This window comes from Polistes dominula, unplaced genomic scaffold, assembly GCF_049000335.1.
Source record: "Polistes dominula isolate Pdom_NZ unplaced genomic scaffold, Pdom_raw_medaka contig_16, whole genome shotgun sequence".
Lineage (NCBI taxonomy): Eukaryota > Metazoa > Arthropoda > Insecta > Hymenoptera > Vespidae > Polistes > Polistes dominula.
The window spans coordinates 2380287-2524465 of NW_028301040.1; the positions used below are offsets into that span (position 1 = coordinate 2380287).

The 144179-nt window shown below is 34.7% G+C and overlaps 8 protein-coding genes and 1 non-coding gene across 16 annotated transcripts in view; 4 read left to right on the forward strand and 5 right to left on the reverse strand.

Moving 5' to 3' along the window:
- Nucleotides 1–13315: 13315 nt before the first annotated feature.
- vg (transcription factor vestigial) lies at nt 13316–73221 on the reverse strand. Of its 2 annotated transcripts, none has more exons than XM_089174876.1 (6): nt 71666–73221; nt 30039–30249; nt 29798–29950; nt 25126–25249; nt 24215–24447; nt 13316–14646 (listed from the first exon to the last, which is right to left on the reverse strand). In XM_089174876.1, exons 1-6 carry the CDS (start codon nt 71852–71854, stop codon nt 14600–14602), a joined length of 957 nt encoding a protein of 318 aa, XP_089031002.1. In that variant the 5' UTR covers nt 71855–73221; the 3' UTR covers nt 13316–14599. The 2 variants fall into 2 exon arrangements, with proteins under 2 accessions (XP_089031002.1, XP_015173606.1); XM_015318120.2 differs by having other exon boundaries at nt 29798–29953; nt 71666–73215.
- On the forward strand, nt 42572–42653 carry TRNAS-UGA (transfer RNA serine (anticodon UGA)). Its single transcript has one exon. It is a non-coding gene; the product is annotated as a tRNA-Ser (tRNA).
- A 2741-nt stretch (nt 73222–75962) lies between the features above and the next one.
- Nucleotides 75963–124002, reverse strand: barc (RRM1_TatSF1_like and RRM2_TatSF1_like domain-containing protein barc). Of its 2 annotated transcripts, XM_015318063.2 has the most exons (7): nt 123851–124002; nt 123329–123679; nt 122873–123247; nt 85636–85802; nt 80611–80797; nt 77750–77886; nt 75963–77323 (listed from the first exon to the last, which is right to left on the reverse strand). In XM_015318063.2, exons 2-7 carry the CDS (start codon nt 123656–123658, stop codon nt 77200–77202), a joined length of 1320 nt encoding a protein of 439 aa, XP_015173549.1. In that variant the 5' UTR covers nt 123659–123679; nt 123851–124002; the 3' UTR covers nt 75963–77199. The 2 variants fall into 2 exon arrangements, with proteins under 2 accessions (XP_015173549.1, XP_089031001.1); XM_089174875.1 differs by lacking the exons at nt 75963–77323; nt 77750–77886 and adding an exon at nt 78543–80394.
- On the forward strand, nt 112535–122877 carry LOC107064890 (uncharacterized). 2 transcript variants are annotated; one of them, XM_015318065.2, is made up of 6 exons: nt 112535–113166; nt 120485–120760; nt 120917–121150; nt 121258–121468; nt 121620–121904; nt 122040–122877. In XM_015318065.2, exons 1-5 carry the CDS (start codon nt 113130–113132, stop codon nt 121858–121860), a joined length of 999 nt encoding a protein of 332 aa, XP_015173551.1. In that variant the 5' UTR covers nt 112535–113129; the 3' UTR covers nt 121861–121904; nt 122040–122877. The 2 variants fall into 2 exon arrangements, with proteins under 2 accessions (XP_015173551.1, XP_015173550.1); XM_015318064.2 differs by having other exon boundaries at nt 112536–113166; nt 121620–122877.
- A 1501-nt stretch (nt 124003–125503) lies between the features above and the next one.
- LOC107064832 (trypsin-7-like) lies at nt 125504–126570 on the reverse strand. Its single transcript, XM_015317911.2, has 2 exons — nt 126404–126570; nt 125504–126326 (listed from the first exon to the last, which is right to left on the reverse strand). The coding sequence occupies exons 1-2, from the start codon at nt 126447–126449 to the stop codon at nt 125614–125616; spliced, it is 759 nt and encodes a 252-aa protein (XP_015173397.2). The 5' UTR covers nt 126450–126570; the 3' UTR covers nt 125504–125613.
- A 790-nt stretch (nt 126571–127360) lies between these two features.
- On the forward strand, nt 127361–136410 carry LOC107064835 (uncharacterized). The gene is made up of 12 exons (XM_015317915.2): nt 127361–127434; nt 131044–131169; nt 132587–132679; nt 132779–132841; nt 133151–133474; nt 133890–134042; nt 134185–134349; nt 134421–134542; nt 134628–134714; nt 134787–135714; nt 135800–135888; nt 135973–136410. The coding sequence occupies exons 1-12, from the start codon at nt 127404–127406 to the stop codon at nt 135994–135996; spliced, it is 2205 nt and encodes a 734-aa protein (XP_015173401.2). The 5' UTR covers nt 127361–127403; the 3' UTR covers nt 135997–136410.
- Nucleotides 136411–136629: 219 nt separating this feature from the next.
- On the forward strand, nt 136630–139940 carry Pus7 (pseudouridine synthase 7). The gene is made up of 5 exons (XM_015318088.2): nt 136630–136949; nt 137081–137590; nt 137680–138943; nt 139028–139179; nt 139246–139940. Exons 1-5 carry the CDS (start codon nt 136766–136768, stop codon nt 139611–139613), a joined length of 2478 nt encoding a protein of 825 aa, XP_015173574.2. The 5' UTR covers nt 136630–136765; the 3' UTR covers nt 139614–139940.
- Nucleotides 139941–140092: 152 nt separating this feature from the next.
- LOC107064901 (uncharacterized) lies at nt 140093–142953 on the reverse strand. 4 transcript variants are annotated; one of them, XM_089174612.1, is made up of 6 exons: nt 142429–142953; nt 141996–142125; nt 141491–141685; nt 141221–141390; nt 140514–140679; nt 140093–140429 (listed from the first exon to the last, which is right to left on the reverse strand). In XM_089174612.1, the coding sequence occupies exons 2-6, from the start codon at nt 142003–142005 to the stop codon at nt 140104–140106; spliced, it is 867 nt and encodes a 288-aa protein (XP_089030738.1). In that variant the 5' UTR covers nt 142006–142125; nt 142429–142953; the 3' UTR covers nt 140093–140103. The 4 variants fall into 4 exon arrangements, with proteins under 4 accessions (XP_089030738.1, XP_089030740.1, XP_015173573.2 ...); XM_089174614.1 differs by lacking the exon at nt 141996–142125; XM_015318087.2 differs by having other exon boundaries at nt 141996–142953.
- A 1211-nt stretch (nt 142954–144164) lies between these two features.
- The window catches only part of LOC107064915 (beta-galactosidase-1-like protein), a 3286-nt gene continuing 3271 nt past the window's right edge, over nt 144165–144179 (reverse strand). For both annotated transcript variants that reach the window (XM_015318111.2, XM_015318110.2), the window contains exon 11: nt 144165–144179. This exon is cut by the window's right edge and continues 603 nt beyond it. The gene's annotated coding sequence lies outside the window, so the exon portion shown is untranslated.

Below are 144179 nucleotides of genomic sequence, written 5' to 3' on the forward strand. Positions count from 1 at the left end.
GTTTCGATGTGATTTAAGACAAAAGAAATGGATTCGCGACAGGAGTAGCGAAAAGGACCTGGAAGGAACCCGAAGACGTTCGTATTTCGTTGTTGAGGGTCTCCCTTAGCAGGAAGGGAGCAGAGAACGTTAGCGAAAGAGACGCTTGCCGTCGCGACGTGAGTTACGCCGACGTGAAAACGGTCCCTCGCATTCGAAATAACCGGCACAACGTTCCGTATATTCGCGCGGAACGTTAAACGTTTACCTCGAGCGTTTAAACGCACATTGACCACATGGTTCGCCTTAACGTTTGTCAACGCCACCCTTTGCTGGCTCTCCTTCGCTCTTTTAAACATCGCCGCTTCGTTAAAGCTTTTCGTATCCTTTTTCCTTATCCACCTTTTAGCCTCTCTCTCTCTCTCTCTCTCTCTCTATTTATCTCATATACTCCTCTCTTCTTATTCAGCAGCCAGCAGAGAAGCAGAGAAGCGGTAACGAGCATTCCACTATCCGTAATCGCGAAAGCTCAAGCGGTTAAGAAGTATTTCGGTACGTGCGACACGCTGCAAGAACGTACGCGATGTCTTCGGATAATCGAAGTCGCTTCCGACCTCGACGTTCCACGCTCGATAAAGTAAGTCCATGTAGGGGAGGTTGTCACGAAGAGTGACACGCTGGGACCCCGATGACTGCCTACTGTCTTCCTCCCAACATTTCATACTCTCCTGCATGATCGATTCTAAATTATTATTATTCAAAATTCTTATTAATTAGAGATCTTCCTTGACAGTCTTTATAAGCCAAATAAATGAATACAAACGCATTAACATATTAGGAACACGAATTTTAATACGATGACATTGTTATGATCAATAATCTCATTTTTTTTTAACGTACAACTCTTGTATCCAATTACAGCGAGTAATAATGTTATTCTTTACGACCCATGAAATAAGTGTATAAAGTGTTGGATGTCACAAAAAGGATCGGTGAAAAAAGATATTGGTTTCGCATTCGATTACATTATCACGGGTGTCCGTCTTTTCTGTAAGATAGCCGCGTACACAGGACGCCTTTTTACGAAAGACAGGATACATTGATACGACTCCAATCATGATCGAAATACCATAAATAACCTTGTATTGAACCGGCCGCAGTCCAAACATCGGTTGTTGAGGAGAGTCTGGTTCGATGGCAGTCAGCTGCACGATCAGAATGGTCGTTGCGATGCGTGTCGGCGAGATACGCCGAGAAACGACGTTTCCCTGACAGTAATCTATGCAAGAACACAATTGCTGTTACGCGAAACACCTGTGTCTTTGGGAATCGCTTCGAGAATACCGATATCGGATCGTAGACGAGATTCGTAGACTCTCATGCTTATTGGCATAATTAACTTCCTTCGTAATCCGATTAATTATTTCCTAGATAGGGCACAATTCTTGTTATCACAAAAATGTCCCAGAATCCGAATGACCTATCTGTTGTCTATAGAATAATATTTTTCACGTTAAATTAATGTTATGATCTTAAGAAGAAGAAGAAGAAGAGGAAGAAGAAAAAAGTTGCATTTTTCAGTTCAACTGGATTCCTTTCTCTGTCGGGGTTCAGTAAAAGACGTCCAAGGTCAGAATCGGCCTCTTTAACCTCGTCAATAGTCCTCCTGATTCAGCGAGGACAGACACTAAATCTTTCCTTGGTATAGGAAGGAATCAGTATATCCAACGATCGAGCAGGAGTGAGAAATACTTTAGATTGCTCGTTCGATCTGTTCGATGGCAGGCGTTCTCGGCATCCGGCAAACGGGTAAAAGCAAGAATTATCGCTTACTCGGTTGATCCCTCCTAAGAGAAAAGCGGCGCGTGAGCGCTTTTCTACGAGTGCACTCTTTTGCTTCTTCAAGAACGGTAGGGGGAGTAAAGAGATGGACAGTACCAATGGACTTTGATTGGTTGCGAAATCAATATGGCGGCTACCATCAATCGGGGTAATTGACAAGGTAATTGGCGCAGTTTCATACCTTGGCGTAGTCAGCAGGACCCAGCCGCGACTACTTCCAACGCAATAAGCAGAAAAACCCGGCGCAAGGAAAATAACGCATATAGGGAAAGTTGTCTCGCGCGACTCTCCGCGGACGCTTGAGTATTTTTACGATATCCCTCCCTCTTTCTTTTTCCATTTCTTTCCATCCTACGCGATAGCTTTGAGGAATCCCATGACGAGCTGGCGCGCGCGCGCGCGCGTGAGGAGCAAGCAAGCTGGCAGCCTTATTCTCTGGACAGCTTCAAAGAGGTCTTCGTATCATCGATGAAAGCTGAAATAAATGTACTTGACTGATCTCAACCTTTTTTTTGATCATTAATTCTCAAAAACTCTAATATTATAGCTAAAGACTCCTTTTACGTAACTAACCCTTTACATTACTTTAATTCCATGTAAATTGGGAACTTGCGAGTATTAAGCTTTTTTTCTCTTTAATTTTTTTTTCTCGCTAAATCCTCCATACTATATTTGTCTTGGAAGGTGTGGACTTTTCTAGAGCCGACAACGACGTATCCCCGTCTCCACCCCCGAGTCCACCCTCCCGGAAAACACGCTTTAATATCCGCTTATGACGGCTATGTTTCACGGGCTGGGATACCCACTCGTCCCCATTCCGCCCCATCAACCCCTATAGTGCGTTTAATTTACGTGTTTTCGCGAGTTATTCGTCCCCACCCAGTCGTCGGAGAGCCTGGTCGAAGAGGGTCGGTCGCCATGGTGACGGCAACCCCTCCCGACGCCCAATCGTCGTCCGCCTACGACGAGAACCCGTACGATGTTCACCATCAGCCCTACGATGCCGCACGAAGACGATAATAATTGATGGTGGAACGTGAAAGACAGGCCTGCAAATGCGAACTAAGAAGGACGATTTTCCCTTGCTTTTTTCCTATCATTTCTTCTCCAGACCTAGAATAAATCCAATCGTCACCCTCCAATGTTTCTTTTTATTAAGATCATTTCTCTAAATGTCTAGAAGTTATTTCCAAGTATATGTGATCTTATAAATGTTCCAAATAACTTCTAATAAATCTAATATCATATCGTAAACGAAGGACTATCAGTAGAATTTCAACCATTTTTATTTTCATCAATATATTAAATGCATAGCCATGATAAATGAATCATTACTTGAAACCTATTCCATGAAGGATTCTCAACAACACTCATAAAGTAATACGAAAAGGGATTTCTAGTAAAACATCGGAACTCGTTTCCTAGGTTCACCAATGCGTAAATGAAAAGACATAGTTATCTATCTCGTGTACAAATCCTCTCCGCGTTGCATACCGCACTAGGAGACGAAGTAGTGCAAACAGAAGCTGAAGTTCAGCTCGCCCGGCACGCTACTCGCGCTACGAATGCAGTCGAGGGAAGTGGAGCATCTTGAGAAGAGGGTCGCCCGGATGTTGAGAGGGATGCGAAGGATACGAGGAGGGGAAGGAGGGTAGGACTTGGTAGGAATGGGTTGATAGTAAAGAGGAGGAGGTGGAGGTTATGTTGGAGGAGGATAGGCAAGAGCTAGCGAGTGCTTTAGACGCACGTATATACTGAAGCGAATCCGATCGCGACGAGACGCGTATCAAGCGTCGACGACTAGGAGAACGACGAGACGATGGATTCTGGTACTTCGAGGGAGAAAGAGAAGCCGGATCCGTGGACCGCGAGGTACCCGGGCTATGCAACGCTCAGATTCCGTCGACTCGTGGTGTCACTCGCTGAATTCCGCTCGGCCTACGACGATTTCCTGCTTGGAGTCTGCTCGTGCCTTCGTTGTCCTTCCTCTTCGGCCTCCCTTTACCACCATCCCTTTTCCTTTGCTGGAACATATCTAACCGAGACGCCTCAATTTGCCAGATTCGATTCCTAACAGGAAATGTTAACATCATTTCGATCAATCCGCAAATGATTAAAACAGATCACAAGTTAAAAAACCGGATTATCTGGATCTGTATAATGAAAACATAATATATAATATATTTCTTTATTAGAAAATGTTTATTTAAATAATCAAAAACAGATATGTATATATATATATATATATATATATATATTAACAGGTATTATTGAAACAAGTTATCCTCACGATTGTCTAAATATTTTTCTAACGTATTTTTAAAGAGCAATTAACGCGCTGAAATGGTGTGACGTAAATTCAAGCTGAGATAAGAATGAACGTGTCCTATACCTCTGCACATGCTTAACTACCGTCGATAAACTCGTCTGGATTCGATTAAAAAAAAAAAAGGGCTGAATTGAAAATTCTCAAGCGGGGACCGTCCCTCAACTCCAATAAAACAAAAGTCTCGACCATCGCGATTCAGTGGGAAGAAGGAGCTTCCGAGATTTTATCGTGCTTAATCGGCAACTGATCGCATGCAAATCCACGGCAATAACACGCGCGAAAGACGCCACGGTTGTGGCACGACGAAGAAGAAGAAGAAGAAGATCCCCCTCTTAGCCTTTCTCCTCTTCATCCTCCTTTCACTCCTCCTCCTCTTCCTCCTCCTCATTTCACCACTACCACACAACACACTCTTCTATTCTTTCTCTGTCTCTCAATGTTTCTTCTTCTCTTTTCTTATTCTCTTGGCTCTCGACCAGAACGAGACTCTAGATCGAGCGTGCAAGATAAAATCTTTCCTCTACTTCACCCCTCACTCCTTTCCCTCCTTCACCATACTCACCCCATCTTTTTATTTTCTCTCTTCGTTTCTTTCATTTGCTACTTCTAAATGCACGATCTCAATACGCGACTTTACGGTTGCACTTTTGGCCTATACTTTTAACCATCTCTTACAACATAAGGAATTCGAAATTCGCTCTCATCTTTTTCGTTTCAAGATCACGATCGATTAGTTTGCAAATTTGTTGAATCGCGATCGATAACGTGAATTCGTTATCGATAAGAAGGCTATTAACTACGAGATGTGTGTAGATATTCTCGAAATTACGATTATGGGTCGGGTCGGGATCCAAAAAGACACATCAAAATATTCTGGTTGACCTTATTTCGTTTTACTGCATTATTTCTACTAATTAAATGAATACTTTAAAATATTTCTTTTATCATGGTATGTATGATTTGGAGATTATTAATTGTTATCATAATAATATTCTAGAAAATTTTGAAATAACTTTATTCAAATATAGCAAACAAGGTATATTTGTGTTTGATACTCTTTTTAAGATCAATTTGATTTGTTTTAACAATTGGTCGAGCAAAACAAGCAGAAAGATAAAGCGATTTCTTTTGTACGCTTATTATTATATTGACATATTGAGTTTTGAATTTTTTTTTTTTTGCGCAATAACAGAAGTACACGGTGTACGTGATAAGCTTTAAAAACGTTTTGAACTTTGGACAGAAATTAATAGTGAATGAGAAAGGTTCGTTTTACGTCAATGGCCTTTTCGTTTGCACAGATGCGCTTAAACGTTCCCATAATCGGGTAGTATAAATTCGCCTCTTTGATAATTGAGACGTGACATTAAGTTTTACGAGCTCTCACGACAAAGTGCTACGTTAAAGGTTTTACGATACAGATAGCCGTGCTGATAAATCATGAATTACGTAAGGGAATTGTGGTTATTAATGATTCCGCTGCTACTTCATCGTGATATAGCAAATCATTTAATCGGATAAATGTTAATTAGTACGTCGTACGATGAATGCAATATTCGTTTGAAATTCATTTTTACGCGGAAGACCTAAATGTTTGCCGTTTTGTGTAAATTCAAACAAAGTGAGTCAATTAATTAATATTTAAAAAAAAAAAGATTTGAAATGTTAAATCTTTCCTCAGTGACTCAACTTGTATTGAGATGAAAAAATTCGATCGAATATTTTTATCGAATTTATTAAATTTTGATGATATTCCTTAATTCTCACGGTAATGAAAAGTGTTTCGAAAACAACAGGTTCGTGATATAAAGACGTAAAAAAGAATGCGACGTAGCTGGGTTGTCATGGATCGTGAAATGATAAACTTTGGAATCGTTGGCCTTCGTGCTGAAACGTGCGAAGCATAATACGTACGACGTACTAATTAACACGTGACGCTTTTATAACGCTCGTGCAAACATCTTGTTTAATCCATGTTTTCCATCCAATCAATCCATGTTTTCGAATAGCCTTGTTACTCCTGCATGTTTTCATTATTAATTAACCTTATCAAGCTGAAGAAACATTATTTCAAAAATCAAGTGTCCTACTTTTTGTTTTTTTTTTATCCTTCTATCAAATGCAATCTAATTAAAAGTTAATTATTAAAATTACAGATTTCTTGGATAACATTAATCGTCCTATCAGCGATAGCATACATTATGTTTTTTCGCGATAGAGATGATAGGTACGACCCGATGAGATTCTAATCGATTTCTAATGGACATGAAAGTGCTTGCTTTTGGACCATCGAATAGTTCAGTCTCCTAAATCAATAAAGACGTGGAATAAAAGAGATCAGAAGATGTATAGAATCTTGTTTAACCTGATTCTCGTCTCACCATGCTTCCATCAGCTTCGACTGTCTATAATGTCAAATTCCTCGCAATGAAACTGTTGTATTGGAGAAGAGAAATGAATGGTAGAAAAGAAAAACAAATATTGAATTTAAACCATACCCACGAGGTACGGTGTTATTCCTACCGATTGAAGTGATATCGTTTCAAAGACCATAAATCTACGTCGTAGTCGTCGTCGTCGTTGTCGTAGTTGTGTCGTCGTCGCGAACCTGAAGAATAAGAAAAAACGAAGCGACAAAGTCTTTGGATGGACATACGGCGCACGTATCATTGTATGCATAGCAGACAGCTGGGCAATGAGCGAAACAGGGAAACGTCCTTCATCAGTGGTCATTTCGCGTTACACTTGCCCGGTTTAGACGACTTATGACGTAGATTTACGAGGCACCTGGAGAGTGTAACCGATCGCACGTAGAACTCCCTTGACATTCCTACGAGTTCCCCCGCTATCAGGCAAATCGAGCAACACGTGCCTTCTAGTTAACAGTATCTGGTTTAAAACGTGTCTAACTATTAGTTAGAAATTAGCTGGTTTGTCATCAAGAAAGATTAATTAATCCAGTTGTTGTTCAAGTACAATTAATCAAAATATTAACTATAAAATTATAAAGTAATAAAAATAAAGTTGTATATCGAATATCGATCAAGATAAGTCTTGATGAATATTCAAAAATGATTATAACTTATAATTAAATCCTTATCTTTCCTATCTCCAGTTATTTGCCAATGCGAATCCAACGGATTCGATTTTCTTTCGGATGAGAACGTATCGGTCTTTTCTTCTTCATGACGTCCACTAGCAGGACGAGGATCGCGACGCGGAGGAATGTTCGAATCATGCTCCCTAATTCTTCGATCGAACTGATCGAGAGTAAGAGAAGCCAATGGCGTGCACATGTACGAGAAAGACAAAGTCCTTGCCAAGCGACACAGAAGGCATCCCGCGGAGCAGGTAGCTTCGGGGAGACTTTCTGTCAGCATCCAACATTATCTAAGCCTTTATCTACTTCTTCGTCTATCTAACTACCTCCCCCTTCTTAACTTTGCCTGCCATCTTCTCCACTGTCTCTCTGTGGTTTCTAGAATGTCTGTATACACCACGTGTATATAGTCGACCGTTTATGTAATAGCAGGTAGAGCTGCCCTAAACGTAAAGATTCCACCTGTGGCAAAGGATCTTCCTCGTAAATTTACATCGTGGGAGAGTACCTTCACTTGGCACTGTGGCGCTCAACCATTATCTCGATAAATTTTAATTACTTCAGCCGTGAAAATTTTGAAAAGAATTCGAATGAAATATTATTCAAACTTTATACTTGTAAAAGAATTACATCAACCTCTGTGAGGTCTGCTCGAAAGACAAAGGTTCATTTCATCGTAAGATGAATCAGCAAAACTTTCTCGTTATATCTTAGCTTACACTTAGAAAAATTAAGATTTATAAATAAACATCAGATAAGATTAAAGTATCATCATTCGATCTTTTGGTTAGAATCGCTTGGAATATTTGATGTTGATATTCTTATCTATTTTACTACACGATATCTGTGTCAACGAGACAGTGGAATGTAGTCTCGATGATCGATGTCGTTGACGATATACGGTCCTCCGTTTTAGAGATGACTTGAGTTTATCGTAGTTACGTGTCTGAGGAATTTTAAAATCAATTGATAAGTCGATCTGTTCTGCTATTGGGATTTCGATAAATTCAAATAATCGAGTGAATACTGAATGTTCTTCTTTATCTTTCTCTCTTCGTTACAAATTTGATTAAGTTCCATACGTATTCAGGAATCTGAATCGATTCAACATCCAATTATCGTCTCGTTGGAATTAAGTGATAAAAATTCTTTGACTACTTTAAAATACCAATTTAGCATTCGATATTAATTACAATCCACCTACTTGATTTCATATATATATATATATATATATCTCTTAAGTATCGATTACAATCAATTGATAAGATCGATTGAAAGTTTCGCAATATCGTGAAAAGGGAATAATCGTTAAAGGATCGTTAAACTAGAACGCGAATCTTCATTGATGACGGCTCGGCTTCAACAGGGAAGCTCACCTCGTTGTGTTTTTGCTCTGCATAAATGATGAGCCCGGGTATTTTAATGAAGACATTCCATAGCTGCTTGCCGACTCCTTGGTGTACGATGAACGGAGATAGAGACAAAGAGAAAGAGAGAGAGAGAGAGAGAAAGAGAGAAGCTCTACGAAGCTCGGGTCGAATAGACACGTTCTTGATCGTCAGGTTCTGGCTCCTGTTATCAGCGTATTGTCATCTTCAATCGAATGGAATATACAAAGCTTGACGTCAAAGAAAAAAAATATTTTCACTGATCTTTCTTTTTTTCTCTCTCTCTCTCTCTCTTTTTCTCCATCTCATACAACTTTTTCTCCAATTAACATAGTACGAATACGAATAAATATAATACGAGTGAGAATTACATAGAAATACGAATCCAGACAGGCAAGACTTACCAGTGGTTAACCATCTTAGTATACTCGATGAAGTCTTGACACCTTAAAGGCTCAATCGGCGCTTTATCTTGATTCCCTTTTCAAGAATAAGTATACCCGCTCGGCTAGCTGTCGTAAATTCAATTCGAGTTATTCGCATAAGAACGAAATCGTGAATACGATCGTCGTTTTCGTGGTAGGTACCCATGAGATAAACAAACAACACTCGTCTGCTTAGATCGTCTTGAATCGGTTGAAAGAATAAAACCTAGCTTGGCGAATGAAATTGCGTGAACGCGATGAAGAAAAAGGGAAGAATGAGTGAACACAAGGGAGATAGATCGGGGGGGGGGGGGAGAATGTTTGAACATCCACCGATTTACGAATGCACGAGGCGTGTTTCGTTCGGTGACAATGCTTAAGTGACTGCAACGAGCGCACGTGTTTCAAAGCGACGAGCACCGCAACAAACGAGAACCTCCCTAACTCGTATCCAAGTCACGTCTCATTTGCCGTATTCAACGACCTATCGATGGGGTATTCTGCGATACAGAAGAAGAAGAAAAAAAAAGAAATAAAGAAATAGAGTGAGAGGAGATTAAAACACAAAGTGGGGAGAAAAATAGCAGGTGCAACGTGATTCGTTCGAATCTAAACCGCGATACTGATTTTACTTATGAATTATTTTATTTCATTTGATATTGCGAAATATATTTATTTTTTTTTCTACGTAATATATAAGGTAGCTATATATTTTAAATAATTAAATTAACTTTTATATAAACGTTTTATAATAATTTATTTGAATAAATTAAAAATTATATCATACATATACACGTATATCTATGATAATTTTTTATCTTACTCAATAAAATATTGATAAATAATTATATTTATATTACATGATAACATATGAAAACGTTTGATGTAATACAAAATAAAAGTCAATCATTATAAAAATCTATTATAAATTTTATTGAAAAGAGAAAATGTGTTTCTAACGAAACAAAACTACAAATTCTGATCTTTCTCCTTAACATTCCAAGCAACGAAAAATTCATCGTGGTAGAAGAACCACCACCAAGAGGTCCCATCCGGAAGTACCGAAAACCGTGATCGGTCGTTCAAAGGGAACGCGCCGGCTACTGGTTTTCTGGTAGCCTTTTGCAAAAAGTCGAAAGTAAGAAAGAAGAGAGGGTGGAAGAGAAGAAGGTGAGGTGAAGTGAATTGGGGGAGAGCGGGGAGGGAGAGAACAACGTCATGTAGCTCTCTTCCAGGACATCGTACGTCAGTGGTTAGAGCCCGTGGGAACGAGAGGGTTGAGACACCTCTCAGGCTCGCGAGAGGGACGCGGCGCCGACCCCAAGTCGACCTGCAGGTAGACGAAGAAGAAATAGAGGAAGAAAAGGAACGAAGAAATAGGTGGAGGAAGAAGGAACGAAGAAAAGGCTTCGTGCGAAGACGAAAGGATACTTCTTTAGGGTTAAAAAGAAGGTAGAGAAGATAGAACTAAGAGGAGAAACAAGGAGGATGAGGGATTTTTAGATTTGCCGTACCGAAAGGAGTTCGAGAGAGATTTAGGATAGCGTGGGGTGCGAGAAGGAGAAAGATTCGAGTTCTATTAGGAAAGAAAACAAAGTTGGAGAAAGAGAGATGGATAAAACGAGGACTATTCTCTTAGGTGACACCGCCGAAATATGTCCGTCGGCATTCCTAGACGTTTTTTCGGCCTTTGTCGAGCGCGCCGTCACTATGTCATCGAGGCCGCTTCTTGGATACTATTGGCCCAATGATCATCTTACGATATTTCTTCGATAGCCACCGATCTACGCTTCTTCTTCTTCCTTTACGACTACATTAATTTTCAATCGATTATTTACTTGATTTTAACAATTCTACAACAATTGTACAATTGTGATAGAAATAAAATGGTTCAAGGATTGTTTCGGTATTGTTAACAAATTATAAAAATTCATATTATTTTGAAATGAACTAACGGTGACCACGTATAAGAAGGAACACAAGGATAAAGCTGATGACAAATGGCAGAAGCGAAGGTTGGCCAAGTAAAATTAATATTCATATTCACGGTTGGGCCATTTATTCCCTCGTTGCAATATCAATAATCTGACCCTAGTAGCTCGTACGAAGGGTAGGTAGGAAAGTTAGGGTAGGGGCATTCGTGGATCCCACGTGCTCGGTATTTAATTACCAGAAATCGAGGGGTGTGCACAAGTGCACGGCTCGCTTTTACCTCTTAAATAGTTTTATTCGTTCATCCCCGAATGGTATCGACGATTTCACGATTAACGATTTACGTTGGATCTATTGTAAACGTGTTTTTAAAAGCTCGTGGAAGAATTTTTTGATTATGAAAAATATTTGTTTTACCAGCTGTGAAATTGTCGAGTTTAAATCTAATATAGAATATTTTTCATTCGATCATCCTATATCTAAACACATTTTGACATTACGAATCTTAATGAATTATCACCGTTGTGTAATACGAGTCGATGGTCACGGTGATCGTTCTTCTTTCCCGGATGACTGCATATCACGTGGCCCTCACGTGGGCTTCCTGCTTGTACTTTTTCCGCGTCTAGCCAGCATATGCACGATTGCGTAACAAAACACACAAATCATACGCACAGCATAAGAAACTCAACAGACTGATTTATGCTCGCGGGGCAATGTTCTGTATCCATCTTGTAAGACACGAGCTAACCCATCGAACCACACAGAACAGGATGGATCTTCCTTTTTCTTTTTTCATTCATTCTTTCAAATATATTCTCATTTCCGGTCTTAGTACTTAAACGAATTAAAAAATGAATTATGAGACGAAAGAAAATGTTACTTATTTTTCTAAGAAACACTCATCGTCACAATATAAGTAAAACTTATTTACCCCGTTAAGCGTATACTACTAGTAAAATAGAAAAATCAATCTGCGATATTGTTTAAAATAATTATATATATTATTTGTTTTATAAACAAATTAATTTCAATGACTTTAATGGGGTCATAAAGATTGTAGTTTATCAAGAATAGAATCCGGAATACGTTTTCTAAGTTAGTATTGCCATAGGAGCAAGGTATCGTTGAACAAAACTGAGCTTGGTAATTACAGGAGGTTGGAAAACGTTAGGTCGAGCGGTAAATCTTGAAGAATCTATCTCTTTCTCTCTCTCTCTTTCTCTGATTCCCTTTTACCTTTCTTCCTCTTGTTCCTCGTACATCTCTTGTTCTTTCCTTATCCGAACATCGAAGCCAGCTAACCCCTCCCAGACGGTTGAAGGATTTATTTTATTATTTGATAGATTTAATGCCGACTACTGTTTATCGGAATCCACGTAAATCAGAGGATCAAAAGGATGTTCTAACAAACTATATAGATATATATATATATATATTCTTTTTATTATAACTTAAATTAATACTTTGTCACGATCATTTTCCCTGTTCCAAATAAAGTCATGACAAATGACGCGTATCATTATTTTTTACTAATAAGACACGAAAACAACATAAATCTAACGTAAATGAATAAGCTCGGTGAAATGGGTTTAGCATGGAAAAAAAAAAGTCGGTAAATCATAAAAGGTCCTAATTCCTGATTTTCTTAAGAGTTCAATCAACAAACATATGTTTCACACGTGATTACACGCAAGTCGATCGGTCAACCACAGTACCGGATCGGTTCTGCTTCTCTCTCTCTCTCTCTTTCTCTTTCTCTGTCTAAGGTGACGATGTTAATTGCTCACTTTCTCATCTCGTTAATGTTACTTCCGTAACAGAAACCGCTTGTGATAATTTAAGAAACATAAGGGAACGGGAAGAACTTATGTAAACGATGCATTCGACGGAAATCGTTCGACGATCGGCGCAGATGGCTGACTTATAAGCATCGAAGATGTTTTTTTTTTGTTCCTTTCTTTCTTTCTTTCTTTTTTTACTCTCATTTTCACTCATGCTATTTTTGACATTAATTAAAAGCTTATCCGGGTTCATGATCTTTAATTTATTTTCTTACACAATTAGTTTGTAAATAATTAAAAAAAAAAATAAATAAAAATAGAAATGTGTTTACGTACCTGCTGCAACAAAAGTTTCTGCCAAAGTATCGATTGTCCACATCTTAATGATTAAAATATTAATATTATTTAATAAGTGAAATTAGAATTAGTACGATGATTAAACTTTTCAAAACTTTCGTATTATGGTGAAAATGAATACAGGAACGTTTAAAAGTAATATGTGATGAGTTTAGGAATTCGTTTTACGAAGACAATTATTATTATTGTGGTACTGACGAATTGTTTATTTGATCATCTGCCAAAGAAGACAGTTTGTCGTTTAAAAGCAATGGCCATGCTGCGCGAAGCGATCGAGGATGTAGGTATAAAAAAGAAACAAAATGGCGACAAATTCGGGTATAATAACTATATCTCTCGTGTTATTTTTTTGTTCTTTGTCTTCTTGGTGTTCATTTTCTTTTTTTTCATTGTGTTTTTCCTTCTTATTATTATTATTATTATTATTATTTTTCTCGTTTAAATTCTCTCGCCGACTAAAAGATGTTCTCGGAATCTTCTCGTAGCGCCCAGCTTTTTATGATACAATAGTAATAGCAATATATAATATTATGGCAAGGTCATTGGTCAATAAATACTTTACTTAAATCGCTCGCATCTAAATTCGCCAAATAACACGCAGAATCGTACCAATTTATCATCCGATGATTTCTCTGACTCTCTCTCTCTCTCTCTCTTTCTCTCGTTCTCTCTCTCTCTCTCTCTCTTTTCCATTTTATCTATTATCACAATGACGATCTAAAATAAAATAAAAACATACGTGTAGATCGTTTTTTCTCTTTATTATTCGATAAAAGTAATCCTTCGTCCGCGATTATTTGGAAACTTTAGATTCGCAAAAATCAGGACAAACTCCCTCAAAAATGTGCGCTTAGAACAGATAAGCTTTCATTTTGTTCTTTTTTTTTTTTGTTCTTTTCTTTTCGTTTTTTTTTTTTTACTTTTCTTTGTTTTCCAACTATTTTGGTCCAACGGATAAAAAGGATTGAAAAAAGAGATATTTCACACTTGCAATTCCAAGTTGACGGAATTTGTCCTCTCGACGATCTAATTAACCTACACGCTATGTGAACTAGAGATTCCTTTTCAGCATCGAACAGCAGTCACTATGAAGGTAATAGTGCGCGCAATCGTTTTATCTCTAATACTATTTTGAGTTTACACTAATCGTAGATCCTTAAAAGATTTAGGTAACACTATGTACACTCCAATTTCCCCTTTTTTCCTTTTAATCTTTCTTGTGTTTTTTTTTTCTTTTCTTTTCTTTTCTTTTTTTTTTATCATTCTGTTTCTCTCGACGTTCCTAACAAAAGTTCATCTCCTTATAATTTATTTAATCCTCCGTTTCGATCGATTAACAATAAAAAGCTCGTAGAGGAAATTCTTGTTTAAAGAACGAACGACGAGCTCAAATGGACTCCTCGTGTTGGAAAATCACGCAGTTCATCATCAGTTCGGTTCGCGAGACCTTCGTATGCTCGTTTCTAGAACCAGTAGAGATCTTTGGAATCCTGTACTTGCGACTCGAGACCTGAAACAAACAATAATGATTAATTAACTTTTTAATTCAGTATTATATAAAAAAGGTTTTCTTTTAATATAACCACTTGACATACAAATAAAATGCTTGTCGACGCGCTTATAGGTTACCATTTAATTTGGATTAATTGTGAACACTCATATACAAATCCAGAAACAGGGTTTTTTATTTTTAAATTTACATTGTTTTATGCGATTTTTTGAAAAAGAGGAATGCATCTTTAACATTCTAAATAACACAGCATTGATGCATGATTGAAACTGCTAATTTAATGGTATATTGAACGTTGTTCGCCAAAGACAGTTCTTGACGTCTCCGAGACGTCAAAGTCTACAATGGCACATGAAATGAATGACGTCTTTCAGACGTCATTGTATGTGAAGTGGATAATAAAATAACGTAAATATAAAAGATAATTATATTTATAAAAGAACGCAAATATGATTTTAATTAATCGTGTATCGAAATATCAAAGGTGCATTCAGAAAACAGACTGACATGGTTGTACCAGTCCGTTCGAATTATTTATCAGCCTGGCGCGTAATAAAAGAAGAGACAACGTTTTGACGGATGCGAGGGTGCAGAACTGGTGATGGCACCCGCTGAGCAACACGGACGGACAAACCGACGGACGAGAGAACGAACATAACCGAACGAACGGACACAGACGGACGAGTTTCGAGCGATGTCACGAGATCGACCAGTTAAGATCTCACGTGTTCCCTTAAGACGGACGCAAGCGGGACGCGCGCGCGACCGCATGCGTCCGAATTTATCTTCCGTACGATCTGGATATCCGAAAGGGTGACCCCGCAGATCTTCGTCCACTCTATGTCAACCTTTTTAAACGATCCTCTTCGATTCCAAATCGATAATGCTGCGTAATCGAGCGAATGTATCTCAACGAAGTATCATTTATGTGAACACGTCGATCGGGACTATTGATCTTTATCTCTGATCGTTGATTATCTTTTCTTATTTTATTGTTCGCTGAATTTTTTCGAAACAATTTTATTGATTTAAATCAATAGCCAGAAAGAAATTTTGAAAAATTCTTTTTATTTTTCAATACATTAGGTTCGTAACTGTTTATTTGGCTCAGCTATTTTCTATTATTTAATTATCGCACGTGTCTAATAATTGTAACTTGTAATTGCAACGCAATAACACTTAAGAAAATGAAGATTATGGATCTTCGATATTGGTGCTTTCATTAAATTGTCTAATGATAAAGTAACGTAACGTCGATATTCAAAAAAAAAGAAAAAAAAAAACAAAGTACTGTGTTACATGGACCGATAACTCACAAGAGATTAAATTCACGTAAGGGTGGCACGTGTCAGCGCGTGGATATCTACCTGCTTCAAAGTCAGCAACGTGTGTGCTCGTCGCGAGAGTAGATTCGTACAAGTGGAAGCACAAAAGATTTGATCGTAGTAGATAGTCATATAGGTATCGTTTTGCTCTTGAACGGTGAAGCTAGAACGGCAAGTATTATTTGATGGAAAGTCACTGAGTTGGAAAATGATCGTAGAAGGTAGCGTGAGAAGGGAAACAGGTTTTCATGCTCACCCGCTTTTACGCGAAAACCTGACGCATGTAACACCGATCTCTCTCTCTCTCTCTCTTTCTCCTGTTTTTTTTTTTATTGACCATTCTATGTAACAATTAATCTCATCCATGACATGTTAGGAAAACTATTGGCTTTATAGTAACTTTCAAATTAGTTTTCTTCATTAAGTAAGTTTTTAGTTTTCTAAAATATAATAAAATTAAGAATACAATGATTCTTGATATTGAAGTAAATTACGTTTCCATTGCTAATGATGACTTGAAATCAAAATTGACCATCAATGATTTACTATGATCATTCCAGAATATATCAGAAATAAAAGGAACATTTTTCTAATATCCAGAATTATTGGCCATAACGATGAATATGATCATCGAAACTGTAATGGGAAATTGGGAGATCACGATCTATTGCTAATAACAGATAATCTTCTTCCCTTTCTTTTCTCTCCCTTTCACGAATATCGAAGGGTCGGCTGGCTTCTGCGGGTGACTCGACAAATACCGGCAATATCATCGACGTTATCCGACGCACCATTTACCAGCTAGTAGTACCTCGTCCATTTTGCCGAGGGTTTGTGAACGATCACGCGAATATGGTCGAAGCGTTTACCAACGTATGTGTGTATTTATACGTGTGTTTGTATTATATGCTTACATGTTCATGCGAAAAGAGTATAAATCGTTTCGCATGTATGACACTTATGGTAAACGTTATTTGGTGGCAACGCTATCGAATTAGAATTCTCTTTCTCTCTATCTCCCACGAAGATTAAACCTGAACGAGTTGGTGTTGTTCAGAATTTCTAATTAGGCGTCCTAATATTCGCCTATAATTTATAGTTTGACATTATGAATATTATGAGAAGTATGTGTGGGAAATATTTTCTATGATCAAAATTAGTTGAACGTATTTCAAAAGTATCCGCATACTTGGATTTATAATATTTATGAAACAATATATATCTACAAATTTATTGTCATCTAGTTGGGTGAAAAGATTTTTTAAATATGCAATAGTGATCAATAAATAGGGTGGATAAATGTTTGAAATAAAGATATAAAGGATATCCAAGATAACATACTTGTCTTTGAAAGCTTCAACTGTTGACTATAAAGTAACGGACGAACGCACCTGTTATGAACGTTTCAGTATTCAATATCACAATATCAAAGAGCAACTGTGAAATGTTGTAGAAGGGAGAAGAGTTCAGAGAGTAAGAGGAAAAGTGGGGAGGAGAGACCTTTCGTAGGAAGTCTAAGGAAACTGGGAGACAAATGTTACTCTTCGAGCATCAAGAATTTCACCGGAGTTTGCCTCAACGGTATAATTATGTTGACGTTGTTGTTTTACTTTGATCGTTACAATATATTTTCGTCTCTAAATAATATAATTATTAAAAATAGATATTTTATCTTAGAATATATAAATATATATTTAAATAATAAGAAGAATAAAGATATAATTGTTTAAAAATATTATCAATAATTTATGCAAAAATTTAATCTCTCGACTGTAAGGGTGAACGACGTATTCATATTCAGTTATGTATACGAGTTGCAAACATTTTTTGAAGGGTTCTCTGATCTGATTATTAAATGTCATTAGAAATTTGTTTTCAATTTATATTGTTACTTATTCTTTTCAATTATCACTCTCTCCTTTTCTTAATTTTGAAAAAAAAACGAATCTTCATATCGGCCGAGTTTAAAGGAGGGTGTAACTTCACAAGTTTCAGGTTGAAGAACACGAATCGAGCGTAGTGATTAAATTAAAACGAACACCCTCGAGTTTGAAAACCGAAGATTCACCCCCTGCCGATCGAACCAACCCTCTTTTAAGGGATGCATACGAAAAGCATTGTGATGACCCGTATCAATGGGGGTCAGAACCCTTCGGAGTTTGGAATCCAATATACTCGTGGTAAAGGAGACTCTCCCCACTTCAACACATCTACAACTTTAGACCCTTTCCAAAACTCATATGCACCAACGTACGATTAATAATTAGGTATTAATCAACAATATTGAAATGATCATCGTAAGCACCACAAAACAGAAATTATCTTGTTTTTCTTTCTATTTTTCTATCTTCTTGATGATGTTCCCTGGCACGCGTGATGTTTTGAACAAAAAAGAAGAAAGCCATTTTATTCATTGTTCTCTATTAAAATTAGTTTAGGGAATCACGAAGTCATTGAGAATGAAAAGGAAACAGCATGTGTGCGTATTCGCGAATGCAATAGGAACCCGTAGGAGAACCGAAACATTCCGATGCTCTCGTGGAATGTTAGATGAACCCTTTCCATAACGGGATGCTGAGTGGGATCGTCTAAATATGGCTAACTCGCTGTAACATGCTCGTAATACACATCTAATAAATAAGTTCTCTCACAAAGAACTAGTAAGTGTCTCTCTATAAAATTATCTAACTATGAAAAACAAATATTTTTATATCGTATCATTAAAAATGTCACGTGATAAATCAAATGATTATTGAATGAAACTATTTGAAATGCGATGCAGTCGTTGTCAAGCACGCTGATGATGATGACGATGATGATAATGATGATCATCATTGGAAATGGCACATATCAAAAGTTTTGCAAATTTGACATTAGATCTGTTGTTTTTCATGTAAATTCTTAAAAAAAAAAAAAAATGATATTTTAAAATTAATTTTAAAAAAAGAGAAGAAAAAAACCTCAAAAAGGAAGAGGGGGGAGGAGAAAAATAAGAAACGAAAGGCGTTCGCCGATCTGGCAAAACTCTCGGTTCGCCGGTCTGTCTCACATCGAAGGAGAGGAAAGCAGAGTTCGAGAGATCGATATAGCCGGTGAGTCGACCACTCCCTCCATTCGACAAACTGACCAATCGAGGCTCACTGGCCATCCCCGTGCTGACTCCCGGCAGCCGAGTGCTGCGACGGTGTCTCTCTTTTACGTTCTCTCTTCTCTACCTCTTTTACTGGCTACCAACACGGTTATATGCGAACTGTGGATTACGTGACGTCAGTGTGCGACGCCATTTTCGAGGCGCGTGCCAGAAAGCCTCCGGAGTAACGTTGCACCCGCCAACTGAATACTTCCCATAAAATCTCCCGCGTCTTCAACGTCTAGTTGAGTATCATCTACTACGATCGAGAGCCGATCATCGATCGTTCTAATTTAACCGATGGATTCCATTGAAGTTGAGTACATATTTTAGAAAAATCAATTATTTCGTTATAACTTTTGAAGATTTTCATGGGTTTCAACAAAAAACCCATATCATATATTTCTATAACAAATTAAGAACAAATCTAAAATGAAGAATACTTTGAATGAAAATTTATAATTTCAGTAATTTATTTTTTTATCCCACGTGCAATTTATGGATAACTAAATATAATTCCTGTAGAAGGCATTCACACACAACTACCTTTTGAAATAAAATGTAAATGAGACTATTTTAAAAGCTACACGCGTGACGTTCCAATCGTTCGACAAGTAGAATAGAGATTCGAAAGAGGTTTTGGTTGGTAAGGAAAAAAAAACGTCGAAGGGTGGCTCGTTCGTCGACACCTTTACGTTCGTCGGATAAAAGAGAATCGGCACTTTTTCCTATCCTCCTGGAAGGACATCGAGTGGCGAGCTCGTCGCACGAAACTGTCGCAACGAAAAGCAATGCGATCACGAGAAAGAAGTCTTGCCCGCTTTTTCACCCGAACGAGCATTTCGTATATCGTAAGCGAGTAGTCCTATCTTGGAATCTCGAAGGGGGCGGCGTCTCGGAGGACGCAGAGAATGAGAAGAAGGAGAAGAAGGATAAGAAGGGTGGGAGGGTAAGGAGGAAGATAAAATTCGGGCTTTGATTTAGAGACTCGTACCGACGCAAGGAGGCGGCGGCGGCGGCGCCGGGCCGCTTACCGTGGCCGCATCGTACCGCTTTCGTGCTTGGAAGCAATACCTTTCTAAAACCCGGTTCCGGTCTTTCCTACTACTTGTTTGTCTGATATCGTGAAAATTATCGTGAATCTAAATGATCTATAATGTCGACTAAAGAAGACAAATTATACTGCAATACTATTGTTACCTGAACGAATATAAATTATCATGTAAATGAAAATTGTATGGATAATTTCGCGATTAAATAAAAATAACGTTAACTACTACGATTTTGGTTTATTTGTAACTAATCGTGTGGAGGGGGTTGATGGGGGTAAATACAATTTTGTTTCAATAACTTTCTATCAGCGTGCCGATAGAAACACGCGAAATGATAAATTATTCATTTACGTCAGTTCGAATTTGTCCTCCGATGAGGAGGACGAAATCGACGATCGTTGAGAAGTAGGGAGAAACTCGGGAGGGGTGGTGGTGGTTGTGGTGGTGGTGAGGGTGGATTAAGTGGGGATAGTGCCGACGACCAAGATGAGAAGAGAGTCAGTCGGCGTTCTCTCTGACTCTTCACAAACGTCAGCCGGTAATTGCGATTTATTTCTCTTAATAGCGCTTAAACGCCGACCAATTTATTCCGTTCGAGTTAATTTTACGCAATTATATAATTATCACGAAAGAAGAGAAAGAGAGAGAAAGAGAGGGAGACTAAGATCGAAAGAAAAAGATACGAGTACCAGATCGTGTATATACGTAACCTAATCGAGAAGACACAATCGCAAGATGTCGTAATGGTCGACACTTAAATTTAAAGACAACGCAACTTCTGGTTAACCCTCCGACGGTCTCCTGTCATTTCGCCGATGTATACTCGTTAACGAGGGAAACTATCACTTCGATTGAGCATCGATTAAAATCTTTTGACCGATTCTCTTCGAATTCAAATCTGTTAATCATTTAGGTATTTAAAATAAGTCACAATAATATTAACTTTTACGAAATTAAATAATATTTTTATCGACCAGTAATTTTCGTAGGATCAATGTTAACGATTGTAATACATTGGATAATTAATTATCCTGATATAAGATAACAAAATAAAGATAATTAATTAAAGACAATTCTTAAGATCAAAGAAATGATCACTTATGCGTAGTATGAGAAAAAAAAAATTGTCGAATAAAGGAGAACACACACACACACATTTGGAAGAAACTTCTGTTTCAATTATCTGGAATCACATAAGACTGTAATTAATTCGAACATTACTGGGAAACTCGAGACCAATCGAGATCGCGCAAGATCGCGGATTCGTTTAGCAATTTCGTTACTTTCCCGCAACGATACGTTTTGCCACAACAAGTCCGTATTTATTTATTCATTAATTTCGAGAAGAGAAGTCGAGTTTGGGATTACTTGGAAGGAGGGAGCACAGAGAATGAGTTAGAGAGAGGTCTCTTACAGTAGCACACGCCAACTCGAAATGTTCGAATAGTGAACGTTGTCGGCATTCCGCTAAGCAAATTCTTGAAAACTCGTTTGGTCGGTCCGGCCGCTTGAACCAACTCTCAATCTACACCGTAAAAGCCAGGCACGTGTGTAAGAGCTAACCGTCTCCTAAATTGGCCCTAAGTCCCAACTTGTTCTCTCTCTCTCTCTTTCTTTCTCTTTCTCAAACGTAGAATACATACTTCAAACAAAACAATAGAATTTTGATCAATTTGTCATCGATGTTCAAACAAGATTCATTTATTTCATCACTTTACAACAAATTGCTGTTTATGTTGTACACCGGTATCATTAACAATAATGTTTAAATGTATGAACTCAAAAGAATGAAGTAAAATTTCTTCAGAGAGGGTTGAAGGCATGGCTGCCACGCGTTGAATCAGTGACATCTGGAGGGATGATAGCAGGGAACGGAGGTCTTTTATCGATTTTGAAGACTCCACCTCGCTAAACCTTACGATATCAAAATATTTGTATTTCATTTTCTCTTTCTATGTCTATAAATATGAACTTAATCATTTTTATTATTGACAAATGTAATTTTTAAAGTATCCGTCACAAATTCTCTCTATAATAAACAAATATTTAGATGATACTTTTCACGACTGAAAAAAAACAAAAAAATAAGAAGAAGAAAAAACAATTTAAAGTTAAAAGGGTAATGATTGACATTAAAAGATGTAACAAAAAAAAATCTATCCAAAAATAGGAATAAGTTTGTTAGAGGGAGACGAAAAGGACGAAACAGAAGGCGTGTATCCCGAATACCGGCGTGCAGACAGATGGGAGTGGTCTCCGCAATCACGATGGGCGTGGTGTTTTCACGGCATGTTGCAGCTGCACCCCGCAATGCAACCACGAATCGTGCAGTACATTTACATACAAACGTGCAAGCAAATTGTGCGAGAGCCTTCATCCAAGCTACGGCTTATTTAACGTGTTGGAGTGAGACCACCGTTCTTTCCATTCTTGTTTTTCTTACTTGACCCCACCTATTAAGTCTAACTTTAATTTACTACTCACTCCTTTGGATATCAATAAACCCGCACATCTAAATGCATTTTTGGTGTAACAACACTTTTCTACAACTTTCGTTCACACGCCTTGATGGATTGAAAAAAAAAAAGGAAAAAAGATTAAAAAAAGAAAGAATCAAGTTCTGCGAAACTGGTTACCTGAACATTTTTATGTCATTTATGAAATGAAGAGATACACTGCCGAGAGAAGCGGTTTTTCTTGATTTCGCGAGCTTCGTAAAACGATTGAAATTCTTTAACTTATTTTATGTACTTTCTCTCTCTCTCTCTCTCTCTCTCTCTCTCTCTCTTTATCTTCAAGAGCAATCGTTTAAAGTAAGTGACCACAAGACGTTTCAAGACAGTTCAGACTTGTCTTGGTACACTTACAAACGGTGATATTAATAATTAGTAATGGAATTCTAACTACTTGAAGAACTTCAAAATATTTTAAATAAATTCATATATGTATTACCTGAAAATTTAATGAAAAGTATAAGATATGTCAAAATTATTTCAAATTAAAGAAAAATAAAATCAACGACAATATTTGGAATGTCCAAAAGAAACTTACTTTTTGTTCCGAAGAACAAATCGGTTTGTTTGCTAAACCGATTAAAAACAAAAAAAAAACGAAAATAAAAATAAATAAAAAGGGAAAGATAAAGAGAAAGAAGAGGATATAGTCGTCGAGAGAAAGTTTAAATCGCGTATACTGCAAGACAGCATCCCGTTGAAGAGAAGCAGAAGGGATCGGAAGATGTAATCGCAAAGACGACCAAGAAGAGTGCCGCGTGTATCCTCTCTCGGAGAGCGTCGAAGCGGTCGTAAGAGCTCGAGTTTCCTCGTCTTATATAATCCGTAGCAGAACGGATCGCCTTTTTGCTTGAACGTGTCCCGAGCACCTCGCTTCGAGCGAAGCGAAATGTTTTACGGTCCGGTCGGATCTTTTTGCTATCCTCCTGCTTGCGTGGATTTCGGCGTGGGAGAAAGACAGAGAGACAAAGATGGAAGAAAACCAAGTGAAAGAGAGAAAGATAAACACTCACGCATACACACTGAAAGAGAATGAGAGAGAGAGAGAGAGAGAGAGAGAGAGAGAACACGCACTATATCGACCGACTTGGTCCCCCATTAAGCTCTTATTAATTGCGAGCATCTGAGGGACCGCTCAGCCTTTCTTGCTCTACCTGGACGCCATTCTGCTCGAAGAAAGCCGACCAACAATCTCGGCTTCCTTTTGCAAACTTTGATCGACCGCTTCAACGAGGATTTTCATATAAATAAGAAGTTGGGGCTACTCTACGACCTGGAATCCCTTATTTCTTACTTGCAAAAAAGTCGAATCGTTTGGTGTAGAAAGGGGGATGATGCAGAAGTGATACACTTTTGTTTTTTTCTCCTCGTCCATCCCACGAACACTTATCATTCTAATTTCGGTCAGATTATTGGAATACCACGGAAGGATTGTAATTTTAATGAAACGTTTTGTATCGGTGCGTAAGTATACCCATTTACCTTGGTATTATATTGAATTTACTTAATGTGTGGGTTTATAAAAAAGAGGGGGTTGATAATACTTACCGGAGAGGGAGGCATAAGGACCATGAGGGTAAGGCGGCGCCGAGGAAACGTCAACGAGCGACTGAGAGGGCGTTGCCGACGTCCAGTCCTTGTAGGATGCCGCGGCGTGCACGTGGTGTGCCGCGTGGTGAGCCGCGTGGTGAGACGTGTGATGTCCTCTCGCACTACCCAAAAGCAACCCGCTGTAACTCGCCGCAGCGGCCATGTTATGCTGATGATACTCGTGCACCGCTCTGGAACCGGGAAGAGATTTCGATTAAGGCCAAGGTAAAGAAGATGGATAGAGGAAGAGAAGATCTGTGTAGCGAGAGTTAAGGTCGTCAGACGGGGGTAGAAGATGGTTTGGGTGGGAAGGGACAGGAGAAGAAGGATGAAAACACAAGAGGAAGGTTCAAAAAAAAAAAAAAAAAGAAAAAAGACAAAATGAGAGAGAGCGAAAAAGAAGAAGAAAAAGAAAGAGGGAAGAATTCTCGATATCGTAGCCTCTTCTCAAGCACGGTGACAGACTAGTAATTTATACGACGGTCCCGCTCAGCATCAGTGCTAAAGATCTTCCCCCTTGGTACCTGCTGCTCCCGACGGTTTTCTGTATTTTTCACGTCCACTTCGTCCTTTGACTCTTTTTTTATTTTTTTTTTGTTTTGTTTTCTGTTATTTTTTTCTTCTTTTCCTTTCCTTTATTTTCTTGTATTTTCTTTTTCTTTTTCTACTCATTTAACTCGGCTCGGATATACACCCGAGGTTCTTGCTTTTATGATTCTTTATTTCTTTATCAAGATTAACTTTTGTCGCCACGAGATTTCTGCATTTGGTCCTTGAACCCGTGAACGCATAGTTTTGCAGTAGGTTAAATGAGGATGATCGGAAAGTACATCAAAATGATCAGTTATTTAATGAATTATAGAGCTGACCTATGTTGGTATGGGCCATAATGTGCGTGCCATGGATCCGCTGGATACTCATAGACGTCGCCAGGATGTTGACTATTCCAAAAGGATGGTGGGAAGTTTCTCATCGACATAGGAGAGATATTTTCTGTAACAGAAATCAACAAAAATATTCCTGTCAATATTGTCAACAAATTTGTCGACTTGATAATCACCATAATATCCTGTATTCCCGATCTTGACAATATCCCTAACTGAAAGATCGCACTGTATTCTGCAGACCTAAATTGTACAGGTTAAAGAGCAAGAGAAAGCGTTTATTAAAATATTTCAGCGTTTTCCCACGAACATTTACGCGATCCTTTGGAAGGTTTTAGGGTTTATAAACGAGTGGTAGTTGGACTCCCACGGGATCGAACCGCGCGACAGAAGGGTACCGCTCGGTTGTTTTACAAGCACCCACTTCGAAGCCAGAAGCTTGTCCCGTGTATTCTCCCGCGGTTCCACCATGGTTTGCTCACGAGATTCCTCTTTTTTATTCTTTTCTTTTTGCCTTCTCTACTCTTTCTTTCTTTCTTTCTTTTTCCTTTCTTTCTTTCTTCCTTCCAATCTCCGGGACTGACCAATCCGAAAGTGTGGTCGAAGGTTGGATCAACAAGATCGATCGCAAGAGACAATTTATTTTTCTGATTCCAAACTCGTGCCATTCCAATTTAACTCACTAGGATCTACCGACATAAGTCATCATCTCTATTTACCATTTATAATCTGATAAAGTTATCGATAAATACGTCGGCATCGTCAATCATCATCAGTGACATGAGCAAGTCAGCGGGATACTGTGTGACTGGCGCTAGTACTTCTGAGAACTAAAAAAGAAGATCTCGTAGTCTTCTAACTTGTTAAAAAGCGTCGAATCATCGTCGTTTAACAATGTGGACATCATGAATTTGATGACCAATCGAAAAGAAATCTTTTGGGTTTGTTAGCGTATCGGTTTCGCCCTGGTAACTCTACTAACACTTTCGCCACATAAAGAAGCCATGGATCGCATTGTTTCCCACGCATGGAATGTCGTCGAAGCATGATCAGAAGGAAAGAGAGAGAGAGAGAGAAAGAAAAGGATAAAATATGCTTTTCCAAGTTGTGTCCAACGCAACTGGTCACGGATTGCTTGAGCTAAGGATTTATTATAAAACAAGATAAAAGTTTCTACCGAAGTTGACACGAGTTAAATAGTTTTCTGAGAGTTCCACGAAGCTTCCAATATCGAGTAAATCGAAGATAGATTGCTTTTACATATCCCCACCATGCACTACGAGATCCACCATGGCCATCCCCTTTCCTTCTCCTTCCTTAGATTCACGGCGATCGTCGGTACCCACTGGAGAATGTCCTTTATTTATTAACGCAATTAAAGAAACAGAGTGTCGAGCGTCCGCGCTTGCCTTTCTTCTCTGCCGATGCCGCGGAGGGGACGAGGGATTCCCTCTTTCCCTCTCTATTTCTTTCTCTCTCTCATTCTCAGGACCGATATGCGGATGGAACACGGGCTGCTCTTCGGCCCCTGTCAGAGTCAGATGTGCCAATAAGCGTGGTAAAGCGCGTACAAAGGATAAAAGGATTTCGAATCGGCGTTCCTTTATCGGCAAGGATTCTGCGTGTGAATCTGATTCTTTTTTTATTGTTTCCTTTAGTTCGGGGCACCTTGCATAAGCTAGTAATTGAGAGAATTCCTTCAATGTTCCTACAAAATCATAATGTTCGTTGCTTACAATCCATCTTTACATATATTTATCTGTGAATTGTATTATCTTGATATACAGTAGTATGGAAGATGTTTCTTTCTTTGCATATTTGTAATTTTAACTGATGAGGACCTAACTCTGATCTCCTCGTTAATATTTGCAAATTGGCTTGATCACCCTACTCAACTTGAATCTAATCAGAATGACAACTGCGAAGAAGCCACTTAGGAAAGAGATGGAAAGGGGGAGGAGAGGATTTTTATAAGTTCATGTAGGAGAATTAACGAGGAGTGATCTGGTTAGAGATGAGATCTGGCGTAGATCCATGAGATAGCTTTTATAAAGACGTTCGGCGAGACGCGATTCGTCAAAACGTAACGGAGAGCAGATTGATGTGCCGCTGCGACTGGACAGCTTGTTATTTCGATTCAGAGTCGGCATGTATATACCGAGAAGAGAAAGAGAGTAAGTAATAGGAGTTGGAGTTGGAATTGGAGGTGGAGAAGAAGACGAAGACGAGGACGACGACGACAACGATGATTTGACTCGGATGTATCCGCCTTAAGCTTTCTCGTCCGTCGCTTTGAAGGCACTTCGTGTCAAGTAATTGCGTTTCTGTTACGCCTCGCGATGGGATACGGGGCGTTAATTTGACGCCAACGACTGGAACGATGCGCTCAATTTCTCGAACTCAGAGCAATATTGCCCTTTCGAATACGCCCATCTCACTCGACCTTTTCCCTTCAAGCACGTAATTCCTCTAACGTCTGTCCATTGCTTTACACTATCTTTTACAATATAAGTATCATTAGTTGAGTTAGTATTCAGATATGTTATACATCTACGTAGTATACCACAGGGATACCAAATTAATTATACTTCTTGATTGTTCGATCAATTGGAAAAAATGCAATTCTACGAAACTGACTTTCTTCAAGATTATCTTCTATTAAAATAAAATATACGATTTCACAGAAAGACTCTGGTAACATGCGATAAGACAATTAACTTTATACGATTTCGATTCCATATCAATAAAATTCTAGATTACTCGTTTATAGTATGTTGAATTTCATGAGAGCATTAGATCGCACATCGCTTAGATATCGAAGAGATTCCTTAGATTTAAGACGAGTCTTGATGTTCGTCGGTAAGTGTACGGGCAAAAGGTTTTATCGTCTTGCCGTATCACTCAGCCGTTCCTGTACTGTAACCCGTATCATTACCTTGCACAGTTAACTTACGTCGTTACCGCTACCGTGGTCGTTCGCTTGTAGGTACCCTTACCGAATAAAAGCTGTACCGAATGCGCATCGAGAGAGAAGAACGCCCCAAATTGAAAAAGAATATAAAAAGATTGTGAAAAAAGAAACGAAGGAGGCACGATTAAAAGCGCTTACACCGCGACAAGTTTGTAACGAGCAAATTCTTTACTCCGAAAAAAGATTTACGGCATTCTGTACGATTCACATTAATTAATGAAAATTTATGGAAGATATGAAGGAAAAGCCAGACTTTTGATATGCTTTAAAATTCAAACTTTGTTATCTTTTACACCAAATAAAAGATCATTCCAAAAATTCTTTGTTAAGATTTGCAAAAACAAAAATGCATATTGATACAATACGTTGTATCAAACATTTGAAAAAAAATCTGAATAAGACCGAAATATCTCACTTGTTAGAAATCGAAACGTTTAACCAGTTTCTCTTTTAACAGAAAAAAAAGGACGATCGATAAATCGTCGTAGATTCGAGGGGGTCAACGAGAAAAGGATGTGGCCGATCTGTATACGAAATCCCTTCGTCTCTTCTGTTTCCTCGATAAACATGAGAGAAGCTCTCTCCACTGTTCAGGCAGCGTTCAGGCCTTTTACGTACGTTAGCCGGCATACCGCGGCTAAAACTGTCTCCTGCTTTCTCTCCCGTTTGTTCTCTCTCTCTCTTTCTCTTTCTATCTCTATCTATCCGCCTATATCCCTCTCTCTTTCTCTTCTTCTTCTTACCCTCGTGGAGAGCACGAGGTTTGCGTCGTGCATCTTAAGGCCCGCCAGTGGAAGCTCTTAATTTACCTTTGCTACAATCTCGTGGTCGTGGAGAGATGCTGAAAGAGAAAGAGAGATAGAGAAAGAAAGAGTGATAAAGACAGGGAGAGGAGTAGAAAGACAGCAAAGAGAAAGAGAAAGAGAAAAATAGAGAGAGATAGAAAGAAAGAGAGAGAGAGAGAGAGAGAGAATAAGTTGAGGTACAGAAGCAGAGGTGCGCAAGGCACATAACAATTAGGTCGTGTTGTCTTGAATTCTAAGCAGGCTAGTGAACTGATCCTGAGCACCGAGTGCGGGATAAATGCGGCCTTAAACGACACCGATATAGACGGACCGCTAACGTCGACTGCGCTTGCCAAATCCTCTCTACCCCACCTCCAAACTTCTTCTTATTCTTCTCTTCCTCTTTTTCTTCTTTTTTTCCTCCTCTTCCGCCTCGACGACAGTCCCGTGATCCCCGTCGCGATGTTCCACGCTCTTCTCCGACTCCGCACCCTCCCCACCCCATCCCATACCCCTACGTCACCAGAAAGCCAGGTTTTAAGTCTTCGAGTACCGACGACAAGGACGGTACGATTGTTACGGGCCTTGTTAGCGTTGTCGCAAGCTAATGGCGTACTTTATTACCAGGGCTTCGCATTTCCTTCCAAAAGACGACGTTGTCTTGGATGCAAGACGAGATTGAACGTTAGCAACCTCTTTTTCATGTATTCCAAAACGCTTTTCTTCGATGCTTCGAGCAAGTACTCGTATTTTTTTTCCTTTTTTATTACTAGTACTGTATCAAATTTTTTGTATAAACATTATATATTATTTTGATGAAGTCTTAATGTAGTATAAAATAATTGATATGTATTTTAAAATGTTAATGTGTTAATAAATTAAAGAAGATTTGTGAACACACCTTTGGGCTTGTCATGAGCCAGTGCCCTTTGGAAATGTTCTTCAACCTCTGATGCGGCATCCCCTCTGTAATTATTGAAGATGACGCAATTTGCACTGACATACTGCGCCCTACTTTCGCCATCGTCCGAATCCTCCGCTGCTGTAGCAGCCCCTACTATAAATCAATTTAATCATAATGTATTTTTAAATAGTGAAATTATTTTTTATTTAAATGACCACTATTATTATGTACAACATACCGTCCGTCGATCTGTCATCGTCGAGGGTTCGCGAAGGTTGCGATGTGGTAGTCGCTAGGGGTGGTCGGGGTTGGGGGGTTGGTCGAGGTGATGCTGGACTCGGTGCTGATCCCACCGAACCCGCGCTACTTGGTTGACCTTGTGGTACACTACCTCCACCACCACAAAGTTCCAAACCCGCTGCTTCCAAAGACCTTTGGTGTACGTTCAACTGTAAAAATAAAGGTGAGTGTGATATTATTGGCGCAGCATTGCAAAATAACATTGCACATCGGTTAGGCAATGGATGATATTGTGACTCGTCTTCTTATTCTGTACCTATTATTGAATCAAACAAAGTACTAAACTTGACTACTTGAGACGAGTCCAATAACTATGTCGAAATATTTGTTATTGGCTCGTTATAGAAACCCCGAAAACATTGTAATATATATTAATGCAACGCGTCATACTTTAAGATCCAACATTGTCAATGAGGAGAAAATGAATCATACGTTAATTCCGAGTTCTTGAGATAGTTTTAATCGATTCGTTTAAGAGTCCTCCGATGCCAGAGGACGAATCAAAGAGAGAGAGTGAAGTGAGATCCATTGAGCACATAGCGACGCCGGCCGTCGGTGTTCATCGTTTCTCCCGCCCTTCTTGCATGGACTGCAAATAACGCGAGAGCTATGCTATGCGTACCAGCATCGTCACGGCCGTTGGCAATGAGACCAAATAGGACGTAATGCTCACTATTCATTAGATCCTAGCGATGCAAATGCCACGGCTGGTCATAGCATTCTGTTCGAAATTTTTTTCACGACAATCCTACGCGTAAGCAATTAAGAGTGCGCCAGAGAAAAAGACTCGGTCCAACTATTCGACCGACAACGAATCGTCGAAAGGTCCTTTGGCCATTTCACTCATCGTCGATTAACATAGCGAGTGACGCGATTTTAGAGTGAGTCTCGGTAAGTTAGAAATATAAAAACAAGACTCTGGCGAGGACTAATGGCTAAGTCGAACCGAGGATTCACATGATATTCGTTATATCCTTAGCAAGGGTATCTCGTTCAAGGTGTTTCTCCATTACATCGATCCTGCAGATCGTTTCGAACACGATCGTAATGACCCCAGGAACCGTACTGCTAGTACGTGCCACTTGCATACCTGCACGACGCGCACAACACGATGATAAAAGACGCGCATTTACAGGCGCGTTTCCAACGCACGCATCCCGGGCCCGTATACATTCCCAGTAGCCATTGTTGTTTCCAAGAGCTACCGCCTATAAATCTAAGAAGTCTGTGCGACCGGACGATGGGCTTCTATGATTTATCGATCTTGTCTGATCAACTTAAAACGATATACCAATAAGTAAAATGTACTTATAAGATACCTCGCTCGTATTCTTATCAAATTACACATATCGTATATTGAATATTGTCAATTTGTATTATAATTGTTTCCGTTTAAAATCGTCTCACGTCATATTTCTAAATAAAAGTTTCTTAATGAGACCAGAAGAATGTGTGATCTTCTTTATTTCTCAACCCCATTTATCCGAGCCTTTGTATAAAACAAGCAGCAAGCTTCATCGTTCCTTAAAACGTTATCTTCTTCATCTATGCTAACACAGCTGGATTCTAATAAAACACTCGATCCAAGGAAGACCGTCCATTATCACGTTAAGATCTTAGCCTTCTCGAAAAAAAGTCCCATTCGTTTGATCAACAAATCGCCTATCGGGCCTAGCTATTTACGAATCGGAATAATCCAACTTATGGGAATAGACGTTTCTAAATGGCGATAGAGTTTTTGGAAAAGAAGAAGAAGAAGAAGAAGAAGAAGTAGAAGTAGAAGGTTCCTCTTAAGTAGTAGTCGTCGCGACACTTTGGTTCCCTTCGTTCGTCGCTAGTTGACAGGGAGCCTTTCGGCATATATATCGAGCCAACCACGTACCCCGCCTAACCAATTACATCCATACATCAGTGGCGGGTAGAAGCGCACGGAAATAAGCTGACGGTGATGTATGCTCGTGCAGCACACACGAGGGTTAGCGGGGGTGCAGGAGTGTGCTTCTATTCGAAAGTTCAACGGAAAGGAAGACTAAGACTAAGTAAGACTGAGACTAAGACTAAGACGACTAAGACGACGACGAAGATGGCGAGATGTTATCATTATCTACTCTAATAAAGCTGGACTCTGCATTCCATGTGGTAGTACATCACCGCCACGATTTTCAAAGTGCAAAGAGAGAGAGAGAGAGAAAGGAAAAAAAAAGATATAGAGAAAGTTTCGTAAAGAGAACGCCGAGTGACGAGCGCTTTCCTGGCGATTTCACGGAAAGTACACTCGATCACTCGCGTCCTCCAACTCAATGACATCCTCCTCGTCGCTTCCTCATTTTCTCTTTATCCATCGTATTCGTGGAATCCTTCGTAGAAACTGGTCTGATCGAAGGAGTAACAGAGAAAAAGAACGAGTCCAAGTTGAGAAGTTACTGTTAGAAAATATTGCAAATGGATGAAAAGATAAAAAAAACTAACGCTACGAATCGTCTTAAACGATAATGTTACGATAGCAAATTATTATATGTCTAAGAGATGACGAAGTGTCCCACGTGGAGATTCAATATCGTTCGAGCATCCCGATTCAATTACATTGGATTGCATTGGAGCTAAAGAAGAGTCATCATTTACGAGGATAAAAGTATAAAAGAGATAAAATCGAGGATCAGCGAGCCCTCCATAGATTACCACCGGTGGAACATCTAGTGTTGCTTGGACGACAATGTGGTAATTAATCGAAGCAAGCCTGCTTCCAACAACCTCCCGTTTCCCCGTCTCTCTTTTTCTCTCATCCTATCTCTCTTACTCTCTTGTTTCTTCAAGGTGCACTGGCTTCCTTCGAAACGGTCCACGTTCTCCATGGCTAAGGAGAAGGAGGTGCTGGCTCTAGCTGGGAGCAAGAGAGAATCAGAAAGAGGGATAGAGAGAAAGAGAAAGAGAGAAAGAGAGAAGGAGAAAGCTGCTCGCGGCCTTTCAAAGCATTCCAAAGCACGAGCGCCTCTTCCACTCGACCTCAACCCACCCCACTTCCAACCCCACTCGATCCCAGTACCACCACCGTCACCACCACCACCACCACCACCACCTCCGCCGCCGTCTCCGCGCCTACATCGAGTCACTTCGCGAAAGCCAAAGCCCGCGTCTTTATTTCTTTCCCTTTTGTCTTATAGATCTTTGTATCTCTGTATCGGGGTTCAACTCTTCCCGTTCCAGCCCATTAAAATACTTGATGCCTCGGACGAGGATTTGAATTTACGATTGTCCCAAAGTGCAGATTCGATTGCGAAAATCGAATTTGCACTTTCATCAATTACCGTTCAACGAGAGATAACAATAAAAAATAAAAAGAAACAATGATAATGTAAAAAAAAAAAACAAAGAAAAGAAATATCTTTGGATTGTAAATTTACGATTTGAGTAAAGCGTAAAAAAAGTAATGTCATCGAATAGAATGAAATTCGGACGATTACATTCGTCACAGAGGATCGGTGTAGATGGTGTAAAAGCGGACAGCTCACATCGATTCGAAAGGAGATCGGCGGCCTCGCGAGATCTTTCCTTCGATTCCCACATCAATTTAAGTCAAACCTGGAAGAGGGAGATCTTCGTCAATCCACTCTTAGTCTCGTTGTCTCTTTCTTTCGTGTCCTCCTTCGTGGAACGGTAGCTCGAAACGGGAGAAAAGGTTTCGAACGACCTAAGGAAGAAAGGACGAACAGAGAAAAGAATAAGAAGAAACAGAAGAAGAAACAGAAGAAGAAGAAGAAGAAGGAAAAGAGGATGATGGTGAAGAGGGTAAGAGAAACGTAGGGAGACGGTAACAAGCTACCATACAGCTACGGGGTATCTCGCAATTTGTTTGCTGGACACGACCATTCGTCGACACGATTCTCCTATCTTCCACGAAGATGAGAGAAGTCCGAAGTCCTCTCGCTCTCGCACTCTCAAAGCCTTGGATTACGACTATCGATAAGGTACCGCTGAACGAGTTCCCTTTAGTTAAGTTTAGTTCATTAGCAAACTCGCCAGGTGGACGATGGAACGATTCCCCCATCCGTTCGACAAATTACAACGAGATCGTCTCCACCCCTTTCGATTCCCGCTACTCCTCTCTACACCAAAGTGCAACTCCTTCTCTTACAACTTTACGATTCTTCAAAGATCTTTTAATATAATCTGTTACCGACTGTATTATTATTTATTTAATTTTATATTTTTTATAATTTTTTTTTTTTTATAGATCTCACATTAATTATTTGCTATTTCCACGAACGCAATTAAACGTTTATTAAATGCTTCGAGAGAAGAAAAATTAAAACACCCATTCAAAGATCGGTATTGACACGTTGGGATAAAATGAAAAAAAAAAGAAAAAACAAAAAAAAAAGAAAAGAAGAAAAAAAAAGATGCATGTGTTCTCTTATCGTTGTACTAGACGATAAAAATCATATGAGACATCAAAAATAATTCAGTGAGGAATTTTAGGCTCGCGTAGATTATAGCAGCCGGTTAGATCCTATCGATAGACTCCCAGGTATTTTCTCCTAAAAGTGGAAGCGATTAATGAACCTTCTCGCACCGGTATTAACTACTCCTCTACAAGCGTATAGATATGGGTTTTATTTTATAGGAGCGTTTAAGCGCTAGCGCACGTCAACGGATGACTAAACGGTGCACCGCCCGCCGATAACGATACGCATCGGTAAAAAGAGTAGGAAAAGAGTGAAAAAAGATCAAACAGGTTGGCATTCGTTTCGTGTAAAACTCAGGCGGCGAGTAGAGAAACAGAAAAAGAGGGAGAGAAAAGGGGGAGGAGAGAAGTTTTGAGTAATGTCGCCGACTTGCTAAATAAATGTATAAACGTATCCGAGGGCACCTTTGGTCAAGATTATCTTCTTGTAACAAAACGTTAGAATACACTTAAAATGATCAACAAGTTAATGAATTATTTAGTCTTTCTTATTGCCACAAAAGTTCACTTTTATCCCTCAGCAATTTATAAACTTTTTACATGTATTCTCCTTTCATCTTAAACCGCTTTTACGTTCATCTCCGTTTGTCACGCACCTATGGTTAAGTCATTCCATTAATATAAAATGTAACTTATTAAAGTTTACAATAAATAGTTTACAAACTATACGAAATTAGCTACTGATTGTGTTAACAACCTAACTTCATACGAATGGATTAACCAACAACGTTTTTTTACCTCGATCTCAATATTGTCTCTACGAAATCGGTCATCCTTGGAAAGAGATACTAATAAGTTGATTCTTCGAAACTTCTCAAGAGAGGACACCAAGATAAAGAAAAAGAGGAAAGAAGGGTTAGACTAAAGGCTGACTAAAAAGCCGGCACGGGACAGTCGAGATAGCGGGTTGAAAGAGCGTCTTTAGTGTCCGTTATCAGGTCTGATCCGATACAGTCACCAATAACTTGGGCTACCTACCGCAGAGTCCGTATTAAAGGTTATCCTTGTCGGAGCTACCGGTCGGGACCATTACGAACTTATTACTATGTACCTTCCCTCCGACGCTTATTGAAAGTTCGCGCTCGGCAATAGTTGTCCAATAAAAACTCCCGCTTTACGTTCGTCGTTGTAATGCCGGTGCACGAGACCGAGCACAGACCGACATGCATAACTTAATGCACTTTATCGGAAGCCTGTTTCTTTCCCTCTTTCTTTCTCTCTCTTTTTCTCTGTCTCTTTCTTTTCCTCTTCTGGACCACCTGTCGTTTCGATGACTTTCTAACAGATTTCTTCTAATATGGTTGTTCAATAATATAATATCAATGAGTATCAGTTAATAACTTTTTTCACGTATCTTATAAATTGCGTCTATTACATTTCGAATGATATTAAAAAAAAAAAAAAAAAAAAAACATTTATTTTATTATCAGACAAATCTGTAAAATTTTTGGAGCAAACGATTTTATTAGAAATTTATTATCCAATTAATTGATATTTAGAAGAAAGAAAGAAAAAAACAGTAGATATAGGTTTTATAAGACTATTTTTATTTATCTTGAAAAAACTTAGGTAGAGGATCTTCAAAGGTAGAATAATCATTTGATATTTATACTTGGAAATGCCGGTCTCATACCTTGGTTAATCAGGTATCTGCGAACTGCTAATTAGAATCTTTCGAAAATCTCTACTTCGAACGTAATGTCGCGTCGTCGTGTTAACATTGCCACGAATATCCTTCGTTATTTTGGTTATTCTACGTTGGATAACTGGCGAAAGTAGGCAATATTGTAATTAAAACATAGAGCAATCACGCGAAACGCTTCGTTTCCTTATGAGCGGTGCGCGATATATGCATTCCTACTTGACATTTCATTGCATCAAATAGCACTCGAACCACTCTAGGAATTCCACGAATGTCTACACCATCGGTCTCTGAACAGGTCGACACGCGTGATTTTCTACGAAGATCGCGGCGGCCTATCGTTATCGCCATTTTTTATCCTCGACCAACCTCTTGGCTCCTATCGACGGCTTTATCGTCTTTGTCTAATGATAGTTTTGATCTTCAACCGATCAGTAAATTCATCGCGGAACCTTCCCTTCAACGTTTTATCGCTTAGTGTACTTTTTATTGGCATTTATCTGGAAAACTTTTTTTTAATGGTAGATCGAACCTTTCCATTTGCGGATTGCGGGATTTAAAATATATATATATATTTTTTTTATAAGATTTGCTATACTGAAAGATTCAGGTCGATCATTGAAATAAAATAAATTGAAATAAAAATGAAACTCGCGCGACACCGTAGCACGGAAATTTTTTTTTCCTCGTCTAAATGAACAAGTTATGATTCATTACGAAGAGAGACCGAGGTTAGATCTAAAACCGCAATCCTCTCTTTCTACTCTTCTGTCTCTTTCTCTCACTTAGACGGAGGTCGCGATTCGATAAATATTGATCAGTTGGTAGATCGCGAGGCTACTGCAAAGCGACATCGACTTGACTTTTCTCGCATAACTCGAAGACCTTTCCACAACGTTAGTCGAGCGTGCTAGACTCGATAAGTTATTTTTTCTATTTTTTTTTCGTAGCTAACAGTATCGCGTTGCCCTCGTTGCAAGAACTATCGAGGACATGTCCGTTCCTTTTGAATGCAGCGAGGTCTCCTTATTACGGGAAGTTCTGAAAAGATCGTTTTACAGATGGATGATAGAAGAACGAGAGGTCACAAGTAGAAGTTCATACAATGCAAGAACAAATGGCCGAGATTATGAAACGTTCATGCGCATGTCTGGAATAACGATAATCGTTGAACGATTCTTTGTATAATATATTAAAACGTTATAGTTCAACCGGTGTGTTAAATTAAATTTATTGAACAAAAAAAAAATGATTCAATGAAACGGTTAATTATATCGATATACTAATTAATCGTCAACAACATGGGATTGATATAAATGTTTTGGAAATGTATTCGAAGAAATAGAGGGATAACATTTATAAAATGGCGTCGGTTGATCGAATGGAATGCGATCGAGAGAAAACAAAGCCCGCACGAAGAGTACCAACAACGACCAACGACGACGAAGACAACAGCAGCAGCAGCAGTAGCCCTTTTAGCGCGTGTCGCAAAGAATGGCGCTCCTAGACTAAAAACGGAACAGCGCCAAGGAATGCAACGTTGCAGCACACCTTGCTTGCTCTCGCGGAACACAAGAGAACTGTTTGCTGCAAGCTTGTGCGCGCGCGAGCACGCGGATCGAGAGAAGACGACATAGTCCGGCGGCCGTACGTGAGATATGGCATCGTCGTACCGATAATTGTCGCACATCCCAACAATGCCGAGACAATCTCACTCTTGTCGCGCGACTTTGCGTCCTCAAGGAATGACGTGTCACTTTTCTTCGTCGTTTGAAATACTGTCCTGATAATAATACTGTTCGATGACGGATCTTACAAAGCCTAAAATATCATTTTAAAGTTCATGTAGAAAATCATTGAAATTAGAACTCGATGTTAGCAACATATATATGTAATGAGTTTCTAATTGGTTTTGGATCTTTGATATAGGCTAGCTTTAGAAATAAAGATAAAGCTGCGTTTCTCTATAACAAAACAAGAAACAACATTTAAAGTCTTTATCTCAGCTTTTATTACTTTCTTTCAGATAAATCTATGTTTCTTTATGGAAGGTTTTCCTCACACTAACTCTTGTCCTACTCTTTTATATCCCTACCGATGTCACTAGCTGTGACATCTAATGTCATATATAATATAAATTCTAAACCAAAGAAAAACACTCTAAAACTGATACGGTTTTCTTTATATATTATATATAAAAGTTGAACAAATTTGGATAAAGTGAGACGGTTTAAAGAAAATTGATCATTCTTCTTGAAAGTTTTATAAGCATTACGAGGAATGCGAATGAAGATTGTATACTGTCTCTTCTTTGTCGCGATTATTTACTCATTGTCAAGTCGATGCCGATCGTTGTTTTCATTCGAAGTATGGTCCACGAGGAATACGAAATAGCAGAGAAGATCGGTTTGCGCGGAAGACGCTTGGCTACTTCTGCGATTAATGGCGTCTGCTTGGCGATCGTAAATAACAATAAACCAGTTCAGTGGAAGCCGCGCGCGTCTTCTATCTCAACTTCGTCGCGTGGCTTCCGCGATTCTGAGAAACATTCGAGGCTGTTTCACCTCGTCAACGCGTGTGACGAGCGGCGATTAATTTTCACGGACACAAATCACGAGAGTCGATACGATCTCGAGCTGAAGGATCGGCTGAGAACCGAGAACTCTTGAAGAAAAGTAGAAGAAGGGATGTTCGAGGCTAGACTGCGACCATTGGCGTCGCATGCCTTCCCAAAATCTACATCTTTATTTTACTTCAAAGTACAAAGTAACATTGTTAAGTAAATTATCCACAATAAAATGTATTTTTGTTACTCATTTTAGGATACATTTTTAAATCGTATAAAATCATGAAGAAACATCGTGACGAACTAATGAGGTTATCTTCAATTTTAATCCCAACAAGGAGAAGTAACGATTATTCGATATTCGAAGTGCTGCGCTCATGGGGACGGAAATAGGACTGGAAAAAGAAAAGGAGGATAAAAAAAGAAAAATAGAGAGAGAAAGAGAAGGAAAGATAGGCGCCTGGCTTTGACGAACGTAGAGTGGCGTAGCGTTCGTTCTTCGAGAAGTTACGCGTCCCGATGGAAACTGGCTCTTTCTCTTGAAGGAAAACCTTATTCAATTCAATTCTAATGTGTCGGTAGTACCGGAGGCGAATAGCATTGCATTCGAGATTGCGGCTACCTTTCCATCCGTCCGTCGATCCACCAGGAGGAGAGCCGGTACGGCGGTAAACCATTCGCCGTTGGTTTCACAATCGTCCAAATGATGAGAGTATTCTCACCACGTTTCCGCGACAACGGGTATTACGGATCTTCAAAGGAACGGTCCGACATCGGTGTACCGAGTCTGCCATCGTTAATATAAATTACACCCACCATGCCTGTTGTCTCTGGTACTCGTACATACACAAACACATACTAGCACACTCACATAGTACCTATATCTATGCTTTTGTAAGCGCATGTATAGGTTGGAGCTAAACGTTTTGCTCGTCAAAGGATGAAGGAAGACAGGAGGATAGCGAAACATCGAAGACTCTGACACGCCTCAACGTATTAGCAAGGAGATATACTAAGGAATGTCTATAATTTTACGAGCGTCTTTAATATGCGCTTAGCTTCTGCCGCCATCGCGTTTCCAAGAGCTTCGTCGTTGTCGGTAGCTTCGAGATGGAAGCTTCCACTCGTTGGAAAGAACGTATTCACCTTGGTATGCCTCTTTCTACGACATTTTCTACTTAACCTTTGAACCTGCTCATTCGACCGAGTCAGGTGCATTCCACCTGCCGACTTGATCGCCTACAAAAAGCTCCGATCATTTAATTGTCCAATTCATCTTCTCTTTTTTCCTTCATATTACAAACCAATCTAAGATGAGTAAATGAAAGAACTGGTGCATGTTCCTTCCTTTCGTCTAATTCAATGCAATTGTTAATGTAATGCAAGGTGTAACGTTATATCATATTTTATGACAGGCTAATCTAAACATGAAAGAATAGCATGGCACAAGCAAAAAGTACAACGCATACGCGAGTTCACATATTATAAGCAGTTATAATATACGGTTCTAAATTATTCATATGTTTTCTTACTCCCATATAAATATATATATATGTATTACTATAGTATCTTAATTATTTTTTCGCATCTTTATCATTAATTACAACGGATCGAAAGTTGGTACAATAATCAAGATTCGTAATTACCAGAGAAAGGGAATTAATGCGATTACGACTGGGTCGGCCATACTTCGTCGATTACACACTTAAATGGGAACTCGGGAAGTCGCATAGGCTAGTAAAAAGCGCGGCCCTTCACCTGTCACTTAAAACGAGTCGAGTCGCTTTCGCGTTCCATACTTGTTCTGCACCTTGTGAGTAATAATAAATATTCCTTCCTTCCGAGTGAGGACAGTGGATCGTGAAATCAGAAAATTCACCTGGACGACCCGGCGATGGGACTGATCCTTGGCACCTGCGGACCCCGACTTCTTCCAAAATCGTTTGTATATTTCTTCAATAATATCTTTTCACAATTTCTTTATTTAAACAAACATAACTCTATTATCAAAAATTTATTTCAATTAATAAACGTTAAATATTAAATATCAATTATAAGTGTGCATGTTATACGAGATAACGTTTTGCGTAAATTAATCATCAAAGTAAATAAACAGGATTGTTTAAAAATAAAAAAGTATTCGTTGTAGAGAAGAAAGTCTTAGGTTGCTGGCATGGTTCAGTTGATCGAGAGACGAGAGTAACGGAGACAACACTGGCAGCAGCCAATGACTCAAAGCTCCACTCGGAGACTGTCGATTCGTCACTGTCAGCTGGTGCAATGTCACGAGCGCCCGAGATGGAGGCGGACGATTATGAGAGTGAAAAATGATCCGCGAAAAGCTCTGGCATTCCTTTCATTTATTCCTTCCAGAGAGGTAACGTTCTCGCGGTGGGTTCTTGTCTTCTCGAATCTACGATGCTTCGGGAAACAAAGGATTGAGGAGGTAGTAGCAACCTTTTTTATACGAAGCCTATCCTCGAGACGAACATTTACTTTTGTGAGATATGCAAATCAACGTATCAAGATAAAATCAAAGATCTTCTATCATTTTCTTGTTTTTCTATTTATAATAAATTGAATTCATCTTCGTTAGCTACCGTGTTTCACGCGCCTAAGATGTTACATTGTTACGTGGTATTAGTTGTAATTGCAATTACGATATCGAATTAAAAGAATAATGAGGAGAAAACAAGCATATAAGTTTTATCTCGACGTAAAGTGGCAATTAACGAACTTCTTCTGAAAGATATCATTTTTGTAGCGATCATTGTGAGTCGATAAATTGATGGAATTTACGGAACCGACGGCGCGTAACTCAAAACACGAAAACATTTAATTATCCGGTGTCATAGCTACCAATCATTCTTTTTTATTTACTTACCGATCGCAAATAGTAAGCGGGTTATTAATCAAGCTTCAAACGACGAGTAGCGCGCATAAACCGGTCACTTTCGTTTTATTAATGCGACATTCATGTCAAACTCTTCTGATGACGCTCTTATATTACTGGCCGTTCTTCATTGTTAATTAACACCTTAATTAACACAAAGAATCGTGACGTGCTGATCGATCCGACCTAACCTTTATTTCTCTTTCTCTTTCTTTCTTTCTTTCTTTCCTTCTTTCCTTCTTGCATCTGAGGTCATTCGATTTATAGACGCCAAAGAGGAGTATCATTTCCAAAAGGTAAACTTTGTGTATGAAAGCTGACATCATTCTTCTTTAACGATCGTAATTAAAAAAACGAACGATGGCTCAATTATCGTTAATGCGGTCGCTTGTATATTTATATATCTATATATATATATATATACACCCAACTCGATCATGACACATAAAAACCTTACGATAGCAAAATAGGAAAAAGAAGTAACCGAAAAAAAGGAAAAGAAAAGAAAAGAAAAGAAAAAGATTTCTAATTAATTCGCAGTTCATTCGTTAAGATCCGGAAGTGCGACCCTATTTGTGAACTCTCTGTATAATTGTCTTAGTTCGAACCGTTTCCTTAGCTAATTGAAATTCTTATCCAAGTAGTCCTTACCTTCGCGCCATCGAGAGAAAGAGACCCGAGACTAGGAGTTCGCTAATTAATCGATAATTAACCCGTCGAAGACCGCACACGTATGTATTTAACTTGTTTCATACCTGAATGGTTGTTAATTGCGAATTTGGAAATATTCGAGAAAAGCGTATAAAATTCTATTCAATCTTCTTTTTATGTTAATGAAAAAAAAGGATTATAATATGTCAAATAAAATCACAACTATATTACGATAACTAAGTCAGGATGTGACAACAGCTGCGGTGTCCGAGCGGTTAAGGAGATGGACTTGAAATCCATTGGGTTCTACCCGCACAGGTTCGAATCCTGTCCGCAGCGAAATTTTTTTTTCTTAAAAATCACATGTTTTAATAAAACTATTTACCTCGTATATAGTTTGTAATTAAATGAAATTTTTTTAAGCGAATTGTTATTAATTATTAAGCTACTAGCAACACCGAGGCATAATTTTCTACCTGTTACTCACAAGTCATGCCATATCTTATCTCTCCGATAAGAGTCGGCGAGTATCAAAGAGACTCCGGAAAAGTACAGGAATGGTAAACCGTGTTATAACTAAAATAAGATCATTTTTTGAACGAGAACGATTGAAATAAAATAAAACATAGATAATAATATGTTCACTGTGGAAACGTAATATTTGATGGTCATGGGAATAAATATATTTATTTTTATTCGTTGTTTTTAATTAATTCTCAAACAACAATGGTTAGAACTATGAGTAGGCGATAGTACAAAGACAATGCACTTGATAAAAGACAACGGTGGCGTCGTCGGCACTGTCAGAGATCATTTCATAAAAATTCTTTTAGCCAACGTCGTTTCTGCCCTCTCGCATTTCTTTCCTGCCGTTTCTCGCTCTCTTTCTTTCTCTCTGTAGTTTTTTTCTCTTGCTCCACCCACAAGTCTCTCTTTTCCGCATCCATTTCTGGCGTCTAGACGCGTAATTGATGAAACAAAGGGGGCAACAATTACGAGTCACAATTACGGCAGCCAGCTAGCTTCAGTCGCCCTCCCCCGCTCAACTCCACTCTGCTCCTGACCCGTATACGAAAGCGAACATGGCGGCTGCTGTATGCTATACTCCACGCTCAACTCGAGTCGGACTTTTTGATGAAATTATTTCCACGAGGAGAAGCATAAAGCAGCCAGAAAGAAGAAGTTTGCGAGATTGGTAGCAACACTATGCCGGAAGTGTTGCAAGATTTGTTCTTACTGGTAATGATACTCTATAACCTTTCTTCTTTAGATTATTTTTCTCCTCTGACACGTTTCTAAGAAAAAGGAATACTAGTAATATAATCTTCCAGTGAGAGAACAACCTAATATACCTTCATCATGTACGTCTTCTAAGTAATTATTTGAACATCGAGAAGCAACTGTGCCGGTATGTTATTCACGCCTCCGTGACCACATAAATCTTGAATACACTTGATACGGTATAGTACTTGTATCCTTTTAAACGCTCGCAAATCCGTGTTTGTTGAGTAAAAAAAAATTTCCGCAAACATATGGGGATACAGTGAAAAACTTTACTTCAACTACGATGAGTAAGTCCAGCGAGTCGAGAAAATCTGCTCGTAACGCGAACCAACTTATGCGCTTTTGCATAAGTTATCAACGCGTATACACAGACTTTTGCATAAACGCTGAGAGATCAAAATTACGATCGGCCATACGTCTCCATCTTTTTCTGCTTTCAAACGCGCTCGTAAAGATGCCAAGAAGGGGCGGAAGGCCACGCCAGGTGCAGCTGCCCATTGTATCGCCGTCGACGAATGTGCAATGACGATGATCAGGCAAGAGTAGAAAGACGATGAACAAGAAGAAAAGGATAAAAAAAAAGATAAAGAAGCAACGATGCAAATCGACGTGCAAATAAGCTGAAGCCCTTTAGTTTAATCGTTCTCGCGGTAACAGCATGAAAAGGATTAAGAAAGGTTTACTACCATCATTATAATTTCATGCGTAGTACTCAAGCTAAGAGAAACCTTGTTTTTTTCTGTATGAAGAAGTAATGAAATAATTAAATCATGATAGCGTTAGTAGTGTTGTCAACTTTTTTTAGAGTGTCCACCATCCTTCATTTATTTTTTGTCACGTCATCAAATCTTTATCGCAGTAAATTTATTCAGTCAACGATAAAAGTAAAAAATTACGAGTCCTATCATGCACCCCAAGAAGTTACACCTTTTTTATACGCACAAGAAATAAAAAGTATTCCATTGTCGTTTTATATTGATCCGACATTAAGAATAAGTTCCTCTCACTTCTTAAATTGAAGTAGAGAGGCAAATTGAATCTTTGTTGAAGAGATGGAAGGAGGAGGATCGTTACTCTAAGGAAGATTCTAAACGTTTTTACCGCAATCTTTGCGTTGGCAAGTTAGCCCCCCCGTCAACAGAGAGGCTTTTCATCGCCTGAATATCGAAGAATTTGTCGCTCGGCTTGCTTTCAGCCGAGCGAGAATACATCAAAGGATTCCATCCATCCCATACCATCTTCTTCTCTTTCTCCTTTCTTCGCTTCGTCTTCGACGCCACCCTCCAACGTAATAATCATTTATTATCCCGGACGAGTAATAACGAGTACGCCTTGATATTATGAAGTTGCGGAAATTAGGGCTTTGTTTAAAAATTAGCTCAACACAGCCCTCCTCTACTACTCTTTCCTTTCTCATCATAAACTTTGCCTTATCGACTATTCAAACTTTCAAGAAGTTTACGTAAAAAACTTCAGCCCGCTAATAATGTACCCTAATCATATTCTAGAAAACACCAGTAACATTTTATTTTCATACAATATCAATATATTTTTAAGATTATATGATTAATAAATCTATTCATCCTAATCCCAAATTGATAAATAAATGGAATCACTATCTACCAGGTTAATTTTCCTGAAAAAAAAAAATAAAAAAAGAAACAACAGAAGGTTTAAGTGATGGTGGTCAGGCATAAATCGGAGAAAGTAAAATTCGTGAAGGAATCGTTCGGCACATTCCTCACGGACATTGGGGAAGACGAGAGAAAGAGAGAGAAAGAAGAAGGTTTAATCGTCGGTGGGGCAAAGTCTCGTGCCAAGTCGTCCCTTTTCGATGCAAAGAGAACTCGCGTTTGCAAAACTCGTCAATGAAATAACTGTGAGCTCTGACTGCGAGACGCGCGAAATTGATGGAACTATGCACGATCCGCGAATTCTTCGAGAGTTTGGACGGCACGGACCGGTCGCCTTCGAAGTAAAGAGAGTAAGAGGAGAAGAAGAAGGAAAACGAGATATGAAGACAGAAAGAGAGAGAGAGAGAGAGAGAGAGAGAGGAGAGCAGTATCCGTCGTACGATTCACGCTGCTTGAAAGCGAGAACGAGAACGAGCGACGAGTCACGACGAGGGAATCGGTCTTATTAATGAGGAGACATTCTCAACGGGTTTCGGATCTTTGCTTGCCACGAGATATGCGATCCACGCTGCGTGTACGCGAAAACCACGAAGAATTCGCCGATATGCGAGAAAGAGAGAGAGAGGAGAGCGTATCAACGCCGAGAGTGCCGCTCGTGCGACTCAATGAAAAACAGATGGCGAGCCAGCAGCAATAAGAGGGAAAAAGAGAGAGGGAGAGAGAGATGGAGATGGAAAGGAGAGACTCAGAGTGCACTTTTTCACGGCTCCCTTTGATCATCGCAAACGTGTCTCGTGGACTTTCCTGTCGATCATCGGAGTTTCTCCTTTTTTTTTGTAAGGTTCTTTTTTATCAGTTTTCTCGTCAATGATCTGAAATTATAACTTTAATCCGAGTCAGGACCCATATCTTTATGACCGGATTATAGAACAATGTTTATTAGTTCTTATTTATCTGATGAATGTACATCATAATAATTTCTCAAGTATTATTATTCTAATATCATAGATGTACGGTGTACAAACTGGTTATGGATTTATGGATTAGACTAAAGTGTACTCTATATTAGTTCACTTTGTGCTGAGATTAGATCGAATTAAGTCTAGGTGCTAGGTTGCTTAGATTAGTTGTAGGGTTGATCCCAAGACGTCGAATATTCTTGATTTCATAGTTTCCCTTTGACTCCTACCTAATTTCTCACGGCACTTATGCATGAACACGATACGTGGTATTCATTAAGCTACTACCTTCGGTTCAAATCTGAAGATCGTGAGAGTTAATCATCCCTTGGGATATCGAAGTTTGCGAGAGTTTTATCTCAGGTTAACGACGTTGTAGAAATTCCATAGACAGCTGCGGGTAGTAGAAACATTTACGATTTGTGCAATTGATCGATAGTGATCGGCACGATCGCAATGTCCTTTGGGAAAAATTGATCGCTAGCTATGTTAGACTTGTTACGCTTCGATGAATCGTTGATTTTTTTTTTTCAACGAGCAAGAGACACTTGCTTGATCTGCCGAACAAGATGGAAAAACTTTGGGGAGAGCACGTAACGTTACAAGTTAACATACCATATTCGAAAGTCTCACGAATAAGCAAGAAGAAAAGACAAAGGGTTGTTGTTGTTCGTCCTGCTTTCGAAAAGAGACCTGCTGTGCGAAGATTGTAGGATAAGGGGATATAAATGGATCCCGCTAAAGTCTCAGGGCAAATATAGACCAGCGTGTTAGCAAAAGGTACTGGGACCTTAAATGGGACCGAATGGCACCGGTATGGAAATGCGATCGGCTTTTAAACGTCGAACCGTGGTCAGCTATGTTAATTCCATACGTGTTACTCGAGGTGTAACTTCTGTTTATCTCCAAATCTACCCAATGTACCTTAACGAACATTTAGGACCACCTACGTTTTACCGATCTTCCAACTAACTAAATTACTTTTTTTTTCTTCTTTACTTGTCACGCTTTTCAATAAGAGGTATCTATGCTCGCGTGTACTTTACTGATTAAAATCTTTAATATTTGATTATTACGACGAGTTCACTCTCTGTTTTCTGATGTTTCTTCCTTGGCTCGTGATCCTGGTATACGAAAAGAGATATCATTTTGCAGTCAATGAATCATTCCGACAGTACGTGGACCACGATTTCTGGTATTCAAAGGAGGCGTTAAGTGATTAAACGCGTGCTTGTCATCGGTGACATTAACATATTATGAGGCCAGTAGCCGAGGGTTAATGACTCGTATCTTGACTGTTCTCGCCGCAAAAAAAAAATGTTATGCCTATGTACGTAGATTCATGTGACTGTTTCTTTAACTCGTCGTTTTTCCTAACGCATAGTTAATTATAAGAAAAATATTTTATAAATAAAACATGATTTTTAGCGTTTATTTCTACTTTAATTGTTGGTACAAATAGGAAGGTTATTGTTATTTAATTAAATTATTTAATCAAATATGTTTAGTTCATAAAATTATAAAATAAATAAAATAAAAATAATCATTAGTTTAACGATAACAAATTATTCTCTTCGGTATTAGGAATTCTATATGCCGTGTGCTAGTTTTTGTCAAGCGTCTAACTTTCGAACCGGACGTGTGACTTTCCGTAAGCTACGAACTAAGTCAGAAGTCATTACTTAAACGCGTTGTTACATTGCTCTCCAAGTACGATCGAATCGTCGGAAGATAGTATGTTTCACTGAAGAAAACCGAGTAGAGACTCATCGTTTTCACGATTCAAGCTCGTAAATTCTTGCCGAGTGACTTGAGAGCAAGTAGTTACCAGCACCGTTCGTTATTCGCCGATATTTCGGCTTGAAAGTTAATTAACGAAGTCTCTCTCTCTCTCTCTCTCTCTCTTTCTGTCTTTCCTTCTACTTAGGTAAGTTATTTCATCTTTTTAATCAAAAGTTAGTAACTTCTTAGCCGAGAGTAAGGTGACTTCGTTATTTCCGTTTGGTATGAATTACGATAACGATATCGTAAGAGACACACTTCGAATAACATTAAGTATTTATTTAAAGGTACGAACCAATTGATAGTAAAATAAGGAATCAAACGTTAATACCGACTTGTAACTACTCCCTCTCTCTCTTTAGCAAGGTACTTAAATGTATTTGCTATGAACGACTGGAGAAACGTGACATTTGCCATGCTAAAGCGAGAAATCTAATATAAAAAGAAGTTGGTAGTAGTGTCCGGCAACAGTAGCTTAGCCGATCGCAAAAGCAAACCACTCTCGTTATGGCTTGGTATCATAGTAAAGAGAGTCGAAGACCTCTTCGTCGTCATAAAATACTGCTTTACTATCGTAAAGCACTCGGCACGTAGTTACACCAGCTTACAAATGACTCTCTTAATGTTCCCCGCACGGTGTATATATTTTACACAAGGACTCTTCACTATACGCCATAACTTATACTTTCTGCCTGGTGCTTCCGTAGGCGTGCAAGAAAAAGAAGAATCGTGGTGGATCCGTTTTCCATCTTAACTCGATGTCTGTTACGTTACCGCGATGATCTTTCTTCGTGAATCGGTACAAACCTCGACGATTAAGTGTCGCATCCATTCGAACGACATTACAAATCCATTTAGTTATTTGTAACAATATTACGAATAATTATTTAAACACGTTACCATTTAAATTCCATGCATGTTATTTCTATATGAAATAGTTTAAAAAAAAAAAAATCATTGATTATGTAACAGACATTTCTTTATATAAATAGTGAAAATAAATATTTATTAATTATAAATATTAATTGATTTTAATGAACGGGTATCTTTGTTCATAATTATGAATAATTATAATATCCGTTTTATAATTAAAATCAAATACCAATCTCCTTTTTCTATTTAAACAGCAAACCGCAATAATAATTATTCGACTTTGATCGACTATAGTATACATTTCTTCATATCGTACTTGAAACAAGCAAAAAACGATTTCCAGAAGTCCGATTCTTGGTAAGACTGGCTTGTACGTCTTTTCAGATTCTTGTTGATTCACGGATGAAGATAATTCGATTCTACGTTGAAATCCGGGAACGAGCGGGGAGAATCAGTCAACCGGGCCACTGACTTTCTCGCATATAAATATAGAGACGTCTTCTTCGTCGTCTTCTTCGTCGCCGTCGTCAAGAAGCTACTTCTCTCAGTCGACTAAAGAATCCGCGATGCATTGTGCTTTTAAAACGGAAACTAAAACCACGTGATACCAAAGTACTTTTTGTTTCTCCCCTTCCTCCACTGTCATTAGCGGTATCTTTCTATTCTTCTTACCACCTACAAAGCTTTTCAACCCTACACCCTTTTCTTTGTTACGATAAGAGAAATATTTTGGTTTGTGGGACTTAAAAATGGTGAGCTGGTTAATGATTAAGCTAATGTGGATGACGACCGAAGAATGGATACAATGAAAATGGTGGTTTTAGTAGACTACTTAAAACAGCAGATTAGCGTCAACAAAGCTTATTGCCAGAACAAAAAAACAAAAGAAAAAGAAAACCAAAACGAAAAAAACAAGACGACAGTAGGGTTATAATATACCTATGTCTCTTTGTTGGCTTTAGTTCTTCATGACATTCTCTAGACAAAAAGCGTACACATTGTATCGCCAAGGAGTAATGCTAGTTCACAACAGAATAATATCCGTCCCTTTAAATACCACCGCAACATTCCTACTGATGTTGGTCGATGCCGTTAATTACCGTCGCCGATACCCGTGCACTTTAATTTCAATCAATTAGTTCCGAATAAATCAATTAGAGAAGGTCGGATAATTGCAAACTGCGCGGATGGCAAAAGGCAACCGCAAACCAGGATTTCCTTGTTTTTCTCGTTCTAATGTAAGAGTTATTACAATCGATTCTAGTCTCTTGATGATGGATTTTTCATTTTTCTTCGAACAATCACATTACATAGAAGAATCCTTAATCATTCTTATTAATGAGTTTTACGAATCTTTCGAATTAATTTCTAATTTACATTGACCTATCCCCTTTTTTTTGAGAAAAGTTACGTGTAGTTTTAATCGGAGTCTATCGATTAAGTTTATCTAAGAATTTTAGAAATATCAAAAGAACCTATTAATCGGATCACGATAGCTCATATAAGTCTAATTCTTCTTCTGTTACCCTCGTAAAGGCCAAAACGCTATTGGCTAAGAGCCAGACCGGTAGCCCTGAAGGTTTATTATAGTTTTGTTATGACAGAAAAGCGTTTCGGTAAATTAATGTCGAAACAAATGTATCTGGTTTTAAGGGGGCCGGCGGTTGTACCTCTAATTGAATTGGTAAACATCATAAGTTAACCGGTAAGTAGTCACGTCAACGTAAATCACTTTTGGAAGATGAGCTGTCAACGTTAGCGACGACGAGAAAGAAGATAAGAGGGACACTCTTGCGGGTCTTTGCACTCCGGGATACAATATCATTGATACAAAAAACAAACAAAACAAATTTTAATAGAACTGTTTAAAACCAAGGAAGAATCTAATTTTGTCGGAAGTCACCAACGATGTCAATATCAGCCAATGTATATTACTTTAAACAATCGTAAATATCAATAAAGTATATTCGAGTATTAAAAATATCTTAAATACTTGTTAATTGATCATAAAAACCCATATTTTAATCTAAAAGTACGGAATATAAGTTCTACTTACCATCATCCTCGAAATGTACCGTTAGACTGAAATGTAGTCCTCTATACAAGTTCTTTTATTCAATATTATTTATATTACTTTCTGAAGGTTGTATGTATATATGTACGATAAAAATAATATTCGAAAATTTATATATGAAAAACAATATACAAACTTTTATAGAAGACAATAAAAAAGTCTAACGGTAGATTTTCAGATTGATGATACATCGAACTTATTATCAATGATTTTCGACTACAAAATACGTTTCTTTCGATTAATTAACAATTATTTTAAATATATCGAATATTATCAAAGTATTTTACATTATCTCGTAATAACTATTGATCGACGTATTTCATAATACACACACATATATAAACTAACTTTTCATAATCTCAATCAACTGTTGATCGATTATGAGTTTTATCACATTCAGTATCTCTCTCTTTCTGTCTCAATCTTTTCATTTAATTTCAAAAAATTTTATCGTTAAAAATTTATCGAAAGTTTGAGCTTACAGTCGTTAGTAAAAAGAAAAAAATGTATAACAAAAAAAGCAAAAGAGAGAGTGTCATTGTTTCCAATAAATTAAATCGAAATTCTGTGTAATGTGTTTCGAGACCACGGCTAACACACAGTGCGTTGACATTTTTATTAGACGAAAGAGTTAAGACGTGGTTAAGATGCATGTTGATAATAGATTATCCCAGCGCTTTTAGATTCTTAGGGAAGAATAATATCTTGGAAACGTTAACGTCTTTTCTCATTCTTACCACCGGCGAAGAAAATCTTATTTTCTAACGAATCGAACGAAAGGGAAGTATACATAAATTCTAAAAACAAAAAAAAAAAGAATATAATCGCATCCCGTATATAAATCTTGTAGGAAATGAACGAAACAAATGTTAATGTTTTATAGGAAATTATTAGAAGTAGGATAGGAAATAGTATATGGTTTCAAAGATATTACGAATTCTCAAGTAGACCAAGACTATAACCACGCGACTATAATTTTCACGAGAGCGACTAGGTACACGTACGGATTACTCTTTGAATAAAATTTCTCCTTCTTTTTCTTCTTCTTCTTCTTCTTCTTCTTCCTTAACATGTAACGAGAAGAGAACGGTCGATGCACGTGCGCGCAGGGTGCATCATGACTACTAACGAAAAAGAAAGAAGAAGAAAATAAAAGAATGAACGAGAGATCGAGAGAGAAAAGGAAAGAGACTCCGATAGAAATATATTTTTGCCAAGCCAAATGGGTTTCTTCGGAAAGTCCGGGAGAACACGAGGGCGGCAGCTGGTTGGCGATGCGACAAATCATACCTGCTGGACAGCGTACACGTTGCATCGCCAGCAACTACGTAGCAGTGAGCACTCGTATGCAACGAGACGATGAGCACATGTGAAGAGATACTATGTAGATAGATAAAGAGAAAGAGAAAAAGAAAAAGAGCAAGAAACTATACGTTGGAAGCAAAATTTCACTAGGGTTACCAACAACTACGAGGGATGTTCCAACGATTAGAGAAGTAATTGGAAAATTATATTTAGTTGGAATAGATAACAATAATCGATTCTCCTCTTACGTTATCCACCCTAAACGCTAACATAAGCTTACGATAAGACTAAGATTGCGATGAGATTAAAGCAGAAAGAAAGAGAGAGAAAGTAAAAAGGTTTAAACAGTTGGTATTTCAGTAATGGTACCTTATCTTTGACTACCGCGCAAGTCTCTAACCACGAATCGGGATTTGCTGATACTTCGGCGTTTATTAATTCGCTATTTAACATTTACTCCGACCACCGATGATACATACCTCCTTCCCTATTCCAACTTTATATTCCTATCGATAGAAGGGATGAGGAATTAGTGGCGTTCAATTCTTGTTTCTACTCGCGCTAATCGAGCCTGGAAAACGTCGCGCGTGATCAAGGAAAGCAACGCGATCGTAAATAACTGCTGGCTGCGGAGAGTGCATCAAGCTGCGATTAACTGGTTTTTCTTCCTCCCTTTTCCTCTCTCTTCCTTCACTGATCTCTGTACAACCAACCACTCTCTTACAGCGACCACTCTCTTTCTTTCTGGAAGAAGCCGCGCACCGGGTCTTGTTGATCTATGGAGTGCACCCTTCGATGCCGACTTTTATCGTTTCGAGATGCACTTCGCTAGCTTATTAAGCGTCCACGAGTTGTACCTCGTGCCCGAGGTAAAAGAAATCCATGTTACTTCAGAAAGAAAAAACCAGTATCCTCACATACAATACAATCGTTTTTAAATTAAATATATTTAAAACCTATCCTATCCATTTCTTGACACGGACTAAATTGTTTCTCATCTTTTTAGACGTTTCTTATCGTATTGGACAATATTTTAGCAATATATATATATACATATATTGAGGAAAAGGGAAAAGAAAGAGAAAGAGAAAATAAATTAATGCACCCTCGTTGCACGTTCAAATTGATAAATTTTAATGTTCCTCTTTACGAGCTCCTTACGAGCTTCTTACGACTCCGACCCATTCCGAATCCTTGATTTCTGTTTTTTCTTTTTTTCCTTATTCTCGTAATTTGCAATACTGAGACCAACGACGGTTGACACGTGTTGAACGTAGTACTATTTGGACTGGTCAGAAGGAACTCGCTAAGGCAGAAACTGGTCCGGTCAGACAGCTGACGTATCAAAGAGATACCGACACGCTAGTGTCGTTCCTCTGTACGACCACAGAGATCACCATATGAGATACCTGACGAATAATTTCTAATTAATTGTCCCCCCAACTTTCCCCCACCTCTATCAAAGACACGATACCTGAGCAAGTCCATGAACGGGTTCGATGCAATGCACGTTTTTCCGTTTTACTAAAGGATGGTTTTCTTTTGTCAACATCTATCAACATCTATCCATCAACATTGGTTTCGATCACCACCATCATCGTCATTATCATCATCATCATCAGTCTTTGTAATTTCGTAAAAAAGAATTTTCATTATCTATATATAGAAAATGACAATAAATCTTATACTAATATCTAAATTACTTTTAAGACGTGATTTTCTTTTTCACGATCATCATTATACAAAGAGACAGTTAAACATATTCGATAGGAAAAATCAAAACCATGGCAAGGTGTCATATAAGACTCGAGATAACCCGTTGATATAATACGCTTAATAAATCTTGGTGTGTGTGTGTACGCGCTTGCGTGTGGATTGATACGAGTGCCATAGAAAAGTGGATCGCGTGTGAATTTATGGAGAATGTAAGAGAGGATGTTGTAGTCGTTCTCTTCAAGCAACTCAGCTCGTTTATCGGCTGTGAGAAGAGGAATTCCAAAGGAATTCCTAAGAAGAATCGACCGTTTTGTGTTGTGCTATTTGTAATCGAATAAAGTGATACGGAGATAGGTAGGTGGGTAGATAGGTAGATGTTCTCGAGAAAAATGATCGTTTTTAAAAAATACCAAGAAGCTAGACAAGTTCTATTCTTTATATATTAAGTCGTTCAGAAAATTATTTCATTTTCCTTTATGAAAATAAAAGACAATTTTCTTATATGTTCACCTTTGAGATTAAACTTAGACTTTTCGAATGATCATGAAATTTTGAATTCAATAAATTTCATCTCTCAGCGATCTCACGAGTTGTTATTCACCGGTTTGCATTAATTAATGTCTTTATTGTGTCATTATCAACTTTAACTGACTTTCCAGGACGTGATATATCTTCAACATCAAAATTGCCGGATCGAAATTTTGCAAAACCAGTTTTGATACTGGCGTTCTGTCATCATATATCTTCTTCATGCATATCGGATAATTTTGTTCTTGCTTAAACAACATTTTTTCTTTTTCGGTAAAATATATATAAAAAAAAAAGTAAAATATGCCGAAAAAGTTGCTTTTCACTTTCCATATTTAAAAGAGTACCAATCAAAACATACTGCGTAGAATCAATCGAACTTTTTTACAAACAAGCCTTGCTATATCAGCTGTTAAGATATACTATAATGATAATGTAGCATAAGTGTAAAGATGGCTGTGAAAAAATACAATTAAATCCATTATTGAGAAAAAACAAAGTAACTTTCCGAATCACCTAATAAAATATGTCATATATCGCATATGAAAGGTGAATCTTTTTTTTAATTGCAACTTGATCAAATATTTTCAACGCGAGAGTCTTACGAAATAGAATGAACGTACGTAGTCGTTCGAGAAATAATTATCGCGAAGGCCGATCGATCGATCTAACGAACGAACGTACGAATGAACGATCGATTGATCAACGTGTGATTCATGATAGGAATGATCCTCTTAAAGTAAATGAATCTATCTCTTACTCGGTGAAGTAAGATTTCCTCGAGGTAGAGAGATCGATTCAAAAACAATGACGAGAAATGGCCTCGCACGAGAATTCTACGAGCATCGTTCCGGAAATGAAGTTAGATCGAATCTATATTAAAGGAAGACAAAGGAGGATACTATATGAGTTTCGCAAAAAAATTATTCCATAAGGTAGTGCGTGTCCCCTAAGAGCGTGAGAGTCCTTCAACGTTTTCCAGCTAACCCCGTAAACTTTTATAAACCAATACTATGAAATTAATCTTGATAATAATATACATATATTCATAATGCAAAATTAAAATATAGAATAATTTATTGTTTGCAGGAAAGTAGTAGACCAATAAAAAGTATATTTTCTAGAAAAGAAACACGTTCAACAAGACCTTGTTCTCGAGGTAATACAATTCATCATTGAAGTTAAAGTGCGCGATGTGTGAGGTAACTGAGAAGAAAAACGATTAAAGAAAAAGGAAAGAAAATAACAAAAATAATAAAGAAGAAAAATAAAACTAAATAAAACGGAAAAAGAAAACTGCTAACGATAATCGAAGAAAGAGAATGAGGGATAGGGATGGTGAACGGACCACTGGAGAACGCTTGGAATTGCAAATCGCGAGAGTCCAGATGGACTGGTGCGGTTGTCCAAGGGTGAAATTCCTACGGACAGTGAGCGAGTCAACGAGCGGGCCAACTAACCAGCCAATGGAATAATATTTGGGTTACGCGAGCTGCCGTGAAACAGAGAAAGAGAGAAAGAGACAAACGGACGAAGGAATGACGAAGAAAAGGAAGGAAGAAGAGAAGAAGCAAGAAGAAAAGAAGGAAGTGTAAAGAGAAAGGAATAGTGGGGGCTTGTGCAGTAGCCTCTTTATGCCTTTTAACTGTCCACCCTGACAAGCCGCGAATGCGTTCTCTTTCTCTTCAGCTATCATTGAATTGCAGATTCGAACGAACAGATGGACACGTCCGCCGACGAACTTGCTGTACTTACGATCGACAAAAACTCTCGGGATCTTGGAAATCTGCCGGGTACTCGAATCGTCCCCTCAGAACTGTTAAACCAATCGACTTCTTTTCCTTTTACTGTTTTCAGACGTCTTCTTTCCTTTTTTAGAGACTATGTTGGTAGAATGTTCTGGATAAAAAAGAAACAGTACAAGCATTTCGTCAACGAATTTTAAACTGTAATCGTCATTTCTAATTGCAGTATTTAACATTCTATTGGATGATATTCATCATTTTGTTAAATTAATTCTGAATAATTTCTTAATTATCCTATTATTAGTAAGATTAAGATCGTAGATGATAATGGTATTTAAAAGAGAGTAATTAATTTTTGTTCTTATTGAGGAAAGAAAATACTTAAAAATTCGTAATTAGATTGACAGGACCCATGTTCTGAAATACAATTCTAATTCATCTTGCTGCAAACGATATTTATTTTCTTTTTATAATAAATTATTCAGTACAACAATAATTATTTATTTCACTGTTAACACGAGAAATCTTATAAAATACTTTTCGTTTGTATTATCTTTCTTATATCTTAATATATCATTTTCTATGAATTACAGAAGACTATCATGAAAATTCATTCAGAACATTGTTAATATTTAACGTCTCGTAGAAGCAACGTGTCTGTCGCGTGGGATCTTGAAAGGTTGAACTTAGAATGGAATTTTTACTCGCAATCTGGCCTACATTCCAAGCGTCTGGTCTTCCTGGCTCGCGTGGCCGCTAATCTGCTTTTCTCAGACGCGTTTCGTGCGAATTAGAAGACAGCTCGAGCAAAGAGTATATGTTGAAATATGCCTGACGTTGGAATCAGGAAGAAACGAATCTCGGTCTGTGATCTATGTGATAACTTTGACGACTAATCGTTTACACAAAGGAAAACAATACCATAATGTTTGGAAACATTTACAAAGAGAAATATCTAAGAAATTCAGTTAAATTCATTCTCATGAAATTCTCTCATCGAGAACGATATTGTTATTAATTTTTACCCTCCCCCTCCCCCTCAACAAAAAAAAAATAAAAATAAAAGAAAGATATTAATGATATGATGTTGCGACGAATCGATTTCCCGTTCTCGAGAATAGTCCGTCTCTGGTATAATTTGACGATGGGCGTGGTCCCTGTGACAAAGTGCAACCCGTCAGACGTGATCTATCGCGCAACACGTGTTCCACATCTTTCGAAATTCTTCGGGAACACTTTTACGCGACACTCGCGACGTGCGCGCGCCATCCGAAAAAAGGCTTGTTCTTCTTCTCTTCATCGCTAGAGGGATATATTTCCGCATGCATACGTTGTTGTCACAGGGAATTCCCCCGTTCGTACATCATTATTAAAATCTCTAACTTAAGAAGGGACGATAACGAGTCTCAATAAATCAAAGTACATTTTTAAATTAAATTACGATCTTTGTTCTAATCTCGTTATGAAACAAAATTGTTTATAATTGAACATTCGATTAGATATTTCTGTATATTCAATAACCGCGTAACGTTTGTTAAAAAAATAACTGAGACTTTTGTATGAGATTGATCAAAAAAAAAAAAAAAAAAAAAAAAATAAAAGCTGGCGATCGCAGGTCGAAGAGAAAGAGAGGAGCCAACAGCACGCTAAGGGGAAGTAGTTTATCGTTTTACCTCGGCGTGTCTCGTTAGTGACTCAGCTCAGATGGAAAAAGCGAGCAATAAGAGAGAATCAACGAAACGTCGCGAAATCACAACGGGTGAAGCGGGCAACCAGCCTTACCGGTTTCCCCGAAAAAATTAATACGCGACCCGGGCCGATCGACGCTCTTTCTCTCTCTTTCGAATTTCTCCTTTCGCCGCTAGAATCGAAGAAGAGAAGAGAAGAGAAGAGAAGAGAAGAGAACTCTCTCAGCTTGCCGAGAGTTGAGTGGTACCAGCAGTCGATGGACACACAATCCGTTTGTTTCCTTTCCGATGGCCACCGTAAAAAGTGATCCGACTCGTCGACGGAATAAAACCTGATTCGACTTCGAGGACCGAAGCAGTGTTCCCCGTTCGGTTCGAAACCTTCTCTAAGAATTTCGTGAAGTAAAACGGTATAACGCGTGACTCTAATCAACGCTAAGATAAAAGAAACCTTTTGTCTAAAAATTTGCTGATCTTTCTTTACTTTGTTTATTTAATTGTTATTTTTATATTTTATATTTATACTTGCGAAGAAAAAAAAATAATAATAGAAATTATATCAAGCTGAAAGAAAAAAGCGTTCAATTTTTACAGAAAATGATTCCACAATTAGCGGTAGGGCCGAGTCGACGACAATGGAGTCAACCGGTTCGGTTTTACGACAATTCTATGACCGCTCGAACTTCGATCGTAATTAATTTGTTTTTCCCTCTTTTAGCGGTGCTTGGGCGCGCGCGAGAGATATGAAAATGCCATGGAGAGACGTTCGCGTGACTGAGCGTAATGTGCAAGGAGCTGAGGGAAGCCGAGAGACCGGAGTTGCACGAGGTTATCGGTGTGCTTTGAGTCCCGTGAAACGTCCGCGCGCTCGCCCATATACACAGACATACACATACACATACACACACACGTATATATACCTGAGAAAGAGAAAGAAAGAGAGATGTTTTATACGTGAGCGAAATACACGCGGTTCTGAAAACGGGAAAAGGAGAAACGGAGATACAAAAAGTGTTTAACCAAGACAAGGAAGCAGGAGGAGGATGGTGAAACAGACAATTATAAAATGTATGGCGCTAAGAGAAGTAAAAAAGAAAAAAGGGTTAGAAACGAGGAAGGCTGTGAGGGACGAGAGGATTCATCACGGTTCGCTACTTCAGGAAAATGTTCATCGTCTGGTCAAAGGGTTAAGTTCAAGGCGCGGGTTTCTTTACCTCTTCTCCTTTTTCTTCTTCTTCTTTATCTTTCTTTTTTCTATTTTATCCTGCTCCTCCCCCTGCTCCTCCTTCTCCACCTCTTCTCTTTCTCTCATCACGTAAATTTGTGATATGTAACCTATCGTCGAGGTCTGCTGAGTTCTACCATACTCGACTGAAGATCGTTTGCGTTTTTCATACCGATTTTTTTTCTTTTATTATATTAAATATATGATCTATAACGTACCTATGTGAACTAACTCGTTTGAATTGTGACCTTTTGAACTGGTTGCTAATTAGGGTTTAATTAAATCAGAAAGAACACTTGCTAAGTTGATAGTTCGATACTTGTTCAATAACTTTCTTACAAAATGTAATACATATAACAATTGTATTGTACCATAAATTATATAATACGAAACATCTTAAATTATAGTATTACTAAAAAGGATAAAACACTAAACAAAAAGTCAACTATCACGTTAAAAAGGAAAACATTCTATAATAAATCTAACGTTGTTGACAAAAAAAAAAAAAAAAAAAGAAAAAAAGAAATAAAAAGCAAACGGTAAATCACGACGAATGAAGATTTCCGATCATTGACAGTGGATCATTGATGGAAATGAAATAAGAAACCGATGCTCGGTACTACCGGATTTCAATCATTTTTGTTGTTGTTGCTGTTGTTGTTCCGGTTGTATAATCTCCCCACCTTCCCCTCCCACACACACACACAAATCCCTCTTTTCGCTATTTCTCTCTTGAAGCATATAGGTATCTCGCGGGAAGAATGTCTCGCGGTGGTCCGAGAAACTAGTCCGTGTGGAAATTTATTCCGTTGAAGCGAGAACAACAAATTACACTCGGTAGTCGATCTCTCCTAATACGACCGGCTGGTATGTTCGTGCTACTCAAGAGAGATCGGCATCGAGTTCTACGCCATAAGACATCGTCGGTAAGGATAGATCGGCAGGAAGAGAAAAGTAAATCGTAGCCGATCGGGTGCGTCCCACTTTTCATGGGAAAAATCGTTACGTGTCAATTCGATCCTTTATATATATCTATCTATATATATATATATATATATATATTTTCGATAGGAAAGGAGATATCTTTTATTTCTTTTCTTTCTCTTTATCTCTCTTTTTTTATCTTTTGTATTTGTATATCGGGTGAAGCATTTAAAACAAACCATACGTGTAACTTGATTGCTATCGGTGATAGAACAAAAAAGTATCAAACGAAATTCAATTTCGAAAAGATTCATTCTTTAAATGAAATAATAATATTAAATTAAGTCGTCCCAAAAGTTCCTTCTTCTTATATATATTTTTATGTTGAACAATATACAGTAAAGAAAGAAGTAATATAGAGTAGAATTGATGTTATTTAGTAAAATAATATAAAAAAATATTACGCATACAATATTTTGCAACTTATCACAAAAAAAAAAATATTCAGTACGACCTAATATTTTGTTATAAAAACGTACAATTTGGTATTTTAGGGTTTCCTACTTTTATCTATTTCTAATAAAATATTTTTAAAAAATATCTCGAAACTATGTAAGTTATCTCCGATACATTATTCTTTCTCATCGAGTTATTAAGAAGGTGATTTGTTTTAGATGTCTCACCCGGTATATTAGAGTTGTTGGAGCCACGTTGAAATGCGTTTTATGACTTTACAGGAGCCATCATTATCACTAATTTATGCTTATTTTATACGAAACTGTCCTTTTCGATCACGTTCGAATGATCACAAAACACACTTAAGTAATAAGATAAAACGTCTATGATTTATATTAACAATTATAAAGCCAATTGAATTTTCTTTCGTAGAAATCTATTGCCTAATAACTTTCTTAATCTTTAATGTTAGATTTGATATTTTAGAAACAAATTATATATATATATATATACATCTTTTTTAATCGCAATCAAGAGAAGGAAAAAGAAAATATATATATATATAGTATAATAACGATAAGATATCTTAAGAAGACCACCATGGTAGCAGAAGACTTGGAATGTTTTTCAACTATGCTTTAACGTTCCACGGATTATCTTCATCGCGAAAAAGCTGTCAATGAATTCTACGTCATCTTTTCTATGAGTCTCTGTTCAGAAGAATGCGTGAAAAAAGTCGTCGAATAAGTTCTCAGATATTAAAATTCGTTTATTTTAAAAAGAAAACGTAACACAGAGAGAGAAAGAGAAAGAGAGAGAGAGAGAGAGAGAGAGAAAGAACACGTGAGATAGTTCTCAATTTCCTTATTCAGAATAATTCTAACATTTAAATGCCTTTTGTATACGACTTACGTAAATATTTGCACCGAAAGAAAGAGAGAGAGAGAGAGAAAGAGGGAGAAAAGGTTTTCCAATGAAATACATTCGACGTTTAATCTAACTCGATTGGAACAGGTAATCATTAAAAATACCGTAACAACTTATCAGGCAACGCCTCCAATCGAATTTTTAATCAATCAAGATTACTTCGTGTGTGTACAAATTTATAAAAGAAAATGTTAACAATTTCAAGAAAAAAAAAAAGAAAAAATTAATTTATGACGGTAAACACAAGTCGTTTTGATTTGTTAAAAATACGATTAAAATATCGTATTTGTGTATAAAAATAATGACAAGTGAATTGGATATGAGAATTTAGTTAATTTGTTCGTCGTAGTTGATTACTGTCGTTAGTTTTGTACAACGATGATGACGATGAATGTAACTTGATGATTAAATATTAACGATATTTTGCTTCTTTTTTTTTTTTTTTTTTTATCTTTTTAATTTATCGATTCAATTTCTCATAGATAAATGTAATATAATAAATTCAAGCGTAAGTAAATTCAATATTTGACGTTGAAAAAAGAAAAAAATAATAACGAATTGATAATAGCCCTTTTGAGACTGAGTTTAGTCTCGATATGGATGTACGAACACAACGGTTTTCTCTTATATAAAAGGATGCCGCGAGAAAAAGTGCAAAGAGCCTAATAAATAAGTTTACTCGGTAGTGCAGTTAAAGGGTATAATTACACCTTATTTCTCAACCATGGCAAAAGGTATACCTACTACAAGTTCTTAACAAGTGTAGTAATATCGATGAACGAATACGCGCATGCGTCGTCATATTTTTACGTATTTTTCTTTGTCTTTGTTTCTTTATTTCTTTCTATCTTTCTTTCTTTCTCTTTTTATCTGTCTCTTTCTCTCTTTGTTCATTCCTATCGGATAAAAGAGAGAAAGCCATTTGAGCCCTGCAGTGAAAGAGCAGAAGGACGAATAGGAGGAAGAGGAGGAAGAGGAGGAGGATGAAGGGGTGGAGTGTCCCTCCTCCTTTAATTTATGTAGGAACCTAGGAAACACAGAACGTAAAAAAAAGGCCTCAACATGTGACGGCGCAAAAAGCAACCGGAGCCGTTATAATTTATACGCTAAACGCCTTCTATCTGCACTCAGTGAACCGTTTTTACGCTCTCGTCCTGCGTTCTCCGCTATCGTGTCGGGCCACGTGTCGCCACAAGAGTCTCTCTCTCTCTCTCTCTCTCTCTTTCTCTTTTTCGTCTTTTTATACTGGAATCAAAGTAGACTGTAATTCTTGATTAGAAAGGATCACAAGAAAGTAGTTACCAGAAATTGCATTCAAGATAAACGATCGAAAAAGATATTATTATAATCTTTGACAATTTTTTCTTTTCTTTTATTATTATTATTATTTTTCTTCTAATATTTGTTAACTAATTATATTCTTATTAAAAATTAGTTTATTTATCAGCTAAAATATATATATATATATATATATATATATATATATATATATATGTATCCACATATTTATGAAAGTGGTCTAAGTCACATATCTCTTGTTTCTAGATATTTAAAAGGATTATATTTGAACACTAAATGAATTTTATATAATATTGAAATAATAAATCCTATCTAACGATACATTAATTAATCATTAATTTAAGTTTTAAATAATGTGATATGAAATAACTGATAAGTTCATTTTTTGTTTAAATTTTAACTTTAGATCACTTTTATAATTATGGGTACACATATTGTATTATTACAAAAAAAAAAAAAAAAAAAAGGAAAATCAGAATTTTGTCTATAAAACGAAACAAAAGATTATACAATATATTATAATTTATTTGTAAAACAAAACCACAAAATAAAAAGGAAGCCTGTTAAAAAAAATAATTCGTAATATTGCGATACCATCATCCCATGATATAATTTTAATGATCTAATAATAATATATATCTCAAATAATATGATAAATAATGTAATATAATCTTATAAATAATTGATAAGAATTTAAAATGAACGTCAACCGTTCCCTCGATTACAAAGGACAGAAATGAGGACGTTAACATTCGAAAGGTACTTTTATTTCAAATCCCCCCCCCCTCCCCTGCCGCTTTTGTATTTTTCTCTTTCTCCGAATTACTCGATTTCTTCTTCCTCTTCTTCTTTTTCTTCTTCTTATAGGAAAGAAACGAACGAGTTATCTCCGATCGGTTAAAGAAAGCACGAATGAGAGTCGAATCAAATCGGCGAACGAGATCGTTGCGAGGGCTCGTGTCGGGAAACAGTGTGGAACTTACATACGATCGGTCCTTTACTTTCTTATAAAGTGTGAGTAGGCAAGAAGAAGCAAGAAGAAGCAAGAAGAAGAAGAAGAAGAAGAAGAAAAACAAGAATAAGAAGAAGAAGGTAGGAAGGATGAAGAAGAGGATGAGTATCAGCAGCAACAGCAGGAAGAGGAGAAGGAAGAGGAGAAGGAGGAGGAAGAAGAAGAGGTGGTGGATGCAGAAAGAGAAATAATAAGAGGTACCGCGACGAGAGAGAGCCGGTGCTTTAAGGTTGTCCAGATCCCGCCAGGACGATAACGGGAGGACACATCGCCACCTCGGCGCGACGATCGTAAAACTTGGTCAGGTAAAGGCGCGGTTCGTTTGAGGCCTGCTGCGTCGAAGGACGGACAGGAGCTGCTTATAGGTTAGGTATTATAGTCAGGAAGAAGTTAACTCTGTCTGTCTGTATGTCTGTCTGTCTATCTGTAAAAGAAGAAGCTTCTTTGGTTCATCTATCGGTTCTCATCGGATTCTACTATTTCTACTACTGTAGAGAAAGATAGAAAGTCTATCGTACCTTTCGGGGTGGTCCAAGCAACGACATCGGTTCATTAATCGTTCAAATACTCCGGAAAAATGTGTGCTGTTACGAGCCCGAGCAGGACTCCACTTGGGTTTCTTCGTCTTGCTGCTCAATACGTTAACTTCTTATCGTTTTAGAATAATCAAGGCTACCTTAGAATTAGGTTGTTCCGATAATTTTCTTGATTAAGCGTTAAAACGTGTTACCGATGATTCGAAGTATTTCATCTATCTTTATTGTCATTAGAATTTTTGTCATCTATTTTTTTGTTGTTGTTGAGAGAAGAAGGTATTTAAAAGGATTAAAAGTTATTCGACACCCACCATCAAATATTAGGGTAATAAACATGGGAATTTTTCTTTTTTGGTTATTAATGATTCTTATAACATTGTTGTTGTTGTTGTTTTTTTCTTCTTCTTTTTTCTTGTCTTTCTTTTTCTACAGAATTCGTAGGAATCAACGTTGAAACGAGTTCCGAGCTATATGAGCAAAATAATCTATCTCTATCTCGTTCTCTCTTCCCTACTCTTCCTAGTTGACTCTCCCGCGAAGCCAAGAGAAACCGGTAGGTTGGAAGGGAAAAGTCCATGTAGTTCGTGGTAACACGATCTCTTTTTATCGCCATTATGACTTTTTATTGGGCACGGAAAGGCGCGGTGACATAATACGATACTGACTTTCAAAACGTTCAGAAAGGGGAAAAGAAAGAAAAGGTAAAGAAAGAGAAAAGAAACTTGGAAGAAGGGAGTGGCCGTAAGAGAGCAACGGATTCTGTTTGAGTATGAGTGAGGAAACCTCTGAAGAAGAAGAATAAGAAGAAAAGGAAGAAGTGGAGTTCCCGTAACGAGAGACAAGAGTGCTAATGAAGGATAGCTACCTTCTTACGGACTTCGACCTGCACCTGTCCTCCCCCTTCCCTTATTCCAGTTCTCGACCTTCCCCGTTGTTTTCTCTCTCTCTCTTTCTTCCTCCTTCGTATTTCTAAATTTCTTCACCTTGTATATTATCCAAGAATTTATAACGCCCTGTCTTTCCAGGTCCAGGTCAATTTTCGACACTTTCCAAAAATATGTTTATCATTTTATTACCACATATCAGACAAGTGGCAAAATTCCACTTAGTTTTCTTCAAGTATTTTACGTATTACAGCAGCAAGATTTATACAATTATAATGAAAATGACATAATATGCGTATCCCTTAAAAGACTACGATCTTGATGAATTCTTTGAACTTTTACTGAAATTCTTGAAATATCAACAAAAATGTGAAAACAAAATAATCTGACGTCTGTATGAGGCAGTTTACGAATAAACACGGTAAATTTTTCGAAGTAGACACTAAAAATTCCTTAGCGACTTTTCGATACATCCGGTCTGTTGCGGTTGGTCCACCTTTCCGACATTAAAATGTCGTTTATGACTTTATTGCCTATTCTTCGGAACGTTTTTATTCCGAACATCGTCGTCGTCCTCCTCCTCCTCCTCCTCCTCATCATCATTCGATTTTCTTTCGTAACGTGTGCAATCGAATGTCATCCTTTTTTTTCTCCTCATTCTTATTTTCTTTGACAGAAAGAAGGAAATATTCGGGTCCATTAACGGAGGTGGGGGTGGGGAGGGGAGACACTCTCGAAAAAGGGAAATAAATTCTGAAGATCCATGATATACCCACTTGGCTCATTAATGACAGCGCACGCCTAAGGTATGGGCGCGTGTGGAAGAAAACAAAAAAAAAAACAAAACAAAAAAAAATCAAATATAAATCATCCTTCTCAAAAAGTCCATGTCGCATTTGAATCATTAGCTGGAAATACGATAGCAATGTAACCATCCTGTTAAATACTATAAATTACCGTTGTTTAACACGTGGATTTACATGCTTTAAATCCCGAAGAGAAAGGCATCGGGGCGTCCTGCTGGTTATATCTACCTAAAGGTTTCTCTCGTTAGCGATTAAACGAACGACAGATCGAAAGAGATTATAAGATGACAAAGATGACAAAGATTGTATCGAACCAACAAGAAAAAATGATACAATGATTAAATTATATATCCTTATTCTAATTTTGTAAAATAAACAAATCAATTTCAAACATTGACCGATCACATAAAAGAGATATAGATAAGTATAATGTGTATATACCTGCACACGTACACACAAACACTATTCACTGTAAGTAAGATTCGCAAAGTCAGCATAGTATTCTCGAAGTTCTCGCATCTCTTCCGATGGTGAGATAACGGTGAGCAAAAGCTTAAAGCCCCTTGCGCGATCGTACGCAAGGTCGATCTTCTACGGGCGGACAGGTTTCTCGCAGGACAAGAGGGCATAACGGGTGGCTTACGAATACACAAGAAAGGTATAAGGAAAATAAAGAAGAGAGAAACGGAAAGAAAAAATAAAGAGAAAGAGAGAAGAAAACAAAAATAAGAAGAAAGTGGATAGAGTATGAGGATGAGGACCAACAGAAGAAAAAGAAAACAAAGTATAAAAAGAAGAAGAAGAAGAAGAAGAAGCAAGGTTTTCTACCCCGAAACCCAGCAAGCAAGCAAGCAAGCAATTCTCTTTCTTCATGAGAGAGAAAGAGAAATCTGCTCTAACGCACACGCCTTGCGAGCGACGGCCGACACGAGTTTACTTTTATTTAAACGTTCCTTCCTTTTATTTAGGGCCTGACCCCCGAGAGACACTCATTTTGCTCCTTTCCTGCCCCGGCGCTGACCGGTGTCCACCCGTTCCCGGTCCCTTGAATTAATAGCCCCGCGTTTTTCCTCGTGTTGGCTAATATACGCGCGTGCGCGCGAGCGCACTCTTCTAAAGAGAGAGAATGAGAGAGAGAGAGAGAGAGAGAGAGAGAGAAAGAGAGAACGAACGAGCCCAGGACCCTGTGCGCGTTAAAAAATGCTTCGCTTCTGCCCGCCGTTTTCTCACGGCAAACACCGAAACGCACCGACAGCGTGCTTTATTGCCATCCCACAACCCCATCTTCTCTTTTCTCTTTCTCTCTCTCTCTCTCTCTCTTTATCTCACACTATGTACGTTTTTACACCATCATAAGAGAAAATTTTAATGTTGGTAACTATTAATATTTAACATTTTACTTTTAAGTCTTGCAATTTTATTTGATTGTTTATTTTGAAAATTTTCTATAAGTTCGTTTCAAATAAGAAAACACATACATGCATAATTTTAATAAAATTATTTAAATATCAAAATTATGACAATAAGTTGTTCGTTTTTCTATATACATAGATAAAAATAAATTTATCTGTAAAGAAAACTTTTCTATATAGAAATGTATGTTCATATAAATAAAATATAAATCGTAGAAATATTTGTATTTAACAATTTTTCACGAGATTTCTTGATTAACGATTTAAATAATTAAATTTGTAGATAAAATAATTATTCTGGTTGAAATGTGCCTATTACGTCTTAACATGTAATCAAATGATTTCAAATGTTAACTCGGACTACAATCTTACCTGCGATTTACATAATATCAACGATTAAATAGAAAATATTTTTAATTAATTTTAATCGTATACATCCCTATGTAATTATGTTAAGAATATAGTGTATAATACTTTGTTTTATATGTCTATACGTTAATGATCTTTTACAAAAACGAATGATTATCAAGTCAAATAATTAATTAAGATAACTACAAAATAATAATACTGATCTCTGTTTAATTCAATGATTTCTAAGCCATTTACTAAACATTTATTTTCCTTGTATCGTATACATGTATTTAATTAACTAATGATTTTCATAATTAACAAAATTCTCGAAGAAAAACAAAAACTGTTAATATTAATTTGAAATTTTGTTGAAGAATTTAAAAAATAATTAAGATTAATTAAAAAACAATAATAATAAGTCCAATAAGCCAATTGATTATCTATAAAGATTACTAATTAAAAATATACGTTATTTCTAGCATAACGCATACTTTTGACTTATGCAATAAGTAAATCAAATTATTCTATAAACGTAATGTTTCATCTATTTCTTATTTCATTTCTTTCTTTGGTCCACGTTAACAGATATTTTGCTACTCTCTTTTTCTTTCTCTTCATGAATCTTCTCTTCGACGTTCATTAACATATTCGTTGATTTATATACCGTAGCGGTAAGTAGATTAAGATAAGGTGATAAATAGTTTAAGTGGCCCGTCGGCGCGATACTTCACAACACGGATTTATAAACGCATATATGGGGAAGGTGGTAAGACTCGAGTTAAATCCACTTGAAATGTTACGTTGAGTTACCTCAACACAACAAACAAGGAGGAGCCAGTTTGTGCATGGATCTTGTTAGATCGTGAAAAAGATTGATATCTACAAAAAGAAAAAAGAAATGAAAATATTATAATAATAATAATAGATTGGAATAATAAATTTTGTTCTAATAAATATAAAAGGGATTACAAATGATATTCATATTTAACTGATCGATCGTGTCATTTAATAAATTCACGATAAAATGAGTGATAATGTGAGTAACGATTGCGATAATTATTATCGTCACGGAAACAACTAATTAAAACTGGTTTTCCGTTGAATGATAGTTTAACATTTGATTATGTAAAATTATTTTTCTACTACAACACCGATAGACACGTTTCTCGTCCTTAACGATCAAACCGAGATCCACCGTTGATTTGCCGATTTCAAGAATCGATTATACCAAACATTTACCGGCGATTACAAGTGAACGTATTAATGCGTCACGCCACGCTAACTCATGGAGTAATATACAAGATAAGAATTTATCGTACCACTTAGAACTTATCAATTGTAAGTGAAATTTAATGTTAAATCGATAAAACGAGGCCCGACGCGCCTTTAAAGATGCCGTGCATTTCCGAATAACGAAGTATCACTATCCTTCCCTTCCTTTCTTCTTCCTCTTCTTCTTCTTCTACTTCTTCTTCTTCTTCTTCTTCTTCTTCCTCTTTTTTATTTTTTTTTATTTTCTTTTACCAAAGGTAAGAGAGTCGACCCTTTCGTAAGAGTCATAAAACGAGAAAAAATATTGATAACGAAATTGGACCGATCACATATTTTCTCATATTTTGTACTAAATTTCAATTCGTACGATTTGGTATAACATTAATAATAAAAAGACATTTCATAAAATCGTATCATTCTCGATAAGATCGAAATCGAATTATAAAACTGTGTAAGCGATAAATAATACAAAAAAAAAAAAAATAAAATAAAAAAATAAAAAAACGAGAGAAAATAAAAATCCATGTAAGTGCATTGCCACCAAGGTCGTGAAGAAAGTTTTCGAAATAGATGTTGCGAGGGGACTTAATATATATATATATATATGAAAAGAAGAAGAAGAAGAAGAGGAAACGAAAAAAAAAAGGAAAAATCTTGAGATACAAGGAGATAAGGAGAGAACGAGATGAGAGGAAAGAAAAGGACAAGTAAAAAAGACGCGAGGACAGGAGTAAAAGGCGAAACGGTACTCGACACCCTGTGGTGTACGGATGGGTGCATCAGAGGCTAGAAACACGCCTGACCTCCCAGCAGACAGATTAAAATGATGCAGAGGCTATCTACCCCTCCTAAAACTCTTCTTCCTCCTCTTCCACCTCCTCCTCCTCCTCCTCCTCCTCCTCCTTCTTCTTCTTCTTCTTCCTCGCTCTGCCTAAACTATTTCAAGACTCTCTGAGTGAAACATCTTCTCGCCTCGCTTTTCTACCGTGTTTGTAAACACACGATACTTGCCATTACGAGGCTAACATTTACTTCAGAAATTTGCCCGTGCATGATAACGAATGTATCATCATCGTCGTCGTCGTAGTAGTCGAGTTCGAAATATATAAGAAAGAAAGAAAGAAAGAATGAAAGAAAAGATAAACAAAAAATAAAATAAAATAAACAAAAAGTAATATACAACGAAGTTTTAGCTTCCCAAAGTTGGTTGATATTTTTGGACGCACCTGTCTGTGATCTTTGGGATCATCAATGTCTCCTGCTGTGAAATCGATAAAGTACATTATGTGAGTTAATATTAAGTCATTGGATAGGTGCAATGTGTCATAAGCAAGGTGAGTACTCGTCTAACGAGATTCCACGATCTTTGTGCACCTCTGAATACTGATAGGGATGATGATGTTGATGATGATGATCAAGTTACGAGTATTGGGAATATTGTATCTTGAATTTAAAAGATATCTATATTCTCGTTCGTATATTGAAAATATAAAATTTTGACAATAAAGGAATATTATATGTAATTGTAAGTTTTTTTTTCTATCTATCTTAAATGTTCTCATTGAATTAAGTAGTCTTAAAAGTTTCTTTATTTTACTGCTATTATGAAATATAGAAAAAATTAAGCAACCGATAATTGGTTATTTATTATTTAAATAAAATATATTACTCATGTCAGACTTATTTTGAAAAAAAAAAAACCAAAAATCTTTCAAGACTACCAAACATATGAATTACAATTAAGAAGATATTTGACATTAAATTATAATCAAATAAGAGTTATATTGTATTTTATCGTGTGTTTACAAAATACTTAAATGATTTAGCCCGAAGAATTTTAAAATCTTATGAGACACTTTAACGTTGACGCCTTTAGGCGTTATAACGCTGTTCCTAATCTTTATAACGACGCTTTGTTTAAAGCATTCAAGCTTGTACTCTTAACGCGATACACGTTCCCCACGCGATACACTTTTGAATAATGATACCTGCCCATAACGATCACTTGACATCTAAATTCCCAGCACGATTCGATTCCTTTCACTCGTTAGCGTTAATCTGACATGCTGGAAATACCGTTCTAGTTTGTAAAATATACTCTAATATATCTACAGATATATGATCTTTCGAACATATCAAATGATTTTTTTCATCGAATAGCTTTAATGCTATATGTACGATTATTACTCAAAATTGCGAAAGATTGATAGAACTCTTAGATCGTTTAACGTTTCTTATAATTTACTCGATAATTTTATTTTCTAATTTTCTCAAGCGACAAAAAAAAATATCATACACACATTTAACTCAACTCCTAAGCAAAACGTAAATCGTTTCAAACATATCAGCAATAAATAATAATTTAAAGAACTGCTGAGAATAAGAAAAATCTTGTATACGTGTGTGTGTAATTTAAATGATCTAACTCCAATATATTTAACAACTCTTATAATAATTTTCAAATGATTCCTTAAAAAAATAATCTAAACATTCGACTATACAATCTATAACTTCATCAAACTATATATATATAATAATCGTATTCCTATTTTTCTTATAACAAATCTAACGTAAACCTAATTCTTAGATCTAACATAACAGATATTTTAACTGGAAAGAAAAAATATAATCATTATTATAAAAATGTTATAATACTTACCCTGTCGTATTGATGCGTCGCCGTGGCGGAGGAAAATGGTTGAAAAGGTGCCGGCCTGGCCGGACTGTGATGGGCCGCATGAGGATTTGCATGCGGGGCCGCATGGGGGTGGGTCGGGTGCGGCGGCGGTGGTGCCCTCGAATAGAGGTAAGGATGATAATATTGATACATCACCTCGGAGCAGCTCATCACCCCGCCCGGGCTTGGCACCCCAGACCCGGCCTGCCGACTTGCGTACCCGAACGTCGCACCACCCGTTCTAATACCACCACCACTTGGCTCCTCCACTCTTTTTCTCTCTCTCTCTCTCTCTCTCTTTCTCTCTTGATCACCTTCCTCTTCTTTTCTTCTTGTTTCTTTTCTTTTTGTTTTTTGTTTCTACTTCTTCTACCTTGCTTTATTTTCCTTTTTGTTTTACATCAAGTAAAAGTTTTAATCCAACAACCAGTAACAACCACGTGCATCAGGTAACTTTAATTAGTTACCTAACCAAACGTTCGTATTATAATTTATTAGCAATTAACAACGTGAACAATTAGTTTGGACAATGTAGAGTTATGCACTTCTCAACGTGATGACAATTATCGTCCGTCGGCGAACAAACGTTTTGACAGTCTCGAACTTTCACTCAAGACACTGCTATCGGAAACGCAACAGTTGGTATATATGGTACATCGTTGTAATTGCTTATTTCGTTTAATGACAACATTGAAAGGATCTTCGGACAAATGTAAAAGCTGTCATGTCGACTACTAATCAAATAGCCAAGCAACAAATGAAACAAATTTTTGCTGACTTATCAAGGTTCTCGTTAAAGCGCGGGAAGATGGATCCTCCAATCTGACGTTTTTGACAGATAAGAGGAAGGAAAGTAAAAGAATATGATAGATCCACACACGTTTTAGACTTTTTTCATCCTTGTGTCAGAGGATCCTATTACGAATGATCGATCAACATCGATCTCTTCTTTCTATTCTTCTTTTTAAAAACTGAGAAAGAAACACGAAACTGTGTCTTGCCGTGTCTGACACTTCTGACAAGCTGGCACCTTCAAATCGTTTTAAAAGACCTCGAAAACGATCACGTATACTCCGAGCATTATCACTCTCACTTCTCACGTTCGTGCGTATCGCACGTTTGATCGTTTCCCGTTATCGAGTAAGAAAAGAGATAGATTAAGATTATACCAAATAACACGAACGAACGAACGTACGAATTAACGAACGAACGAACGAATGAAGCACGAAACACAGGATCGCGAGATTTGCACGAGTTCAACGAATAGAGATAGAGAAAGAGATAGAGAGAACGGAACGGTTGTCTCCAGATTGCACCGCTGGTGTGTCTCTGATGGGCGAACACAGACTGAACCCCCCGAACCGATCGTTGGGCACCCTCTCCCTCGTCCCCTAGACTCGTCCGCCGTCTTTTTCCAACTCCATGGTCAGGTTCCTCTCTCTCTTTCTCTTTCTCTTCCTCACATCTCCCTTCTCCCTGTTCAAACTCTTTCTCTCTCTCTCTCTTTTTCGTGGCCGTGCGTGGCACGTACTCTCCACTCCTTCTGCTTGCTGGAGGGTCGGAAAGGTCTCTTTTCCCTTTCCCTTCCCTTTTTCGATCAGCCCCTTTTTAGAGAAAGAAGGGGTTACGGGCAAAAGGAAACGCCTACTGGCAGTACCAAGCTCGGCCAATCAACGAGCGAGAATCAGTCGTCCAATGAGGCGTCAGTTGCCACTCCTACGTACCCGTCGTCTCTGTATTGATCCCACAATGAACCCGGACTATACCCAGCACGGTATTAAGAAGTTCCTACTCGGGTTGAATCCTCCTCCTCATACCCTTCGATACCCACACTTTAACCCCGTCTCTCTCTCTCTCTCTCTCTTTCTATTTGCTTCTGATTCGCTTTCTTCTTCTATCTTTTCATACCCAACAACTTTGCCTACCACCCTTCTCGTTTCGTTCAGCTTTAACCATGCTTCGAGTTGCCTTTTCCCAACAACCCCGAACCTTATCCACCTTCTCTTTCCCTACCACCCCTTCAACTCCTTTATCTCTCTCTCTCTCTTTCTCTCTCTATTTCTCTTTACTCTCCAACGCTAGCAGCGAACTCGGCAAGCCGCGCGCATAATGAGTCTTAATTAACAGTTTCGCGGTGTTTCGGGAAGCTTAATTTGCTTCGCCAAGAGAGAGCGAGAGAGAGAGAGAGAGAGAGAAAGTAGTGAAGGTTGCCTTGGTAGGGAGGAAACATGGTAAAAGAGATAGAGGATGAGAGCAAAAGAGGGTAGGAAACTCCGACGAAGTCAAGCTGGTTAGGAATTTTCTTAAACTCCTTAGAAAATCAGGTTTTTCCTGTTGAGAAAATTGGTACGTGACTATGAATCTTCTGCCAAGCGAAAAGTATCCCGACACCTTCGACTGACAATTCATTTAAGAAGAAATGGGTCAAGCCACAAGTTGCACCTTACACCCTATTGTATTTCGATACGCGTGATGTAATTTTTTTTTTTTTTTGAAGTTTGAAGTTTGATCACAATTGGGAAATTAAATGATATAATTACATCGGTCAACTTTATTTTAGTGAATTTTTATTAAATAATTATTTCATTTTAAACGAGATAAAATTAAGTATAATTATATACATTACACGAAACTACTATTCCGTAATAATTATTCCCCCTTACTTCGTAAGTGTATACTCATTATTTAATTACATTATTACATATTTTCATATTCTTACTTTCTCCATAAATATAAATCGTCGTGCAGCATTAACATAAATTAATTCAAAGTGTTATAATTATTGAAACAAACAATGTTTTCTATTCATAAACGAATCAAAAGATATTCTATTACTATTGTCAACCTACGTAATTTATAATCTAGTCCAGTTTGCTTGAAACGAATAATCCTAAATGTTGCGTTGTACGTACCATCATCGTCGTCGTATCGGTGACACAACACTTGACCGTGGCAAATTGTAGAAGACCGTGGCTAATCCAACGTGTAATCTAGCTGGTCTTTATCATCAGGGAGTGTCGGACAAATCCAATAAACCGTCGAGGAGCGTGAAACGGGGTAAAAGAGTTTTTATGCAAGTCGACCTTTGCTCTACTCAATACGTTCATGCTAACGTCGGATCACCGATCAAACGTTTCAGAGCGGGGTGGCGCAGTCATCCTGCACGTGGCCACTTCAACAATGGAGGAAGCGCAACTCACCCCTAAAACTCCTGCTGCTAATAGTCGAGCATTAAATTTGTCAGTGATATTGCCAAGTAGGGTGTGGACCTTAGCGTTCTCTTTTTCTCCCTTATTCGCATCCCCCATCCCCATCATCATCTAGTAGGGATACTAGACGCACGAAATATGCTTTCATTCTCGCATTTCATGCTACGATACATATGAGTGTAGGCGAATAAACGATTGGAATATCAAAAGAGAAAGACTCGCAACTTGATTTATCGATGATGCTTCGTGGCTTTCATTGTATAATCGATTTGTATGTTATTTTATATATATATATATATATATATATATATATATATTTATACTGCATGATATAAAAATAATCATCTTATACAATATAATATATATAATAAATATGTCGTAGTTTTTTTACATACCTCAGAAATGTTTCATAATTATAGCAATTTTAAATATCGCAAATTACACGATTAGCTCATTAAAATTAACGAACACGCAATTAGACGCCTCAGGAGGTCTAATTACTTGTTATAAGAAATGATTATATAACGAGTATTCTCTTCTTCATTTTCCTTTGTAATTAAATTCTATGAATCGATCGATTAACAATCACTCTTACCGCAGTAATTTACCTTCCTAACCAGAATTGCTTGTTTCTCATAAACGAGAGAAAACACAGGTCCTTCCAACATTCGAATGCTCTGACTGAGAAAGAGAAAAAAGAAAGGGGGAAAAAGAAGAAGGCAGTGGCGGCGACCGAAGAATCGCGTTTTTTGACAGATCGGCAACAGCCTCTTAGGAGAGAAGTCCCACGAACGGGGCACAACATAAGGATCGCCAGGAATGCCAAAATAGCAAATTAGGGAATTCCAGGAGATCTACCTTCCTCTCCTTTCTCTCTTTCTCTCTTTCGTTCTGTTTTTTCTTCTCTTCCAAATCCTCCTTCACGACTACTGTTACCTTCACTGCTAACACATATTGTTTTATCATTTTGTTAACTCAGATTAATTTAACAATCAATCATGTAAACTTTAATTCAATAGAAATTCTAACATCATTATCTCGTAATGGTAAATAAATATAAATAGCAGCGATAATATTAGATGATTTTTATTATTAACATTATCTAAAGATAAATAATTATCTTACAATTGTAATAAAATTAATGCAATAGATTTATATGTATATATATATATATAAATATGTGTGTGTGTGTGTGTGTTGTGTCTATGGGGATTTGTTGGCCGATTAACCTACAACTTTTTTCTATGACCCAACCGAAAATACGAAAGAAAAAAAAAAAATACTGAAAAAAAATCCAAAAAGAAAGGGGAATGCGCTTTCTCGTCTCGAACGCTCGAGTCGAACCTAGGTCAGTCACTTCGGCTTGTTCCGTATGATCTCTTCTCGTATGCCGAAGCACGCCAAACGCGTTTCGATCAAATTGCATCGCGTAATCCGAAGAACGTCAGTAATGTAACGCTTTACATTATCCCTCGACGTTTTATGGAGTGCGCGGGACAAAAGTGAACTGGACGAGGAAGAGGGGTTGGGAAGGGGAGGGGAGGGGAGGGAGAAGAGAAAAGGATTGTTCACTTTTACACTCGCGGTATTAACAAATGCTTTATAAATCGCTAACAAAAAAGGTTTACTACGATAAAGAAATATCGTTGGTATTTCCGTAAAGGAATGGCTTTACTTACTTTGTTAAATACTAAATATAAGACAGGCTGCTCTCTATTTAATATTTATATTATCGTATATAAATCGAACATTATACTCGATTTGCAATGATAATATATTTTGTACTTGCAATTGCGTCGGCTATTGATACAGCAACGATGGAAGATTTAAGAAATAATATGACTCGACAAATTTTTATTTATCGTTTTTTCTTCTTCTTGTTTTTTTTTTTTTTTTTTCGTTTCTTTTAATTCGCAATCGCTAACAATTTGCTTAACGAGTTAAATGGGTTTACTCAGAGTAATAATATAGCACGACGACTTGGTGGATATGGTAAAATGATTAAAATTACAATAAGCAATTTGAAACGTATAAGAAATACTTATTGTAATATATCGTACGGATTTTCAGACCAATAAAAAAAAGTAAAGAAAAATAAAAATCAAATTTATTTCCCCAGTATCTTTCTCGTCGACGATTCCAATCCTTGTCTAAAAAATCATTAACAGAACAAAATCGTTGCAATTTTATTTAACATTCCTATATTGTTTATACACCGCTTCTCTATAATCTGAAAGGTTTGCTCCGATTTCTTTGTCTTCCTCAATATTTCCCCTCCACCTTCTTCTTCTTCATCATCATCGTCCTTTACTCCAACTTAGCTTCCACCTTCGCAGCCGCCTCGTTCTTCTCTTTCTTTTCATCTTCTCGCTCCAAAAACTTGTCCCATTTGTCTAATCGCGCCTCGATCTCAGCATCCGTTTCGTTAATTCTGAGATCAGATCGTAGAATTTGCAAATATAATTCGAACGATTTACAAAGAGAAAAAAAAACAAAAAACATATTATTGCTTCGGGATATTTGCGTGACTTGCGTCTAAATGAGAATAAAGCATTGGAAATATCGTCATGGAAAATTACAAAATAGTTAAAAACAAACGATACTTGTTCCTGTAATTGTATGCGTTTTAAAATGCACTTTTTAAATCTTTAAAATTTGTTAGTAATTTAATTTAAAAATAAAATGTAATTATTTAAAGTTTTTTAGCTCAGTAGATAACTTGCCGATTGTTGATAAGGTAGATTGTTAAGATATATATACTATCTCCAATAGATAAGGTAAAAATCTACGTTTCCAATTATCATTAATAAATATACCTGCAGTCGATAAGAAAGAAATTGACATTCGATAAACTTACTTGTATTTTGTTTTTCCATCCCAAATTTCGGCAGATATTTTTCTTTGACTAAACCAACGTCCATTTAACAACTGAACGCAAGCTTGAGCCTCAGCAGGCTCACGAAAGGTTACCTGAGCAACGCCTTCAGGATGCCGCTGCAAATACACATCAATAATTTTTAATTAATTGCAAAATACTTCTATCGATTAGTATTGAATATACATTTTACAATTAATATTTTAACATAAAAAAAAAAAATTATCTTTGAGTTATGCGTCTAAAGGGAAGCGCGCGAGAAGAATGTGAGATGAATATTTGAAATACTTTTCTAAAAAAAAAAAAATAAAATAGAAAAAGAGAAGAAAACATTCTATTCACTTAATAAACGAAATAGTTTAATTGAAAACTAAAGTTATAATAGAGCGAACATCAATTACACAATTAATATCCTAACTTTTGTTATTAGAAAATTGTCACTAACGTGATATATTGCAATTTAAATTTATAATAGTTCAAAGATTGAAAACCAAGGATAATTTTTAACTTTTTCTACTACTTTTCTCTATCTCAAAGAGAACAAATGATATTTCTAAATAATTTCGATGATTTTATCAAGTCTATATTCAACGAAACTATTTCAAATTAAAAAAAAGAACCTGTTTATGTCAATTGCTAAAGTCCGCGAAAGAGAAGAAGTTTTACCTAAATATTTACTCAAAATAAATTAAACGACGATTCAATAAAAAAAAAAAAAAAAATCGAGAAAATCCAATTTTTTTCGTACAATCGAATGAAGTCCTTTCTTCACCTATTTTTTTTTTTTTTAACTTTTTATTTTTTTTTTTTTTTTAACGTCATTTGTACTAGAAGTAAGTTGAGCCACGAGACGCGGTTCGAGAAAATGTCGCACTCATCTAACCGTGAGTTAAAAAACCCGCCTCCTTGTCGCCGTCGGCCCTTGGTGATATTTTTTCGCTTCGCCTTGAACCGCAATTTATGGACCCTTCGGTTTCGAGCATTAATTTTACTGCTAGGAAACACGCTCTCGACACGAGCCTCTTTGTTCCTTTGTCGCGTTTCGGAACGTGTGGTGTACTACGACGGGGACTCAGAAACCGATCATCGTTTGTGTCGTGTGTTGTTTTGTTCCATCAAACAGCACGTAGTAATAGTACTTCTTCTCGGACTTCTATGTATGTATGTATATGTATCTATATATGTACTTCTCTTCATTTATTCATAACTGTACTCTCTCTTCTCAGAATGGTCAAAGGACTTTACGATTAGGTCAAGAAATATAATACCTAACCGTAATATACGTATATATATATATAGTTTTAATGAAACACGAGAGAAGAATGATAAATAAAAGTTAATAGTTAAAGCGGGGGAGAGTTGGGGAGGGGGAGGAGGAGGGGGGAGGGGGGAGAGAAGGGCAAGAAGATGTAAAAGGGTTAGCTAGGAATATATGAATATGTCGATTATTTATATAACCATGAAAAATAATTTAGAAACGCGTGTGCGGCTAACCCCAATACACACACACACACACACATATATATATATACACATATACGCATAACGAATTTGGAGAAAACAAAAACTGGTTCAGCGTAGTTGGTTTGCTGTTCACTACGATAGTAAATTGGCTGGGGAAAGGCCGAAAAGTTCTAAAAGGGCGTCCTCGTCGTCGTTGTCGTTGTCGTTGTCGTCGTCGTTGTCGTCTTCGTTGTCCCTTTTGATGTCGGCGCTATTTTTCGCGCCGACCTCACGTACGAGAAACGACAACAACAAGGGGAAAGGGAAAAGACAAGTAGGACGAGCAAAGAAGAAGAAGAAGAAGAACAAGAAGAAGAAGAAGAGAGAGGAAGGAATTTACTTTGACATTGAATAGATTCACGGTTGAGACTCGACGACTAGGGAGTGTCCCGCGGCGAATTTATGGGGTTATGTCCTTTCCCTAACCCCTCCCCCCCGCCCACCTCCTCCCCTTTAACCATTCCATCTCTCCGCCACCATTACCACCACCTCCTCCTCCTCCTCTTCTCTTTCACTCTAACATAAAGATTCGTTTATTTGTATCCTTCGCAAGGAGAATTTTCTATTATCCTCTTTTTGTAGTTTCCGCTTTAACGCAACGAAGAAGAAAACACACCCTTAACCGAACCGACGAAAGTTTGATCGTTTCTAAACGATTCATTCGCCGTTCTATTCTAAGTTACTTCTTCTCTTTCGAATAATAGTAACAGTAGCAATAGCAGTAGTAGTAATAGTAATAGTAATAGTAGTAGTAGTAGTAGTAGTAGTAATAGTAGTAGTAGTTCTGGCAACGAAGCATTCTCTAAAATCTGGGTCGTGTATACTTTCATACTAAAATAGGAACCTTCCTTTCAATGTTCGTTTTGTTTCCAATTAAAATTGGTTGCTTTATGAACGGTTTTTTTTTTTTTTATTTTTTGCCCCTTGTTGCAATTGCATCAGAGTATAAATAATGAATCCTTTTTGTTTTTTGAGGGGGCTTTTTTGTGTGTGTGTGTGTGTGTTTTTTTTTTTTAATCGCGAATAACAAAATAATAATATGTTAGAAATGTCACGCCAGCAGCAAGAAGCCTTCCCGCGAGGATCCCATGACGCCGTCGACGCCGCCGTTTGCGTAATGGCGTCTAACTCATAAAACACAATATTAAACTTAATGCATAATTTATCGTTCTTCATTAATAAAGAAAAAAAAAACTTACCGTAAACGTACAATTAATGTTATTAACCACGACGTTATATCATACTCCTTTAATCATTTTTTGTTCTAACTTGTTCGTTCTTAAATTTTATTCGATCTAACCAATCAGAATAGAAAACAAATTTCCCATGAGTTTACTCACGTCATATATAGTGACTTTCTTAACGTCTCCACATTTCAGACATTCCTGTCTAATGTCCTGTTGATATTCCAAAAGCAATGCAACCTCCTTGTCGAAATCCTCAGGTGAGAAAAGATTTTTAATAATTACAACCCTCTCGCATTTCAATGGTTCCCCAGGTAAACGATCCGGCCTCCAATCGAATAATCTGTAAAGCAGATACACGCACACTTATAAACAATTATAATTAATATGCTAATTACAGGGATTCGATATCTCGTACTAAGTTGACCCACATATACGGATCACTATAGGTGTATGCTAATAACGAACACGAAGCTTTCCAAACACCACAGTGTGTTGCTGCTGCTCTAGGGAACAACATAATTCGTGAACGCCGTATCTTTGCATTACAACTGCGAGGAGAAGCACTAAGCTGCATGCACATACGTGATAAACGCATACAACTTAATGCACACGTACACTATACAAGGAACACGTTTCACAAGGGAGGTCTTGTACAATGCCTTGCGTACAAGATCGAAGCCAGTATATTCGGAAACATTAAACTGGAAGGAAGAGAGAGGGAGAGATTGTGTGTATGTGTGTGTGTATATATATATATATATATATGTATGAGAGACCAGCGTAGATCCATGCGCATAAATCAACCTACGAAAATTTATGATCGCTACACTTAGATTCTACCTTAGTCTCGGAAACTAAAATCCTTGCGAATGGGCAACCAACGTAAGAGAGGAAATTATTTTGAAAACCTCGCGTGTTATAAAATAAATTGCTTCAATGAAATGTTCTTCTTTATTTTTCAAACAATAGAGCTTTGTTATTCAAATATTTCGAAATGTAATCAAAATTCAACGCGACGAATTTTTGATTATATATCCTTATTCTAATTTACAATATATATATATATATATATATATATAAGTGTATAGTGTAACGCTAGTAAGTACAATTCTATGTTTTTCTTTGGAATTACTAAGTATAATACAAGCTGCTTTTCTCATAGAGTTTTTGCCAAGAGAATAGTCACAGAGATAACGATGAAAATGTGTTCGGAGTATGTTAGAAGAGGACGAGACTCTCGTTTAAAGGCGTGAATAAATGATTACCGAGAAATAGGATGATTTTACGCTCTCGTAGAGTTTAATAAAGCATAAAGTTTATCGAAAGATAGAGAAGAAAAGGAAAGTACGATCCTTAAAAGACCTTGAATATATACGCCAAATGTTTTATATCTAACGTCACACACGCTAGAAGAATAATAATTATAATAATATGAATGATTATTATATTATTTGCTTACGTAATAATAGCGTTGAGATATAAACGTTATACGTTATCTCATAAGAAAATCTGTCTAACATAGAAGTTGGTTAAGAAATTCTAACACGAACGAATTGAAGAGAAAAATGTTATATAATTGGAATTTATTACGAACAAGATAAGAATCGAAATTGTGTGATTTTTCTTCAGGATTGATTATATTCATAAACAAAACAAAAAACAAAATATATATAAATAAAAAATATGACAAATCCGAACATTCCTACATATTGCGTAAGATATATATCGCATGCTAGAACTCCCATGTTTCTGACTAATGAGACGCAACAATTCATAGCATCGTGTGTGGCACATCTTCTTCTTTCCCGTGTTGCTGCGAGCAAGATGTTTAAACGTCTATTTCCTAGGAGACCGTAAATAAAACTAAAACGTCGAGAAAATACAGCTGCAGCACGTACCTATAAAACTATATATCACGTTCCTTAAAATATCCTTTTTTTTTTATTATTTTCACATAATATTCATTGATACTTCGGAAAAAGTCGCGGTTTCAATAAATACCATTTTTTGTTTTCTTTGTTTCATTTGATTACACCGATATCAATATATCGTCGAGAGAAAAAGTCAAATAGTAGTAGAAACGCGAATCGTTGAAGTAGAAAATCAATTAATAGCTCTCGTCGAACACATTGCAATAGCGAATCCAACCACCTTTACCCCTTTCAATCGTCGTGTTTCATTAAAGTGAAGAATTATAGGACGGATATTAATATTCAGAGATTGCTCTTTTAGTTCACTATGAATATAGAAGCTAACTTTTGTCGTTGTCGTTGTCGTCGTCATCTTCGTCTTCATCTTGACGAACATCGTCTTGGGAAAATGATAATCATAGTATTATTTCTCATCTATAAACTAACACAAAATTAACTCATAGCCTGTCGAATATTTTTGCATAAGCTTTATAAATGTCAATTAAGATGATTCAGAAAATTAGAAAGTTTATTATCATATATCATTTATCAAATATGTACTATCATTTAATTAATAATTATTATTTTGTCTAGGAATGCGAGATCATTTCGGATTCGTCTACTTCGACGTATTATAATTAACAAATTAATAGAAGTACAAACTTAATTATCATTTAAACAACATTCATTTCTAAAAACCCTAAAAAAACTTGTGTTTTATTATTTCATCCGATGAATCTTATCACCTTATAAACTTCAATAATTATTCGTTAAGCCGAAAGTAACATAAGAAGACAGAACGTTCATGAAAATGAAACGTTAGACGGCGTGAGAACTTTAAGAGAAAGGATTTCTCGATCACGATCACCTAAACGTAGATGAAAAAAAAACAATGAAAATAACGTTCAATAAGAAGGCAGATGATAAGAGATTTGCAAGTGTCGAAAGACCGTTACTTCTCGAACTTCCGGTTAAACTGAAGAAACGAAAGAGTGGTGTTTGCGTCGCAAATAACTGGTTTTCACCAAGTTAAGGCCATCGAACCTTCGACATTGCTTTGCCCTTATGGTAGGAGGGGGGGGGGAAAGGGGGAGGGTGAGGTGGTGAGGCAAATAATAATCGTTCTTGCGAACGAAGACATCAGACCAATCTCAGACCTGACCAACCCGTGATTACACCCTGTGTGTGTGTGTTGTTGTTGTTGAAGAAACACCTTCAATGTTATATCACAACTAGCAAGAATTAAAGTTCTACCTCGATTGTCCGTTGAAATCAGATACACACCATTGAAGTTAATTCTATATATTGTAACATTAACGGGTGTATTTTTCTAACTTCTCATTTATATCCAATTGGAAATGAAAAAAAAAATTAAAAAAAAAAAAAAATAAATAAATGTTAACGATTGGTGTGCGTTCGATCTGTTCAACAATTTCCACTTATCTTTCTCGTGGGAAAAAGTGTGAAGAATAATACAAGAGAGATACGTCCTAGACCTGTGAAATAATAAAACATCAAATAAAATTACATTGTATCCGTATGAGTAACGCGAATAAAGATGACCTATTCCGGTGATCTACAATTTAACAACACACGCACACACCCGTTTTCATCCACTTATTATTTATTTCTTCGCTGCTAACTGTTAACGCAAAGTATGTATGATGGCGCATACTACGTGGACAGAAGTCAACTGTTTTAAGTCGATCGCGCGAAAGTAAATAAAGTGAGTACTTAATTGCGTACAGTCACGTTCACGATTTTCCGTAATAAAAATAAAATAATATTACGAACAAAATATTATTTCTTCTCTCTAAAAAAAAAAAAATTAAAAAAGAAAAAAAAAGATATCAAACGCAAGTTTTATAACATTTTTCCCATAATTGAATTGAGAATTGTTTCCTAAGTATTAGAAATAAAATGATACAATTACGTATTTTCTTCTACGAAAATGGGGACAAAGGGAAAGAAAGGGGGAAGAAAATAACGATAAAGAAAATGGTAAGATCTTTTTCTTCTCTCGTATGAGAAAAAATTTGATATCGGAGATTGTCGATGAAGAGAAGTAAGAGAATAAGAAATAAAAAAAGAAAAAAGTATATCTTCAAGTTTCTCGATACGCGTCGTTGCATGCACGTTGCATCCTCAATCGCTACTGTTACTTCTGCAACAGAACAGCAGCAGCAGAAGGGTAATAGACGTGAACAGCTGGTGTGCTTTTACCGGAACCGCCAACGCCAAGCAGTCTGGTGGCTAGCATGAACGTGGTCCAAAGAGGCTTGATGGTATCCGGTGCACGTGCGCAATACGTTCAATCCATCCATCCACCATTCTGTCCTCCTCTACTTCTTCCCTATCATATCTATATATATGTATGTGTATGTGTGTGTGTGTGTCCCTTCTTCTTCTTCTTCATTCGCATAGATACTTGTAAACGTCAAATATATGTAGAGTATACGTAACTATCATATACACTAACACATTTATAGTCGTACGAAAAAAAAAAGAATTGGAAAGAAAATGAACGAAAAAGGGGAATGAAACCTATCTCTCGATTCCCTCGAGAGGATAGAAAACGAGAACGTTTACACCGGTGATGCGATACGATGCGATGCCGATGCTGTGGTCCAACTCGCAAGATTGCTCGAGAAAAATAAAGAACAGAGAAAATACGTGTAAATGTGACGGTTCATGCAGCATCCATCCTACTACGTGTGTACAGGAAGAAAGAGAAAGAGAAAGAGAGAAAGAGAAAATAAATGAACACAACTCTTACGGATGAAAGGAAATCGTAAAGGGGAGAAAAAAAGATGTCAGATAAGGATAGAGAAGAAAGGAGAGAGAGAGAAAAAAAAGAAAGTATTTTAATGGAAGATCGAAGCTCGTTCGAGTCTTTCGATCTTTTTCTTATCGTTAAAAAGGAAAAAAGGAAAAAGGGAACGGGTACTTGCTCGCGTATTGAAAAGATCTTAGAATTTTTCTTCCCCACTACTCTTCTCCTGCTCCTCCTTCTCCACCCCCTGAGAATGGATGATCATCTTTCTTTTTTAAAATAGGTTATTGAGATGAGAGCTCTCTTCTTCTTGATCGATTTTCATCAACTATCTATCTCTCTTTGTATTCATCTTATTAAAAAAATTGTGCATTTCAACGTCAATTGAAATTATATTGACAAAACTGTTGTATAACAAAGTCAAACAAACAAGCAACTAATCAAACCAATTAACCAACTACTAACTAACTAATAAACAAGTGATATCTAACAAACCTCTCATGGATCTTCTTTTGTCGATCTTTATCTTTCTTTTTTCGTTTTGGTTTTAATCCCGGATCGTATTCACCCTTCATTTGAAATTTGGCCCTTTGCACCGACAACGTTTTCCCTCTTATCTTCCATCCGTCGAGAATTTTCAATGCTAATTCGACTGATTCCACCTAGGAACATAAAACGTTCGTATTGTTTAATGAAATAATAATTTATATGAACAAACAAACAACGTTCAATTCATTGCAAATAATAATAATAATATGAATAATATACATATATAATATTCATTCATTCTATTATCTGAATAGTATCAATAATGATACTTGTTTGCATTTCCGGCAATTCCAGTAGCATCGATTAATATCAAATACAAATCACGTCGTTCGGAAACAACCTGCCAACGGCAACGTTAATTAATTCGTCCGTGAACGGTCATCGGGCAATTTAAAAAAATCGAACGTGACGTTCGATATCTGGGACCTATACGTTATATACATAGTTTTTCCATGCACGAATGCCAATAATTATTATCATACGTTATAAAAAAAAATGCCCGGGGCTCGTGCAACAGCCTGGAGTCCCTATTTATTGTGCTGGAATAATGGCCACCGTCCATTCTCATTGTGAATGGACATCGCACATAGAAATATCCCCGATAAATTCATTGCAGATACTTACGGTACGATCGACTCTCCTCTTTCTCTTTCTCTTTCTCTTTTCTTTTCTTTTTCTTTTTTATCTCTTTATTTTATTTCTTTAATGAAACGTCCGTCCGTTTCATTAAAGTAGATATACGCGAGAAGAAACTATCTCCATAATCCATGACATCCTATTTTCAATGAATTCAACATTTTCTTGAGAAATCCAATAATTAAAAGATGCAAACTATTCTGCATAATTATTCGTACGCTTTCGAAAAAAAAGAAAGAAGACAAAATATTTCAAAGTATTACTAATACAAAGATTTATATTTTTATCACGTATACATATATAAAATCGGTGGAAAGTACGTTACACTAGTTTAAATGATTTTTTTTTTTTTTTTTTTTTTTTTTAATACCTTTCGTCGAAATAGGTTGTATAAATTAAATATAATTATTTCCGCAGTAATTAAATTTATGACTGATATGAAAAAAAAAAAATGAAAAAAAAAGAAAGACGAAATTTATTTTTAACAAATTATAAGACTCGTAATCTTCTACTCTTTTACGATATTAACGATTAATTATGAAAATATAATAATAATTTCAAAAGCTCGGTATATACCCAAAATATCTGCTTTATTATATTATATTTTTCTGGAAATGAATAAAATCCGTTTCGATAAAAATGTCAAATTATTGGCAACTGTGGTAGATTTCATGCAGCTGTCACATATTATTTAATTCTTTGGACACCAAACCTATCGTAATGTAAACGAATATATAGTTTCATGTAAGATCCGAAAATAGTTAAACTACGACCAACTAAACCTTTCGTCAGACTTATTTTCAAAATTATAGCACACATAATCGCGTGTATGTGTATGTGTATGTGTGCGTGTGTGTGTGTCGTTGAGAATCGTTTCTAAAAATGACGTCATGTTCATAGTATTACGTTAAGAATGATCAAGCGCAAGCCGATACACCGTTCAAATACATCATGATCTTTCTTGAATACATTACGATCAAATACGAACAACAAAGTCTTATGAGCTTTTACGATACAGGAATCAATCGATCTATCGATCGATTCATCGATAGAATATTACGAATAGGTTCTTAGTATCTTAGCAACGATCGATACCAATTCCATCTTTGGAAAAGTAACTTTTCTTTCTTCCAAGAGTACAACAATAAAAAATAAAATGAAGTCTCTATATCTTCAAATGAGAACGATGATTGGTTACAAGTAGCCGACTGATAAACAAAGATACCGGCAACAAGTATTAAACCTGTTAAACTGTATTTGACGAGAGTATATTAATCCATGTCAATTCATACGCTTTGATTTCTTTTTTTTCTTCTTCTTTTTAATTTGCAATATTGCTATTTCATTGCTACGATAAAAACAAGGACTTGCTTCGTAAGAGAAACAAAATTAAAAAGAAAGAATCATCAAATGATTTATTAAAAAAGTAACGAACGCAATATTTCCAATTGATACGATGTATTTAAATAAAAAAAAAAAAAAAATCAATTAAAACTCGAATCGAATAAAATAAAAATAATAATAATCTGTAAAATTGATGTTACCCTGAACACAAGGGATCTTTCATTATTTTAACTTACTTGTTTGTCCTTTGTTACTTTTGTTACTTGTTTAATGTATCACTCTAACGTTTACAATGGGAGAACGTACGACGCAATGACTTTAACTCTTTGAAGACAAAGTTTCAAATAACGGCAAAACTAACTTTCAAAATGTCAGAAAACTAAGAACGATGCATGCACATATATATATAATATATAAGTACGCATACATAGTTACCTCCTACCTATCTAGGTACCGCAAACCTGGCTAAAATATGACGTAATTGTACGTTCGTACTACTCAAAGGTTAAATTCGAAAAGGGGGTAAAAGATTGGAAAGAAAAAACGCGAGTGAAAGAGAAGAACGCAGCATCCCTTTTTTTACCTTTTTTTTTTCCTTTTCCCAGAGAAGTGCTGTTAAGAGATATAGACGAATGAAGGAATTCTTAAGCGAGCTTTGAGAAACTGTAAAACGGGTGAGAAAAGAAAAGAGAATAATCAAAGAGAATGGGAACTCGAAGTAACGAGACGTTTAAGCCACCCTACCTATTTCTTTCTCTTTCCATCTTTCTTATCTCATATTTCGTATTTCTCTCTCTCTCTCTCTCTCTCTCTTACTTTCTCTCTGACTTTCTCTCTATCGTTGTCTCTCTTTTTCTCATAAAACGGATGAACGTTGTTTGGTGTTTAGCCTGAAGTCTTGCTGCCAGTATAAGCGTATCCTTTTCTACATCTTCAAGTTCATTTTGTATTACTTTGAGATAGTAGCAGAGGGAGAAATAAATAAAAAATAAAAAGAAAATAAGAAAAAAAGAAAAAGAAGAAAAATAAGAAGCCAGCAATGAATTAAAAGGCAAACGAAAATGCAATAGTCCGTCGTCTGTCTTATTCTTTGTGCTTTAAAACGTGACGTTCGTTTTAACGAACACCTTAGAAAAAGCAAACGTTAAGGAAGAAGAAATCCAAAACTATTTGAATCTAATGAATATTCCGTGTGGTGGTCTACCAACGAGTTAGCCGAATAGTGGGAGGGGGGTGGAAATGGAAGGGGGGAATTTTAAATTATTCGCTGGAATATATAAACTTCGATAAAATGTGAGAAAGAAAGAACCGAATTTTGTTGTTGTTTCCTCTCTCTTTCTTTTTTTTTTTTATTTTACTTTTTTGTTTTCTTTCCCATTTTATATTCGAATGCTATCCACTGTAAAATTATGCGAAATTTACGAAAGTATAGTCAAGCTTATATATATATAGATATAATAGTAAAAAAAAAATAAAAAAAACTTAGATTGAGAAAAATAAACGAACGCGAACAAACCAACCAACGAGAATGAACGAACGAATGAACAAACCAACTACGACGTGGCTTCTTTTTTTTTTCTTCTTCTTCTTCTTTTTATTTTCCAGATTTTTCAGATGCTTTCAAATTTCTCTCTGTATAATGCGATTCTTCATTCAGATGCGCGTGTACCAAGCGTAATAATATGTAAACGAGGGATACAGAGAATATGCCTCGGCACGTACGTACTACATCTTCCCAACCCAAGCAACCAAGTGCGTTAGTGGTAAAGTATGCGTGTATGTGAATGATGACGTAATACCATAAAGAGACAAGTCCCTTGTAGCGATGACCTACAAAACACTTTTTTTCCTTTCCCCTCCTCTCCCACCCCACCCCACCCCCACTAAGTACAAGCTATACGTCAAAACGTTGAGAAAATCGTGGAAGAGAAATAATTATAAAGAATGAAACATTTGCAAACAATATCTAAAAGTTACCCCTATTATTTCTGACTTATAGTCTCCTTTTTAAAAATATTTCCGTTTGTTAAACTAAAAGTTCTCTTTTACTTTCAATATTTTTTTTTTTTTTTTTTATATAACAAAATCGTTAACTATTCGTCGTATCTAGATACTTTGTATCAAAAGAAAAAAGAAAGAATATTTGAAACAAGATTTAAACTAAATGATATTATATTTAATTATATACAATTTTAGTTCATTACGAAAGAATGTGCTCACATTCATTCCTCTCAATCGTTACCGACCGATTCAATCAGTCAATTAGTAATTGATCGAGCATAATCTATCTCTCTCTCTCTCTCTTTCTCTCTCTGTATCTCAGTATGTGGAGAGTGAATAGTATAGTAGTAGTCAGTCAGTCTGCGAACAATGATTAGATACACGAGCCGCACAATTAGGTAACCAAATGGAATATGTATCAGTTTGAAAAATAAAACAGTAAGTTATCCGTTAGTTATTTAATTTATACGATTGCATATTCAATAACGTACGTTGGATTCGTAGAAACACCCCTGCAGAGTGAGGTAAAGAGAAAGAGAGAGAGATATATATAATATAATGATCCGCGAAATGGAAAAGTTGTTCATTCCTTGTATCGTTTATATATATATATATATATAACGGATCTATTAAATCTCTTTTAATTTATGCGATAAAAAAAAAAGGAGAGAGATAATAAAAACAATTAACGCAAGGATACAAGTTTAGCTTTGCGAAATAACTTGAAAAGTCAACAAGTTTTAAAAGTTCAAACGATCGAACGATGATATATTCTCGATGATAACGTGACGACATATTTTCTCTTATGTATATTGTACAATTTGAATTTTTTTTTTTTTTTTTTTTTTTAATAATAATAACGATTATGACACGTCAACTATTACAAAACTAAAATGATATTTGTTCTTTCTATTTTTCATTTCCTGTTATTTTCTTAGAATTGTCAGAAGTCGTCGAAGAATGTCGAATTAAATCCGTTTCGAATCCCACCCACCCACCGGTTTTAAACTCTTACACCCACGCGTGTCGGTACTTACCAAGAGATATATATCGGTAAGCGTGTCTGACGGATAAAAGTTCGAACGTTTCTCTTTCTATCTATCTCTTTCTCTCTCTCTCTCCTTCTCTCGTCTGAATGAACCCACGCGAGACTAAAGAGAGTCTCGAGGTCATTCCTTTTGCCACAAACTTCCTCTCCCACCCCTCCCCTCTGTTACTTGCCCCACTCTATCATCAGTCGTCTACTCCTCGTTTCCCTTTTCGATGGGTGCAGAGGTGATTTGCCATTTTGTTTACTCCCTTTTATTTTCTTTCGTTTTTCATCATTTTTAAACGATACATAAAGGGTTTCTTCTCTCTCCTATATCCTTCTACATTTTATTTTCTCGAATCTTTCATGGGACTGACACATCCGCCGTTAAACGCGCGCCCACGTTTATCTCCGATGCTATTATTTTCTGTCTCTTGGAATAATCCTACGTTCTTAGAAAATAATCCTTAAGGACAAAAAAGAAAAGGGCCAAAGACCTATTCTATCAACCTTTCTTCTGCTTCTTCTTCTTCTTCTTCTTCTTCTTCTTTATCCTATTCGCGATGATAGGGTTTAGTATGAAAAAGACGATTAAAATTTAACGTTGATTGTTTGTTTGTTCGTTTGTTTATTTATTTATTTTGTTTGTTATGTTGTTTTTTCTTTGTTTTCTTTTTCTTTTATCTTACCGATTAATTCAATGAAATCATTCAGCGTGAATTCATTTATATTCTTAGATCGCATAATCTACCTTTAAAGTATTTCTTTCGGTTCTAAAAATAAATCTTAACTAATTGAATAAGAAACGATTAAATTTAATTATCATGATCAAGATAATAATGTTTTTATGTATATATATATATATAATCAATGACTGACTATTTATTCATCATTACAGAAATTAATATGTTAAATTGAACTTATTGTTAGTTCTTATCAAAGATTTTTATTTGTTGTAATTATTATACATATATATATATAGCAAATGGAAATAAAAAATGACGTAATATTCTTTAATACGTGATACTATAATAACATTACGCGTGAATTTCTTCGTCGGTATTATATATGTGTTGTGGTAGGTAGAGGTAGGTAGGTAGGTAGCTTCTGTAACAACTGATAAATAGCATCATAAATAATTTTATGATTCTATGCTTGTGCGCCGGGGTTGACAGTGAAATTACTTCCATCCGCAGAGTTTAAAATAATACTGGGACGATTAAAGAAAATAAGATACACTTTAAATGAACTCGATTAATAATATGAAAAATGAAACTAACGTTTCTTGAAATTGTTCTTATTATTATATTTAATCTAGCTCGTTATTTTATCCATTTTTTTTTTTCAATTCTGTTATAAACAAGAATTTACTAAACAATGTTAGTAGAGAGAGTTTCTAACACGTAAAGATAAACTTTATGTGATACCAGACCGATGAAATTCGACTACCAAACTACTTGAATGCGTAGGCACTTGTATGGATATGTATGTGTGTATGTGTGTATGTGTTTAAGAAAGTTAGACAATAGGTAGTTCTAGATATATTGTATTATCGATATATATGTATATTAATCTGCAGATTATTATTCTACTCTCCTTACAAAGAACCCTTCATCTCGATTATAAAAATATTCCTACCATTATTTACCCAAATGATGTGCAGACGATCAATTACGGAGTACCAACTAGTTAACCTAAAAACGTCATGCCTTTAAATGGTATTACGAGATCAAGCGCGTTTTGTACACGCGTTTGCTTTCTTTCTCTTGCTAATAACTATGCAAGAGAATAATTTTAATTGGCATAATTAAAGAAGATCAGTTTTCCTACGGATATAGTGAGGACAGAAAATTCCTTTGTTTTATATCAAATTATTTTATATTATACATTTAAATGATTCTAAGTAATATCATCGAAACTATTTCTATCGAAAGTAAAAATAACTTGAGACAATGAGTTCTGTCACTTAAAAAAAAAAAAAAAAAAAAAAAATGAATCATATAACCCAGCATGAAGCAAACATTAATTAACACTGCTCTTAATTGGTTGTAATGATAATATGATTTTAGTAAGTCAGGGTAAAAGCCCTGCACTGGCTTTCTATCTCTCAATTACAAATCACTGTGTGGCCCACTATATATATATACCCTGCAATATCGGTTTGTCAACGTAATCCAGCTTTATACCGAGAAATATGTGACATTTCTCCCACTCCCCGGTCATATCTATCTCCCTTCCATTTCTCTTTCTACCTGCTCATTGGCAAATCTATTTGGAAATCCAATCGTACAAATTATTCGTCCGAGAGTTTGGGGTGGAAGAACATCATCGTTGCGATATTTCCCTCGAAATTAATCAGACTATTTTGATAACCGTATCACAGATGATATTTAGTTATCGTACGAAAATTGATTCAATTAATAAATTGAACAACAACAACAACGACGACGACGAAAAAAAAATAAAAGAAAAAAAAAAAAGAAAATCATTGATCGCAATCTGGTAGAATGAAATGGTAGCAACGGGATTCTATAAATCGAGACGATATTTCCGGATTTATTGAGAAATTTTCCAGTTTAAACGATGACCGACCAACGAAACAACATTTATAGGTTAACGATCGAACGAAGCAGATGTTGTACCGATGCTTGACCAATTCGTTATTTCTATTTTATTATTATAAACATCGAAATATCTCGTCGTGATTTCTTCAAACGCAACTAGCAATAAAAACTTTTGATACGAACCAATTTATAAAGGCGATATTGCTTTCACAAACATACGTTTTCCCTTGTTTTTCTTCTATTTTATTATTATTTTTTTTTTTTTAAATACAAAAAGATAGAAAGCAATAGGAAATAAGAAATATCTGGAAATAATCCTAATTGAAGGAGAGAAAGAGAAAGAGAGGAAATCGAATGTTACGAGGAAGGTGGAAGAGAACCAGTTCACTGATTAAGACGTAACTATATGTCAACGTCAAACTACTTTCCTAACTCGATTCGTAGTGCATCGTCGTCTCGTTTTCAGTATTTTCAGTTGGCTTGACTAGTAGATCCCGCAATACAAGTTGGACCACCCAGGGAATCCTCCCGGTGGTCATTCGCCGGCAGCCGTTCGAGAAATCTCTCAGCAATTACCAAGCTACGCCTAGAACACATTAAACCGAACCACCCTTGTCCAACAAACATACACACCGAGTGGTGTAATGTGGAGTACCATGATCGTCCTATAATGCTATAATCAGAATTAAATCCACCTGTGTTCATCCACTACTCCACCCCCTGTCCAATGCCATCATTCATTTGCTCACTTCAAATGAACCACAATAATGACGTTTCCAACTAACGTAATATTTGATCTTATTAATCTATTAAAACAGTATCAAATCTTATTAATCATTTACTTAGTAATTAAGAAACTTTTCAATTTGTAGCAAAGCAATCTTTTAACCCCGTTTTTCAACATTAACGATTTAAACTTAATTTCACAAATGAATCAATTCTCACGTTAGATACACAATAGGAGAGTTTCAATCTATTTATAAATTTAAAAGCATCATTTGAAACAGTGTTAACAATTCATATTAAATTGGAACTACTTGGGGGTAACGATAAGACCTTAGTAGCGAGATCCTTTCAAACGTTTGCATATTTCCCGCTAGGTAAACACATCTAACCAAAGTTTACCGTCTTTCACGCGCACACTAGCGATGACTTTGAATTTCGTCGCTAGAACGTAAATTATTACCACAAAGTTTACTGACCTTCGCGAATACCGCAGTCATCGATGATGACGTCGTCGAATGTTTGGCCAAAGGAAAGACCCTCTCTCTCTCTCTCTCTCTCTCTCTATTGCTAAAAGCGACTTTACTTCTCCTACTCTGATATTCCTCTCTTCTTTCTCTCTTCTTGGTTATACACAAAAGACTCTTATTAAAATTCTATCCAGAAAATGTAAGCTACAGTTCTCGTTACTCACTGACAGGTCTCATTCATTAAACCTCAATATCCCAGTGCGCTTTATATATACCATAATGAATTTGAACGAAGTTAAAAAGAAACATAGATAGAATAATTACTTGATCATTCAATCAAGATTGCCAAATACTTTGGAAAAAAAAATTTCAATTCATTCAATTTTTAATATACACCTATTGTAATTATAAATTTGATGACATGAATAAGACAAATACTTTACGTATTTACGCATTATGTGTTTCTTCGAACACAAGTACATTTATTCTAACCATTCTCAGCAGTTACGCGAGACTTTATATTAGAGGTTAGTCTGATAACAGTTGAAAAAGGAATCCTACATTCTTCAAGCTGACTCGAGTACTACTGGACGACGGACAACTCGCCATATATGCTATTACGCGTTTTCCTAATACGTTAGTTACGGAAGGAGTTTGCAAAAAGGTTTGAACGTTACTTCACTACCTGCTTCACTATCCAAGGTTGGTCGATCAGGATTACTCAAGTTCAATGACAGTATATTTGTTTTCGTAAAAAAGGAAACGTTCATTTTACTCTTTACGATGACAACGAGTTATTTGTTTTATTTTAATGGTGACAAATTTTGAAGGTTATTTTTTATTAGAAAAAATTTGTTCAACCGTCATTCATTTCATTCGGATGACAAAGTATGTCAATTAATTCCAATCATAATTATTGGACAATACATAAGAGAGAGAGAGAGAGAAAGAGAGAGAGAGAGAGACATCATTGATCATCGTTAACTCGAGTTGATTCGCGTAATCTTGTCCGTTTTGAGTTAACGGTATGAAATGAATAGTGACATCTCCTCCCCTTCTCATTGCCTATCCTTACTTCACTCGTGACAATTATAGTTAGCGAATGCCCATCATCATTATCAACTCTTGGCGCCTGCCCAAATCTCTGAGCTAACATGCATTAAGCACGGGTCGAACGCAACGAAATGTAACAAGGTGAGTCATTCGACTTCACGGTATGAAACCACCACCAATGTATTTACCAAACCGATCAAATTTTGAATAAATAGAAAGGATGTGAGAAAAATAGAAATATACTATGAAATAAAAATTGTCACTTGAATTTTCTGTTGAAAACTTTCGAAGTAGAAGTTGTACTATAACGACAAGACAAATATTTATACAACTAAACGTTAAGCTTGTGTCTTTTGTAAATTTATAATTGGTTACGTTGTTTGAATTACTGTAGATAGAGGAAGAAAAGAAAAAAAAAAAACAAGAAACACGTGTTAAATAAATATTAACCCTATGATTAATTCTTTTTCTTTCTTTTTTTTTTTTTTTTTGAACAAATAAAGTAACTATTATTATGTAAATGAATCAATTAAAATTTCATTTTGTATTATTAGTTATAATATTAGTTCTTTTTTTATTTCTTTTTTTTTTTTTTATTCTTTAACGCGAGTCATTCAAAGAGATTTGTAATTATTACAATCGCGTAGAATATTTTCTTGTCGACCATTAGAACGACCTCGTAAAAATAAAAATAAAACTCGAAGTCCATGGCTACCAGTTTTTTAGTCTTTCTTTCTTTTAAAAAAAAAACACCGCGATGAATTTCATCGAACGTTCAAACGACATTCTTATCGAGAAACGGTTCATTAAACTAAATCGTACGATTAATGCGAAATTTTCAAACACACGTATTTTCTCGAATATTTCGTACCTCGCTAAACACTACACGTGTCCGAGATCGAATCTTTCGCGTTCTTTTTTCTTTTTGCGTAAAAATACCAATTCGCGCGTTACTCTCTCGTGGCTTGACTAACAATTCGTTATTGCAAATCGAACAACACGTATTTTCACCGTACACGTATTCCTACGATCTAGAAAAAAAAAAAAAAAAACGGAGAAATTTTTCAAACAAGCAAAAAAGAAAACAAAATGTTTAATCCTAAAAAATATACAAAAATAAGTTAAAAAAAAAAAAAAAGAAAAAATAATATAATAAAGTAAAGATTAACGAGACTGATAATTCCAGGTAACCATAATCGTTATTATTAATCACATTCATTGTGAATCCAATCGACCTTCTATGCAATTACAGGATCGCTGCAGGTGCTCGTGTGTGTACTCGCGGGGTTAAAGAGAGTAACAAAATAAAATCAACAAAACTATGTTAAATATATGCCGCTAAGTGCTCGACAACACGAGCCGCAAGCAATTCGTACACGTTCTTATGAAAGAGAGTGAGAGAGAGAGAGAGAGAGAAAATATTTGCACATGTTGCGTTCGAAACCTGGTCTCTCGCTTGCTGGCAACCATCAACTAATTTCACACAACCTATCGAGAAATTTCTCATATTTGGATACAATAATATATAATACAATACGACCTACTAAAACATAACCACCCACAACTCCTACTTTTCTTCAATTAACAATAGTTTGTGTGCCTTTGACACCCCCTATGAATAAATATACGTATATATACTTGTTGTGTTAACCCTCAAGGCTACGTTTAAATCGTGCAAATCAATTGGAACGGATAACACAACGAGAGCACGATAGTAAAGCTTTTTAAAAAAAAAAAATCTTCGACAAATATTGACAATATACTTTCGAAATCATGATCCTCTCCACTTCCTCCTCCTACTACTCCTCCTCCTCGAAACCTAAAACTCGATCGAAAAGTGAAAAGGCTGACGTTTTAACCAGCTAATTGCTCGAACGAGGGAAAGTTCGAGAGACCCGCGTGTGTGATTTGCTCTCTCGGTTTAATGGAAAATTACGGGAAACTTTGATGTAATTCTACGTGTTAAAGTTTAAAAAAAAAAAAAAAAAAAAACAAATAAAATTAGAAGAGAGAAGAAAAAAATTATAAAAATCGTCAAAATGTTTTAACATCGAAGAGAACAAAAATAAAAAATAATATTCTTATTACAATCACCTATCTCGTTTTACAATCTAAAAAAAAAAAAAAAAGTCGTGACACCAGTCACTAATTTACGCTGTATAAAAATTTCGAGCTCGTCGATGAATCAGCGAAATGTGATAACCATCGTCATCATCGTAGTCGTCTGGTGAATGATCTACGAGAAAACAGACACAGGCCCAACGTAATCGTACGGAATGAATGCGTCCGATAAGATCGTTGTCCGTCCTTCGAATGAGAATGCATTGTAGATGCTGTCGAATACGACAAGTAGGTTGTTTCTGTTTATTTTATTTCGAACGATTGCTATTCCTTTTTATGTCACTGTAATTCTGCATCGTTTTATAAAAACTTGTCATTAATTTTGATAGCTGCGAAAGATTGAACTCAATAATTAATATAAAAATAACAAAAGAGACACATTATTTTTTTATGCGACTATTTAATTTAAATAAATATTTTAGTGTAATATTATTCATTTAAAAATTATTAATTAAAGTATTTTATATATATATATTAATGTAAAATTAAAATAATTTAATTTATTAAAATAATTAAAGTAAATTAAAACTTAAAATAAATTAATAACTAATTATTAATAGAATTAATATATATATTATAACATATTAATATAATTAATAATTAATTAATAATTAAATTAATTATTAATTAAAATCATTTTCTCCTACAATATTTTAAAATAAATAAATATCAAACATAATCTCTCGTAATATTAAAATTAATCCCACATACGCGTTAATTTATACAAAGAAAGTTTAAAACGAACGATAATAATAAAGTTAAAGCTTATCACGTAAAAGCTTTTAACCCCTCGTGCAATTTCGACTGTGCGAAAAACTTGTCTCCGATTAACAAACTAAAAAAAAAAAAAAAAAAAAATCCAACCAGACAAATTATTAAAAATCAAAATAACGAGACACATCGACACACGTCAAAAATTCATAATACTTCGTATGTGTATGTATGAAATGTATATTTTCCTTCCATTTACATTCGTGATATTTCATCATTTATATTCGTAAGCCGTAATAATACTTTTTAACATAGAAAATCTTCCTTGAACTTTTAAAGAAAATCGACGTGTCGAGAGAATAGTAAAAAAAATTCTCATGTTAGTTAGAAAACATATATTTAAACCACGCCTCTTTAACTCCTGCGAAATTATACGTTTTCCATGGAATTACGTCGAATTATATTTTAAAACAACGCGAACGTTACATTATCACAGACAATAATATATTACGTCTTTAAAAAATATACTTCGATTTGTAATTAAGAAATTACCTTTGAAATCGATGCAAATGTAAACAAAACAAAAAAGTAATTAATACAAATTCAATCAATTATGAATCTAAATACGAAGAAGGAAATGATTTTTTTTTTTTTTTCATTTTTCGATGATTAGTGCAAAATATCAAAATAATATACGTATGTATTTATTATCCTATGATCGAAAGATATAGGATAATAATAATGGTTTATCCAATATCTGTTACAGCTGAGCTGTTCGAATCAAGTGCTTTATTACTACATCATGCTAGGTCACGTGCGTCAGCCCAGTGAAACATCTCATATCAAGTTAGTTCGAGTGCTACATCCTAGCTTTAATCGTCTCACTCAAGAAATGTATTTTGAGAATGATAATTCTGTCTATTTTAGAATCTGACTATTCTTTTTCTAATAAACATTTAACATATACAAACTTGTTTATATTGGTTTGGCAAGAAAGTAATTTCGGTAGTAAGTAAATTAGTATAAAATTATATAAACCAAAACTTACTTTCTTGCAAAACCAATAATATAAAATAAATCTTTTATTAAATTATAAGAAAGAAAAAAATACAAATTAATAATTATACAATTATTGATAAATTTTGCAAGTAAAGCATGAAATATTATTCAACATACATGATATTTTATTAAAATCATTTTGTATAACTTTTTCAAGAACGAAAGCTTTTGAATTAACATAGATGCAACAACGTCCTTTCAATTCTGGACCCGTATACAGATAATCCTAACGTCTATAGAAATTCTACGAAGATTATTCGCCAGAAGACGATAAAGGTTTATGCAATAGAAAGCCGTGTATAATAAATTATTGAAAAGCGAGTTCCAGTTCTACCTGAACGGGTGTAGCGAACCAACCGGGTTCGATTCAAACGCACGATGACCGCTTCCTTTCGTGGAAAATCTTCTTCCAGGTACGACATCGAGATGAAAAAAAGAAAGAAGAACTTATCTCCAACTTTTTAATCCGTTGTGATCAATTATTATTTTATATAAATATGACAGTAAACCGACAATGAAATTTATTCTATTTCAACAATGCAACAAGTTAAATAAAATAACAATAATTTGCTCATTTTATCTATGCACATTTGTTATTGTATAAATGTATTATAAATAAATATTAAATAATCTCGTATTAAATCACATCTAATCTACATATTACACTTATTTTTTCTAAATAAAGATGATCTAACACAGTGTGTAGAATTTTATTACGATGAAATAACAAGTTGTATTAAAACAGTCTACTCATTTCTATAAACATTTGTCATTGTAAATGTATTATAAATAAATATTAAATAATCTTATATTAAATTTCATCTAATTTACATATTATTATTATTATTATTATTAGTATTATTATTATTATTATTGTCATTGTAACGTGCATTAAAGAGATGAATAAGCCATCGAAATGACATATCGTGCAAATAAAGTATAAGCAGTATGAAAGAATGTTACGAGGAGTGACAAATTCTGAGAATGAATATATATGAAGAATTATGATTGGAGGGAGAAGAATGTAAGAATTGTGGGTGTGGATATGAAAGATACAAGAAATTTATTATTATTAAGTTTAAAAATGAAGACCACATTTGTATTTCCGGCCTACCGAAGCATACACTACTTTGAAATATTCACTTTAATTCGATATGCATCTCTTAAAACACACTATTGATATTTATATTAACGTAATAATATTATTCTAGAAAATCAATAAATGAACATTTTGAGTACCTTACGTACAGGTGTTCTCGATTTTCGACAATTCCGTTAATCCAAATAAGGATAATAAATGAACAAATACGTGTTAAGTGAAACCACGAATCGAAATCGACCGAATGATTAATTACTGTTGCAAAATCAACGATTCTCGAGAACGAATCGCAATGATTTTAAAAGAAAAAGATATAAAAAGAAATGAAAGAAAGAAAAAGAAAGGAGCCGCCAAAAGAGTTTGTACATGCGGCAACAACTTTACATCTGGCCAAAGCTGCTTGGCAGACGGCCACGAGAAGAGAAAACTCGCGTGTTTTCGACGAATGACTCAGGGAACAAGTATTTTTTTTTCTTTTTTCTTTTTTTTTCGACTATAATTTTGCGTACTGAAATTTTTTTCGATGACATTATCTAAAAAAAAAAAGAAAAATTAAATCCTTTTTAAAACTTAAATCAACGAAAATCGATTGATTGTATTTTTTATTTTTTATTTTTTTTTTTTTTTTTTATATTATACAATATTTTATCAACCGATGAAAATTGTGGCGGAGTAATTGAAAAACAAGTTAATTAAATTTAATTAATTCGGATAATGTTATTTAAACTTTGTCGTGTTCGGTCCTAAAAATTTGTTAAAAGTAAAAACAAAATAAACAACAACAACTACAACAACAAAAAGAGACACATACACTAAAAACACGAAACTTTGCCATTATCGAGGAACCAACACAACGACACAATTTCCTTTCTTTTTTTTCCTTGTTTTTATTTTCTTGTCCATTATATCTTTTTTAAAAGGTTAGTATATACTCCACGAACCGATAAGTATTTTAACTAAAGTTTTCTACGACGTCGGACAAGAAGACCGAGGCAGTTTTCCAAAGCTTCGTGCTTTTCGAACGTTTAAAAATGCATCGAACCACGAAAGGAATTGTGTCGGATTTCTAAGGTACCAAGTAGAAACGTTTAAAAAATAAAAATCTCACTCCATTTCTTACCAAACGACGTTACAAGCAAACGTATTAAACTTGTCGATACGATACTTAAAAAAAAAAGAAAAAAAAAAAAATATTCCCTACGTTCTTTCAATTCTATTTACTATTCACCGGTATTATCAATTCAAGACGTTTTTACGAATTAAATATATAACATATATATATAAGTAGATTTAAAAATATAAACGTGATCCTCTTTATCGTCCCATCAAAAGTCTAATATCGATTATACGTATTTTATTTCTTAAAATAACATTGAAAAAACTACCGATTATAAAAAGAAAATAAAAAGATGAAAATAACAGATCCCAATTCACCGATATAACAAAATTTAATTAAAATTGGTAGAACGTAACCTCTCTCTCTCTCTCTCTTTGAACGTTCCAACGTTGTTTTCGATTCGAATAACGTTCGTTCCACCTTGTATCCCATACCGAATCGCTATGGGCTGATTCATTGGATAAAAATATATAATTACGTATATTCTATCATAGGTTCTTTTTTATTTTTTATTTCCTACCTCTCCCTCTCTCTCTCTCTCTCTCTCTCTCTCTCTCTCTCTCTCTCTCTCTCTCTCTCCCTCTTTCTTTCTACCCATCTATCTATCTTTTAAGTTTTTAATTTTTTGTCTTCTTCTATTTCGTTTTTTTTTTTTTTTTTTTTGATAATAGTACTTAATAACAAGTTAGTCTTTATCCGGAAAATAAAAAATAATTATTTATGATGAAGGAGGTTAATTAAATAATTACGTACGATTTAACTCGTGTTTTAAGGCGTGTATCACACACATTGACAAACTAGATATAGAATATATGTACATATAAATAACTGTTACTGTTAAAACCGTAACGAAGAAACTTTTGATAGGAGTTATAAATATTGGATAGGCGTAAATAAGACTTCCAAGAAACATATTTTATCGATAATGCTCAGACACGAGGAATATTCACCATATAATCCAAAAAAAAAAAAAAACTCTGATTATCAACCGATTTATTATTATTAAAATAAAATCAAATCAAATAAAAGCAACGATAAGGAATTCAACTAAGTATATCATTAATCCATAAATCGAACAATTTAATATCTCACTTCAGATAAGATAAATGACTTATCCAACTTTCCTGTATTACTTTTCTTTTTTTTTTTGCAAATCTCAAAGAAAAAAAGAAAAACAAAAACAAAAAAAAAGAGAAAAATCGAACTCTACGAATTCCATTTGTTCGTTACCAGACGAAACTCAAAATGAAATCCACCTTTACTTTTTTATTTCTTTTTTTTTTTTGCACGATCTCAGCGTTTACTCCACTTTTCGCTTTATGGAACCGGTTTCAGTATAAGTGCGCGCGGAACCATCGTAAGGTCAAGATGCAACTGAGAAACTCGCTCCAAATGAAGAACCTATGTTTGAATTTTTGTTCTTTATTTCTTTTTGTTTATTTCTCTCTCTCTCTCTCTCTCTCTCTCTCTCTCTCTCTCTCTCTCTTTTTATTTCGTGGTTTTTTTTTTCTTACGCGAATGAATTTCCACAAATACACGCATATAAATAATTATATTAAAAACTTGTCTGTCATCAAACAGATAATCAATATTATTATTATTATTATTATTATTATTATTATTATTATTATTATTATTATTATTATTATTATTATTAGCATTATTCTTTATCGATCATTTAATATGAAATTGAAAAAAAAAACCTGTTTTAAGTAAAAGTATATGTATGTGAAATAATTTAAAAAAAAAAAAAAAAAAAGAGAAAAGGAAAAAAATGAGAGGTGACATAAGATAAAAAAAAAAAAAAAAAAAGAAGAACACACACGAAGCCAATATACATTCAAATTTTTTTTGTCTTTTTTTTCTTTTTGTTTTTTTCAATAATAATTATTCATCGTATATGACACTAAAAAATTCCGATGACGAAGTTTTTAAGCTACTACGACGACGAGAGCGTCAATATCGGACGACATGATAGCTCATCATCGTTCAACGATGCGAGAAAGCATCGAAATTATTCAACAATAATAGCACTATGCGTATTTCGCGATGTAGGTGTGGTATATGCATATGTATATGTGTATGAGACTAAAGAGCATAATTACTCGCATCGACGATTCCTTGCTGCTGTCTGCTACACATTCCATCTTTCTTTCTTTCTCTTCCTCTCTCTCTCTCTCTCTCTCTCTCTCTCTCTCTCACTCTTTTCCCCTTTCTCATTCTTTCTCGTTCTTTTTTACCTACCCCCCCCCACTCCCTTTACCTCCCGCCCCCACCCCCGCCCCTCTCCTTTCTCTTATTATTTTTCATTTTTGTTCTCCTATCCGACAATAGCTTTATTAAAGCTTAATGGAACGAACTGAATTTCCATGGTCGACATTGGATCGCATTATTCAAAGCTTTTGAATTTCGCCGTTACCGCTGAGTTCTGTGAAATTCAACGAGATTTAATATACTTTAAACGCGCCGTATACGTGATGGAATCACCGAGTGTTATACATTTTTTTTCTGTTTCTTGTTTTTTTTTTTTTTTTTTGATTCGAAATACCGCGATGAGAATGAGAGCGAGAAAGAAAGATAAAAGAGAAAATGAGAAACTACTATAGCACGAGAGGATGTAACGCGTTAAGTCGATTTCTTCAAATTCATTAAATCGTTTGATAGTAATCAAACTATTATTATTTTGTCATAGCAATTGTAAGATACATCTAACTCTTAGTAATATATATATATATATATATACAAAATCGAACAAAATAAAATGATTATTATATTTAATCCATGATATTATTTCGATGGTTTTTGGCAAGGTAATTTCTTGAATTATTTTTACATACCATTTTTTTTATTTATTATTTTTTTTTGCATTCATACTTTACCTAAAAATCCAATACTTTTAAAGCCATGCCACTATATATATATAGTTTTGTTTTATCCCTTCTACCCTACCTATTTGTTTTTTTTTATGTTCTCTTAATCAATCATAAATAAGTGAAACTAATTTTTTTTTTTGTTTTTTTTTTTACACATATTACACTCATTTTTTTTGTTTTTTTTTAACATCCATAATTAAAATTGATTTTATTATATGGTAAATTATTGTTCACCTCGTTGCTTCGACTACTTTTTTTTTTTTATTTCTTCTCGAACGATGAAAAGAAGCAACAAAAGTAACAGAGATTCAACGAACCCGTTGTTAAGGTTTTAACCCAGAATTCCAAATGGTTATATGCGACAGTTAATCGCCACGTACGACGCCACAGAGTGGCATGGCTTTAAAAGTATTGGATTTTTAGGTAAAGTATGAAAGCAAAAAAAAATAAATAAATAATAAATTAAAAAAATGGTATGTAAAGAGAATTCAAGAAATCACCTTGCACAAAAACCATCGAAATAATATCATGGATTAAATATAATAATCATTTTATTTTGTTCGATTTTGTTTGTTTGTTTTTTTTTTTTTTTTTAATATTCATATTAATAATATTCATTATTGTTACTCATTTTCGAAAGATAATTTTATTTTATAAATCAATTTTCCTTCGTGAGAGTATGTGTGTGTGTGTGTTACGTTTCATAATAAAAAGCGCTCATCGCGTTTGAGAAATGACAAAAACAGGGGAGACGAGGGGTAGGGGGAGAAATTAATTTGCGTAACGCGAAAACAACGTAATTACTCCATAGGTATGGCGAATTTACGCGAAGGAATTTAATGATAGCGATGATTATGCCAATGACTCACACGGCCATCGACGATGCATCGTTCTATCTATTTTTCAATGATATCCGGTTAACCGAGTTAAACGTAACGAATAGTTCAAACAAGATTCTATTACCCATCTCCCTCTCCCTCTTCTACCCTTTTCCACTCCCTCTCTTCTCTACTTTATTCTCTTGCAACCGTGTTTCTCGACTTATTACGAGAGATTTAATATGACGTTGGTAAACGATAAAAAAAAACGTCACGAGAGAAAATATTCCACGATGTTATCAAAATAAATTTAAAAATAAAAATAATAATAATAACGATAAGGATGATAGAAAAAAAAAATGAATAAACTAAATAATCAACGTAAAATATAATTTCGAATCGATAGAACGAAACTAAATGAAAATGTTAAACGTGTTACTTTGATGATAATTAAACTATGACTAAAGATAAATTTTAGTTTATATATATATATATAAACTAACTATATATATATTACGATTTAAAATTAATAATACACGTGACGTTTTATTTGACAAATGATTTCTAACGAGAAAAGAAAAAACAAGAAACAACATAAAAGAGAACGCTAATCGAAATCTTGGCAAAATAAAATCAAATAATTCGGAATAACTGTATGTGTGTAATATGTGTGTGTATGTGGCGTATTTTGGAGGAATCGAAATGTAACCAAAAGCTCATCGGTCTCATAGCAAAAATCGATTTGTCGTTGGCCAAACTAGTGAACTTAAGCTCCTCTCGAGATAAACCTACTTCAAAAATATCGTCACGCCGCAGAGAAGCTCGTGGGACAAGCGTTTCCGTTTAATGGCCTCACGCCAATTCCATTTATCACTCTGACTATCTATTGGATACATCACAGCAGTCGTGTATGAAGCCGATCGAAGCCGCGAGTTTTCGATTTAAACTACTACTACACTAATTTTAATCAAAATCAATCGATATTTTTCTGGTTTCATCTTTTGTTCCATTTTTTTTTTTTTTTTTTTTTTTACATTTTTAAAGAAAAGTATATCAGCAGTTGTGTGATTCTATTGGGTTGTCCGAAAAGTTCGTGCAACACATTTAAGCTTTTTTTTTTGGCATATATTTATTAAATTTTATATAAATGTTATTCTGTTCCATAACCTTTTTTTCTCCATCTTTAAGGGTAACTTCAAAATTTTGTTCTCCCAGAATTTCTCAGGTTTTTTAGCAAAAGAACTTTACGCCATCTACCAAAAATCGGCACAAACTTTTCAAATTCAATGTTTGTTACGTGCAAAATACTAATGCAATTATCACAATATATTATTTTTAATTTGATACAATAGTTAAGCGAGATATTTAATCCTTATTGGTTGTTATAATAATAAATAATAATAAAAATATATTATTAATAATTTCATATATTTAGTAGTACTCCTTAAAAAAAAATAAATAAATAAATAAATAATAAGTTATTCTTTTAATACTGAATTAATTTCTAATAATAAATTAATTATTATTAAAATTAATACTAAATTTAATTTCGTTTGTTTGTGTGTTGAATAATATTTACTGAAATCACTTATAACATTTCTAAAAACCTGACGATCGATAAGAGTTAACATAAATTGATTTGTTTCGATCAATCGATGACTGTGATTCGATCGCAATTGAAAAATGTGAAATAATTCAAATATCGTTTAATTCATTTTTCGACTCGTTATTTTAACTTAATTCACAAAAGAAAAAATAGGATAAAAAATGATTCATAAAAACGAAACCAAGCTACTGTTTTATTTAACTCGATGTTAGCAAACATGGTATGGACTCCGTTTCGAAGAACAACAAAAGTTACTTAATCGACTTGTTGAGATGAAACATAATACTTTGCAGTTAAGATTTGAGTCATGAGATTTGTCGAGGTAAACGAATTCTCCTACTCAAATTCGCGTGGGATTTCATGAGACGTGAGTGTTGCTGCAATCACATGTGTCTACTTTCGGTAGACAAGAAAAGATGATTAATCCATGAAACAAACTAGTCGATAATTTAACGAATGAAAATTCTACTACCACTACTACGATCTCGTAGATTTTGTTATTTTAATATTTATCTTCTAAGAGAGTCAAACTTATTTTAACAAAAAAAAAAATAAAAGGACTGAACAAAAGAAACGTAACAGTGTCTTTTAATTAAGAAGACACGCTTATGCGCATAATTAACTGCATGACACGCACGAGTAAGATAGTTTCGTATGAAAAACAAAAAGAGTCTCTTTTCTCTCGTTTAAAACGTCCTTCGAGATGCCAGAAAAAAGAAGGAAATAAAAAGGTAAAAGATAGATTACACCCACAGACACATCTAGAAAAAGTAGAACAAAGAGTAAAGGCGATATCTAAATGAGTCGAACTGATTAAAATTCACCTAGGTGTGAATACGAGAATACAAAAATACTGTCTAATTGCGAATAATAAAAAATGCATCATCTTTGTTGTTGTTGGCTATGAATAATAAAATATTAAAAATAGAAATATACTAAGATGGTACGTGCTTAAAAGAACGAATTAGGTAATTAAATGTGCTTGCTTGTTTCGTATCAACACAAAGAAAATTTATATAATCATTCTTAAATGATAACAATTATAAAATCTTTCAACAAAATAAGTATGCAGAAAAGAAGACAAAACGTATAACTACGATACACCTGGGAATCGTTAAATAAAACCTAGAAAAATCAAAAGAGGAATTTAAATAAAATATAAAGAATGAAAAGGGGGAAAAAGAAAGAAATATAAATAAATACATAGAAAGAAAAAGAAAATCTTCACAAACTGGTATTCCTTTCAAATAATAATGAAGAAAAGTTAGGATAGGGGGTTAGGTGGAAAAGAACAAAAAACGAAAAAAGAAAACAAGTTTCGTTCTTTCAATTAACCTTAGCCCAGATCGTGAGATCAATATTTAACGTTTATATGAAAAGAATAAAATGTGAAAATTTCAAAGGTAAGACACAATCCAAGTGGAGTTTAACTTCAACGAGGGAATAAAATCAACGTAAGGTCGTTCGTGCTATATAGACTGCGTACGGTTTTATACGTATGCCCATAGAATTTCAAAAAAGAGAAGCCGGGCATTGGCGAATGTAGAAAACGGTGGGTACAAGGTATGTAAACGTGAGATGGTGACGCCAAACGGTATCCGAGTTCAAGGATAAGAAAATAACTAAAAGAGTTGAGATAACGATATTTGTTCAGTCGTTCACCATTGCATACGCATAAAAGTCTTCTTCTTCTTCTTCTTCTTTTTCTTTTTTTTTCTTCTTCTTCTTTTTCTTAGGTTAGTCTTTGTCGTCGTGGTTTTCGTTGCGGTTGAAAATTTTTTGAACATTTTGCATTTTATCTTCGACGATAAAACAATGACACAGAGATAAATAAGAAAATTCGAAAAAAAAGACAAAGATAAAATTACAAAAAAAAAAAAAGAAATAAACTAAATAAAAATAAAATAACGTTTAATATTCGAACGTGTGATGATTGGTCCCAGCAAAACATTACAAGACCCCAATTAAAAGAGGAGAATCGAATTTAACCGAGAATTTACCTCTTATCGGATCATCAAAGATACACGATACGGTAATTAACGTTACTCCCCAATCAACGATCGATAAGATATTCACCTATTTGTTCCTTCGCTCATTAATGAACAATTATATCGGCAATCAACGTTACATCCCGAATAAAGGCATAATTATTCCTTCGAAATCACGACATCGATCTGTATTTTATAAAAGAAACAAAAAAGGAACGAAATAAGTCTATTCTAATGGTTCAACGTTTTAGCCAATCGAATGAGTCTACTTGATAGCTCATTAAAGACACGATTAGAACTTTAATATAGTTTGATGATGATAAAAAAGAGAGAGAGAGAGAGAGAGAGACTGAAATAAAGAAAGAAATGTAAAAAAAGAAAAAGAGAAAAAAATATATATATATAAAAATCTTTCTTCGACGAAAAGATGTTCATGACATCGAAGAATCTTGTTAGCAGAGAAAATAATGAGAAATAATCTATTAAAAAAAGATTAAAAAAAAAAAAAGAAGAAGAAGAAGAAAAGAAATAATTACATCATATCGATTACTTTCAAAAACGAGCGTTACAAATCGTGCACAAAAGTTTTATAATACACGTGTTTTTACTTGAATAAATTCAAAACTAAAGTATTTAAGTGACGTATAAATAAAAAGGGGATGACGACGTTTCTTGAATAACTCACAATAAACGATGACAATTATTGAAATGAATTCGAAGAAACAAAAAGGGGAAAAACGAAGAAGAATACATATATATATATATTTTTTCTTTTTATCACGTTCAATTGAAGGAAATTGATAACTGTATCAATGTATACATCGCTTACATAATGTAAATATAATTTAGTAGAATAAAAAAAAAACAAGAGGTACCAATAAAGTATGTAAGAGAATATTAATGGTTCGTCGATGTTACAAGATGAATAAGACCCGTACTCGTAAATGCAACGACCACTGATCTCAATTCTTACAAGCGTGAACTCTATGTACCGAACATATTTCAGCCGCCAACGCCTCCTCCTTGGTACGAAATACACGATGTTACTCTCCCTCTCTCTCACTTGGGCCAAAAGGGGGATGGGTTCGTTGAACCGAATATTTCGATGTAGAGAGAGAGAAAGAGACCACTTTCTTTCTCTGTCTCTTTTTTCTCTTTCTCTTTCTCTCTCTCTCTCTCTCTCTTTCTCTCTTTACGATAATCGCTCTTGTATTTTATCGTCGAGCTTACTGAGTCGCTCCTGCATTTTACATCCGCCGAAATCGAATCGATGCTTCCTCCACTTCAATGTTTCAACGAAGCGGAAGCTAATATATGTATCTATGTAAACCGTATATGTATATGTATATGTATATATGTATATGTTTAAATAAATGCATATATATATATATATATATATATATATATATATATGTATCATGTTGAAGTTTAGCCGTTTATATCAACGCGCGCACTTCTTGCCCCTGATGGATTATTTTATTTTTAATCCAAATCCCTTTTCACATCCTTTTCATATTTTTTGTTTTCTTTGTTTTTTTTTTTTTTTTCGATTAATTTCAATAAAATCTATCTCGAATAATCAATGAATAATACGATTGGATAATAATTTAAGTTAAATTCGTTCGATCGGTTTTTATGTTAAATACAATTTTTTTTTTTTTTTTTTTTTTACATATTTTTACATTTAATTAATGTAGAAATTTTCAAAACGTACGAGAGTAACATTCTGAATAAATAAGTAAGAATTTCATTTTTCTTCATAGCAACAACACGTGTATTATTCGCGATTTTCTTTTTTCTTTTGGAGGAAATATTTTTGAAACCGTTGTAAGGGATTCTCAGTTAACTCGAGCAAAATCGTAGTATTCGTTTTGTTCGGGTTGAAAATAAGGGTACAATCTCTCCCCCATCTATTCGCTTATTAAACCAGCCTGGTAATTTAAAGACGAAGACTGTATATTTCTTTTCTACCTCTATCTCTCTTTCTCTCTTTTTTCTTTTTTTTTTTGCTAACCCACCTTTCAGCATTCGCAATCTTTCCGTACCAGGTGCGTCAAAAATTTACCCACTTTCTCAAGGAGAGTTTCTAGATTAATAATATTTATAATACGAGGAGAGTTCGGTAAAAGAATTGTTGCATTTTTCCCTCGAGCGTGAATCTAAGAAGGGAATGAATTCCGTTTCGTTAAAAAATGTAACATTCAAACAAACAAACAAACAAACAAAAAATAAAATAAATAAAAGAAAGAAAAATAAAAGAGAGAAAGAGAAAGAGAAAGAGAACTCCTGCCACCGGGAAATAAAAATTATATTTACAATAGCGTTAGGTTTGTTCTTCTTTTTTTTTTTTTTATATATATTTTGATTTATTTTTTTAAATAAACAACAATGAGTAGTAGTACTGTATAGAATACAATACTTCGTTATTATTATTTTCAAATATTTATGTTAACGAAAAAAAAAATAAAAATAAAAATAATAAAAATAAAACAAAAAGATCAAATTGTACGTCACGTTGTACAACGTGAAATACGCCCTCCGTTGCACGCGCGTATGTATACACAACAACGCAGTATCTACATATTATTTTACATTTGTAAAAGAAAAAAAAAACAAAACAAAAAAGAAAAACAGAAACAAAAAAATAAAATATGAAAAGAGAGAGAGAGAGAGAGAGAGAGAGAGAGGAGACAAGAAAAAGTAGAAACAACCCCTGCGCGTACAGGAATACTTTTTTGTCTCTCGTTGGTGCATAAAATAAATCCGTATTATATTATATCCATCTCGCGAATATATCTAACAAAATGAAAATAACGTGTGGAATAGCATCGAAATCTATTTCGCGACACGAAAGGATAGATAATTCGTCTCGATGAAGATTTATCCCAAAGGAAGTTGGCCCGAGGGAGAGAAGAAAAAAAAAGCTGACCCGTTCGTTTTGAAATTTTTTAGAATATATAATAAAAAATAAAAAAATAAAAAATAACAAAAAAATACTCTCCGGAAAAAGAATCGGCCTCGATGAAAAGAAGAGACGAATAGCAATGCGACACAATGAAAGAAGGAAGAAATTTTCTTTTTTTCGCATTACCTCTCTCTCTCTCTCTCTCTTTCACTCTACATATATAATATATATATCTCTTTCTTTCTGAAATTTTTTTCCTTAGAAGGAAGAAGCTCGTTCTTCCCGCAATATTTTCTTTTTTTTTCTTTTTATCACCACCTCCTTTTCTTCTATCACGTTTTTTTTTCTTCTTCTTCTTTTTATTATTCTCTTTCTCCATTTTTTCCCCTTCTCGCATTTCTCGAAAGGAAGAAATCCAGGTAGTGTCACATGTCACCGTGCTTGCTCGTTATTTGACAGAAGAAATGATGGCAAACGCAGCTGTGTAAAAGTGTAGTCTGAAAAATGCTACGATATCGAGAAAGTATCCGGGTAGGAAGTACGAGTAGTAGTCAGGATCGAAAACTCGCGTATCTCTCTCTTTCTCTTTCTTTCTAGCTCTTTCTATATCTATCTATCTTTCCCTTATACCCTCCTCTCTCTCTTTCTTTCTCACTCTTCCTCTTTCGTACTCTCCCTCTATACTCGAGACCTATACCTCCTCGTCGACGTGGTGGACTCGACGTCGTTGGCAGCCTCAGTCGTCCGCGAACCTTCATCGAAGAACGTTCCTCGTAATAATTCACATTAAATATACATATATACGCATGAACTATGATAACTAATCGAAAACAAAAAATTTTCTAATTCGACAAAAAGAAAATGTCTCGAAAAATGTGAACAAACGTATGGAATTGTTGTTTTCCAATATCAAGAAAAACATTTTTTATTTTTACTTTCATTCGTTAAGTGCACGCACACCAACAAAAAATACGATCGTTCGTTTATAAGATAATAATAATAATAATATTATTATTATTATATAAATAAATAGAATATCGAATTAACGAGAAATCTATTTGATAAATTTAAGTTTTCATCGATCTTCGTTTCGATTGAATCAAATTGAATTGAATCGGATTTAATCGAAGGATCAAACGATCGACTGATAGATCGATCGATCATCGATCGTACGAAAGGAAAAAAAAAACAGATCAAAGGTGATATAAACGCGGTTAACTAGTGCTCGATAATGAGGACGATTTCGTATCATCTACGTCTTCGTAACGCTAACGACGATTTTGGTGAATAATTTATCGCGATTTGTAACTCTGACATAAATCATGTGGAAACTTTGGATCCTTCTGCTCTGTGCGACAGGTAAACAAACAAAAATTTAACGTCTAAACGTTTATTCCTTATCTTGAAAAAAAAAGAAAGAACGTATCCTCGTGTTTGTTTCATATTTTTTTTTTTAATGTATCTTCTTTATAATTAGAACGTTTATTATTAAAATAATCGTGTACACTTGTTAAATGACTCACTTTGGACGAATTTTTCAATATAATCAAATTTTTACTTTAAACCACCAACACCATTTACCACTAGTAAAAAAAAACATAGAAGAAAATCGTCCCGCTAAAAAAAAAAAAAAAAAATGGAAATAAATCGATAAGCTAGAGCGTTAACGAATTAGCCTTAATTAACAATATTAAACATAGGAGATGGTGTTATCGATGCATACATCTTTGAGGATGGAATGCGAAACCCACATTTGTCTTACGCGTCTTACGAACTAACACACCAGGTAACGATCGTCGCATGCGCGCCAACTATAATATATACACGCGACGTACCAATTAGAGATTTTCAAATTGGTTCGCAACGAGATAACACCACGATGATATCTCGAATCTACGAACGAGAGAATACGCGTGAAGAATATGAAAATGATAAAAACGACGAGAGATATATAAGAGACGTCTCTTTTTCGAATGCACAAAACAAAAAACAAAAAATAGTAAAATAAAAATCATAATCGATTTTATAAAAGGTGTCGACTACGATTAAGAGAAAAAAAAAAAAAGACATATGGATAAATTCTTCCAGCAAATAACTTCGAAGGCTGAAATGAGATTAACAAAAAAAATTAAAAAATTAAAAAAAATTCAACGCGAGATGCAATTAACTCGTACGACTTTTTTTTCTTTTTTTCTTTTTTTTTTTCATTCTACTAACTGTAGGAAAGAAAATAATTGCGATATTATACCGATTATACGCCTCTAAATAAATTCGAATCTGTCGTGTTTGACGCGTGTGTAATCGATTGCTAACAAGTACAATTCTTCATAGCAAACAACCTTGACCATTTCTCCCGCCGCGTTGTCCTTCGCCTATGAACAATTTTTATATTAATGTCCTGTATCGTTATAGCTTTCAAAAACAAAAACAACAAACAAAAAACGATAATGGAGTGATACGAATAAGGTTTTACTTGTAAATCATTTAACAATTTTCAAATCTTAACACTTAAGAAGAATGTTGGTTCTTTATAAATAGAAAATTAATAAGTTTTCGATACGATCTTCGAACTAATATCAAGAGAGAGAGAGAGAGAGAGAGAAAGAGAGAAGAAGTTGTATCTATGTGAAAATGATCTATAGTACCAAGTCCGACGTATGCTGGACGTGTTAATTGCTCAAGCGATTGTCAGGTAACTCGATAGAGAAACACCAGCCTTGCAAACTAGATGCTATCGGTAAATGATCCAGTAATCGAATTATGTTGTTACTCTATCCCCCAAAGCACCAGAACACGAGAGTGCAAGTGTATATATGTGTGTATGAAAGAAAGAGAGAGAGAGAGAGAGAGAGAGAGAGAGATGAATAGGTGCAAGGCTTTAGAGCCAACCGGCTAAGATCTATTTTCGCCTGTTCAGAATTCGTTCGCGAAGATAGGGCGAATAAGAGAGAAAGAAAGAGAAAGAGAAAGACAGAGATAGAGATAGAAGATAGCAAATAGTGCTAGGCACATACTATCAAGCCAGATTCAAATTTATTTCACTCTTCTTTTTCACTTGCATGTCCGCGAGAAAAGGTACGATAAATTGTCAAAGACAAGAACAAACCATGGTTATTCTCTCTCTCTCTCTCTCTCTCTCTCTCTCTTTCTTTCTTTCTTTCTCTTTTGCACAACTTATGTAATAACGTTTTTCTTATCCTCTTATCACATAAACGTTTCAGTCAGATACGAAAAGACACCGAATTAGCTTATCGTTGAATCTCTCTAATATATGCTTTAAGAATTTTTATGAGCCTAGAAGAAATGATGACTGGCAAGAATCCGGTCCTTTTCTTTCTTTCTTTCTTTTTTTTATTTTTATTTTTTATGCTTTTCTTTCTCTGGAACGACGATCTTCAAGGATAAACTTTATCGTTGCACTTCGAATCTCCTCTCTTATGAAGAAGGAGGAGGAGGAGGAGGAGATAAACGGGCGACATCTTTCATTTACTATTGTTTTTTTTTTTTTAGAAATAAAAATAAAAATCATTTGGAATAATGTATTAGAAATGTGAATAAGATTAAATTTATAGTTAAATTTAAATTATATGTATATTATGAATTCAGATATCCATGAAATATGTTTCGTACGTTTACATTTTCAAAATATACACATTTCTAGATAAGTGGAAAGGAATATTTAATTTACGTGCAAAATGTATTAATATTTATGTAATTAAGAAGTAAATGTACTTTGGTGAAATAATCAAGTAGATATTGTTGAACACCAACCAAAAGTTCGTGAATGAGTCATGCGCGAAATTGAACCTTGTTACAATACAGATCTCGCGAGTTTGCCTTGTAACACATACCATATATTATTTACATTATGAATGAAAGTAGGAACATTTGGTGGGTGGATCTAACAACCTGTTTTTTCATTATTAAATAAACGTCAGTTAGGGAAAACGTAGAAATAATAGATTTGTTTTTCAACTTGACGTGAAAATTCGGAAAATATTTCGAAGTTTGAAGAAAAATTAGGTCAATTAACGTCATAGTTACCAGTAGAAAAAGAATTATCGATAATTTACCGTCGTTTTATCAATACGAACTCGCTAATTTCAACGTAACTCGCGACTTGCTCTATTACTCACGAATTATGTTCTGAAAAACCATTTACGCAGCATGTTCTTTTGCATATCTGTTTCTATATTAATCTAACCGTATTTATAGAGTGAGTCAACGATTCCTGTCATTCATCATAATCATCTATTTACCAAATTAAGATAAAATATAATTTATATAACATCGTTAATATATATACTTCAGATGATTCACAATCGATTATTCTACTCCAAGAAAAAAATTAAAAAATACAAAAGTAAATTGATAAAGAAAAATATAATTTGAGTAAAACAATATTTGACTCGACCTGTATTGCTAATATTCTACGTACACTTTTACTAATAATAATGCGAAGCAAACAAAAAAATAGATAAAATCGAAAGCAAACCGATAAAGTCTTCGAACGTTGGTAATAAACTTTCTTCTATTTTTTTCTTTCTTTCTCTTCTTATCTTAGAAACGAATGATAGAAAATAAAATTATGATCGATATATTAGATTGGATAAATACGAATACTCGTTTTAAAAGCCTCTCTTTCTTCCAACTTTGAAATATAATAAATGGAACAGGGTGTCGTTATAAAACGATAGTGATCATTCGATGCATCGAAAATGGTATAGTATATCTGCAAGCTTTCGTTTTCTCTCTCTCTCTTACTCTGTTTCTCTATCGAACTCAAACTTGTTTATAGAAAATGGATCTTTCGAAAGGTAGCATCGGTGGTACGATTTAAAGTGTAAAGGTGATATCCTATCTTATTGATGCACGGATGATATCGTTTTCCCAAACGAACGATCCTCGGCCAAATACTAAAACGGAATAGAACTCCCATAGTACTTACTCTCACGAGTTACGATGCTCCAAACCACGAAACTGGACCATTTCTACAACAGTGAAATTTAATTTACGATAACACGTGACCGCGTATGTCCAATAATTCACGTACTACCTGTGTCGACGTAAATTATTCTGCTACGAGAACTCGAACACGAACTCGAAACGTTTCGACATTGACTCCTATATGCCGAAAAATAAATGAAAACAATTATAAATAGATTTACGATTCTATTAAACTTGAAAATTCATTTGATTTGATATTTTCTTTTTCTTTTTCCTTTTTTTAAAAATAAAATGAAAAAAAAAATAAATAAATAAATAGTATAATACGAAATACGAATGATATTTAATATTTATCGAGATATCTTCGATAAATACACATAAATCTATTTTCAAAGTTTAAAGAGCTTATTATCGAGAACGAATGATTAACAAGTTGAAATTGGTTATACACACAGCACACACAGCACACATACACACACACATATGCGTATACTACGTAATAGTAGTGGTAGTATCGTATAATGTAGTAAACGTATATGCATACATGTGAAAAAGTTACGTAAATTTTCTTTTTAACGAGCACCGAGAGACTTGACCTATAGGAAAATTTTAAATAAATTCGTCGCAGCATTCGCGGTGTATGTATAAATAATAACAATAAAAAAAAAAAAAATAAAAAAAAAATTTCTATACAAATTTGCATCGAATGCATACGCATCCGTTTATGTCGGCAAACTACCAATAGTTAACGATAGAGATCACGAATGTCATATATAAGAAAACGATAAAAGCTAACGATTTCTTAAGCGATATCGTTTGTTTGTTAAATGTTTTTGAAAAACATAAAAAAAAAATAATTCTAACCAAGAAACTAAACATCAATCAACTACTTGGCAAGTTTTAAAGAAATTCCTCGGGTATGTTCTACATTTGAAACAACTCGCCAATTTATTGTCGATTAAATTTAAACTCGTGCAATAATATAAATTATGTAATACAAAACATGAGGTGTGTGTGTGTGTGTGTTTTTTTTTTTTAAATAAATAATAATTAACCTGGGCATAAACGTGTAATAATACAATTAACAATAATACTTTCAATTATTATCATAAAGGATCTCATTAAAGTTAAAATAATAAAATGTACAAACACCGAATTTACAAATTTAACATATAATTTAGCTTTGACAAATATTATTTCGTAAAATAAGATTATTTCTCGTAGTAGTTCGTTCACACGAGAATATATAATTTTCGGTGTGTTCCCGTCTAGTTTAATAAAACCAAGACAATTTTCTAGAACAATATTGTTTCTCAGAATAAGCATCATTAAATGCATTGAACCGGGTTAAGCACATTCCACCCTACGCGGAAGTTTATTTTCAACTTGGCTCTTCTCTATCGATGGACTGTTCAATTTGTTTCTAAACTTTCTGATATACGATACTTCTTCATCGATCTTCATATCTCTAAAGGATGTTTCGCGTAACTGACGTGAAAGTGGAGGGGGTTTTGAAAGAAAAGTGTCATTGATAACTAATCGAAATTTCGTAATAAGGTCAAGAAAATTACAGATAAGTCATACGGGGAACAAGAAAATGAAAGAGACACAGAGATTAATAGAAAAGGAAAGTTAATGCATTCATAAATACGTATAATATTTGTTTCAAATATATAAAATGAATTGTATGAAATAAGGGCAATCGTCGCAAAGTAATAAAAGATCTTGGTGAACGTGTGAATGTAATAAATAGTCGGTTGTTCTCTGAGAGAATTCCCATTGTCGGTCAATTAGATGAACGGGAATGACATGAACCATGTAACCGCCATAAATTCGTGTTAGAAAATAACCATGTAACTATTCACGAATACCAGAGACTATTAAACACAATAATTCAAAGAATATAATTAATATCGTGTATATAACATAAAATTTCGTGCAATTACGTCGAAATATCGATATAGTCGTTTATAACAATGCAACACCGACTTTACAGATTTATTATATTTATTATTAATTAAATTATTGTAAAAAAATAACAGAAAAAAGAGAGAGAAAAAAATAATCGAGATATATACACGCGAAAAAGAAAATACGTCAAATAACAAAACAAAAAAATAAATCTAACGAACAAGAGTGATTTTCCAAGCAGGATTAATACAAAAATAACGAGTTGGTTGTTTTGTTAAACCCATTCGAGACCAGGACTTTTTTCGAACACGATTCCCACGAGTTAAATTTTATTTTGTTTTGTTCCTTTTTTTTTCTTTTTTTGGTACGCAAGAAAATCAATGCCAAATTTTGTTTAAACATACTTTAAAGATACTATTATTATTATTTTTATTGTTAATTGACATTAAGAACTCGAAAGTTCATTGCCGGAAATATTAAATCCCGCCAGTGTTCCCGTTCCTGAGTGCGACCCCTCAATTCGCGGTCTTCATAGCATATTTCCTTAAGATCCCTCCTAATATTGTCTTCCCATCTATGTCTCGGTCTACCCAGTGGTCTTTCCCGTTCGGTATATACCGATCAGTATTTTATGTACTATTCAATCCTCCCCTATGTGCGCCATGTGACCAGTCCATCTTAATCAGCGTGATTTTACGATGTTGAATGTTGTACACTCAATGTATTTCTACGTTATGGAATTTTCTCTATTCGTCCGTTTCCTCATCCCGTTGTAAACCGAAGATTTTACGAAAAACTTTATTTTAGAAAACCCTGAATTTATTTTCGTCCTTTAATGTAAGTGACCACGTTTCACTACCATAAAGAACTACCGGTATTGATTGTCCTATATATCCTAATTTTGAAGCTCCTAGACAGCAATTGCGCAAGCTGAGTAATTTATTAACCGAATAAAAGTATACATTGCCTAAATTGATTCTTTTCTTAAGTTCTTCGTTAATTTCGTTCGTCTGATTTATGATTGATCCTAAATACCTAAAATTGCTGACCCGTTTAAAAATGTTATCCCTGATGCGTGATAAATCCTCATTTATTATCTCTGAATAATGATAATTCCTCATTATTATTGTTGCACGCACGGTGTGCAACCGGTCTTACTGACACAAAAAGTAATTCAACACAAAATGATCATATGATCTTCCATTAAATATCGTCATCATGTAAGAGAAAATTGATTCTCAAACATTAGCCCGCATTTGTTAGAACGATCGACAAATATATCCTTTCGTAATAACATAGGCGTTTACGTCTATTCAACCATGAAACAGACACATGTACATATGTATAGATATAAGTACTTACGTAATCTTTGAAAATTCAAGGATACAATTGAAAAATGTAATCTTTTAGAACGGCCGTGTTCTAACCTTGTATCTAAATACACATAATACATGTATATATAGTCTGAATGAAATTCAAATCAAATGATGTATTGCTTTCAATTCGATGCCATATGTTGGATTTCGCTAGACTTTGAAATTAATTAAACCGAGCATTAATTGAAAAGCAGAGAGAACCCGAACGCGCAAATAACTGCGAGAAATGCTTTCAAACTGTGCAACTAGAAATTCATTAAACAGACTTCAAAGATGAATTCTACGTATTAACAAAAGATTAGAAATAAAATACGCGTAGCGTATAATTCGTAAGCGTGTTAGACGTTAATAAATAATAATATATCGTATAATATTTTATGAATAAATTACGAATGAAATATTTCAAATTAATGAAACAAGAATTGTTCATTTATTTTTAACAGGGATATCCTCGACCTTGGTAGATCCTCACAGTTTCGGTATAACCATTTCACCAAAAAATCAAGACAGACCAAATCGACAACACCAACGGATCAAACGATTCGCCTGCCCAATAGGATTTTTTCGATTGAAAAGATTTTGCTATTACTTGAGCGCAGGTACTGCACCCTGGAGAGAAGCGCACTTTCATTGCAAGGACAGAAATGCAACTTTGGCGGTACTCGATAGAAATGGGAAAGATAGAATGTTAAGGAAATACCTGATGGGTGATCAATTTAGTAAGCATAACATATATACTTGTATATATATATATATATGCACGTACGCGTGACTATACAACCACTAAAACCCAAAACGTTAAAATAAAATTTCTTAATTAGCAAAATCGTAATTGCTCGTTAACCCTTCCTAACGAAGATGAAATTTATTTTTAGCAAAATTGGAACGATGGATAGGTGGAATTTATAACTGGCAACAGATGGCTTGGGAGTGGGGTGTTACCGGCGAGAAAATGGTTTTTCAGAGCTTTGGTAAAATAAATCCCGGCAAGTCTGAACAATACGCCTGGCATTGCATTGTATTGGACCCTTCTTTGAAATATAAATGGAACGCCAAAAGTTGTGTGCAACCGAAGCATTATATTTGTGAAGTACCAGCCGGTAGAATAGGTGAAAATATATTAATATTTCTCTTAATATAACATCAAATTAACATGTATTGTTTAATTAACATTGTTCGATGATTCATTTTAAAAATACTTTTTATAAAATTACAGCCAGAAGACGTAAAAAGACGGCCGATCCTTTTGCACCGCAATACCAAAGATTAAAGCCGCGTAAACAAGGGAAAAAATATCTCGGCGAGTTTCAGAGGCAAAATAATAGACGAAAAAAAAATCTGACTGATTGGACCAGAGATTGGACCGAACAAAACGCGAATCAACAATGGGCTCATGGCGTGAATCCTGGCTCGAGGCCACCTATCAGGTAAATCAACTTAAATAATGCGATTATAAAAGAAAAAAGAAATATATCCCTTCTTTTCCTTCTAATTTATCTTACTCGTTAATAAAAGAAAAAGAAAAATAACAACAAAAAATGTGGACTCATTTTTTTTTTTCTGTAATTCATATTTCAGACTGAGAAATTCGAAGGAAAAAATGCGACATCATTCTAATAAGACGATTTCTAGTGCGACTGCGCCGAAAGTCGCACAAATTTTATCTCAAAAGCAAGAATACGGTGCTTTTATGGGAGATGGACCGAGCAATGGGGGACATAATCAGCCGCAATCATTATCAAATGTAAACGACGTATTATCTCAATTCCAAGCGAAAATCAATGATTTTGCTCGAGAGGAGGTTTTGCTTAAAGTTTAAAAAAATGTAATCCAATTTACACCACCGAGTCTCATCGACTTCTCGTAATGCCATTTTTTGTCTTCTTTTCTCTTTATTTCTTTCTTTCTTTCTCTCTCTCTCTCTCTCTCTCTCTCTCTTTTCTATCTTTTTAGTAAACGATTTTCCTCATTTTTTAGTATTTTATTGTTTTTTTTTAGATTAGGAAACAAATATTTGAGAAATCTCTCGAGGCTACAGACTGAGATAATTTATTTAATTGAAAATGAAAAGCCGATTCCTCCATAGTTCCTTTTCTCTCCTTCTCTTTCTCTATCTTTCTAAACTTTATTAATAGCTAAATCGAACGTTGCGATAAACGATTTAATTGTAGAACAATGATATAAGCAAAAGAACAACAATTACATAAAAATATATATACAAACTATATATAATATCTGTTAGAATCTAATTGTAATTCGTTCTCTCTTAAACAGCATTATATATGTTTTTCAAAATATGTATCCGAAGATAAAATAATCGCCTATTTAAAATCTTTCCAAATTTAAAAAAAAAAAAAAAAAAAAAAAAAAAAAAAAAAAAAACAAGTAAAAATATAATTATTATAATAAACTCAAGTTCGAAATTACGAGTATTAAACCCTTGTACTACAACATATCAAATTATATTTCTTCGCTATTAACGAAAGCTTCGAAAAAAAAAAAAAAAGAAAAGAAAAAAAAACATGAAAATTTGTAATGTATCAATGTTATATAGAAGTTCATGTTATTGAAACAATTATTTGATTTACTTTAGTAATTAAATATTACTGCTAGTTGAAATTCTTAGTTTTAACACGTTATACATACGTATACATATATATATATAATTCTATTGAAATAATGTTACTTTTACACTGCTTTATCTGTAAATATGTAGAACCGCAATCGTCTGCCTCAAACATTGTACGTTTAACGTCTCATGTTATAATTAAAAATAATAACGAAAATAAAAAAACATTTAATCGAACATTAAAAGAAATTTAAGCACTTACCTTGATATACGTGCAAAGAGCATCACCCTTCAATTCCCCATTGGAATCCCTATACAATTTGATCTTGTCTTTGTTTTTCTCATCCCTCGCAATGAGACCACATTTGTTGAACAGTTCTGTAATTTCCTCCATAGTGATGTCCAAAGGTAATCCAGAAACGTAAATAGCAGTATTGTGGCGTTCATCTATCTCGAACCAAGTCGGTGGCTCCTGAGATTTTCTTTTGGCTTCTGCTTTTTTCTGTTCCTTCGTTAACTTTGGTTGAGGAGGTGGAAGTTTTACAGACTTTTCTGGTAACTTTTTCGATGATTCTGTTGCATTTGGATCGACAAATCCGTAGCTCATTTGATATCTAGCCATAAAATCTTCATCCACCTAAGATCAAATTTAAAGATTAAAAATTAGATTTGAAATTTACATTTTGTATTTAATAAAATTCAGTATAAGTATATTTACTTTTGGAAACCATGCATTCTTCTCTCGATCCCAAATATAAACGCTACCATCGTTAGGGTCTGTATATGTGTGAGTATCATTTTCAAAACCATAGACTCCACCTGGTGCAGCTACTGCTGGTCCACTGGCTTTCTCTTTATTTTCATCATCTTTAACATCTTCGGTTTGTTCATTGTTTTCAGGCACCCACTGATTTTTCACTTGATCAAACTTATATTTCACATTAGTTGTTTTATCAACATATACATAATGTTCTCCATCGAATTCGTATTGATTAGGATTATTTGAAGTCAATTCTTCTGTTTTTTTCGACTCCGGAGAATCACTCATTTTAATAAATTAAATTCTTTCCTATCGAATAAAAATTGCAATTAATGTAAAACAACGTCACTAATCTCGATTACGATTAAAATGACAAATATTAAAAATTATATAGCATACACTGTGTTATAAATTGAGGTTAGAAATTAACATTGAGAGGTTAGAAGGAATAATATTAAATATAACGCAAAATTAACTTACCGAATGTAATACTTTTATTATTCTTTAATAAAAAAAATGTCGTATATTTCACCAAAAATGATTATTCTTCGTTGATAAAATTTTCTTCAAACAAAGTGATAATTAAACGTATACATGAACTTGACAGTGTGATTCTTACAAGCTTTCTAAAGTTCAAACTAGCGCACTCTACAGAATGTCTAAACAATCTTCACATAGTACTATGTCGATAATGTAGATTCCTAATAATCACTATATCACTATTGTCACGAATCTAACATAGGACAGATATTCTTTTTCAAAATGAGAACAAATAAATTGATTAGGTAAATACCTAAGTATACTTTTAAAGAAGATGTATTTATCGTTCACGAACTCTAGAATATGTTTTCTATTCGACGATAAATGAAAGATTGACTGAATAATCCTTGAAAGTACAATCTATAGATAATAACAACAGACTGCATATGTAAATATTTAAACCAATGTTTATGTTTCTACACGTCTTACATTTATTTTCCAAAAATTAAGACAAAACGTAAGGGATTTATTTAAAATTATCTGAAAAGAAATAAATTAAGATAAAATATTAATTACTGTAATAAACTTGGGATCTAACATTTTTAAATAAAAGCGACATGCAAACATCTTATTAACTTAGGCCTGAAAAAATAAATGCTTAGAATGTAATTAATACAAGACTTTTTTAAAAAATAATTTACTACAAAGATTTTATTTCATTTACATATATCGATGAATTAATGATACTACAAAAATAGAAGATATCAAATGACGATATTAATTTAAAATATACAATTTTGCAATATTAAATGCATACAACAGATATGATCCTAGATCAAATAGATAATACTGACAAATTACATGTAAACCGTTGATATAACTGTACATTCAACTCCAGTAAAGTAGACACCAAACAAGATACGATTCACAATCATTGGAAAATCAGAATCCCCGCATAAACCTTTCTTATTATAGATCATTTCCTGTTTAAACCATTATGCTCTGGTAATACTTGCTTCCGTGCTCATTTCGACAAGTGATTGAATCGATAATCGAGAGAATCAGCTTTCGAAGATTAAAGGAAAAATCTGTGTCAGTTATCACGAAATCCCAACCAATTATGATAGCAAATACATCAGCTGATATATTTTTATTTTTAAACAAGATTCTAAAATTAAAAAAAAAAAATTAAAAATTCATTGATGTATTATTGATATAAAATATATTAATGAAATTTCGAATAATTGATAAACTAATCAAAAAGAGCATAATCATCTTCATCAGAATATATCGTAAGCTTTACTGAAAACAATAATATACTTATGAAGATAAATTTATCATCAATTTGTCATTATCAATCGAGAATACTTGGAATGGTAGATTGTTTTATAACGATAAGAAGTAATAACATTTATGAAATCATGTAATGCCTAGTTCATATTATGTTTATCTTGAACAATACCTAGAAATAGTTCAATTTTAGTATTGACATTATTTTAAAATAATTGATTTTATTTACTACTGGCTCTTTTTTGAAATTTTATGAAGAATCCTTCTACTTTAGTCAGCTGCAAGTTACAAACGTTTGAAAAAACTTGTAAGTGAGTGATATTTGTTAACAATTAAAATAACATGAATCATTTTAACAGAAAGTTTACTTGAAAAATGTAGTTTTATTTACATACATCTGTCAATAAATGTAGAAAAATACAACAAATAAAATTAAATAATGATATTAATTTTAAATATACAAATGTTTAATATTAAACACGTGCAACTGATTTAATCCAGGATCGAATTGATTGTGCTGATAATTTCGTGTTAATATTTGGTGAAACGGTGCACCCGTGTCCTGTAGAAAATATGCCAATCAAGGTGCCATTTGCTACCAATGGATAACCAGAACTTGAACATAAGCCTTTCTTATATTTTTCATATCCTGTGCAAACCATTATGTTCTGGTTAAACTTATTTCCATATTCTTGTCGACAAAATGACGGTTCAATAATCGGCAGAACCATTTTACGAAGAGTAGAAGAAAAAGATGGACCACTATTCGAAACATAACCCCAACCAGTAATAACAGCTGGTGTACCAGATGTTACATTCTTATTTTCTTGTATTATCGGAATAGGTCTGACAGTTTTTCCATAAACGAAAGGTGTAGTCAAATTTAATAAAGCGACATCATATTCGGAACTAGTTCTATTATATTTTGGATGTACGACGAAATTGTAAACTTTATAAACAGCACCACCACTTTGAGTTTGGTTACTTCCAGCTCGAAGATTTATCATCTGAGGAATTTTCCATTGCAAACAGTAAGCTGATGTGATGGCCCATTTTGGAGCAATTATAGTAGCACCGCATACATCGTTACGACCAAAATAAATACTTAATTGATAAGGATAATTATTTATAGAAGCAACATCGCTACCAACAAATCTTGGATTTAACGAATTCACTTCGTAGGATCCTTAAATCAAACAGAATGAAAGATAAACTAAAATATCCTATGGAATTAGGATTTATGAATAAACTTTGATAACTTACCGAAGAAGAGTATAATCGATAAACTAAGGAAATAATTCACAACCATTTTGACCCGAGTATATTTAAGCGTTTAAAAGACATGACGATATTTATAAGCAAATTTATCATCGATTAATCATTATCAATTGAAAATACTTGGAATGTTAGATTGTTTTATCACAATAAACATCATTATTTAATCTTTGCTCAGACTATGCTTATCATGTACAATGTTAATTGAACTTCAGTATTGTTATCATTCTAAAATATAAAAATCTTAAAAATTTATATTTAAGAGAACATGTTTTACGAATTTATTTGATATAAATCTTTTATTTCATATTAATTTAAAATATACAACTTAGCATTTCTAAACACGTGCAACAAAAGTGATCCAGGATCGAATAGATGTTGCTTACAACTTCGTGTAAACTGTTGATGTACGTGGCAATGCACTTATATATCAAAGATAATAAACAATTATTCAGTAAAAATAAGTGGTTATATTTGTTAACATATCATAAACATAATTGAAGTTATACTTATTACAAACAATGTCTTGAAAAAGCTCATCATAAGCGATGATATCGTACTGAAAGATACTTAACTTGGCTCTTTATTGATTACTATCTAAAACTTTAATCGAAGATTATTATTCGATTCCTAAACAATATCTAATCATTATTAATGATCATACATTTTCAATAATCTTACAACGTAATCTCTATTATAACGAATTTCGAAATAAACGTTTTCCGTGAGGATTTGAAAAAGTTCAAGCTTTCCCGCCACATTCTTAGAAAGATCATTTTAAAAGCGCACGACCCGCAGACGATCGAACAACGACGATCGTTCCCATTATTCTTATCGTAAAGGAACGCTACGTGGGGCCCGGTTGCCATTGGAAATTGATTTCCGGTTGCCAAGCAACGTTCACTTAAAGTTGCCTACCACGCTTAGCCATGCCTGACCGGTGGTTTAGTCAGCTGCAGGTTGCGCGCCATCAAGGTGCAAGTAAACCATGGGTCTGCCAGACATTGAAAATATACCTGGTAATAAAATATTATTTATCTCCACGTATATTGCACCAATTAACGATGTATCAAATAATCCACACAAAAAAGTAATTCCTTTAGCACATGCAAACGCACGAATAGTTAAGTAAATTGTAAGACATGGCAAAAGGAGAACAAACGATCGGGCGCGAAAAGATTTCATGGTTTGCAAAGGAATCCCAAAGCTTTCGTAAGAAAAAAATATATTCAACCCTATCGTCTTTTCTCGCACAACATATTCGGATAATAATCCGAAGTCGATTGAAAATAATACTAATCGTTGATTTTTACGAGCCAAGCTGCAGCTAAAACGCGCGTGCACGGTTTATAAAGAAAGGTAACGCTTCATGTTTTCCAGTAATGCGAAGTTACGATGTCTGATATTGGAATATGTTTAGATTTTTCGATTACTATATTCTTTCTACTACTATACTATCTTATTACAGTATTTTATTTACAATAATTGAACACAAGATAACACCGTTGTTTATTATTTCTTTTTTCCAAGAACTTAATAATTTAATAAACTCGTTATATTATATATTAATATAAGGAAGTTGTGTGTCTTTGTGCACACATATTCTAGTGTATAACAAACGCGTGAAACTAAATTGTCAAGCTAATCGATCGAATGTAGCAGCAAAGTGCGAATGTCTAGCTCACTTATTCAAGGTTCGATCCTTTTCTACGATGCACATATTTTTCAATGCATTACATTAAACAGAACGTGTCAAGAACCAGTAAAGGGTCAATGGTCTACAAGAGTAATGTATTCATAGTTTGAAAATAAACGACATATTGCTTTACGTTTATTTATTAATAATAAAATATAAAATATTATACTTTACGACAGAAAATTATTTGAAATTATTTTTCAAATGTTTTAAATGCAACAACAACAAAAAAATCAATTTAACAATAAATCAACATCAGCTAGTGGCTTGTGCATTCGCATTTTCTTTGAAATAAATTACTTCAAATTAGATTATATCAAATAATCATAAAATAAAACAAATCATTAACCTCAAATGTTAGTTCAGTTCCATGAATAAAAATCAGTAACACAAATTATATTCACGATGATATCGAAATAATAAATTGGCCATCGTGTATCTGAAAATTCGCATAACAAAACTACCCTTTAATGTATTTCGCATTAGGAACAACGTCCCACTTTCCTACATATTTTCCGTTTAACTTGTTCTTTAAATTTCTCTAAGAACAACTCGTGTAACAAATGTGATGCTTTCCGTACCGTTGGTAATCTGTGGTTTCATAAATTTTCCTTGGTTAAGAAAGAAAGGTTTACACCTATTTAAATTTTACCTAAGATGACGTGACCTCAGTCTAACCGTTGAAAACTTCTTTACAAAGGTGTATAAAACATTGCTCACCTAAGGGTGCCATTAAAAGAAAGCTAGCATTAACATACTTTCGAGGTGAACCAAAAAAAGAAGCAAGCACATATATCCATAAAGCCGGTTAACCGGAACTAGAAAGATGGTAGATTTTACTCTCTACTTTTGAAACATTCACGTGTTAACGCTTTTCCGTCATTATAACATCTAAATTTACGCTACTTTTTTAAAGTTCATACTTAAAAAGTCATTTAAAAATTCGATGCGTTGCTACGGAAGCTCATGAAATTGTGAAACTTGATGTTGCGTAAAGGGAAAAAGAATAAAACTATTTATTTGGTATGAAATAGTACAGCATCCTGTTAGACTATAACTCTTTCATGTTTATCTCGCGAATTTTCAATCCATAAGATAAGTACAGGATGAATAATGCAAAGGGCTGCCGTTTGAACTTTTGATAAGCAAAACGTAATCGTAAATCGTACAGAGGAGGATTTACGTTGGGTACCGCATCACTGACCTTTATAAACCAAGAAACTGGAATACACCTTGCATCTTGATGCATAGCCAACAACTGGTTTTCATACTAGCTTCTTACCCCCTACTACTATTTCAAAATTTATTCTCTAACGTTCACTTCAATTTATATTCACCAAATATAGAAGGATCGAAATTGTCCTAACGACGATTACAAATTTTCATTTCTAAAGTATTTCAAAAGTATACCTTTTATCGTCTTGTTGATGAACAACTGCCACAAGTGGTTCCACGTGTACGTAGATACAGTACGAAAAATCTATAAGCTTTCTACGTGTCTTGAATACCTTGCATAAACTCAGACCAAACTTCTAATAGTCTAGTCGAAAATTCAATCTTGATTTCTCCTTCTGTTCGTGTTAAAACTCGATTGTAGAGTTTTGAAGAATTGTATTTGTTAAAAAATTCTCTTTTATTCCAATACATGTAAGAAACAAGAGGTTTTTTTTTTACCGTTGAGTAATTTGAAACAATTGGCATAATCTACCTCATTTGAAACTTACATTTCATTAGAATCATGCAATAAATAACCGAAACTTAATAAGCGTACGATTTAACAAGCCAACACGAACGTTAATGCAATTCTAACGCATATGAGAAGAAAATTATGAGAAGAAAATTGATTATTATTAATAACACCAATGTAAATTAATCGTAGTAATTGTTGAGTGAAAACAATAAAGGCCTGTATTTCTCGATTTACATTTTAAACTCTACTTTTGCTTTCGTGCCAGACGTAAAAGAAAATACTGATGAATTCACGATAAGAAGTTATCATGATAGACCCTTAAAAAATCACAAGTAAATCAGCAAGTTCCCTGCTTTCATTTGTGCTTAACGTGATATCACGGATAATTTGTACGATAAAATTGACCATCATTGGGGAGGTCAGAGAGCGTTTGAACTTTTTAAGCATAGTGAAATCTCCGCTTCTTTTTTACTCGTAAGATAAAGAAAGAAAAAAAAAGACTGTGTAAAGAATAAGAACGAAATGATTAGTTATTTCGTTCTAATTCCATATACATATATATAATATATAATGATTATATTTCGTTTCTACCTTGAAGAAAATAAATATAAATTGAGTCTTTTCATTGTTCGTAATGGAAAGTTTTTAATCCTACTTAATACTTCATCATTTTAATGTGGATTTTAATGAAAGTTTTTAATCTTACCTAATACTCCATCATTTTAATTATGATTAATTATTCTTACCGATAACACCATGCCAAAACGATATTTATAACATTTCAAAAATACGACTACAACAGAGTTGTAATTAAATAAAATATCTTGTTAGTCGAAGAAAATAAAACATAGATATTCTTAGAATAAGTTTTACCTTCCCCTTAGATGTATTTAGAAAATTTAATCTAAGAACGTTATCGCACACTTGCTTTTGTGGCACGTTGTTCGAATTAATTATGCAAACAGCGATTAATGATTCCTCTGTTTCGACACTTGGTCGTGTCGGTATAATGGCACGCGTTACACATACATGAATTCAAAACGACCGTGAAAAATGTATTTTTAGACAAAAAACAATTATCGCGTTATGGATCATATATATAACAATTGGTTTCTCCTAACTTTTCATTAAAGAATAATTACATACAAATTACCTACATACAATAACAATTATATAAAATTAACATTTCAAATGAACGTAGATAAATAATAGAAAGAAAAAAAAATAATTGATGATTTTTAGAAACTGGTGCTGTATTCACGATCGGTAGAAGCAGATTTGCTGATAACATAGCGTCACACTTCTTCATACGTAAGGATCCAGTATTGACTATCACTTGTGGAGATGAACATTCCGCCGTGGTGTGTCGTAAGTATTTTCTTGATGCACATGTATAATAAAATAGGTTGCAACGTTACACATGTCGTTTGTCAGTGGCTCAATGTTTCACTCGATCGAATGAATTTATTATTGAAATAGGAATGGCATACAAACGTCTCTAGTGAATTGCAACTTATCAATGTCTACCATTAAAAAGATCTGAAATTGTTGTCGCATTTGATGGACGATCCCTTGACTAACCACCGACCGTCATTAAAAAAACCTTTTGACAGAAAGAGAGAAAGCTTAACTAAAAGTTAATAGAAGTTAACCGCTAACTAAGTGAAAACTCGCTTAAAGCTTGCAATTAGCATTAAGGCAATAACACAGTGCGATATATTAATCATTGATCATCCATCGTAGATAGTTGTTTGTAGAAGTACTTTATTGATTCGAGCATTAGCGTGGCTTGATTGAAACGGAAATCAATATGTGAATGACTTCGAGCTTAACGTCCATCTGCCCTATACTACACACGTGCGTTTATTTTTTTTAATTCTTCTTTTACTTCTTCTCTTCAATCGTTTTCCAATTCAATTGTCAAAATTTCATTGAAATTTACAATTGAATTAAATCTATTTCTTCAAAATTGTTACACGATTTTCAAATCGTCTATATAGTTATCACTCTTACCGATGGCATCCTAGTAAACACTGACACCGCAAGTTCAGTTGGAGGTATCTCATAATTTCTTTTTTGATTTTATTGTAAATATTTAACGGGGTTAAATGTTGATAGAACCGGGCCGTGTTTAAAATGGGAAGGATCGAAGCTCGCATGATTTACAGCTTCTGCAACATGCCATGCAAGAAACTTACAGTCGAACTATGCTTACATAGGGATAGCCACTGTCCGGTAAATCGATATGGACACGCAACGGTTGTGAGCTCTGCATGACCAGACTCAAAAACATTGTTATTGTTAATAATCTTGCTCGCTCACTCGCTAAGCAAAAGGTACAACCAGAGGATCGATACGGAAATCGTAATTTCACTTCCTTTTCACTGCAGACTGTGTTAGTAGACATTTGGAAATGTTCCAGTTGATTTTTCTTGCTGAAACCTCTCTATATTCCTATTTTACAGTTGTTCTATTATAAACGGAACGGATGTCGTCACTAATGAGTTATACCAAACTGTTCTCAACTCTAAAAGAAACGTTAGATGATAATTAAAAAAGCATAACGGTCAACTAAAGATAGACATGTAAAGGAAAAACCTTGCTGCGTTTTAAATATACCTACAGCTGGCTAGCCACTCTTTTGTCTATAAAAAAAAAAAACTTCTCTAATCGAAGATCATAGAGTTTATGAACAGAAATGAGAAATAGGATGAAGAAAGTAGTACTATAGTGCTTATAGTTAAGAGTATATAAATGTATAGTTTAATATAAAATTGGATTTCAGAAAGTGGCAGACTGTTCGTATTTGGAAGCAACGATTGGGGTCAATTGGGTCTCGGTCACAAAAACCATGTCAGCAAACCATCTTGCGTGAAAAGTAATACACTTTATTTCAAACCTTTAATACTTTTACCACATTGTTAGATTTTGTTAAGGTCAATTTTATAAGATCTATAAATATTTTCGTGTGTTGCAGTTTTAAAGCCAGAAAAAGTAACACACGTTGCATGTGGAAGAGCACACACTTTAATATGTACAGGTTAGTCTGTAAAAAGAATACAAAAATATATACATATATATTAAAAATGGCAAAGTATGTGCAATAAACGTCATGGGTTAACATTTAGAAATATTACATAGTTAAAGGAAACATGAATGGTAATTTATTCGTTTACGTGTTCAAACTATTTTTATATGACAAGACTAATTATTCTTTTTTATTAAGCTGATAAGTATGACGTACGCATTCGCGGTATTTTTCATATTGATTTTCATTTAAATTAGGATAGAAAATATTTTCTTGATTATTTTATTTCTCGTGTTATAACTTTACATCATTTTCTCTTAGGTGGACAAAAGATATTTGCTTGTGGAAGTGATCAGGAAGGACAACTGGGTCGCGGAAACTCAGCGACAGGAGACAGTGCAAGTACACCAGTCTTGGTATACGATTGCGGTCTCGCAGGTCCAAGAGTAGTTCAAATAGCTGCGGGTTCTCATCATTCGATGGCTCTTACCAGTGACGGGGGTGTCATCGCCTGGGGAAGCAATCTCGAGGGACAACTCGGACTATCGGGAATCTCTGGACTGGTAAATAAGCCGACGAAGGTCCCAATTCCCGAACCGGTGAAAGAAATCAGCACAGGATATTATCATTCTGCGTTCTTAACCGGTAACGTATATTCCTTCATCAAGAAGTTCGTTGAAAATTACAATGTCATTTTCGTTGCATATCATGTATCGATGATTCGATACAATAGGTTTGAGTCTCGTCATTATGTGCAATCAATACTACATATATATATATTACGCGATTATTACTCATCGTATTATTATTCTTGAAAATAATTAGCCTACATTTTCTCTGACCCTGATTTCCATTCATCTAATAATGGATACTGATCAGATGTCGATCAATTGAGATTCCTAGCTTGGACTAATGTATTCTTGGAAGTTTTCTATACTATAGACCATCGTTCAGTTTTATAATAAAAAAAAACTGCCATGTGTTCCCACGCAAAACTATAAACTTATACGTATACATACATATATATACGTATACTGTTCAAGCTCAATGATATTTACAGAAAGCGGTCTCGTTTATGTCTGTGGAGAATCTGAAAGTGGTAAGCTCGGGATCGATGTCAACTTCTCAACTCAAGTCGCGCCGAAGCAAATGCTATTGCCCACTACAGCGATACACATCGCGTGTGGAGGTCATCATACCCTCGTATTAACAGGTATCACATGTTAACCGAAACAATTATAAAAATCGCTTTACCAATTTCATATGTTGTTATCGCTGCTCTACTTACTAAAAAATATAATCTACTTTTCTTCTTCTTATTTTTCTTTTTTTTTTTTTTTTTATATATCGTTTAGAGAGCGGGAATGCTTATTGCGTTGGAAGCAATGCCAGTGGTCAACTGGGAATGGGGACGAACGTGACCGAAGTTTCAACGCCGAAACTTCTTTCTCGTGATGCTCTAAAGGATCAGTCGATCGTCAAAATCGCTTGCGGGGAAAGTCACAGTGCAGTTCTTACTGGTATAACACACGTATAAATCTGGATATTTTGATTTATTCAGCTGACTTTCATGATTTTTCTTGTAACGCAGAATCTGGAAAATTGTACACTTGTGGTGACGGTAGACATGGAAAATTGGGCCTCGAGGAAAATGAAAATAACGTTCACGAATTGACATTCGCTGTCAAATATCAAGAACTCTTCATATCGAATGTAAGTTATTTTTAATTCATATTTTTTTATTCTCATCGCATACATGTTCTTGAATTTTATTAAAACATACGGTTTGTTCTTTCAGGTATCTTGTGGTGGTTGTCACACAATTTTATTAGGAAAAAGACGTGAAACGAATAATCAAACGGAATTAGAATCCGAATCTGTACAGGTAATGTGTATAAAATAAAACAGAAAAATAAATGAAGAGCTTGAAAGTGTTCATTGATTTTTTGACTTTTAGGATCATCAAATTCAAAAAAAGAATCCTTTACCTCCCTTGAAACTTCCTGTAAATAGATTACAAACGGAAAATCATACGGATAAAATGGACGAAGTTGAAAAGGAATCAACAGAGAATGAAAATATTCTTGAAAAGTCTACATTGGAGGAGAGTCATGAAAATAAATTGGACAATGAAAAATTGGATAATAATTCCGAAACACCAAAGGATAATATGAATAATATCGAAAAACCTGAAATACCTATAACGAACGAGGAACCGGAAGAGACACCAAAAATCATGGAAGAGGAAAAGTCAGAAGATACGAGTGAAAAAAAGGACATGGAAAATAATAACGAAGAAGAAACAACAAAGACCAATAATACAAGTAATGTTGATATTGAAAAACCAAGTGAATCAACGACGGTAGATGAAGAATCAAGTAATGTAGAAGAAAAGACAGACGAAACGGCAAAAACGGAAGAACCCAAAATTGAAGATGAAACGAAAACCAGTCCAGAAAAACCAGCATCTCCTGACCCTACGCCACCGCCGAAACCACCTCGACAAAAAGCAGGGAGTCCTCAAGGGTCTGCTGGTGAAACTACCGAATTATCAAATAAGTCTTCGGAGAATGAAGAAAAAAAAGAAGATAGTCAAGAAAACAATTCAAAAACGAACGAAACCAAGGAATCCGAGGAGTCTGTAATAAAATCTATGACAGAAGAAACAAAAAAGGAAGAAGAAAGTCCTGCAAAAGTGTCTATCAGCAGTCACAAATCTCGATCTATGAAATTAAATAACGATATTGAAGAAACTATAATATCAGATGCTAAAAATGTTTTGGATGAAATAAAGGAGACGGAGAAGATTATAAAAAATGAAAAAAATGATGAAGAACACACGCACGATGATGCTGATGTGATACAATCACCAGCACCTAGAACTGGTTTGTAATATATTTTCATTTATATTTTATTATTCTTACGAGTTTCATATTAAATTGTATGATTATTTTAAATTATATCTTTAAGGAAAAATGGCAAAGTTATTTAAAGGTAAGAGACAACAAGAGATAGAGAATGGCACAAAATCAAGCGGAGCTACAAATCCAAAATCAAAGGTACATATTATATTATTTTCATAGTTTCTTGATATTTTATTAAATATAATTGTCTAATAAATTATATACTGTAATTGTTTTCAGTCGAAAACGTGTACCATCTTGTGATCGAAAAGACTTCAAAGATTTGATTGTAATTTATTCTATTTTTTTATATCAAACCCTCCTACGCAAATATTAAACGCTTGGGGACCAAAGCGGTTAAAATTGAATAATTTTCCAAGTAATCTTGGAACACAACGATGAAGTGTCTTATCACGGAATTTATTATTCATTGTGGCCTTAATATGCATTCCTTTAGGTGTGCGTCATTGTTAAATTGCTTCAACGATGATTCAAAAATTGTACCATAAAAGTGTACCTATAAATAAATTTTCCCATTGTACTTGTATTAAAAGATCATTTTTTTATAATCTAACTTTTTATTTAATTAACGAACAATTTGACGAACATTTCTTCATGAATTCAATATAACAAGATTTTAATTAAATCAATACAATTGTATTATCTTAATTACTTATATAAATGTTAAATAAAACTAGTTTGAATTAAAAGAAAAATGTAAAGAACATTTGAAATTTGGCGCCAAACTGGCTGACTGACGCAAGACGAAAAGTTTAGGTCGTGTTAACACTCAACGTGTTAACAGCGCCTTAAGCTTCACTAGCGCTGTTCAAAAACGACAAATTAACGAAACATTCTTGTAGGCAGATGTTCGAATATATACTATGTTATTTATATATTAGTATGTAGTACTATGCGCTATCGATAACTGTTAATAAAGTAATAAACACTAAAAGTACGTTATATTAGGTAATATTACAAAATTTATTCTATAGATAAATTAAAAATTGATATTTATTAAGAGATATATACAATGGCAGATACAGGTACAGACAATAATGATCATGTAAAAACTAATGAAAGATTTTCTCGCAATCGTGAACGTGGTTCTGGTAGTAAAAATCGTGACGGATTTTTTAAGCATAGCGACAGACGAAATGAATTTTATAATCCACGAGGATCAAATAAATATCGTTCTGAATCGTACGGAGGAAGTAGTAAGTTTTAATTACAAAATTTATATATATATAATTCTATTTTATATTAGATAATATAAATAATAAATATATTATAAGTATTGTTAAATTGAACAGTTCAAAATTAAATAAATCATGTTTACATTTTACAGGTTCAAATGATAACAGTTTTAATAAAAACCCATACAAACGAAATTGGACTCCACCGCAAGGAGATGAAAAAAGAAAGAGGTTAGAAGTTGGTAATCGTCTCAAAGAACCTGACATTGGTGTAACAGAATTTATAGGAGATCACCTTGGATTTCCTGGTCTAGTTAAAGAAAGATACAGCGATTTCCATGTCAATGAAATATCTCTTGACGGTGAAGTTGTTAAATTAACTAATCAAGAAATTCCTAGCGAGCCCGAAGAAACTGAAACTTTAGATGATTTAAAGAAATGTGTTCCTGATAACATATGGGAACAATTGCAAGCATTAAAGGAAGAAGAACCATCTAGTTCGACTATTGAAATTGATGTTACTAATATACATAAAGATGTAAGAAGAACCATTCATGAAATTGCTAAAAGACTGGCAAATGTTACGAGCCAAACTATTGATCAAAATGATAAAAAACTCATGGTAATGATGAAAACTACTAAAGGAAATAAAAGTAAAAATGGTAAAATCATCACTTGTTTTAAATAGAAGTAAAAAAAAGTTATGTTATTATTTTCTATGAAATACTTATACTTTTTCTTATCTTATCAGATCATAGGTTCCGTCTTGATGATAGAGTTAATTGGAAGAAACACGGAGGAGATTATTGTTACTTTTCATTGCATAAAGTAAATATGGATACTATGGACGCTTTAAATCAAATGGCAATGATACTACGCACTAGACCAAATAATTTTAGTTACGCTGGAACTAAAGACCGTAGAGCATGGACTACTCAATGGGTTAGTTTGAAAAAAACACCTCCTAAAAAAATATTACGCGCAGGATATGCGATACGTGGTGCCTATGTAGGAAATTTCAAATTTGAAAAAGTACCACTGAAGTTAGGTATGTTGAGAGGTAATCGATTTAGAATTGCAATAAGAAATGTTATTGCATCAAATGAAGAAATTGAAAAGGCTATGATATCGTTACGCGATCGTGGTTTTATTAATTATTATGGTCTTCAAAGATTTGGCACAGTTGCTGCCATTCCAACTCACGAAATAGGAAAGAAATTGCTACAGGGTAAATGGAACGAAGCAATAGATTTGATTTTAAAACCTCGAGAAGGTGAAAAAGATCAAGGCTTGGCAGAAGGTAGGAAAATATACGAAACTACTAAAGATGCACATGCAGCATACAATAAAATTCAAAGATCTGACAAAATTGAAGCAACCCTTTTAAAAGGTTTAACAATATGTACAGATAAAAATCCTCAAGGAGCATTAGATTTGTTACCGCGAAATATTCGTTTAATGTATATTCATGCTTATCAAAGTTTCATATGGAATCAAATAGTATCTAAAAGAATCAAAGAATTTGGTACACGTCCTATCGTTGGTGACTTAGTATATCAAAATAAGTTGGAAAATAAATGTTTGGAGGAACATTCCGAACAATTTTCTCAAGATAATACAGAAGATGATATCTTAGATAATGACGAAACCAATAATTCTCCGAAAGAAGATCAAGATGAAATGATAACTGAAACATATGAAGAAGATATTGAAAACGATGACAAAGAGTCTAACAACGATATTAAAGAAGTTACAAATGCTACAGAAATTAGCCTTAAGATAGAAGAGAAATCTGACGAAAGTAATACTGTTGAAAATAAAGAAGAGCAAGAAGACTTGAGTCATATTCCTTCTGTTAAAGTTCTTACTGAAGAAGACTTGCCAAATTATACATTGGATGATGTAATAATGCCACAACCAGGTTGGAAAGTGACTTATCCTCCATATGCCAAGCCTTGGTTTGATGAAATTTTAGCAAAAGATGGATTGACTACTGATTTAAGACAAAATAACAAGTAAGTTTAACATTTCATATGAAACTACTTATTATTATTATGTAAACTACATTATTATTTCCTTTTTTCTTTTTACTTTTATAGGAAATACAGTTTAGGTGGAGCTTACAGAAAAATATTACAAATCCCAAAGGACTTATCTTGGAAAATAATGCACTATAAAGCTAAGCATGATAATCTTATTTCCAGTGACATAGACGAAATGAGGAAGGTTACTCCTCCAAAAGACGATCCTGGTAAGTAAAATATTATTTATTGTTAAATTGATTTTTTCAATTTATTATCAACATGGACATTTGTAGAGGGAGAATTTAAAGCGTTAATAGTAGAAATGAGTTTAAGTGCAAGCACTTATGCCACAATGGCATTACGCGAAATATTAAAACACGATACGTCACCACAAATACAGGCTGCACAATCAGCAGCTCATGATGCGCTTGTAGAAAGTAATAAAACTATTGATGGTGAATCAGAAACAAGCAATAGTGATAATAAAAATACTCAAGGAAAAGAAATGGAAAAAGAAGAATCTGAACGGTCGGATAAAATTGATGATAAAATGGATGTTGATCAAAATCCAAAAGAATTTGCTGTAGAAGAAAAATGCCTAGCCGAATCTGAGACAGAAATGCAAGTAGAAATGGTCACTGATGACGTAGAAATGAATTAAGAAAAAAATAACTGCTAAAAAAAGGGGATGTTAGGGCTTTTATGCTAAAGCTGTTTTTTATTTTTTTTATTTTTAAATCAATATTCATGGTGCTACCAAACTTTACTGCTGTTTATCAGCATACGCTGCAATAATTCAACATTTTATCTATTCTCTAAAAATTTTTTTTTTATTTAAACAAGTAAAAGATTTTTTTATCTTATATCATTTCATTTCGCATAAAAATAATAATCAATTGAAATTCAATTCCAAATAAAGCAAAATTTAAGTGCTAATAAAAATATGTGTAGTTGGATAATTTGATTAATAAATGCATTATTTCCTAAATCTACCAGATTCATTATTTTCCTAAACAAATTCATCGTACTGTAAGTGGTTGTGTGTGTTTGCTTACATATACTTAAACATTATAATTTATATTTTAATATTGTGGGACGAGCGCCTCCATGCCAAACTTATCAGGCATTCGTGAGAGGGATAGCTCAATTGTTTATAGAGCAGTCGCCCGGAAAGCGAAAGATCCGTGGTTCGAATCCCGGTTCAGTCGGTCCAGCGGTTCAATTTTTTCACGAATCCCACAATATTGTAATGGCACCATAAAAGCCCACGGAAAAATAGAATATAATTGAAATGCGTTTGTATTTGAATATTCAAATCTTGCATTACCATTTTTCGGGATAGCAGATAATTCAACATTTCCAGAAACTGTTAAATTAGTTAAAGGAAATTGCGAGCAACGAGTTCTTTGGTGAGATCGTAAATTTCCAATAATAGAAAATCTCCTGTCACATACAGAACATTTATAGGGACGTTCACCTAAAAAAAAAACATCATACAAAAAAATATGAGATCTTATATATATGTTTTGTTTATTTATATAATTATAACAAATAAAATTACCTCTATGTACTTTCATGTGATTATCCAAAGCACCTTTTTTAGAAAATCCTCGATCGCATACGGAACATCTTAAAGGCCAATCTCCGGTATGTGTATATCCGTGTGCTCGGAGATCGCCAGGGGTTGAAAATGAACGGTCGCATTCTGTACACTTATGTGGTTTAACCTATTTCATTATTAATAACGTGATAATTAAATTATATTGACCAAATATTCAAGAAAATATCATATGCTTAAAATTTGAGCAATATTATTTTCTTTTCTTATCATTTTGCTGTTCTTTTTACGAGTTCGTATTATCATTTTTTTACTACTACTTTTTTCAATACTACTAAAGAGGGTCAAATCTTTTTTACTGCCTCTCTGAAATTAATAGCACATGATTTTTGTTTTTTTTTTTTTCGAACGGGACTCTCATCCATTTAATTAATTAAGCTCACGTGGTTTGATTTTAATTGAATCATATCGAAAACTAATAATCTAACGTGACTGGATCGTGAAAAAATTGAATGACATTTAAATTTATTATCCGTAGAATTGAATTCGAAACTTTTTTAAACTAAATATAATATGTAAATCTTGCTATTTAGTTTACTAATAGTAGTTATAAATAATTTAATATCAAGGCATCGAAAATTAATTATTAAACTTGATAAAATCTAAAGATTGTAATATTATATGAATAAATCTATATATTTATAATTTACCTTAGAATGAGTTAATTTATGGTAGTACAAATTTGATGAGGCCGTAAAATCTTTTCCGCAATACTGACACTTATGGGGACGTTCACCGGTATGTATTCTCTCATGTGTTTTTAATGAACTACTTGTGCTAAAAGATTTACCGCATACCGAACAACTATGCGGTTTTTCACCTAAACAATATAAACAGAAATCAGTCACAACAAACACAATGTCATGACAAAAAGTGAAAGAAGATAAATCATATATATTTTTTTTTGCTTAGATTCAAACCTGTATGTATTAGTAAATGTCTTTTTAGTAGAGAGGGTCTGTCACAAACTTTATTACAATATTGGCAAGTATAACAACGCCGTAATCTTAAAGTATCAGTATTAATTTCTTTGTACCTTCCGCTTCTACTCAAATCTAATGGCGTTTTCTGCATTTTGTTTCGAATGATGTGTAAACAAATTATTAATCGTTGAACTAAATAAACATGAAAATAAAAGAAAAGTTAAGAAATGATTAATATATATATATATATAAACAAAACAGAAAAGTTAATGTTTATCTGTAATAACACAATTATTATTTACTTACGAAAGATCTACTTTCAAATAAATTTTGATCTTACAGTGTTTTAATGAAAAAAGTTGTAAATATTATATTTCACATGAGTTAAATAACAGTCTGTAACTACTGATAGATTTGTAATACCTCGAGGAAGGCCAAATCTTACTACCTTGAAAATTACGAGCGTGATTATAGGTGAGAAATAGGATAGGGGTGACGATACCTCGGCGCATGTCGGAGGCGGCGTCTTCCAAAGGGCGGAGTTTGTGATATAACTTTTGATAATGTACCCATAAGATCGTCTATATAATATCTCGAAATGCCACGTAATGAGTGGCATCGCTATCAACCCCCTGTATATACGAAAAAATAAACTTACCGATGACAAATGATGATGCTACGAGTGATCGTTTGCAAAATCGTATACGTCAAGAAACATTTTAAACATTTCAAATTTCCCATTCAATATTTTTCCGTTTTATTTATTTTTCTTCTTCAGTTATTTTAAAAATATATTATTGTTAAATGTAGCATGTTTATTATATGTTAAATGATAATCATCCATATATATTTTACAAATCTCCTTGTACTCTTTGTTTCAAATGAGCAGAACCGTTGGAAGCATGATCACGTTTAGCATTATATTGTTTACTTACCATTGTAATTATGACTATAAAGGCATTGTTAAAAATAATACAAAGCGATGAAAACATTTTCGAAGATACTTAAGATATGTTGTTGTTTGAATATTGGTAAATAGTGAACATAATAAATAAAATATTTTAAAAAATGAGCTTATAGTTTGAAATCCTCCCTTAAAATAAATCCATCGAAACTATACATATTATCGAAAATATACGTTGAAAAATATATCGGAGGGTATCAACGGCTTATCGCACATTTTATATGCAGATTGTACAAGCAAAAAGCAAAAGTCATTGGGGTTATCGCACTCTTGAATTCGTTATAGATTTGAATCATGTATCTCACACTGGTTATATGAAAATTATCAAATAAAATTACAACAAAATCCAAATATCTTCTTCTATTTATATTCAGGCATTTACTATTAGCACATTTTCACTGTTAATTATTAAACACTGTTCATTGTTTAAACAATAAATAGAAAAATTATAAAGATCGATACTTGGGATCACTGCCAAGTATCCGATCTTACTGAACCGTCTTCTACTTACTAACTGTGAGTTCTAACGTTTATTGCTTCTTGCCCTTCAATAGTTACCATTCTTCGTTTCTTTCTTCTCTCTCACTCTTTGGTATATTTAAAAGTAAAATTTGATTTCTATAGATGTATCTTAGAATTCCTATTTAAATTTCAGATCATTGTTATATTTACTCTTATTTAGCCGACCCTTAGATGATTTGGAGATATTAATGGAAAATATTCGTTGGGACTTTATTTTGAAATGCAATCTTTCAGGACATAATTTAAATAGATACATCCTTTTGAAATATAACCTTTTAGATATAACAATAAATGACGGTCAGTACAGGTATTAGGTATATAATAATAAATTCACACATAATATAAATTGACTCATACAATGACGGTCTGAGAAAAGATCGCATAGCCCTTAATTACTCTCCCAAATGGAAGTTTTTTTTTTATTTTTTATTGATGAAGGGAGTAATGCGTCGTCACGATATCGGTAATTTTTCACAAATATTCAACCGGAAGTGAGATAATTCGTCGTATGGCATCAGGACACCGGATGTCCCGCGGTGCCCTTCCCTCGTTTGTCACCCACCAAAGGATATTAACGCTATTGAAGTCTCCTTCGGATCTTTATAAAATGCTCCTTCATCGTCCTACAAACAGCAATGTGCCAGGTACGTGGTATCTATGTATATTACAGCACTATCATTGTCGATCGATTTCACCAACGTTCGAAGCATAAACCAGCATTTTTTTCCCTCTTTTAAAATAGGGAATTTATTCTTTCGAACTTTACTATTTCTTAATAAAAGAATTTCTTTCTTTCTTTTTTTTTTTGTTTTATTTTTTTTTTTAATTTCAATCTTTGTTATTAGAAATTCGAAGAAATGAAAAGAAAATTCCTTTGAGAGATTGAAAATTTTCATTATTATTATAACAAATGTAAGAATAGTGGCTGTCTTGTAGTTTTACATCGAACACTTGAAAAACTTAGACTTTTGTTTAATTTCAGATATGCTAAGGTATTATTCATTCTCCTTGAATTTATAGAAAACCTAAAATGTTATGAATACCTAAAGACAATTTTTTGAGAGCCTTGAAAGTAACGTTGAATAAAAGAAGGGTTTAATAACCAAGCATCATCACATTGTAAGATCTGAAAAACAAACTGAGTTGTTAGGCTAGATCAGAATAGTGGGACTTGAAAAAAGAATCTTTCCTTTTTAGATG

Bases quoted from the DNA above. Each gene is read 5' to 3' on its own strand.
- LOC107064890 (XM_015318065.2), top strand. From the start codon at position 113,130: ATGTGGAAACTTTGGATCCTTCTGCTCTGTGCGACAG. The intron at 121,151-121,257 runs GTGAAAATATAT...ATAAAATTACAG, and splicing joins AGTACCAGCCGGTAGAATAG to CCAGAAGACGTAAAAAGACG. The intron at 121,469-121,619 runs GTAAATCAACTT...TTCATATTTCAG, and splicing joins GGCTCGAGGCCACCTATCAG to ACTGAGAAATTCGAAGGAAA.
- Pus7 (XM_015318088.2), top strand. From the start codon at position 136,766: ATGGCAGATACAGGTACAGACAATAATGATCATGTAAAAACTAATGAA. The intron at 138,944-139,027 runs GTAAGTTTAACA...TTACTTTTATAG, and splicing joins GATTTAAGACAAAATAACAA to GAAATACAGTTTAGGTGGAG. The intron at 139,180-139,245 runs GTAAGTAAAATA...GGACATTTGTAG, and splicing joins TCCTCCAAAAGACGATCCTG to AGGGAGAATTTAAAGCGTTA.
- LOC107064901 (XM_089174612.1), bottom strand. The intron at 140,680-141,220 runs GTAAATTATAAA...ATAATGAAATAG, and splicing joins ATAAATTAACTCATTCTAAG to GTTAAACCACATAAGTGTAC. The intron at 140,430-140,513 runs GTAATTTTATTT...TTTTTTTTTTAG, and splicing joins TCACATGAAAGTACATAGAG to GTGAACGTCCCTATAAATGT.
- LOC107064832 (XM_015317911.2), bottom strand. From the start codon at position 126,449: ATGGTTGTGAATTATTTCCTTAGTTTATCGATTATACTCTTCTTCG. The intron at 126,327-126,403 runs GTAAGTTATCAA...GTTTGATTTAAG, and splicing joins ATCGATTATACTCTTCTTCG to GATCCTACGAAGTGAATTCG.
- vg (XM_015318120.2), bottom strand. From the start codon at position 71,854: ATGAGCTGCTCCGAGGTGATGTATCAATATTATCATCCTTACCTCTAT. The intron at 29,954-30,038 runs GTATGTTGTACA...ATTGATTTATAG, and splicing joins CGATGACAGATCGACGGACG to TAGGGGCTGCTACAGCAGCG. The intron at 24,448-25,125 runs GTCAGCTCTATA...TCCCGGTTCCAG, and splicing joins TATGGCCCATACCAACATAG to AGCGGTGCACGAGTATCATC.
- barc (XM_015318063.2), bottom strand. From the start codon at position 123,658: ATGAGTGATTCTCCGGAGTCGAAAAAAACAGAAGAATTGACTTCAAAT. The intron at 123,248-123,328 runs GTAAATATACTT...ATTTGATCTTAG, and splicing joins AGAATGCATGGTTTCCAAAA to GTGGATGAAGATTTTATGGC. The intron at 77,887-80,610 runs GTGAGTAAACTC...GTGTATTTGCAG, and splicing joins AGAAAGTCACTATATATGAC to CGGCATCCTGAAGGCGTTGC.
- LOC107064835 (XM_015317915.2), top strand. From the start codon at position 127,404: ATGGGTCTGCCAGACATTGAAAATATACCTG. The intron at 133,475-133,889 runs GTAACGTATATT...TGATATTTACAG, and splicing joins TCATTCTGCGTTCTTAACCG to AAAGCGGTCTCGTTTATGTC. The intron at 134,543-134,627 runs GTAAGTTATTTT...TTGTTCTTTCAG, and splicing joins AAGAACTCTTCATATCGAAT to GTATCTTGTGGTGGTTGTCA.